General features: G+C 45.3%; 4 protein-coding genes across 7 annotated transcripts; 3 read left to right on the top strand and 1 right to left on the bottom strand.

Annotated features, from left to right (window-relative positions):
• Positions 1-13,370: 13,370 nt before the first annotated feature.
• SOX12 (SRY-box transcription factor 12) lies at positions 13,371-16,512 on the bottom strand. Its single transcript, XM_040436348.1, has 2 exons — positions 15,313-16,512; positions 13,371-13,704 (listed from the first exon to the last, which is right to left on the bottom strand). Exon 1 carries the CDS (start codon positions 16,163-16,165, stop codon positions 15,404-15,406), a length of 762 nt encoding a protein of 253 aa, XP_040292282.1. The 5' UTR covers positions 16,166-16,512; the 3' UTR covers positions 13,371-13,704; positions 15,313-15,403.
• A 32,570-nt stretch (positions 16,513-49,082) lies between these two features.
• LOC121004680 (purine nucleoside phosphorylase-like) lies at positions 49,083-61,727 on the top strand. Its single transcript, XM_040436966.1, has 6 exons — positions 49,083-49,223; positions 50,507-50,670; positions 54,573-54,676; positions 59,157-59,332; positions 59,541-59,731; positions 61,431-61,727. The coding sequence occupies exons 1-6, from the start codon at positions 49,201-49,203 to the stop codon at positions 61,649-61,651; spliced, it is 879 nt and encodes a 292-aa protein (XP_040292900.1). The 5' UTR covers positions 49,083-49,200; the 3' UTR covers positions 61,652-61,727.
• A 130-nt stretch (positions 61,728-61,857) lies between these two features.
• Positions 61,858-101,993, top strand: C6H20orf96 (chromosome 6 C20orf96 homolog). Of its 4 annotated transcripts, XM_040436964.1 has the most exons (11): positions 61,858-61,895; positions 63,261-63,646; positions 73,288-73,423; positions 74,187-74,296; positions 77,046-77,195; positions 79,640-79,739; positions 90,792-90,949; positions 92,686-92,787; positions 97,016-97,102; positions 97,415-97,533; positions 101,746-101,993. In XM_040436964.1, the coding sequence occupies exons 3-11, from the start codon at positions 73,297-73,299 to the stop codon at positions 101,804-101,806; spliced, it is 1,014 nt and encodes a 337-aa protein (XP_040292898.1). In that variant the 5' UTR covers positions 61,858-61,895; positions 63,261-63,646; positions 73,288-73,296; the 3' UTR covers positions 101,807-101,993. The 4 variants fall into 4 exon arrangements, 3 of the variants coding, with proteins under 3 accessions (XP_040292898.1, XP_040292897.1, XP_040292899.1); XR_005779807.1 differs by lacking the exons at positions 61,858-61,895; positions 63,261-63,646 and adding an exon at positions 72,057-73,029 and having other exon boundaries at positions 97,402-97,533; XM_040436963.1 differs by lacking the exons at positions 61,858-61,895; positions 63,261-63,646 and adding an exon at positions 72,061-73,029.
• Positions 101,994-113,245: 11,252 nt separating this feature from the next.
• REM1 (RRAD and GEM like GTPase 1) lies at positions 113,246-123,587 on the top strand. The gene is made up of 5 exons (XM_040437723.1): positions 113,246-113,806; positions 119,067-119,352; positions 121,083-121,156; positions 121,306-121,507; positions 122,645-123,587. Exons 2-5 carry the CDS (start codon positions 119,067-119,069, stop codon positions 122,917-122,919), a joined length of 837 nt encoding a protein of 278 aa, XP_040293657.1. The 5' UTR covers positions 113,246-113,806; the 3' UTR covers positions 122,920-123,587.
• The last annotated feature ends 20,592 nt before the right edge of the window (positions 123,588-144,179 follow it).

Raw genomic sequence — 144,179 nt, 5'->3', positions numbered from 1 at the left:
TTTTAGTCTCATCAGACCAGAGCACCTTCCTCCATACATTTTGGGAGTCTCCCACATGCCTTTTCGCAAACTTACAACGTGCCATTTGATGGTGCTCCTGGGGATCATCAAAGATTTAGATATTGCTTTTATAACCTAACCCCGATTTGTACTTCTCAACAACATTATCCCTGTCACGTACCGGCAGTGAGCCAAAAAAAGGGGGACTGGTGGGTGGGGATACCCTCCAAATCTCGCCTCTTATTTATATAAACCCTTGTGAGCGCCAATAGAGGATTAGTGTTGGGCTGCTGGAGTGTGTGATAGGTTGTTGTTGGGGTTATGTTATATTAATATGTAGAGGGATATCAATTGTGTAGGAAAAAATTGTACAGGAAAAAAGTTGTACATACATATAGCTTCTAGAGTTATAACGGATGAAGGCAGCCAAACAACACGGGTGCTTCTCTTCAAAGGTCTTTATTTGCAAGTAAAAAAATCCGGCTCAACGCGTTTCGGGACAGGCACGTCCCTTCATCAGGAGCAAAGTGCTCCTGATGAAGGGACGTGCCTGTCCCGAAACGCGTTGAGCCGGATTTTTTTACTTGCAAATAAAGACCTTTGAAGAGAAGCACCCGTGTTGTTTGGCTGCCTTCATCCGTTATAACTCTAGAAGCGATCCAGGCTGGGGGGGTACTCGGTTTACAGGTGTATTATGCTTATCCTGGTAAACCGCCCCCCCCGTGAAGTGAGTAAACTTACTTATGATACCACAATATTATAATATATATGTCGGTATTTTAAACAAAAAAAACTTTTATCCATTGCTCTATCCTACTGTACCACATCTATTGTGTACGACGCTGCAGAACACGGCCTCTTAGGCAATAGAGGCTGTATGCAGTGATCCCACTTTTACGTACAATCTATTTTTTATTTTTTATCCTTTTATTCTCTCAGCAGATTTTATACGTGTATACTTTTCACTCGCTCTTTGTATGCAGATTTTGTTTTATTTCGCTTGTTTTAAAAAAAATTTTTTTTACATGTATGTACAACTTTTTTCCTGTACAATTTTTTCCTACACAATTGATATCCCTCTACATATTAATATAACATAACCCCAACAACAACCTATCACATACTCCAGCAGCCCAACACTAATCCTCTATTGGCGCTCACAAGGGTTTATATAAATAAGAGGCGAGATTTGGAGGGTATCCCCACCCACCAGTCCCCCTTTTTTTGGCTCACTACCTCACCCTATACAGGCAGACTCCCTTGTCGACCTGACCAAACCCGGAGCAGCCTCTAGCATCTATCACCCTACTTTCTCTCCACCCCGCTCCTATCCACCCGAGGCGCCTCAAGTCTTTCAGATCTAGTGGAAAGCCATTCCAAGAGATCCGTTTGACCCTCACACTTTCTCTCTCTCTCTCTTATACGTACCGGCAGGACAGGTAGTGGATCCTCTAGACCAGAGAGGCGATGGCGCGGGTTGTACTAGAGGACCGGTTCTAAGCAGTTACTGGTCTTCACCAGAGCCCGCCGCAAAGCGGGATGGATTTGCTGCGGCGGTAACTACCAGGTCGTGTCCCCTAGTAACAACTCGACCTCTCTGGCTGGTGATATGGCGTGGTACACAGGGAGAAGGCAAGAGCGAAGTCGGACGTAGCAGCGGTCAGGGCAGGCGGCAAAGGTTCAAAGCCGAGTGGACGGTAGCAACAGGTACGGCAACAGGTAAGGCAAACTAACATAGAAAGGAACGCTTTCTCTGAGGCACAAGGCACAAAGATCCGGCAGAAAGCTGTGGGAGGAGAAGGTAAAAATGGGCAGTGCACAGGTGCAGCCTAATTAAGTCAGCACTGCCTCTCACAACCTTAACCCTTAATAACCCCTTTGGACCAGGCACCAATCACCGGTGCACTGGTCCTTTGAATCTAAGAGTCCCGGCGCGCGCGCCCCCTAGAGAGCGAGGACGCACACGCCGAGACGCTGGAGTGCTGCCTGGGGGCATATGCTGTGAGCGCTCCGAGGCCAGCAGGGGACCCGGAGCGCTCAGCGTAACAATCCCTTACTTGTTTGGAGAGTTCCTTGGTCTTCATAGCAGTGTTTGGTTACTGATGCCTCTTGCTTAGGTGTTGCAGCCTCTGGGGCCTTTCAAAAAAGATGTGTATATGTAATGACAGATCATGTGACACTTAGATTGCACACAGGTGGACATCATTTCACTAATTATGTGACTTCTGAAGGTATTTGGTTGCACCAGAGCTTTTTGTGGGCTTTAGGGGGTGAATACATACGCACATGCCAATTTTCTATTTCTAAACAATAGTTTTATTTATATATTTTTCTCATTTCACTTCACCAACTTAGACTATTGTGTTCTGATCCATCACATAAAATTCAGATTAACAAAACATTGAACTTAAGGCTGTAATGTAACAAAACACGAAAAAAGTCAAGGAGGGTGAATACTTTTGCAAGGCACTGTATATACAGTTGCAAGAAAAAGTATGTGAACCCTTTGGAATGATATGGATTTCTGCATAAATTGGTCATAAAATGTAATCTGATCTTCAAAGTCACAACAATAGACAATCACAGTCTGCTTAAACTAATAACACACAAAGAATTAAATGTTACCATGTTTTTATTGAACACACCATGTAAACATTCACAGTGCAGGTGGAAAAAAGTATGTGAACCCTTGGATTTAATAACTGGTTGAACCTCATTTGGCAGCAATAATTTCAACCAAACGTTTCCTGTAGTTGCAGATCAGACGTGCACAACGGTCAGAAGTAATTCTTGACCATTCCTCTTTACAGAACTGTTTCAGTTCAGCAATATTCTTGGGATGTCTGGTGTGAATCGCTTTCTTGAGGTCATGCCACAGCATCTCAATCGGGTTGAGGTAAGGACTCTGACTGGGCCACTCCAGAAGGCGTATTTTCTTCTGTTTAAGTCATTCTGTTATTTATTTACTTCTATGCTTTGGGTCGTTGTCCTGTTGCAACACCCATCTTCTGTTGAGCTTCAGCTGGTGGACAGATGGCCTTAAAGGGGTTGTCCGGGATCAAAATTTTTCTTTTTTTTTTTTTAAGTGAACTCACTGTTAACATGTGATTCTAGGTCCCCCCATATGTTTTAAGGTATTTTCGCCATTTCTACACGGCTCTGACGGTCCCCCACGCACTGTTTACATCTCTGTTTATTTTTGTCTAACTTCCTGCCGCTCTGCACTGTGGGTCCCAGCGCAGCGCGGCATCACGTGCTTTCAGACGACTCTCATCTCCGCCGTGACTCGGCCCCCTCATTGTTATTCCGCCTCCTGCCGCACATCGCCACGTCCTCCATGCATCCGCCCCCTTGAATCATATTCCACCTCCTGCCGCACATTTTCCTCCCCCTTAGTAATGGCCCCTAATCTCCTCCTGGCTCAGTCCTTTGAAACGTAATTAGGTCCGAGTATTGCTTCTATCTCCAGCCTGCCGCCCCATTTGCCTGCATTGGAGGCGTTTACTATGCTAATTAGCAAAGTTCCCTTGCCTCCTTCATTGTGAACAACACGCCCTGCCCAGTGATGTCACCGGAGGGGCATGGCTTAGCGCGATCTGTTGCCGCCAAGGTACCGCCCCTCCGATCGCTTTGCATAATGCCTGCGGCTGATGGTGACGTCACCGGGCTCCCTGCTAAGCGGCTTTGCTCTGCAGAAGGGACCCGGTACATCACTGAATGTGAGAAAAGACTCACTTCCGGCTGAGAATTTGTGTAATGAGTACGGGGCATCAGAAAAGTATGGGAAAGGTAGGACAGTCATGTAGGCGATATTTATGTCCTTGTTAAACAATTAAACCAATGTCCCCAATCCCAGACAACCCCTTTAAGTTCTCCTGCAAAATCTCTTAATAAACTTGGAAATTCATTTTTCCTTCGATGATAGCAATCCGTCCAGGCCCTGACGCAGCAAAGCAGCCCCAAACCATGATGCCCCCACCACCATACTTCACAGTTGGGATGAGGTTTTGATGTTGGTGTGCTGTGCCTCTTTTTCTCCAACTGTGAAGTATGGTGGTGGGGGCATCATGGTGTTTCTTCCAAACAACTCAACTTTGGTTTCATCTGTCCACAGAATATTTTTCCAGTACTGCTGTGGAACATCCAGGTGCTCTTGTGCAAACTGTAAACGTGCAGCAATGGTTTTTTTGGACAGCAGTGGCTTCCTCTGTGGTATCCTCCCATGAAATCCATTCTTGTTTAGTGCTTTACGTATCGTAGATTCGCTAACAGGGATGTTAGCATATGCCAGAGACTTTTGTAAGTCTTTAGCTGACACTCTAGGATTCTTCTTCACCTCATTGAGCAGTCTGTGCTGTGCTCTTGCAGTCATCTTTACAGGACGGCCACTCCTAGGGAGAGTAGCAGCAGTGCTGAACTTTCTCCATTTATAGACAGTTTGTCTTACCGTGGACTGATGAACAGCAAGGCTTTTGGAGATACTTTTATAACCCTTTCCAGCTTTATGCAAGTCAAAAATTCTTAATCGTAGGTCTTCTCTTTCTTAATCGTAGGTAGCTCTTTTGTGTGAGGTATCATTCACATCAGGCAATGCTTCTTGTGAAAAGCAAACCCAGAACTGGTGTGTGTTTTTTATAGGGCAGAGCAGCTGTAACCAACACCTCCAATCTCATCTCATCTCATTGATTGTACTCCAGTTGGCACCATTATATACAGGGACACCTCACTTAGCTTTTGTAGATGTCATTAGTCTAGGGGTTCACATACTTTTTCCACCTGCACTGTGAATGTTTACATGGTGTGTTCAATAAAAACATGGTAACATTTAATTCTTAGTGTGTTATTAGTTTAAGCAGACTGTGATTGTCTATTGTTGTGACTTAGATGAAGATCAGATCACATTTTATGACCAATTTGTGCAGAAATCCATATGGCTAGTTTCACACTTGCGGCAGGACGGATCCGAAATGCTGTTCACCATGTTGGATCCGTCCTGCGGCTGTTTCGCTGTGCCCCCGGGCCGCCGTTCCGTCCCCATTGACTATAATGGGGACCGGGGCGGAGCTCCGGCGCAGCACGGAGAAAGCCGCCGGACTAAAAAACCTGACATGCAGTAATTTTAGTCCGGCGGCCTTAAGCCGTGCACCGCCGTGCTGAGCCGGAGCTCCGCCCCCGTCCCCATTATAGTCAATGGGGACGGAGCGGTGGCCCGGGGGCACGGCGAAACAGCCGCAGGACGGATCCAACATGGTGAACAGCATGTCGGATCCGTCCTGCCGCAAGTGTGAAAGTACCCTAACATTCCAAAGGGTTCACATACTTTTTCTTGCAACTGTATATATTTATGAAACAATTGTTACAAGCTATCTCTTATCTAAGCGCTGGCACTTCCACCGATCATGAGAATGGAGACGCATACTCCTCAGAGCCCCCTGAAATGAACAGAGCTGCAGGGTGAGCATGTGCATTGCTCTGGGTGGCACAGGGTCCTTGTTCTCATGAATGGTAGGGGACCCAGCAGTAGGACCCCCACCAATCTAATAGTTATCTCCTATCCTGTGGATAGGAGATAACGTCTAACAGCCATAACACCCCTTTAATGATAACTTAAGGAATTCCTATTTTTTTTACAGATTTATTTAAGGTGGTCAGACAAATTAGAATCCTTACACCTTGTGCTTTTGATTGTGCAGCATGATTATGGCTTTAAGGTGGAATTTTAAGGCAGCCGCTGGCAGCTTGAACTTTGTGGAAAAGCAGAAGATCAAAGAATCAGCAGGAAGCATTTCCACATTCCTAGCAGAAAGTTAACCCATGGTTTGCCTGCCTGTTACATATTCTCTGCTTCTTTATTATACAGTAGAGCTGCATGTATCAGATGGAGGGGCCAAGACTGATGCTGGAGAAGACATCTGAGCCCAAACTGAGTCACTTTATTCATTAGATGTAAGGGTTTGGCAGCCGCCCACATTTCATGCTGACGGTCATAAAGTACAAACCGCTCATTGTGGAAACACACAAATGTCACCGATATACTCAGTGCTGTATACATTTATATGAGTGATCCCACCAGATACAGTCACATCCTGCGGAAATGCAGCATCACCCCAAACTTATAAATATGACATTTAGAGGAATAAAAAAAATGTCTTCAATTAAGTAGTAGAGATATTAGTGAGGACAGAGCTGCATACGACTGAAGCTGTTTTGGGAACCCAAATGTCAGTGTGCCATTAGCCTGTCCCCCAAATGTCAGTGTGCCATTGCCCTGTACTCCAAATTGTCAGTGTATCACTGTCCCATACTTCATGAGTCAGTGTATCATTGTCCTGTACCCCATGTGTCAGTGTATCATTGTCCTGTCCCCCAAGTGTCAGTGTATCATTGTCCTGTCCCCCAAGTGTCAGTGTATCATTGTCCTGTACCCCAAGTGTCAGTGTATCATTGTCCTGTACCCCAAGGGTCAGTGTATCATTGTCCTGCCCCCAAGTGTCAGTGTGTCATTGTCCTGCCCCCCAAGTGTCAGTGTATCATTGTCCTGTACCCGTGTCAGTGTATCATTGTCCTGTACCCCAAGTGTCAGTGTATCATTGTCCTGTACCCCAAGTGTCAGTGTGTCATTGTCCTGCCCCCCAAGTGTCAGTGTGTCATTGTCCTGCCCCCCAAGTGTCAGTGTATCATTGTCCTGAACCCGTGTCAGTGTATCATTGTCCTGCCCCCCGTTTCAGTGTGTCAGTGTCCTGCCCCCCAAGTGTCAGTGTGTCATTGTCCTGCCCCCCAAGTGTCAGTGTATCATTGCCCTGCCCCCTACGTTTCAATGTATCGTTGCCCTGCCCCCAGTGTCAGTGTATCATTGTCCTGTACCCCTTGTCAGTGTATCATTATTCCCCCCCAAGTGTCAGTGTTTCGTTGTCCTGCCCCCCAAGTGTCAGTGTATCATTACCCTGCCCCCTACGTTTCAGTGTATCGTTGCCCTGCCCCCAGTGTATCATTGTCCTGTACCCCAAGTGTCAGTGTATCATTGTCCTGTCCCCCAAGTGTCAGTGTGTCATTGTACTGCCCCCCAAGTGTCAGTGTATCATTGCCCTTCCCCCACGTTTCAGTGTATCGTTGCCCTGCCCCCAGTGTCAGTGTATCAATGTCCTGTACCCCAAGTGTCAGTGTATCATTGTCCTGTCCCCCAAGTGTCAGTGTATCATTGTCCTGCCCCCCAAGTGTCAGTGTATCATTGTCCTGCCCCCCAAGTGTCAGTGTATCATTGTCCTGTACCCCAAGTGTCAGTGTATCATTGTCCTGCCCCCCAAGTGTCAGTGTATCATTGCCCTGCCCCCCACATTTCAGTGTATTGTTGCCCTGCCCTCACTGTCAGTGTATCATTGTCCTGTACCCCACGTGTCAGTGTATCATTGTCCTGCTCCCCGTGTCAGTGTGTCATTGTTCTGCCCCCCAAGTGTCAGTGTATCATTGTCCTGTACCCCACGTGTCAGTGTATCATTGTCCTGCTCCCCGTGTCAGTGTGTCATTGTCCTGCCCCCCAAGTGTCAGTGTATCATTGTCCTGTACCCCACGTGTCAGTGTATCATTGTCCTGCTCCCCGTGTCAGTGTGTCATTGTCCTGTACCCCAAGTGTCAGTGTATCATTGTCCTGTACCCCAAGTGTCAGTGTATCATTGTCCTGTACCCCAAGTGTCAGTGTGTCATTGTCCTGCCCCCCAAGTGTCAGTGTATCATTGCCCTGCCCCCCACATTTCAGTGTATTGTTGCCCTGCCCCCAGTGTCAGTGTATCATTGTCCTGTACCCACAACACCAGAATGCCATATCACCTGGGTGTCAACGTTTTATTATCCTGTACTATGTTATTGTCCTGTAAACCCCAGTGTCAGCACATCCTTGTCCTTTCAGCCCAAGTGTCAGCATGTCATTGTCCTGTACCCCAAGTGTCAATGTGCCACCATTCTGTACTCCCAAGTGTCAGTATGTAATTGTCCTGCACCCCAAGGTCCAAAGTGTAATTTTCCTCTATCTCATGTCAGCATGTCATTGTCCTGTAAACCCACTGTCAGTCTGTCATCTGCCTGTCCCTCAAAGTGTGTCATTGTTACGTACTTATTGTGTAGCTATAGTGGAAGTATGTGAACTAGCTGCTACGGGGCCCAAAGTCACAAGGAGCCCATCCCGGAAGAGGACTGAAAGATTTTATTGTCAGGGTCCCCTCAACAGCATTATACTATGACATTATATACAGTGACACTATATACAATGAAATGACATACAGTATACATACATGTAGGAAAATGACAGGGCAGCTGCAGGGCTTGATCTGACAGCGAGATCTTGACTAGCTGCAGGAGTAGGAGTTGCAAAGAAGTTGTTGGGGGGAGAGTCCGTTCAAACATTTGCTGTGGGGCCCAGTCAATTCTAGTTATGCCACTGGTTGTGCCTGCAATCCGGTGAATAGAATACTTACCGTTTTGCATGTTTTATGTATGATGGTCCTTCACTATGGAGAGCCATATGGTTTAATCTTTTTCAAGTGTCAGTGTGGTATTGTTCTGTAAGCTCAGTGTCATGCTGTCATTTGCCTGTCCCTCCAGGGGTCAGTGTTGGGTCAGTCCAAGTGTGGGTCCAAGGGTCAGTTAGTCATTGTCTTGTGCCCCTAAGTTTCAGAGTGTCATTGTCCTGTCTTGACCTTTACCTCCAGTGTCACTGTCATTATCTTGTACCCCCAATATCAGTATGTCGTTGTCTTGTACCCCCAGTATCCGTATGTCATTGTCCTGTACCCGTAGTATCCGTATGTCATTATCTTGTACACCCAGTGTCAGTCTGTCATTGTCCTGTACCCCCAGTATCAGTCTGTCATTGTCCTGTACCCCCAGTATCAGTCTGTCATTGTCCTGTACCCCCAGTATCAGTCTGTCATTGTCCTGTACCCCCAGTATCAGTCTGTCATTGTCCTGTAAACCCAGTATGAGTCTGTCATTGTCCTCTACCCCCAGTATCAGTATGTCATTGTCCTGTACCCCCAGTATCAGTCTGTCATTGTCCTGTAAACCCAGTATGAGTCTGTCATTGTCCTCTACCCCCAGTATCAGTATGTCATTGTCCTGTACCCCCAGTATCAGTCTGTCATTTTCCTGTATCCCCAGTATCAGTCTGTCATTGTCCTGTACCCTCAGTATCATCTGTCATTGTCCTGTACGCCCAGGATCATCTGTCATTGTCCTGTACCCCCATATCAGTCTGCCATTGTCCTGTACCCTCAGTATCAGTATGTCATTGTCTTGTACCACCAGTATCAGTCTGTCATTGTCCTGTACCCTCAGTATCAGTATGTCATTGTGCTGTACCCCCAGTATCAGTCTGTCATTGTCCTGTACCCCCAGTATCAGTCTGTCATTGTCCTGTACCCTCAGTATCAGTCTGTCATTGTCCTGTACCCCCAGTTTCAGTCTGTCATTGTCCTGTACCCTCAGTATCAGTATGTCATTGTCCTGTACCACCATTATCAGTCTGTCATTGTCCTGTACCCCCAGTATCAGTCTGTCATTGTCCTGTACCCTCAGTATCAGTATGTCATTGTCCTGTACCACCATTATCAGTCTGTCATTGTCCTGTACCCCCAGTATCAGTCTGTCATTGTCCTGTACCCTCAGTATCAGTATGTCATTGTCCTGTACCCCCAGTATCAGTCTGTCATTGTCCTGTACCCCCAGTATCAGTCTGTCATTGTCCTGTACCCCCAGTATCAGTCTGTCATTGTCCTGTACCCCCAGTATCAGTCTGTCATTGTCCTGTAAACCCAGTATGAGTCTGTCATTGTCCTCTACCCCCAGTATCAGTATGTCATTGTCCTGTACCCCCAGTATCAGTCTGTCATTGTCCTGTAAACCCAGTATGAGTCTGTCATTGTCCTCTACCCCCAGTATCAGTATGTCATTGTCCTGTACCCCCAGTATCAGTCTGTCATTTTCCTGTATCCCCAGTATCAGTCTGTCATTGTCCTGTACCCTCAGTATCATCTGTCATTGTCCTGTACGCCCAGGATCATCTGTCATTGTCCTGTACCCCCATATCAGTCTGCCATTGTCCTGTACCCTCAGTATCAGTATGTCATTGTCTTGTACCACCAGTATCAGTCTGTCATTGTCCTGTACCCTCAGTATCAGTATGTCATTGTGCTGTACCCCCAGTATCAGTCTGTCATTGTCCTGTACCCCCAGTATCAGTCTGTCATTGTCCTGTACCCTCAGTATCAGTCTGTCATTGTCCTGTACCCCCAGTTTCAGTCTGTCATTGTCCTGTACCCTCAGTATCAGTATGTCATTGTCCTGTACCACCATTATCAGTCTGTCATTGTCCTGTACCCCCAGTATCAGTCTGTCATTGTCCTGTACCCTCAGTATCAGTATGTCATTGTCCTGTACCACCATTATCAGTCTGTCATTGTCCTGTACCCCCAGTATCAGTCTGTCATTGTCCTGTACCCTCAGTATCAGTATGTCATTGTCCTGTACCCCCAGTATCAGTATGTCATTGTCCTGTACCCCCAGTATCAGTCTGTCATTGTCCTGTACCCCCAGTATCAGTCTGTCATTGTCCTGTACCCCCAGTATCAGTCTGTCATTGTCCTGTACCCTCAGTATCAGTCTGTCATTGTCCTGTACCCCCAGTTTCAGTCTGTCATTGTCCTGTACCCTCAGTATGTCATTGTCCTGTACCACCATTATCAGTCTGTCATTGTCCTGTACCCCCCCCCCAGTATCAGTCTGTCATTGTCCTGTACCCTGAGTATCAGTCTGTCATTGTCCTGTACCCTGAGTATCAGTCTGTCATTGTCCTGTACCCCCAGTATCAGTCTGTCATTGTCCTGTACCCCCAGTATCAGTCTGTCATTGTCCTGTACCCTCAGTATCAGTCTGTCATTGTCCTGTACCCTCAGTATCAGTCTGTCATAGTCCTGTACCCCCAGTATCAGTCTGTCATAGTCCTGTACCCCGAGTATCAGTCTGTCATTGTCCTGTACCCTCAGTATTAGTCATTGTTCTGGGTTTTCCACCAGACATTACCATTAGATTTTACTGCATGTCTTACAGTCAGATCTATTCCCGCTGCTCGAGTTGTACAACTCTGATCTATATCATGCTGCTGCTGGCATCTTCTTAGTAGAAAACATGATCAGAAGCCGTTACCGGAGGGGACATCATTTCCTACAGTTCATCTTGGGAGTTTCAAGTGAGCACAGTAATTGCCTTTAATATGTCTTTACCAGGATGAATTCATCTACATTAAGATGTTCTGTATGGCGCTATAGACGCTGGCTCAGCCGAGAAGCTTTCAATACTGCTGACATGACAGGCCGCAGTCAGGTCTCTGTAATGTTATCTACACCCAGAGGCATCCGCAGTTCCTGACCTGTTCATAAGCCACGTTGCAGACAGTATGGTAATGCTACTATACATACCTGTGACCCTATAACCCTGTGAAAAAAGGAGAGGTTGGCACCAGCTACTATTTCATATTGTGTATTATTAATGAATGCACTTATCTACTTAGTATTACTCTTTAATCCTGCATGTATTAACCATTTAATTGCCATACACTCTGCACTATTAGGCATGAAATACCCAAACCACAGCAAAGCTCATCCCTTTGAATAATACAACCAGCTGCATCCGTTCAGAACAGATCCGGTTAAATGATATCGAAAATGAACATGCCATATCCGACACTAAAACCATTGTAAGTCAATGGGCGCCGGATCCGTTTTTTTCGTCTCAGATTTTTGGTGCCGGATCTGGCATGTTCAGTTTCCCATGCCATACACAAAAACACTGCTTGCAGCGGTTTTGTGTCCAGCGTGGGAACGCAACAAACCGGAACGGAATGCATTCTGGTGCACTCCTCTCCAGTTTGTTTAGTTTTGTCCCTATTGACAATGAATGGGGACAAAACTGAAGAGTTTTCCTTTCTGGTTTTGAGATCCAGCAGAACCCTGATGTGAAAGTAGCCTAACCCACTAAGGCAAGGGCTAGAGGATCCATCATGTCACATTGGCGCCCATAGAGCTCCACATTGAGTTTTCTAATGCAGTTACAGCAGACAGTTAAAAATGGTGTCTGTCCTTGACAACAGGTGGATTTGCACCAGTAATAGTTGCTTAGCGTGTCTGCTGGGTAATGGCACATTGTACACCTTGGTGTCATTCAGTACTACCCATGTATTCCACTAATTCTAGCATGCAGCAAGCTGTGTCATCAACGTGGTGGTCACTAAAAGTTGCACTTGACTTAAAGGGCTTGTGTCACTTCAGCAAATGGCATTTATCATGTAGAGAATGTTAATACAAGGCAAGTATTGTGATTATCCATATTGTGTTCATCACATTATACACTGCTCAAATCCAGGTGTTACGACCACACCGCAATCCAGCAGCGGTGGTCGTGTTTGTATCCTATAGGAAAAAGCGATGCCCTTTCAGGTGGCCGAGACAGTAAAAGTACGTATAGGCTAGTGCTTTTTCCAATAGTGTGCAAGCACAACCATCGCTGATTCAGGGGTGGTGGTAACCCCTGGATATGAGCCAAGTATAATGTGATGGAAAAATTAATCCAGCCAGCAAAGGAGGCAATATGGACAATCACAATACATTAGTAAGTGCCTTGTATTAACTATCTCTACATGATAAATGCTATTTGCTGAAGTGAGACAACCCCTTTAAAGGATATTGCGAGGATATGCCATAATTGTCAGGTAGATGTGGGTCACACCTTAGGGACCCACTCCTGTCTCCAAAACTGGGCCCTCAAAGTGAAGGAAGAGCAGCCTCGAATAGGTGGCCACCTCTCCATTCACCATTATGGGACTGCCGGAAATGGCCGAGCATGTGCACCCCTGAAGTGAAGGGTCATCAGCTGTGCGTGGCCACCTTTACTTTTTACCAGTGGCGAATGATGGGTGGATGTGCATCACTTCGTGGTCCCAGAGGTGGGACCTGCACCTGTCTGACTTTTATGGCATGTCCAAGAAAGATGCCTTAGTTGTAGAAATGAGACAAACACCTTTAAGTGCTATGGTGGCGCTCCCTAAAAAATAACTGAAGCTATGGACCGCCACCACAGTCATGTGTCATGATCTAACTACAATCGTATCAGGTGACCGGAGTCACATGACACCTTTGTGGCTATTGACCAGTTAACATCATCCAGCACAGACAGTTTTCATTGCGCTTTATTTATTTCCAGATATGATTGATTCTCCACTTCCAAACAGTATCCCCAACCCTTAATCTATCCCTCCCCCCTCCCAACGCCCATTCCCATTAATTATTAACCACCCCACCCCCTTTTTTATCCCGTTCCATCTGGCCAGAACCCACAGTCAAGGATCTGGAAGGAATTTTTTTTGTTACCTTTTACCAATAAAAAGTCATAAATTGGCTCCATTCCGTGAAAAATCCCTAAATGTGCAAATAGCATGATCCCATGGGACATGATGACACTGCTTTGTTGGTAACCCCAATCCCTCAGTGCCCCAGCTCTGACGGTTTTCCAACTGCTCAGTGTCTCCGCCCTGCTGGCATCTCTGGAACACAAGACTTCTTTTGTGAATGTGGTCAGTCCCATCAGATGTCTAGGCTCCGAGTCCTTACAATCAAATATGAATTCCCTGCATTAAATCTTGAGTTCCTGAGCAAGTCAAATCTGAGAAATTCACAAGACAGGGGGAAGCGGTTCTAGGAAATAAGAAACAGATAACCCTATTCCTCACCTCTCCATTACCCCTAAATAGAAGCCCCCAGCTTTATAGAATCAGCCCATCCCAGTGTCTTGCCCCACCCAAGGCCCGAAAAATATTGGTATTCCCCAAAATCAAAGAATACAGTACCCCACGTTATAAGATATACCCCACCCTAAGGAATGCATTTGGGCCCCTCCGGTTCTGGCGCTCTTTCCTGTGCTGCCCCTGCCAATATATGGGCACATGCACCTTGGTATATAAATATACTGTACATAAGGAGTGTGAACGTGACTAGCACGGTTATTGCACAGCATGTCAGTGGAGAGTGGATGATTGCTGCATGTTGGAGGCGCAGCGCAGACATACATTATATATACATGCAGTGAAGCAGACACAGGCAGATTAATGCACATATGTACAGACACGTGAGAGGCTCGGCAGCCAGACTCATATATATATATAGACAGTGTCAAGGCTGTGAGGAGCTGTATAGTGGCTGGTCTTCCCCCTCCTTGCTATATGAGGGGATCTGAGGTCAATAACGTTTCCTGAGAGCTTCTGAGGATAAAAGTGAGACAATAGGGAGGGGTCTCTGTGCCTAAGGGGGTCCTGAGGTCTGTGGAGTGTTTCTGAGCCCCTGATTTACAGGGAAATTAGTCCTGAGGTCTTGTCCTGAGGTTTAACATTGTATAGAGAGAGGGGTGAGAAACTGTCCTGAGGAGATTTAAGAAGGGGATAGATGATAGATAGATAGATAGATAGATAGATAGATAGACAAATAGATGGACGGACAGATAGACAGATAAATAGATGGAAAGATATGAGATAGATAGACAGACAAACAGAAAGACAGACAGTGGATTGATGAATGGACAGATAGATGGATGGACAGACAGATAGATAAACAGGATGGATGGATGAATGAAAGGATAGACAGACATAGATAGATAGATAGACAGATAGATAGATGAAAGGATAGATGGATGGATAGATAATCAGGAGAAAGGCAGACAGATAGATAGATGAAAGGATAGATAATTAGGAGAAAGATAGATAGATAGACAGATAGATGAAAGGATAGATGGATGGATAGATAATTAGGAGAAAGACAGACAGATAGGCAGACAGGCTTGTACACACACTAGTCTGTATGGCCTTACCTGTCTCTTAACTCTGAGTTTGTCTTGAGTTCAGGGCGAGGTTGACAGACAGACAACGACACGCGCAGTGTACATTTGCGTGTAGACATGTATGTGCACAGTGTGTCTGTCTGTATTGCAGCCCTGAAGACGATGGCAGCACAGGAGAGAGCGCTCAGTTTGGAATGAAAGAAAACTCTTTTGAGGGACAGCTAGAGAGAGTGCACTAGGAGACAGCATGAGAGTGCTTAGACAGACAGGCAAAAATTCAGACAGCGATGTGAGCAAAAGCAGAGAAGCCTGTCTGTGAGCCACAAGCTGAAAGAGACAGCAGAGAGCACCCTGAGAAACTGTAGTATAAGTGCCTGGAGAGACAGTCAGGACGGAAAGTGCTCAGAGATTGCAGAGAGTGAGAGTGTTCCATGCGTTCACCTTTTCTTGTTGCCGGTAGGAGTCCATGATGGACAGTTCCATGAGGTGTTACCTGCTGCCGACGCCTCTCTGTGGGACGTGGGGTCTCAATTCAGAAGGAGAACACGAGGTCAGACACACTTCCGAGGAGGCCACTCCCAGATATCATCTCCACCACCTCGGGGGTGCAGTGATCTGGAAACTCGAAATGGGACCCGCTGCTTGGAAGAAGCTCTCTCTCTTGTGGGACGCAAAGGGACCCTGAACAGAGTTCGGGTAGACTTTCCTCCAGGGCCTCATCATCTTCAACTGGCTCTGGGGAAGAGGGCAAAGAGCGGGCATGGGTGTAGGGGGGCACCTCTGGGCTGCGTGCTGATGACTCCCGATTCTGCGTCTCTTCTGATTGGCCGCCTTTGTGCCCCCCCCACTCAGGGTTTTCCTCCCCCCAGTGCATGCTGGATCCCAGATTCACTTCCGACTGGCATGGCGAGGGAGCAGGTTGGCACCTAGACGTTGTACGGGGCAGTCTGGCACGTGTTCTGCTAGCTGGATCCTTAGTACGCCGGCGTGGTCGGTATTTGTAGTTGGGATAGTCGGCCATGTGTTTGAGTCGCAGACGTTCTGCCTCTCGAACGTATGGGATTTTATCTGTGTCCTCCAGTAACTTCCAGCGTTGGCCAAGGCTGCGAGAGATGTCAGCGTTGTGCATGTTGGGGCACAGAGACATAAGCTTCCGCCTTTCTATCTGAGACCATACCATGAAGGCATTCATTGGACGTTTGATGTGCCCACTAGGGGTCTTACACCAGCTGGGCCCCCCAGGAACAGCATCAGGTGTCTTTGGGTTCCCCCCAACAGTCTTGTGCTGCACCATCCTAAGGTTTGAAGTTACAAGTTGCTACAGAAATGCCATGCTGCTACAGACAGTCCAGAAGGTGTTGGGTTAGCAGGTACCAAGGACAGGACGCTGGGCACTGAAAGGGTTAGCAGGACCAGAAGGATGCAGGACAGGTGGCCTTCAATAGATCAGGGTGCAATGCGAAGGTGCTGGCACTGCAGGTGAAGGTCACAGTGCCAACTAATGCCCAGGATGTTCTTTCCCTGTCTATCACCCACAGTTCTTCTGCCTTCTCTTCCTTCCTTTGTCTCTGGCTCTGCTCTCTTTCTCTCTCTCTGTCCCAGACGCTGCCTCACTGCCTGTCTCCCCACTTCAGTCTGGGGGGGCCGTTGTAAACACAAGTCTGCCTGCAGTCTCTCCCCCCCCCCAACTCTTCTCCTGAGCTGCTATTGGTTGCTGGGCGGGTCTGAGTCTGCACCAGCACATTAATGGGCTGAGAAACCGAGATCAGCTCAGAAAAGCTGCTCAATCCTACCGAATGAGTGTGACGGTGCAGACAGCCATGTGTGACTGGAGAGGGGACAGTCAGCACGTGTCGCCCTGTGTGTGTGACAGAGATGGCCAGCTGCACTGTGGCATAGCTATACTGCAACATGCATGCATCCGTGCCATGTACTCAGGCCTCTCTATACAGGAATCCAGAAGGCTCTAGAATTTGCAAGTGCATTTTATAGGTAACAAGATTGTCCTGGAAAAAAATGTCAGCTTACCACCTGCTGGGTGAGACTGACATTATCCAGGTGCATCCGGGTAGCATCAGACGCCAGAAGTTCCAAGGACGTCTTCTGGGTCATGTTCATCCCAGGAGATCTGCAGAAGGTAGAAATGTTCAGCTTCTGGCTGCTGGCAGTGTTGTGTTTGTCATTTAACCTCTGAGGTCCCAGCTGCTAAACACAATCTAAATGTAAAAGAAGGAAAAAAAAAAAAAAAAGAATAAAAATCTCCAAACAATCAATATCCTACAATCTTGGAAACACAATATACTGTATGCAGCCGTGGAACCATCCAAAAGAACAGGCATTGACTGTTCCCAAATAACTCTGAACTAGACAACTACCAATCAGGGCTGCTTCTATTTGTCCTTTAGATACTTCCCTCTTATTAAAAGTAGGGTCTTGATTAGGGTTGCATTTTGGGAAGAACATCCATATAACTTATTAAAGGCGTTGTCCGCTTTTTTTTTATATTGATGACCCATCCTCAGGATAGGTCATCAATATCAGATTGACACCCAGTACCCCCACCGATCAGGTGTTTGAAGAGATCACAGCGCTCGCACGAGAGCTGGTTTACTTCTCTGCTTACCTGTTCGCCGTCGCAAACGCAGCGTCCGATTCACTTCAAGTGAATTGAAGTGAATGGGATGGTTGAGATGTAATTACACCTGCATACCGCTTCGGTTGCGACTTGCACGAGCGCCTTTCTTCATACAGCTGATCGGTGGGGGTGCCGGGTGTCGGACCCCACGCCGGTCTGATTTTTAAAACCTATCCTGAGGATAGGTCATCAATAAACTTGAGCGGATCGAGCTTCGGATCATAGATCTGAAGTGGATTCATTCAAAAACGTTGGTGTTAATGCCATGGCATAGAGCATTAAAATGTATTGGCTCCGTGTAGTCAAACTTCATCTCACCTGAAGTCACGCTAGACTTCGGGGAATTACTACGGTATTCCTATAAGCATCTTTAAAAAGATTTTAAAATAGGAACTTCAGTACTGGCTGGTACCTCGGTACCAAAGCCCACTTCATATTCCTATTTTAAAATGTTTTTAAATACGAAAACAGCATTAACACCGAAGTCTTTGAACAAATCTACTTCGGATCTATGATCTATCTATGATCCGAAGCTCGATTCGCTCACGCCTAGTCATCAATATAAAAAAAGCAGACAACCCTTTACTATGCCACTCGCATCATTAAAGTGTTTTTTTGAGACTTTTATACTGATGACCTATCTTTTGATTAGTGGGGGTCTGACACACGGGACCCCCACCAAACAGCTGTTTGAGAAGGTATTGCCTCTTGCAGTAGCACCGCTGCCTTCTACAGCTTTCTCTAGGCCATGTGACGTCACTTCTCATCGGTTACATGACCTAGACCAATGATGGGCAAACTACGGCCCGCGGGACGTATACAGCCCGGCGGACCTTTTTATACGACCCGCAGAGCTGTCCAGAGGCAGCAGGAGTGGAGATGAGCGCTTCCATTGTGGAAGCGCTCATCTCCATATTCATCTGTATCGCCCGTCCTCAGGACAGCGATACAGATGAATGGTGCGGAGGAGCAGGGGAGAGGCGTCTCCCTTGCCTGTTCTGTGCCTGTAGCCTATCAGAGGCCGGTGCAGGCGACGCAATGACATAATCGTGCCGCCTGAGCCGTACAGAGCGGGACACAGGCCGGAAGAGGCATAAGGTAAATATATGTGTTTATTTATCCCACCAAAACATGAGGAATGGAATGGAAAATTCCATTCCTAATCATTTTCAATCATATGGTCCCATAAAACATAATATGACATTACATTATATAATACAGAATTGCAAATACCCTATCTGGGGTAATGCACCCCTAATTGGCCTGGCCTAATATTTACGTCCAGGTAGGCACTATACTCACCCTAAAAAGACCAACCCCTCTGGACTGTGCCTACAGTCAGGGCCGTTTCTACAGCCAGGCGAGGGGTGCGACCGCACGGGGCGCATCACTCAGGACAGAAGAGGGGGGGCGCCGTAAGCAGGGTCCAGCGCCGGAGGAGGGCCCTTTCTGTCCGGAGGCAGCAGGAGTGGAGATGAGCGCTTCCATTGTGGAAGCGCTCATCTCCATATTCATCTGTATCGCCGTCCTCAGGACAGCGATACAGATGAATGGTGCGTAGGAGCAGGGGAGAGGCGTCTCCCTTGCCCGTTCCTCTGATAGGCTACAGGCCTAGTGCCTGTAGTCTATCAGAGGACGGTGGAGGCGGCGCGATTACATCATTGCGCCGCCTGAGCCGTACAGAGCGGGACACAGGCCTGCATCGCATCGCTGACAGCAGCATAAGGTAAGTATATGTGTTTATTGTTTTTATTATTTATAGTATACTGTGGCAAGAAGGGGGGTGGGGCCCTATATACTGGCACAATATGGATTGGCACTATGGAGAAGAGGGGAAGCAATATGGGGGCCCTATATACTGGCACAATATGGGGGGGGGGCTCTATGGAGAAGAGGGGAAGCACTATGGGGGCCCTATATAATGGCACAATATGGGGGAGGGCACTATGGAGAAGAGGGGAAGCACTATGGGAGACACTATGGGGGCCCTATATACTGGCACAGTATCTGTTCTGCGAATTGCAACAACAAAGCTAACTCCAGACTTTGATGCCTTAGTAAAAAAGGGAGACCAACAACACTGTTCCCACTAAAATTGAAGGTGAGTTATACATACTATGTTATGAAAGAAATACATTGCATAAAAGTTTTGTACAATAACTCTTTTTATGCTTTTCTACCCTGAATTAAACTAAGTTACACCTAATAGGCCTGTTAACAGGGATTTTGCAGATACATAAATGCAAAGTTATACATGACAACCTAGTGCTTGTGATAGAGTAAAAAGTGCGGGACGCTGCAATAGGCCCTAAAGGGAAATTTCCCAGTGGGCCAACCTCCAGAGGGCCGTCTGAGCCCTCCTCATGGATGCCAGGCAGGTACTTAATGATCTGATGTTTTCAACATTAATGCTAGAAATATGAGTCACTCATGCACCTGACCTATGGCCACAGGTGCCCTCCTGGATTCAACTGTATTGCCATCCTCCTTTGTACTGCACTGTGGCATTTGGTACTGCTAAGGCAGTATTTTTCTATATTGCTATCCCTGCCTAATTATACAGGCCCTATCTACTTGTGTTGCCCCACCTTCTGTGAATGTGGACCTGGCTACAACATGGGGCCAATTATTATTATTTTTTTTTTCCGGAGCTGCTTTAAGTTCCCAGTCTGTACCTGGCCTTCATACCCTTAACCTCAGTTCCTGTTGCCCATTCGGTCACTTTCAAGATGGCCTCCACCATCTCAGACTTCTCTATGCAGAGCACCATTGGAAAATCTAAGGCACCCACCCTCCATTGCCCTCGGATGGACCACAAAAATTTTAGATCATACATGTGTCAAGCATAGTTACATTTTAGGTTTGGATAGGAGGCTCACTCAGTCATTCAGCATAGAGCAAGGAAAGGTCTCACTTGCCTGCAAATAAAGGTGGCCATACATAAATGGATTTCAATTGGCCAATTATCTAGTATGTACTGGAGAGTCCCAGAGAGACCCTGGCGGCAGATATTGGAAAAAACATGATTCTTTGTTCCCTAGTTATTTAACCCCTTAGCTGGCGTAGAGATCAGTTTCTGGTGCACAGACATCTTGAGATGTGCCAAAGTTATGTACCTCTTAATATACAGTTGCAAGAAAAAGTATGTGAACCCTTTGGAATGATATGGATTTCTGCACAAATTGGTCATAAAATGTGATCTGATCTTCATCTAAGTCACAACAATAGACAATCACAGTCTGCTTAAACTAATAATACACAAAGAATTAAATGATATCATGTTTTTATTGAACACACAATGTCAACATTCACAGTGCAGGTGGAAAAAGTATGTGAACCCCTAGACTAATGACATCTCCAATAGCTAATTGGAGTGAGGTGTCAGCCAACTGGAGTCCAATCAATGAGATGAGATTGGAGGTGTTGGTTACAGCTGCCCTGCCCTATAAAAAACACACTAGTTCTGGGTTTGCTTTCCACAAGAAGCATTGCCTGATGTGAATGATGCCTCGCACAAAAGAGCTCTCATAAGACCTACGATTAAGAATTGTTGACTTGAATAAAGCTGGAAAGGATTATAAAAGTATCTCCAAAAGCCTTGCTGTTCATCAGTCCAAGGTAAGACAAACTGTCTATAAATGGAGAAAGTTCAGCACTGCTGCTACTCTCCCTAGGAGTGGCCGTCCTGTAAAGATGACTGCAAGAGCACAGCGCAGACTGCTCAATGAGGTGAAAAAGAATCCTAGAGTGTCAGCTAAAGACTTACAAAAGTCTCTGGCATATGCTAACATCCCTGTTAGCGAATCTACGATACGTAAAACACTAAACAAGAATGGATTTTATGGGAGGATACCACAGAGGAAGCCACTGCTGTCCAAAAAAAACATTGCTGCACGTTTACAGTTTGCACAAGAGCACTTGGATGTTCCACAGCAGTACTGGCAAAATATTCTGTTGACAGATGAAACCAAAGTTGAGTTGTTTGGAAGAAACACACAACACTATGTGTGGAGAAAAAGAGGCACAGCACACCAACATCAAAACCTCATCCCAACTGTGAAGTATGGTGGTGGGGGCATCATGGTTTGGGGCTGCTTTGCTGAGTCAGGGCCTGGACGGATTGCTATCATCGAAGGAAAAATGAATTCCCAAGTTTATCAAGACATTTTGCAGGAGAACTTAAGCCCATCTGTCCACCAGCTGAAGCTCAACAGAAGATGGGTGTTGCAACAGGACAATGACCCAAAGCATAGAAGTAAATCTACAACAGAATAGCTTAAACAGAAGAAAATATGGCTTCTGGAGTGGCCCAGTCAGAGTCCTGACCTCAACCCAATTGAGATGCTGTGGCATGACCTCAAGAAAGTGATTCACACCAGACATCCCAAGAATATTGCTGAACTGAAACAGTTCTGTAAAGAGGAATGGTCAAGAATTACTCCTGACCGTTGTGCACGTCTAAACTGCAACTACAGGAAACGTTTGGTTGAAGTTATTGCTACCAAAGGAGGTTCAACCAGTTATTAAATCCAAGGGTTCACATAATTTTTCCACCTGCACTGTGAATGTTTACATGATGTGTTCAATAAAAAGATGGCAATCTTAAAGGGCACCAGTCAACAGATTTGTACCTATGAAACTGGCTGACATGTTACATGTGCACTTGGCAATTGAAGGCACCTGTGTTGGTCCCATGGTCATATGTGCCCTCATTGCTGAGAAAAATTATGTTTTATTATATGCAAATGAGCCTCTAGGAGCAACAGAGGCGTTATAATTACACCAAGAGGCTCTGCTCTCTCTGAAACTGCTGCGCCCTGTGCACTGTGATTGACAGGGCCAAGTGTGATGACGTTTTTACTGTCTCGTCCTGTCAATTAAAGTGCAGAGGGTGCGCAGCTGCAGAGATAGCAGAGCCTTTAGGTGTAACGGCAACACCCCTATTGCTCCTAGAGGCTCATTTACATATATTAAAAAATGATTTTTCTCAGCAATGCGGGCACATATAAACATGAGACCAACACAGCTGCCAAGCTCACGTGCAACAGGACAGCCAGTTTTATAGGCACAAATCTGCTGACAGATACCCTTTGAGCCAGTACATTTTTTTATTCTTCTTAAATAAAGCATAGTTACATAGTTACAGTACATAGATAATACGATTGAAAAAAGACATAAGTCTATCAAGTTCTACCAAGGGATAGGTGGGGATGCGAATCCCAGAAGGGAGTGAGACTCAGATTATAGCAGTATTATAGTGGTTATATTCTTGTACATGCAATAGGACACAGTATGACTGTACTTTTATTCTTTTTCATAGGGGCAGTATTATAGTAGTTATATTCTTATACACAGGAAGAAGTATTATAGTAGTTATATGATTGCACATAGGAGACAGTATTATGGTGGTTTTATATTGGTACATAGAGGACAGTATTATAGCTGTTATATGTAAGATATTAGTTTTATATTGGTACATAAGAGACAGTATTATAGTAATAATGTTCTTGAACATAGAAGGCAGTATAGTAGTTATATTCTTGCACATGGGGAGAAGTATAGTTATATACATGTACATATGTATAGTAATTTTATGGTATTTACTGTATATACTTGTACATGGCGTCAGGTCTGCTGCCCGTGGCGCCGTGCGAATCAGTCTCTGTCCCTTTAGAGCATGCATCTCATCCTCAGGGCTTTTTAAAGGACCAGCGCATGCATCTCATCCTTCCCTAGCCAACAGTTTTGGGTCCCTGGGTATTTCAGGCACCCCCTCCACCCAGAGGGTGCCTGAGCTTGCAGTTCCTTGTTACTAGCAAAGGTGTAGGAAGACTAGTGCTTCTGTTCTCTCTCTGTGTTATCTCCCACCTGTGCTCTTGAGTGTTCTTCAGTGTTTCCCTGCTCCACCAGTGTGTTCCAGCACCTCCAGTTTGAGTGTCTAGTTCTGTTTACCTGGTTCGTCTGCCTTGTCTGTGCTCCTGCCCAGTACCCAGCCTGCCAACCCTTCCTGTGCCTAGTCACCACTCTGCCTGGAAGCCTCTACCTGTGTCTTCGTGTTTCTGTACAGTCAGGACTCCAATTTACCAAAAGTCAGAGTCAAAGTGCCTGTTCTCATACCTGCGGTTTAAGTGCGTTTTATGTGCCTAGAGGTTCCGGTGCTTGCATCAGTGTTTCTGACCTCAGTGGGTCAGCTGCCAACCACACCAAGACTATTCCCAAAGGTAGCAGTCTGGCTACTCCCCAGCAGCAAAGTCCAGATCCCTGTACAGAGGTTAAAGGGTGAAGGTAGGGGAGCGCTAGAATAACGCCCTTAGGGTTTATCCCAAAGCCAAACTGCTGATCTGTAACACATGGGTTAGTATTATAGACAGTATTAAAGTAATTATATTCTTGTACATAGGGGTAGTATAATAGTAGTTATATTCTTGTATATAGGGGAACAGTATTATAGTAGTTATATTCCTGTACATAGGGGCAGTATTATAGTAATTATATTCTTACACACAGAGTAGGAGGCAGTACTATAGTTGTATTATAGTAGTTATATTTTTGTACATAGGGGCAAGTATTACTGTTGGTAGAGCAATCAGTGCAAAAAACAAGAGTAAGGACAATCTGAAATTTGAGCCCCATCCTGAATCTGCTCATAATATTGTTACCATTTAGCTTAGGAGCTATTACTGCAGCGCTGATGTGGATATCATTAGTCACTTGAATAGCTCCATGTGTAAAAAAAATTCAGTTTTTTTTTTCCAAACAAAACTACATTTATACTTTTATGCACACTTGCACACAGTTTTTGAAGGAACTCGGCTAGGAGGTTGTTTCAACCATCTTGCAAAACTAACCACAGATCTTTGAAGCTTGCTGAAATCCTTCTGTCTCTTGATATAATCGCAGAAGGACTCAATAAAGTTGAGATCAAGGCTCTGTGGGGGGCTATATCATCACTTCCAGGACTCCTTATTCTTTACGCTGAAGATAATTCTTAAAGGGATTGTCTCATCATAGACGATGGGGGATATCGCTAGGATATGCCCCCATCGTCTTATATGCCCGCACCTATATCGAGAACGGAGCCCCGCAGGGTGGTGGCTGTTGGACTCAGGTCCAGCCACCACCAAGCTGGCTCCACATAGAAGTGAATGGGAGCATACAGCACATTCGTGGCCCCCGCTTCCATTAATTTCTATGGGGCTGACGGAAATAGCCGAGCCAGCACATGCGCAGTGCGCCCTCCTTCACTTGCGGGGCTCCGTTCTCGATATAGGTGTGGGTCCCAGCGGTATGCCCCCATTGTCCATGATGAGACAACCCCTTTAATAAAAATTGGTTGTGTGTTTGGTGTAGTTGTCCTGCTGCAGAAGGCTGGGCAGCAGGAGCAACAAGGACCCTCGTTCCGGCCTATGCTGGAGCCTGCGATCCTTCCTAGACAGCAGAGCTCCTTCCTCTTGGGGGAAGCAGTCAGCTGCACCGGATTCACACGGAGGTACACGCAGAAATCCGGCGTCCTCTTTGCCTTACCAGGTGACCGGCAGAGGAGTTGGTGCGGCGCATGAAGCGCAAGAGATAAGGGGCCGTGCGGCGCATGATGCGCAGGTTAAGACGATCCGTACGGCGCATGAACCGACAGCTCGGGGCGCAGCTTGATGAGGTAAGACACCGGAAGTTTGAAGGAATCGTGGGATTTCACTCAGCGTCTGCCTGCAGTCACACCGCGATGTCTTAGACACCTACTCCTCGTCAGGAGGGCTCGGATCCCTCTGCAACCGCCAGTACTGTGAGTCTCCAAAGAAAAGACTTTGCAAGTCTTGTCTGTCTGAAATTTGGAAGGAGGAACAACCAAATATTTTTTCGGAGATTAAATCCTTTATTCAGGATGAAATGAAGTCCTCCTTAGCCTCTATGTCCACTCCCAGTGGTACCCTTCACCCTCCAAAAAAGCAGAAGCTTTCTGTCCAGTCCTCCTCTAATGCAGACGACGCTGAGGAAATTTCGGTTTCCTCTAAACAGGTTCTTGAGGAAGATCCTCTATCTGAGGGAGAGGTCATAGAGGAGGATAAAAAATATTTTTTCTCATCTGAAGAAATGGAGGAACTGTTAAGAGCCATCAGATCCACTATGGGGATTGAGGACACCCCTAAACCACGCACAGTGCAGGACGAGATATTCGGGGGCCTTAGATCTAAAAAATCTATTGTTTTTCTGATAAATGAAAACATAGGAGAAATGATTATGGACGAGTGGTTAGATCCGGAGAGGAGACTGGGGGTCTCAAAGGAATTTAGAAACAGACTTCGTTTTGACCAGTCTGAATGTAAGATCTTTAATGAGACACCCAAAGTAGACATTCAAGTGGCAAAGGTGGTTAAAAGAACAGCATTACCCTTTAAGGACTCCTCCCAACTAGGTGACCCTATGGACCGTAAGGCAGACGGGTTATTAAAGAAGTCCTGGGAGTCGGCTATGTTTGTCTTAAAAGCTAACATAGCAGCAACATCCGTGGCTAGGGCCATGGACATCTGGTTAGGGGAACTAGATGAGCACCTTAAAAACAAAACCCCTAGAGAGGAGATTAGAGACTCAATCCCATTACTCCGATCCGCTACGGCCTTTCTAGCTGATGCCTCTGCAGAATCTATTTTTTTCTCCGCCAAAGAGGCAGCTCTCTCAAATGCCGCCCATAGGGCCTTATGGATGAAGGCCTGGTCCGGTGACAAGGCTTCAAAGGCTAAGCTATGTTCAATCCCCTTCTCAGGAGAGTTTGTATTTGGCCCTACACTAGACAAGATATTGGAAAAGGCCGCAGATAAGAAAAAAGGATTTCCGGAGGATAGGGATCCAAAGAAAAAGCCCTTTCGGCAGTTTCAACCCCATCAGAGATCATATAGGGGAAAAGGAAAATCTGGCAGATGGAGCTACTCCAAAGGGGGAAGAGGAAGGGGCTTCATCCTTAACCCACAAAACAGACAATCTAGTAAACAATGACGCCAGGGTGGGGGGCAGACTGATGAGGTTTCTATCTCAGTGGAAGTAGATCACATCAAATCCCTAAGCACTAAACATCATCGCTCAGGGGTACAGGATAGAATTCTCTTCTGTTCCCCCCAAAAGATTCCTGATCTCGTCACAAAACAGGTCAGAATTACCCAGGATATGGCAAAGGGGTTCAGGGACTTCTAAGCTCGGGTGTAATCCAGAGGGTCCCAGATTCAGAAAAGGGGCAGGGTTTCTACTCAAACCTTTTCCTAGTAAAGAAGCCCGACCAGTCCTTCCGAACCATAATAAATCAAAAACCGATAAACAGATCCATTCTGTACAGAAGATTCAAAATGGAATCCATCACATCCACAATCCCGCTTTTACCAAAAGGGGCGTTCATGTCCTCAATAGACCTCAAGGATGCCTATTTTCACATTCCCATCCACCAGCTCTCAGCGAAATTTCTACGCTTTGCACTCCCGTTCGGTATCTCATCCGCACCCAGAATATTCACGAAGTTAGTGGTGGAAATGGTTGCTTATCTTCGCAGGGAAGGAATAATTATTATCCCCTACCTCGACGACTTCCTGATTATCGGCAGGTCAGAGGAAGAAAATCTAGAGGCAACCCAAAGATTCTTAGACGTCCTTGCAAGGTTGGGATGGATTATAAACATAGAGAAATCTTCCCTCACTCTATCCAAGAGGATAAGATTCCTAGGAGTAGAATTAGATTCAGACTTGCAGGACAAAGCGGACGGTCTTGTACAGAAGATTTCAGGGTTCCAAAGATCTCGCAAATGCTCCATCCTGTTTGATTTCAGTTCCTTGGAGCCCGGACCACTCAAGAATAACACAGGGTTGGATCCTGAGAGAATGGAACAGAAAACAGACGGATTTGGACAGGAAGATCCTGATACCACAAAAGGTGAAGACCGATCTCAATTGGTGGAAGCTCAGAAGAAACCTCCTTCAGGGGACAAATTGGTTAAATCAACCAGAAATTGAGGTGATAACGGATGCCAGCACCTCAGGCCAGAAAATATAAGAAGAAATGCATCCAACTTCAGAGAATTATACGCAGTCCTCAAGACTCTAAAAGGAGAGTGGCTTCTAAAAGGACATCAATTAAAAGTTCTGTCCGACAATATAACAATGGTGGCATATCTAAAACACCAGGGGGGAACAAGATCCAACCCTCTAGGAGAGGTGGCAAGGAAGATTTTCTCTTGGGCAGAAGGAAATTCCCTATCGTTATCTGCAGTCCACTTGAAGGGTTCCGAAAACATAGAAGCAGATTACCTAAGCAGAAGAATAGATGCAGGAGAGTGTTCTCTGAACAGGGGCATCTTCCGAGAAATAGCCCCCAGATAGGGTCGCCCAGAGATCTATTTTCCTCCAAAGAAAATGCTCAGGTAGATTTCTTTTGTTCTCTAGATCCTAGGGACAAGCCTTGGGCGGTAGATGCGCTTTCAATAAGCTGGAATTGGAGGCTGGTATATGCGTTCCCTCCAATACCACTTATACCCCGGGTCATTCAGAAAATCCAAAGAGAGACTGCTACGATAATCCTGGTAACTCCTCTATAGGCCAAGAGTAGCTGGTTTCCTATCCTAAAACAACTAGCACTGGACAACCATTGGGAGATTCCTTTCCAGAGGGATATGCTTGTCCAGGGTCCTCTAATACATCCAATCCCAAATATTCAGGTTAGCTGTATGGATCCTGAGAGCGAAACATTGAGAAAAAAGGGCCTTTCTGAAAAAGTAATCCTCACACTTAAAGCTAGTAGAAAGAAGGTTACTTCTTCTATTTACCTCAAAATTTGGAAAAAGTTTTGTTCCTGGCTTGGTAATGACCATCCCGATACTACCTCTCTCCCTATTAGCAGGATCTTAGATTTCTTACAGAATGGACTAGAGCTAGGGCTAAGACCCAGTACGTTTAAGGTGCAGATATCTGCTCTGAGCACCTTCTTTGACACTAGCCTAGCTGAACATAGGTGGATAAGGAGATTCATCAAGGCAGCTGTTAGATTGAGGCCTACCTTAAGGTCCAGAGTTCCCATGTGGGATCTGAAAACGGTACTTGAGGGATTAACAAAACCTCCCTTTGTTCCATTATCTAATATTTTGATAAAACACCTTTCCCTAAAAACGGTCTTCTTAATAGCTATAACTTCGGTTAGACGTACTGGGGAGTTACAGGCCCTCTCTTGCAGAGAACCATATCTTCAGATTCTGGAGGACCATATTTGTCTGAGACTAGATCCAGGGTTCTTGCCCAAAGTGGTCTCTTCCTTCCACTGAGACCAGGAGATTTTCTTGCCTTCCATCCCCAAACACCATGAGAAGGAGGTGGAGGACAAGATGAGACTCCTAGACGTTAGAGATACGGTTATTCAGTATCTTGAAGCCAGCAGGGAATTCAGGAAGAACGATAACTTGCTGGTCCAAAATAAGGGGAAGAAACTTACAAAATCATCCTTAGCTAGGTGGATTAGATCCACTATTGAGTGCTGTTATTCCATTCAGAACAAGTCCTGCCCTGGGGTTGTTAGGGCTCATTCTACTAGAGCCACTGCCTCCTCTTGGGCAGAAAAATGTGGGGGGGGGGGGGGGGGGTCCCTAGATCAAATCTGTAAGGCTGCAACTTCGCCTTAGTCTTCCTGATTCTACTGAAATTCAGTTTGGCCGGAAGGTCCTACAAGCGATATCCCACCCGGTTAGTTATTTGTTAGTTCTTATTGTGGTCGTCATGGTGGATGAGGTAAAAAAAACTTAATTAGACTTACCAGTAATTCCATTTCCTTGAATCCACTATGACGGCCCATACTAATCCCATCCCAAAAAAATAAAAATAAATAATAAACAAAAAATAAAAAAAGAGAGAAAAGGAAAAGAGCAATCCTTTTTTTTTTTGTTTGCTGTTTATTTGGGTATGAAGTAATATCTTATTTTTCTGTTCACCTACCTTGGTAATTTGTTAAACACGGAGGGGTGGAGGGAATTTAAACTCTCTCAGTGTGTTCCTACCCCTACAGAGGTCAAGGGTCAATTTCATTGTGGCCGTCATGGTGGATTCAAGAAAACGCAATGCCCGAAAGACTAATTAGGTTTTTTTGCGGAGCCGCGGACCAGAAGTTCGGGGCCGCGGACCGGAAATTTGAAGGCGGACAGCACACTGTGTGCTGTCCGCATCTTTTCCATCCCCATTGAAAATGAATGGGTCCGCACCTGTTCCGCATAATTGCGGAACGGATCCAGACCCAAAGTGCGGACGTCTGAATGGAGCCTAATATTGGGGAGCACAGCGGCACAGTATTGGAGGTGGTAAGATGATTTGTCCAGAAGATGGGAGGATGATGGAAAAGTAATAAACTAAGTTTTTGTTTGTCAAACTGCAGAGACAAGAAATGACTGAAAAATGGTGGTCTGGTCTGAGGGTCTGAAAAGAGAAGATGAGGAAAGAGAACATCTACATCAAAGGAGACCTCACTGGATGTAAAAGGTATGTGGCGCTGTATTATCCTGTATGTTCTGTAGTGATATACGTTATGTTAGGAGGGAAGGGGTTAGGTTGAGAATTTGGTATGGGGGGGGGGGGGGGGCGCTTTTTCAATTTCAGCAGAAAGGATAGGTGCACCCCTGGCCATGCTTCACTGTTGCCTGCAAACATTCATTGTTGCACCTCTCTCCAACCCTTCGGAAAACAACCTGCGTTCTGTTCTGAACCTCGGTTCCTATGTTTTTGTGCATAGCCGCTTGGCCTTGTTTCCACATCGAAGGTCTGACTTTTTGGCTGCAGTTCTTCCATGAAGACCACTAATTGCCAGACTTCTCCGAATAGTAGATGGGTTACCTGGGTTCCACTGGTTTCTGCCAGTTCACACGTCAGTGTTTTGGTCCGTGATTTCTATCACTGATTGTGAGCCAAAACCAGGTGCGGCTCTAAACACAGAACAGGTGCAGATCTTTCCCTTATACCAGTGGTGGTGAACCTATGGCATGGGTGCCAAAGGTGGCACTCAGAGCCCTCTCTGTGGGCACCCATGCCCTGGAAAAAGTCTAAGGTATACCAATATGATTTAGACTTTTCCTGCCATTCATCAGCGCAGGGCACGCTATGAATAGCACAGGCAACGCATTGAATGTAGGCCGGCTGCTAAATGATAAAGTACATGGAAGATATACTATTGGCCTGTAGTATTCAGATTAAATTGCTCTGTTGGCACTTTGAGATAAATAAGTGGGTTTTGGGTTGCAGTTTGGGCACTCGACCTTTAAATGGTTCGCCATCACTGCCTTATACCTTATATCTGTGGAGGCTCCAATCCTGGTTTTGGTTCACAATCACTGATGGAAATCACTGACCAAAACACTGATGTGTGAAGGAGGCTTAACCCTTTCGCTACCAGCGCTGTACATGTTTCAAACAGCAGAGGCCATGGCTAATGACCGCGACCGTCTATAATGTCGATCGCGGTCATTAAAGCCTTTAGATGCCGTGATAAAGTGTGATCACGGCATCTAAACCTTCAAAAACCCGGAAGCGCGCCATTACTGGCATCCCTGTGCGGCCAGTGGAGATGCCGGCAATTGACTTTAATATACTGGGTCTCTCTGAAGAAACCCAGCGTATTAGAGCTGCAATTCTTATACTGTCCAGCAGGTGGCAGGCCAACATAAGAAATGATCAATTTACATATTACCATGCTCCTGTATGGAACATGGTAATATTGAATAAAATAAAAAATATTGAGTGTGGTAGCCTCCTACACTGGCTACAAAAACATAAAAAAAATATTTTAAAAAAAAGAAGTAAAAAAAAAAATGAAAATTTTTTTAAAATTGAAATCACCCACCGTTCCTTAGAATAAAAAAAAAATACATAAATAAAAAAAATATAAACATCATGGACATTACAGCGTCCGAAAAAGCCCATACTATTAAAATATAAAAATATTTTTTTAATACGGCGAATAGCATAACGGAAAAAAGTATCAAAAAGCCAGATTCGCCATTTTTTCATCGCTTCTCTTACCCCCAAATTTTTTTATATAAGCGTTGTAGGTAAAAAACTTGAAAAATGGTGGAGGAATAAAAATGTTTTCCAATTCCACCCTGTGACGAATACTGTACTCCGACTGATGTCGGACGTCAAATACGTAGAGCCAGCGAGATACGGTATGGTCACTGGTTACCAAGGCCTCCTGGAGGAGCAGGTAAGGTCAGCTTGATACAGTTTACACAAACACCTCATGTCCACGCGGGCACAGAGAGGCAACAAGCTGAGAGAGCCTTTTCACTGCCCCAGTGAAACAGCGCTTTCTCAGCCCGGGTATACTGCCACCAGTTTCTTGTTTGATATAAGCCCGGTCCGCTAACGGGATTATATAGGGTAAGATACGCGGTAGCATATAACTACGCCGAAAGACGGACATGGGGATTCGTGATCGAGATACAAGACAGCACAAGATTAAAGGGAGTCTGCCACCTCCATATGGCCATATACAGTGCTTACATGGCTCTGTAGCACACCTATACAGGATTGTAACAGTACCTTTGTTCTTTTCTTTAGACTTGCACAAGCAGGAAAAAACGAAGTTTAATTCATATGCAAATGACAGGGGCGTACATAAAAATCACTGGGCCCCATAGCAGGAATCTAAATTGGGCCCCCATTCCCCTTTTATAGCCCCTTCTTTTTGTTCCATGAACTATTCTTGCTGCTGCGTTTTATAATTTATGCCATCAGGGCCAGATTGGGATTACAAAACAGCCCTGGCACACAAAAGAGGTATAATAGATGCAGTGTGTACAGGTATATAGTATATACAGCAGTGTACTGATATGTGAGGTACGGGGTATAATATATGCAGTGTATACTGGTATACAGTAAATACAGCAGTGTATTGACACCTCGTACCTCACATATCAGTACACCTCTGTATATACTATATATCTGTACACACTGCATCTATTATACCTCGTACCTCACATATCAGTACACTGCTGTATATACTATATGTGGTTATAGATAGAAAGGGTTCTGTGGCTCACCAGACGGTCAGTATGGATGGAGGTGCTCTATCACCGGTACACCTAAAACCGCAAGGATATGTTACAATAGAAAAGAATTGTGATGGCACACTCGCATTTGGATTAAATACGGGGATTTTTTATTATTATATAAAGTAAAAAAGTATTTGAAGGTGAATGTTTATATTATATAGATGATGCTATAAATATAACAATAAAAATAAAAATAAAATAAAAATAAAAAATAATAAATGAAAAAAATATATATATATATAAAATATATAGGTACGTTAGGGTAGAGTATATTGTTATTACATATGGCCGTTCTCACGGGCAAATAGCATATGTTGTTTATGGAGGAATAGTAAAAAGATAAAGTTTACTTTACCCCTCTTCAGTTGGTTACGGTATCTCCCGTTCTGCAAGGACCTGCGTGGCGTCCCACGTGATCGCTTGCCTTACCGTGTGATGCTGCACGTGATGGTGATGCAGCCTGACGTCACACGATGGTTGCTTTCTAATTGGCCAATCTCCTTAGCTGCGGGAAATTTGAAAATATCACGGTGGCAGGTATTTTCTTCCGATGAATTTTAGTTCACTGTAATTGATTTCCTTATGGTCCTCCTATTGAGGCCCCTCCCCCATTCACACCTCTCATCCCCACCAAGAAACCCATGAGACCAATACTATATTTGGAATCAAGGAAATCCCTGCGTAATAGACCATCATAATGACAATTACCAATGAAAAGACAAAGAAGCAGACCCAGGACATAAAAGAAAAAAGACAAGACAACTCCTAACCACAAAAAAGCCTAGATATCACAAAAATACCACAAAAAAGCAAAAACCCAAATAAAACGCACAGAATAAAAAAGAAAGATAATGACCATCCATCAGGTTAAACTTGAAAAACATATAGTGAAAGATCATTCAAAATACAAGTTATAACCACAAACGCTTGTTAGGGTCAATCGATATGGACCATCAGGACAGTAACATATATACATCTACAACACAAATGATTCAACCCCAAATTCCAAAAAAAACGCACTAAAACCGCACTGTAATATATATTAATATATATATATAAAAAAACACACTGAAACCGCAATGAAACTGCACAAAATCATGACAGGAACATACATCCACAACACAAATGATTCAATCCTAAAGCAACATAATTTTTCAAAAAACGCACTGAAACCGCACTGTATTATATTTATCATAAAAAACCGCACAAAAACAAACCGCACATAGAATATAACAAGTTTTAGTGGAAATCGATTATTTTTTATTAACTAATAGACAAAGATCTTTATTGTAGAAACATATTCTTTATGGGATCCTAAGAATGAATTGTACGGACATAAATTCACCTGACTGCCGACAAAATCCAGTCCAGGACTTATATCTAACCCAATAAAATTAGGGCAACACCCCTTAAAGAAGAACGCACATAAGACCTCACTTGCTCCGGACTCATCACTACGTGACCACTGAGGAAGGGACCAGAAAGTGTCCCGAAACGCGTCTGGTCAAGAGGAAGCAGTGAGGACCATAAGGAAATCAATTACAGTGAACTAAAATTCATCGGAAGAAAATACCTGCCACCGTGATATTTTCAAATTTCCCGCAGCTAAGGAGATTGGCCAATCAGAAAGCAACCATCGTGTGACGTCAGGCTGCATCACCATCACGTGCAGCATCACACGGTAAGGCAAGCGATCACGTGGGACGCCACGCAGGTCCTTGCAGAACGGGAGATACCGTAACCAACTGATGAGGGGTAAAGTAAACTTTATCTTTTTACTATTCCTCCATAAACAACATATGCTATTTGCCCGTGAGAACGGCCATATGTAATAACAATATCGGGAAATTTTACATCCAAATCCAAGTGAATTGGAAAACTGCCAGGAGAGTCGCTCCCTCTTTAAAAGGCGGACACTAACACTGGACAATTCGGTGAATACAGGTCCTAACCAAGCTGTATCAGTACCAACAACGATTTTAACACATTTTTTCACTTGTATGCTAAAAGGAAACATTTGTTGTGCACAACATATTATATGCCATTGAGCACATATATTTATTATTATTTTTTTTCCCAATTCTCTATTTTTTATTCCCAATTCTCTATTTTTGCACTGCACTTTATTCCTATTTTTATCAATTGGATTTTATATGCGCATATACTGCACTCTTCTCAAGAACACCACTACCTGACTGAAGACAGACATCTATTATTAGAACTTCTTGGACCATAATTTATTGATTCCAGGACCTCTTAAAGAACTCTTTGAACATTCTCTAATATATTTTTTGGACACTACTTTTTGGACACTACTTTTACTTTATTTTACCTATTTTTAATCATAATTTTAGGGAATCCTACTCCATCAATACCCATTGAACTATATACCTATGCCGAATAGACTCTATACTCTACCCTAACGTACCTATATATATATATATATACACATATTTTATATATATATTTTTTTTTCATTTATTATTTTTTATTTTTATTTTATTTTTATTGTTATATTTATAGCATCATCTATATAATATAAACATTCACCATCAAATACTTTTTACTTTATATAATAATAAAAAATCCCCGTATTTAATCCAAATGCGAGTGTGCCATCACAATTCTTTTCAATTGTATATACTATATATCTGTACACACTGCATCTATTATACCTTGTACCTCACATATCAGTGCACTGCAGTATATACTATATATCTGTACATATTGCATGTATAATACTGTGTAATATATGCAGTGTGTGTGTATGTGTGTATATATATATATATATATATACACACACAGAGCAGTGTATTGATGTGAGACATAGAAGGTATAATACTGTAGATGCAGTGTTTACAGAAATATGTGGTCAGTTATACATTATGGTCACTGTGTGTGTGAGGTACATGAGGTAGTGGTCACTGTAACTGTCTGAAGTATTATACATGAGTGAGCAATGAGTAAAAACAGGGCATGGAGGGGGGGGGGGGTAAATGATGAAAAGTGGAGGACCTCCTCTTACCACTCCATTCCAGTCTGTATGGATCAATGCAGAGCTGCTTGTGAACTTACTTGCTGTTAGGGGTTGAAGGACCTGTGATGATGTCATCACAGGTCCTGGCAGATATACCTTTGAAACCTAGGAACTACACCATTTTTGGTGCAGTTCCTTTGCTAGATTCTGCAGGACCTGTGATGTTGAAGATGATGTCATCACAGGTCCTGGCAGATGCACTGTTCTAACCTGGGAACTACACTTTACACTGTGCAGTTCCCTTACAGGACCTCTGATGACATCATCAAAGGTCCTTTAGCTTTAGAAAGATAAACAGGAGCAATTAGGGGGCGGGGCCTCTCCTCCACTTCGGGCCCCTCTTTCTCCCGGGCCCCATAGCAGCTGCGTGGTCTGCCTATATGGTAGGTACGCCACTGGCAAATGAGCACTCGCAAGTGCCCAGGGGCGGCGTTCAGTGTGTAGGTGCCCAGGCTGCTCTGCCTTTTCACTTTACTCCTCCCCAGTCTCTGCCTTTGCCCGCCCTCCAAGTCTCTTACCACATCGATAGGGCAAAGGAAGAGGCTGGGGAGGAGTAAAGTGAGAAGAAAGCAGAGCAGCCTGGGCACCTACACACTGAACGCCCCCCCTGGGCAATTGCGAGTGCTCATTTGCATATGAATTTAACTTAGTTTTTCCTGCTTGTGCAAGTCTATAGAAAAGAACAAAGGTACCGTTACAATCCTGTATAGGTGTGCTACAGAGCCATGTAGGCACTGTATATGGTTATATGGAGGTGACAGACTCCCTTTAAATTATGTATTTAATCACCTTAAGGGCTCACTAGACATAACATAATATGCACAGAAAATATATACAGTGGTCTGAGGTTACAAATACAGATGACAGGGTACAACAGGGTTAAGCAGAACAATAAGTCAGTTTACCAGGTATAGGAGTTCTTTGGGTTGTGATGAGTTCTTAGCTGTGGTCATATGGGAAGCAGTGATGTCACCTGGTTGCAGGTCCCTCTCAACGCATGGCACGATGTGACCTCCCTTCAGAGAAAGACCCGCCCGCTTGTTGGCACAAGCCTTTTAACCTGTAGCCGGCCCCTCCCCTCCCGGCCTCTGGGAGGAGGCCACTCCCCCTCTGCTGGGCTGGCAGCACATGAGCCACAAAACCGATTAGGGCTCATGGCTCTAGACCAGAATGTCGCAGGGAGGTGGTTCTGGGACCAATGGATCCGCCTCGGTTCCGGCTACTAGTAGAGTCCAAGCATGGTACCATTATTTGGTTTCTGTGGGAATATATATATATATATATCTCCCCTCCCTGGCATCCCACCACCAAACTATGACCACGGGCCTGTTCATTGCGGCCACAGAAACACAAATATGCATCTGGTTTATGTCTGTGATGGATGAGCGATTCATAATTCCTTATGAATCTCCGGTTCCATGATGTCTAATAATGTTCATTGAACTGGAGAATGGCCTAGACCTCCTGCAGAGAGGTTTTTCCTGTTCCATTAGCTGGGTTCCTAGCTGGCTGAATGGAGATGAGAAATTGTAAACAAAGGTGGCCTGCTAGAGGTTCTCTGCCAGTTGGCTGATCTTTGAAGCAGGGCCCCCCTGTGGAGTTCACTACCTCTGCTATCTGACAGCTGATGGCTGGTGTGGGAACATGGCTGACAGTAAATAATAATCCATATTCCTCACACACCCCATTTGGAATTTTTGTCCCGCTTCCCACTACATTGTATGCCATATTAAAAATGTCCCCCCATATGCCGGGCCCCTCACAATGAATATACTTACCCCGCTCCACTCACCGCCGCTGCAGCTTCTCCCCGTGCGTGTGTCGGCAGGGGGAGCAGCCAATGGCAGGCGGGGATGGGGACGAGCCTCTCTAGCATCACCCGCAATGTTTTCATCAGCGCACGGGGAGAAGCAGCAACGGTGGTGCGGGAACCAGGAGTGGCGAGGAGTGCCAGGTAAATACATTTACTGTGAGGGGACCGGCATTTGGGGGACATTTTTATAGTATTAGATAACCTGTTTAAATAGTGGCATTAGAAAGTACAACTTATCCCGCAACTTGTGCCGGCCGTTCCGTGCATTGGGGACCGCAATTTGCGGTCCCCAATGCATGGGCACCATCCGTGCGGTTGCCGAAGACGGATGCAGACCCATTCAACTTGAATAGGTCCATGATCCATCTGCACCACAAAAAAATAGAACATTTTAAATTTTTTGTTGTGCGGAATCACAGAAAGAAACCCCACGGAAGCACTCCATAGTGCTTCCATGGGGTTCCGTGTCTCCGTTCCGCACTGCTCCTTCCGGATTGCGGACCCATTCAAGTGTTTGCGGGCCGCAATACGGGCATGGCTGGGTGCATAAGGCCTAATGCTGAGAAATACAGGCAAATACTTATCCAACATACAATACCATCAGGGAGGCGTCTGATTGGCTAAAAATTTATTCTGCAGCAGGACAACAACCCCAAACAGCAGTATGCTGATGTCATTAAGAACTATCTTCAGCGTAAAGAAGAACAAGGAGTCCTGGAAATGATGATATGGCCCTCACAGAGGCCTGATCTTAAAGGATAACTGTCATATTTTTATTTTTTTTGCTAAAGTGTAGGGCAAGTGATAGGTAACAATTTTGCAATAGACTTTATTTAGCCAAAACGTTTATTTTTGGTAGAAAACTGGGTCTGAAATGGCCCTTAGCAGCACTCTTCAAAAGAGCGTTGCTAAGGGCCATCCGTCCATTAGAAAAGATGGGCTGTGCAGACGCTGTGCTTCTGAAGCGTGCTTCCCTTCGAGACAGAAGGCTGGGCACAGGAGTCTTAGGAGTTAAAATTACATTTATATTCCCCCTTTCTATGCAATCTAATGCTCCGTAACATTCACTGACCTGCGATCCCTGTGATAATAATTAATGAAGCAGCCACCGGCTCACTGCGCACAGTGCTTCTACTTCAGGCGGCTGATACATGAATTATTATCACAGGGATCGCAGTTCCGTGAATGTAATGGAGCATTAGATTGCATAGAAAAGGGGAATATACATGTAATTTTAACTCCTAAGACTCCTGTGCCCAGCCTTCTGTCTCCCAGGGAAGTACGCTTCAGAAGCACAGCGTCTGCACAGCCCGTATTTTCTAATGGACGGATGGCCCTTAGCACCGCTCTTTTGAAGAGTGCTGCTAACGGCCATTTCAGCCCCAGTTTTCTATAAAAAAAATAAACGTTTTGGCTAAATAAAGTCTATTGCAAAATTGTTACCTATCACTTGCCCTACACTTTAGCAAAAAAAATAAAAATATGACAGTTATCCTTTAACATCATCAAGTGCCCATATTTCTTAGAGGCACTATAGGGACATTATTACTGTTGGATGTGCTATAGGGGCATTATTATTTCTGGGTGGCACTATAGGGGGACATTATTATAAATGAACCCCTTCCCGACTGCCTACTAGATATATACGTCCTATCTGCACATGCCCCGTGCAGAAATGCAGAAAGCATGTGCATGTGTATGGCTGACACATGCATCGGTGCATGTGCAGGCAGCGCTTTTATCCCAGCGTTGGTCGGGTCCCGGCTGACAGACACAGCGGGGACCCTGAGGAGAAGACAGGAGCGGTTTATTACTGCTTCTTCCTTCTCCTGTGACGGCAGAAGGCCGATGCAGAAGCACAGGAAGCGGCAGAGCCCCGTTCAATCAAACCTATACATGTTATATATCAAAACAATCGTCACAAAATAGGGAAACTATTGCAATAATTAATATTTGTGTCAGTTTTAATATTTAAGAAATAAAAAGCTATAATTAAAAAGAATTACTTTTTTTTTTTTAATAAGAATTAGCCGTTTTACTCCAAATTAAACCTAAAAAAATAAAAAGTACTACGTGTCAAGTAAAAAAAAATTGCAAAAATTATTTTGGTAGTCAAACAAATAAAAAAGTTAGGGTCACTAAACCACCACGTGCACAAAATCACAAAAAGTTGCCTGGACATTCAGGCCTTTTTTAGGCCTGGTCATGAAAGGGTAAACACGCTTCATGGATTTTTACCTTTGCATTGGAGAAGGTGAAATCCACAGCCAACTCCGCATCAAAATCCACATGTAATTTTTGGGTTGCATTTTATTCTGTGGAAAATTGATCTGGAGTGCGGATTCTGAAATTCGCAGCATCTCACCTCTTTGTGTGGATTTTCCTTGCAGAATTAATTCTTTGCAATACAAAGGGTGGAATCTGGGGCTGTGGATTTGATGTGGATTTGATGCAGAAAGGAATTTGCACCAAAATTAATGTCAACATCTGATTCAAATACATTTATTTGTGTAGGTAGCCTACAGGAGTCACAAAAGACAGCCATACAGTTGTGGGGTATTTCTAAGTGAAGTTTTAGAGTGGGGCTCACTTCTTTTCATGCCTGCTGACATACAGGGGCACATTTATCAAAAACCAACACAAGTTTTCTTGTGTAAAAATAAATTGCTAATTTTTGGTGGGTCTGCTTCCCGCTCACCACAGGTCCCTGAAATTAGGACATCGAACAGAATGCAAAAAGGTTATTGATTCTGGTGAATTGATATGTATGGCTGACACATGCAGCAGGATATTGGATAAGCTATGGTCTTGATATTTGGAAGTGTACAACAATCTGCTCTGTGTTATCTAATTGAGAACATGAGCTTTTCTATTTCCTGATGTGATGGGGGTGGATGTGAAATTGATAAATTAAATCAATTTAGAGGATCCTTGGCTGGGAGTCTCTGTAAAGTGTGGTGGAATTAGAAGTGGCCAACTTAGGGTGGGTTCACACTAGCGTTATGGAGTCCGTTATGGCTTAATGCATACGGAATCCCTAAGATGGAAGGACGGATCCGTTTTGCTGCCCATAGACTTGCATTATGATGGAATGCAAAACGGACGCTTTTAAAAGGCATTCCGTTTGCTCTCCTTCCTACTAGAAGTCTATGGGAAAACATAATGGATCCGTCTGGTTCCCGTTATGCAAGACGGAAAACAAAGTCGACAGGACTTTGTTTTCCGTCTTGCATAACGGGACCCAGACGGATCCGTTATGTTTTCCCATAGACTTCTATTAGGATGGAGCAAAATGGAATGCCTCTTAAAGGCTTCCGTTTTGCATTCCATCCTATGGATTCCATTATAACCCTGTTATACGGACTCCATAACGCTAGTGTGAACCCACCATTAAAAGGCACTTTATTTTTGCAGAAATGCATCGCTATCCATGTATAGATATGGGGAAGGAGGTGATTAACCGAAAAATTATTCCGGACCATGAGGTTTGCAGCATCATTGTCAAGTGGGGAAGGAAGGGGCGGTTATTTGGGCAAGCACTGTAGTGCAACACCGCTGAGCATCACATAACTTTTTGAGGCATTTACACTTTTTACAACTTAGGCTACTGAGCGGATCCGTTATGGATCTGCAAAAACGGATCCGTTACAATAATACAACAGCATGCATCCGTCATGAACGAATCCGTTTGTATTATCTGTAACATAGCCAAGACAGATCCGTCATGAACTCCATTAAAAGTCAATGGGAGACGGATCCGTTTTCTATTGTGCCAGATTGTGTAAGAGAAGACGAATCCGTCCCCATTGACTTACATTGTGTGCCAGGACAGATCCGTTTGGCTCAGTTTCTTCAAGCGGACAGCAAAACGCTGCAGGCAGCGTTTTGGTGTCCGCCTCCAGAGTGGAATGGAGACTGAACTGATGCAAACTGATGCATTCTGAGCGGATCCTTTTCCATTCAGAATGCATTAGGGCAAAACTGATCCGTTTTGGACCGCTTGTGAAAGTAGCCTTACAAATAGAATTCTACTCTACATAAAAAGAGTCACATACCTTATATTACATATCTTGTACTGATCCCGAGTTGCATCCTGTATTATACTCCAGAGCTGCACTCACTATTTTGCTGGTGGAGTCACTGTGTGCATACATTACATTACTTAACCTGTACTGATGAGTTACATCCTGTATTTTTTTTATAAAAATTTCAAAACATAACAAATAAATAACTAAATACATAAATCACACTATAATATAACACAACCCAAACCAAATATACAGAACATAATGCACTTCAGGATGGTAGAGACAACACCGGTCCAACCCAACTCTCATTCCCCCACAGAACACCAACTATATACAGTATTTACAATTTCAATGTACTAAAATTCCTGATCCGATTGCATTTTACGTACACATACAACAAAATACAACAAAGTACAGAAATCTTAAAAAAATCCCACACCAACAGCCCAATACAATACAACACAGATAATTATATTTTTTGGGGGGCCCTGAGCTGGTCCTGCATTCTTTCACCCCAGTACATGATAATAGACGTCCATGAACCAGCCCAGAATTTTCTTATAAAAGTCCCCAATGTCCCATAGAACCCCCCTTCCCGTTTACCCACAACCCAACCTAACACTAAACCCAACAAAACCCAAATTATAAAAGATATACATCTCTGTAAAAATACACAGTATATATATATATATATATATATATATATATAGACACTACATACCAATATATACATATAAACTAAAATACATGGCAGACCATCCATAGTGAGGCTTTTCAGCGACACACAATCCCGGTTGATCTTGGAACCAGATGACTCTGAGTAGCGTTCTTCCTCCGACAACACCTACTCTGCCTCACCTCTCGAAGACATAAAGATGGTTACGTCATCAGCATACCCAACCACCCTCAGCATGGCCTCCTGAGCTGCCTGGTCTATCCCGACACCCATCAACAGCCCATGATCAACCTTTCTAAGGAAGGGATCAATCGCGAACATGTACAATAGCGGGTTCAAAGGACAACCCTGGCGAACCCCAGATTCCACATCGAAAGGGCGGCCAATCCAACCATTCACAAGCGGGAAACTCTCTATCCCTGCGTACAAGGTCTTAAGCCAATCAACAAACCCCCCGGTAGGCCATATCTCAGAAGGACAGACCAAAGGTACTTATGGTCAACACGATTAAACGCTTTTGCCTGATTCAAGGACAGCATGTACCCCTTCCAGTGACCCGCCCTGCTCCCTGGCCTCCTGGATACTGAGAGCAGCACTAAAAGTTCTGAGGCCTGGAACAGAGCAGTGCTGGGCCCCAGAAAGGAGCTGGGGCGCAAACTTCACCAACCGATTAAATAGCACCTTCACCAGAATCTTTCTGTCCACACCGAGGAGGGCTATGGAACGCCAATTCTCAATGTTGAAAGGATCTCTACTCTTTGACAGAATGATCAGGGCCGACTTTCTCATTGACTTTGGTACAGTACCCGAGGGGAGACACTCATTAAATACCTCAGTCAACAGTGGAAATAAGGTGTCTTTAAAGGTCTTATAAAACTCAGATGTTAAGCCATCTGGACCTGGCGATTTTTTGGGAGCAAGACGCTCACTCACCAGACTGACTTCCTCTTTCTGGATCATTTCAGTCAAAACGTCGAGAGAAGGGTCTACTCCTGGTTCAGGAACAGTTTTAGCCAGTAAAACAGACATCCTATCCTGATCAAGATCCATCTTCACCATAAGATGTGAGTAAAAGGTTCTGACTACCTTCAAGATCCCTGATCTGGACCTTCTCAGGGACCCTGTACTATCAATCAGCCCTGACACAATCTTATTACTCACTGACATGCTGCAGTTTCTGTAAGGGTCAGGCGAGCGGTATCTCCTTGCAGCTACCCCCAGTCAAGACAAGACGTTCGAGTTTCCTCCTCAGGCCCTGATACAGGCGGTACCTGCTCAGCTTCCTGAGGCTCGGGAGCTGGTGGAAGAATCTCCCCACCCTTTCCTTGAACATCTCCCACCACTCAGACTTACTGCTGCAAAGATCCAGCAGTGGTACCTGGCTCTGAACGAAATCTTTAAAGGACCGTCTTATCTCCGCTTCTTCCAAAAGAGATGAATTGAACCTCCAGAAGCCTCTTCCTATCTGGGGGGTCTCTAACATTCAGAGAAAACTAAATTAAACGGTCAGAGAACTCCAGCTTCACAGCAGACACGAAGGGACGGCTTCCTCCTTTAAATAAAACCTATCTATTCTAGAGCTACAACTACCCCTTGATAGGTGAACCCCACATAGCCTGGGGTGTGCTGGATGTGGACATCCACGAGGCAAGCCTCACTAGCTATACTATTGGGTGCAACGCTATGATAACTCAGCTTGTCCCTGGAACTTCTACTATTCTGGGGCCTCGTGACAGTATTGAAGTCCCCTCCAAAGACCACCTGGTGAAGATAGGGCTTGATCCTCATAAAGAGACACTTCTGGACCCACTTGGACTGGGGACCGTAGATGTTAACTAGACAAAGTTCTTGTCCCTTCATGAGGACATCCAAGATCAGGCACCTCCCCATTTCTAATTCAATAACCTGTCGGCATTCTACTGGTGCGGTAAAATGAAATGCCACCCCTGCATCCTCTGTAGGCCCTGTTGTTACCGCAACTTCGAGAATCTCACCCCCGCCCCCTCCTCCAAAAAGGGAAAATGACTTGGAACCAGTTTAAAAGACTAATAACAGGGGGGTCGGTTGTACCTTCTTTTGGCATTTGTTAGGTGGGAAAAGACCTTAAATCTCCCTTTTTTTTTCAAAACGTTTTTACCCTGCTTTTTCTCTTGCCATCCTCCACTTATCCCATCCATACTTTCGCCATGGTAGGATACTGAGGAAATTAACCTTCCTCTTCCTGGATCCTCCTAATTTTCTCCTACCGCGGTGCTATAGATTTTATTGTTCAATGCCTGAATTTTAGTGACTCTTGGGAGTATATTAAAAAAGCATCTAAGAGATTAAGATTGGTGGAACTTCACTATGTGCGGCGCAATTTTGTAATCCACCGGAGGAACTCGTTTGCTAGAGATTGCCTGCTGGTGGAAGTCTGTGTCATAGCTACACAAAAAGAGCTGCTGTTTTTCCTTGATTTTGCACTCTGACACTTTGAAGTGTGCCCGGCAGCGCGACTACCTTTGAATTTAGCTGAGTTATGATTAACATTGGGGGTCTGATTGGTGGTCTGAACTGAGGTGCAATATTTTTTTCTTATTGTCCTCCTCTAAAACCTAGGTGCATCTTATAGGGCGAAAAATACGGTAATTATAAAAAAAAGACTTGGAGAAGATCAGACGCAGGCCCCAGTAGTGAGTCAGCACTACAGAATACAGCACCACATACCTATTACATCCAGTGACATCTCCTGTCATGTATACCTTCTCTTTCCTCTTCTCCTCCATTTGACCCAGACCCCCATGACAAATTCTTTCAGCCGCATCTAGTCTCTACAGAGTTTGTTACAGAGACTTTAGATTTTTAAATTCTTCCATCAACCCTCCCATCCTGGTGTCCCAACAATATCATCCTGCTGACATCCCCAATACTGTGCCCGTGGTGCCTCCCCAATGCCCCAGGCACTATACTGCTGAAAAAATAGTGACCCCACTAGATATAATGTCCCTATAGTGTCTACAGCAATTATAAATGCCACGTAGAGTGCCCCCAGTAATAATAATAAAATCTTAGATTAATTTCTTCCCACACTACCCTCACATAGTAATTTCCCCCCACACACACACTGTCCACATATAGTAATTTCCCCCCACATTGCCCACACAGTGGTAACTTCCCCCCACACTGCCCGCACGGTGGTAACTTCCCCCACGTAGTAATTCTCTCCCACACTGCCCCCATTTAGTAATTTTCCCACACATAGTAATTACTCCCCCACAATAGAAATATGCTCCACAGTAGTAATTTCCCCCATACTGTCCTCTAGTGCCCCCCTTATGACTAGTAATGTCTCCCAGTGCCCCCCTTCCGGCAAGTAATGTGCCTCCCTTCCGGTTCAACTTCCTTTTGCTCTACGTACTAGACCTCTTCTGGCCTCCTCGTCTCCTGCTCGCCGTGATCTGTTCCACAGGGCACAAGTGCGCTCCTTGGCACTTAGGCTGGGTTCACATCACATTTTTCCTCATACTGATGCCATGTAGTAGAATCCGTTCACTATAGAGTTCCACTGTTAAAAACCAAGATCGTGGTGTGCTGCGTTTTTGTATGCTTTTTTAACATATATGTCAAACGGAGGCAACATGATGTGAACCCATATTTTTAAAAGGGCACCCACTGTACGTAATAAAATAGTACGAGGATGTTTAAAAGAAAAAACTAAAACGTCAACCAAAAATAACTTTGTGTGGTGCGGTTTTTGTTTGGGCTGTAAGAATAGATCCTCAATGGATAAAAAAATGTAGGACTCAAACTACCATATCCTCCTGCTCTAACCAAAATGAAATACGTATGAGAGGACAACTATCCTGTGAGTCTGCAGGGGTAATCTATGTTTTAGAATGCCCTTGCAGGCTACAATATGTGGGCAGAACCCTAAGAAAACTCAAAACCAGGATTAGTGAGCACATAGGCAATATAAAGAGAGGTTTGGAGACACATAGTGTATCTGCACATTTTAAAAGAGTCCACCAAAAGAATCCCGCAGGACTAAGATTTGTTGGAGTAGAACATGTGCAAAAAAATTGGAGAGGTGGCGATGCGGCTAAACAAATTAACAAAATAGAAGCAAAATGGATATACAAACTGAACACCTTACAACCCAACGGTCTCAATATAGAATGGGATATGAAGGCAGTCAGCATGAGTTAAATGAAACCACCAATTTCTTAGTGTCCAATAGTCGCTCCTTTGATAGGTATGTGATGGGATAATAGAAGATTCTGGTATGGGGTGGGTTAATAGAGGATTTAGGGTAATGGGGACTTATTATGTAGTTTAGGGTTAAGTAGTAGATTCCATGACATAGACGTATATACATATGTAGGTAATTCATGTCACAAGTCCACATATTTTTACGAATGTAGAATAGAGGTAATAAAGTTCAACGCCTGAACTATATGTGTGTTCCATGCTCCACATAGAGCATGCACACTGGCTAATGCAGGATTTGCTGGTTTGAGGCATGCGTACGTGTCTATTCAAGGCAATTATAATGTTTCCGATTTTAGGTTTGTGATTTTATCGCATGCGATTTTAAAGTCTAGATTTTAGGTTTGTGATTTTATCGCATGCGATTTTAAAGTCTATGTTTATAGCAATGCGATTTTAATTAATCTGATGGCTTGTCGACATGTAAATGTATTAGATTATATACGAATCCAGATTTGGGAAAACCGGATATGACATAGGATTCTGAGGGTATAAGATCACAGCTGGAGCTGATTAGTTTGTAATGCCCCAGACGAAGCTTAGGCGAAACCCGGGTCGGGCATATTTACACGCTGTGTACAAGTCAATGTTTGTAAGTAGAATAAACCTTACCGTGTATTTAACATCCGGGTATTGCACTATGATTTGTTCCTCTTGAAGGAAAGAGCTTTGCTGGTTGGTATCGAGAGTCATATTGGAGATGCACCGGTGACATCGTGGAGCCTCCATAGAATCTTCCTGTTAGTGAAACGCCTGCCTTTTGAAGCCTAGCGCGGACCCATATGTATGTACTTTTTATGATGTGAACCCAGCCTTAAAGTGACAGCGTGCATAAAGCCTAATCTGTCCCCAGCCAATGGCTGCTATTCCTAGGTGATATAAGAAGCTTTCCTCTAGCAAGTGTTTGAGCAAAAAGGATTCTAGTTTGCCTTGTCCCCGCAAAGGTGTGTTTAGTGTTGTCTGATCTCCTGTGCCTGACCTCTGCTCATTTACCCTATTGTAACCGTTCTGACCCACCCTTATCTTCACCTGTTATCGTTCTGACTCTGTTCTGCCTGTCCTGACCCTTGGCCTATTTTCTGGATTGTACATACTCCACCTGCGCTGACCTCAGCTTGTCCATTCACTAGAATTCTTCCTGACCCCTTGCCTGATCTCCTGTGTCTGATCTCCTGTGCCTGACCTCTGCTCATTTACCCTATTGTAACCGTTCTGACCCACCCTTATCTTCACCTGTTATCGTTCTGACTCTGTTCTGCCTGTCCTGACCCTTGGCCTATTTTCTGGATTGTACATACTCCACCTGCGCTGACCTCAGCTTGTCCATTCACTAGAATTCTTCCTGACCCCTTGCCTGATCTCCTGTGTCTGATCTCCTGTGCCTGACCTCTGCTCATTTACCCTATTGTAACCGTTCTGACCCACCCTTATCTTCACCTGTTATCGTTCTGACTCTGTTCTGCCTGTCCTGACCCTTGGCCTATTTTCTGGATTGTACATACTCCACCTGCGCTGACCTCAGCTTGTCCATTCACTAGAATTCTTCCTGACCCCTTGCCTGATCTCCTGTGTCTGATCTCCTGTGCCTGACCTCTGCTCATTTACCCTATTGTAACCGTTCTGACCCACCCTTATCTTCACCTGTTATCGTTCTGACTCTGTTCTGCCTGTCCTGACCCTTGGCCTATTTTCTGGATTGTACATACTCCACCTGCGCTGACCTCAGCTTGTCCATTCACTAGAATTCTTCCTGACCCCTTGCCTGATCTCCTGTGTCTGATCTCCTGTGCCTGACCTCTGCTCATTTACCCTATTGTAACCGTTCTGACCCACCCTTATCTTCACCTGTTATCGTTCTGACTCTGTTCTGCCTGTCCTGACCCTTGGCCTATTTTCTGGATTGTACATACTCCACCTGCGCTGACCTCAGCTTGTCCATTCACTAGAATTCTTCCTGACCCCTTGCCTGATCTCCTGTGCCTGACCTCTGCTCATTTACCCTATTGTAACCGTTCTGACCCACCCTGATCTTCACCTGTTATCGTTCTGACTCTGTTCTGCCTGTCCTGACCCTTGGCCTATTTTCTGGATTGTACATACTCCACCTGCGCTGACCTCAGCTTGTCCATTCACTAGAATTCTTCCTGACCCCTTGCCTGAGTCAGCTGTCACTTAACAGAGACTACTCCAAGTGGCAGTAGCGGGTTGTTCCCCTGTATCAAACACCACATACCTGTATAGACGTGAAAACCAAGGGAGCCACTCGGGTAACGGCCTTCAAAGTAGCCATAAGTCAAATCGCTTCAGTGGCACAGTGGGTCCACACCTTAGTGCTACACTAAGAAAACAATCAGACAGGTTCAAATCCAATAGGGGAGATTTATCAAAACTGGTGTAAAGGAAAACTGGCTTAGTTGCCCATAGCAACCAATCAGATTCCACCTTTCATTTTTCAACTCTTGAAAAATAGAATATGGAATCTGATTGGTTGCTATGGGCAACTAAGCCAGTTTTCGTTTTCCCACCAGTTTGATAAATCTCCCCTAAAGTCTGCACATATACAATACAATGGCAACCGTAATGCCAAAGGTGCTGGGTGCTGTTACGTCCTGGTTAAAACAGGTCAAAGTAGTGGATTAGCCAGTGGAAGCTCATACCCTATGACCGATCGGAGGGTGATCCACACACCCCCTTCTCTCCCACACTCCAACCCTACGTTTGTCCCGTGCAAATGATTAACTCCAGCCTCAGGCTATTTTAGACATCCTTATATTTCTGGTTCAGAGTCAGGATCGCTGCAGACACTTCAGACGTCAAGCGAGAAGAAACACTGTGTAGTTATGCACAGCAAGGAGGACCTGAGGTGAGAGATCTGCCCTGGGGACAATGCATTCAGCCATTTAAGGGGTCAAATACTTTTCCTCTCAATTCTTTTATACATACCTTATAGACAATATATGATGTATAAAGCTCATTCACTGTGATCTGATCAGGTTGGAGGGACATTATATCTGCTGGATTATGTCCAGTGATACATCACTAGGGATGAGCGAATCGACTTCGGATGAAGCATTCGAAGTCGATTCGCATAAAACTTTGTTTCAATACTGTACGGAGCAAGCCCTCCGTACAGTATTAGAATGTATTGGCTCCGATGAGCCGAAGTTATTACTTCACAAAGTCTCGCGAGACTTCGCATAATAACTTCAGAAATTGATTTATACTGTAAACTGGGGGCGCACGCTGCTGGTCATTCACCGGGGTCCCCTAGCGAGGATTGGGGGAGCCGGATGTAGTATGCGGCAGCCTTGCTTCCGGATGCAATGCATTTTTCACTGAAGCCCCATTCACTTCTATGGGGCCAGTGCTGCGTGAAAAACGCAGAATATAGAACATGCTGCAGGGGAGTGAATGTTATCCCTTACATTGTTTCAGCCACAGATGCACATAAAAGGTGACTGACCACAAATGTTCTTGACGGCTGTTACATACTTAAAAGGGATGTCCACATTTGTTGTGTATAACAGATATCGCTCAAGAATTTTCTATAGGTGTCTACCACATAGTTGCCAATAGTCACAACTTTCCCGCAAGACACCTAAAAAACGGAATTCCTAGATGAGCAAGATTTATGCTAATTTCCCCAAAAAGGTGCAGTTCATGCATTTTCAGGCATTACCCTAAAGAGGGGTGTTTAAAACGTCCCATTTGCCTAAAATGTTGTCTATTATACCTTCTAATCGTTCTATCTTTCACTACTGTCCAAAGAAACTGCCATTAAATGCATCCGCCACGGGTGTGGTAAGTAAATATACATCCAATATATAAGGCCTAATCTATAGAAGCCAAGCAAAATGTGGAGGTGTTGCCCACAGCAACCTAACAGATGCCTTCATTTAGATCTGAATCTGAGTAATTGATAAGGGCAACTGCTCCAATCTCACTCAGCCTCGTGTGCCAAAATCAGCCTTGTTAACCAATCAGATTTCACCATTCATTTATTTATGGCAAGTGAAGTGATCTGATTGGTTGCTATGGTCAACACCTCCATTTTTTCTTTGCACTGTTATACTTTTCTCCTATGCCTCCTCCAACTCTTCCGTCACTATGTCTTGGCGTCATTGCCTCCTTATACTTACCCAACAGATATGAAGACTGCGAGGAGACAGTTCAGTGGCTCCTGGATCGGATCCAGTCTCCACCAGACATTGCCATCATCTGCGGGTCTGGTTTGGGTCTCCTCGCAGAGACATTAAGCAACCCAAAGACCTTTGACTATAGCCAGATCCCACATTTTCCAGCAAGTACAGGTAAGCAGCAGTGACAAGTCCTGCAAGTACTTTCTTTTAGTTACCACTAGGGTATCTGCACACGTAGGCCCAAATTTACTAATCCTACAGATGGCGTAAACTTAAGGTCCCTTTACACGGGACGATAGGGAAGGAACACTTCCTTCCCGACAGTCTGCTCATCTATGGTGGAGGAAACCGCTGCATTTACATGTACTGTACAAATCTCCTCCAAAGATGGGGAGGAGCGAACGCTAATGCCATCGCTCTTCCTCATAACGACCCGTTGTTTCCCGGCAGCAGATCGTGTTTACACAGCACGATATGCCACCGGGAAAAGAGGATTTTTGTGTTCGCACAAACAATCCAATTACCTGATGAACAGGTAATCGGCGGTACATTAACACTGCCAGATCATCGCTAACGTTCGTTACTATGAACGCTCATTAGCGATGATCTATGCGATTCTCGGCCCATGTAAAGGGCTCTTTAGCCAGGCTATGTAGACCTTCACCAGATTGATCACAGAAGGTCAGGCTGGATGATAAATCTGGTGCAGGGATAGACACTTTTCTGTAATTGTCCTATTCTAATAGTCCTTTTTAGGGCTCATGCACACGACCGTATGGCTTTTTCAGTGTTTTGCGGTCCATTTTTTACGGATCCGTTGTTCCGTTTTTTGTTTCCGTTGTGTTTCTGTTTCCTTTCCGTCTTTCCGTTCCATTTTTCCTTATGCCTTATACAGTATACAGTAATTACATAGAAAAAATTGGGCTGGGCATAACCTTTTCAATAGATGTTTCAGCAAAAACGGAACGTAGAGGGAAGACATACGGATGCATTTCCGTATGTGTTCTGTTTTTTTGCGGATTATTTGACTTGAATGGAGCCAAGCACCGTGATTTGTGGACAAGAATAGGACATGTTCTATCTTTTCACGGTACAGAAATACGGAAATACTGAAACGGAATGCACACGGAGACACTTCAGTTTTTTTTTGCTGAATCATTGAAATGAATGGTTCAGTATATGTGCCGCATACTGAACTCAAAAAACGACCAGTATACTGAACGCAAAATACTGTCGTGTGCATGAGCCCTTAGACTGATGTTTCAGGCAATTATCAGGAAATAATCAAACATTCCTGATAATTGCCTGATTGTCAGCAGAGATGAGATTTACATGCAGTAATCATCTCTACTGCATGGGCACCCTAGAAAATCTATGTTTCTGGGCAGCAGATTCATTTCTATACAGGATGGTCTGAGGCTCAGAAACAATGATTTCAGGTGAAATCAAGTGACTGCTGACACCTTTACATAGGCCAATTATCCAAAATGGGCGTTTCTACAGATGCTCATCCCCGATAATTGGCCAAACGATCCAGGGCCTTACATCTAAATCAGGGATGCCCAACCTGAGGCCCTCCAGCTGTTGCAAAACTACAACTCCCAGCATGCCTGGACAACCTACAGCTACTAGGGCATGCTGGAGGTTGTAGTTTTGCAACAGCTGGAGGGCCGCAGGTTGAGCATCCCTGCTCTAAATAAACTATTGGTTGGCTTACATTAAAAACAGAGTTTTACGCCAGAATTGTGGCGCAAAATGACATTGTAGACCATCCCCCATCTCCTTTCCTTTAAGCCTCAGAATTCAGGCAAAAGGTATACGGATATTCCGAAAAAACAAAAAACAAAAATTTCATTGAAATTGTGCCAATTTGCACCCACTTTAGGCAGATTCTAGGCTCTAACACATTAGTAAATCTGGGCCATAGCTTTTTCTGGTGCACACTGTTTTATCACCCACGTGGTTTGTAATTGTGAAGCACATTGTAATCACAGATAAAAACTGCCCATGGCAAGCCGCAGTAATGCTTATGAGGGTCTTGCCCACTGTGTACAAACTGCTGCCTGTACAGGCAAGACTACCTGCCATGGGGAATCTATATGGCCACAATTACAGCTTTCACAGGTTCCCGGATAGCCAACCCTGTTAAACCGTGACACCCCCTGCTCTCGTATTACAGCATAACTGAGTACATTTGCAATTCAGGACCCTAAACTGCCCATATGTCCATACACATACAGGTTTCGGCTCGGCCAAACGTGCATGTGAATCCTATGGGGAGAGCAGAGAAAGCCACTGCCAGACACTTTTGGTGGCAACTTATCTCCCGGGAGAATTAAAGGATCAGGCGAAAATATTCACTTTGCCTCATGATGGTCTCCTCCGACACATTACGGTCTTGGCTGAACCCACCACTCTGGGCTGGATCGGTCAACAGAAGACTAATATGAATGGCCAGCCTAAGAAAGCTGGGTGGCAAATGTTCCTAGTTAGGCATCTCTCACGCGTTCGTGATAACGTCGGTGACCATATGGTCAGTGGTTCTTCCATGAAGATGTCTGTGAAGAACCTATGCTTGGTCTATGTGTCCATTTTTTGCCCTCCATGTGTCATCTATATCCCACATACGCTGTGGGGCTGGAATATTTTTTCTAGAGCATAGTCTGTGGAAAACCACTGATGTGTGAACACACACATTAAAGCCAACAGGTTTCTGTGCTGTCCGTGGAGACCGTGGACAGCACACGACCATGATCCACTGATTTGTGAGAGAGGCCTTAGGGCTGATGCACACGACCGTTGTTGTTTTCACATACAGGCAGCAAGAAAAACGGAACAGACACGAACAGAAAATATGTTCATGTGCATGAGCCCGTAAGCAGTGGTATCAGCAGGGGCGAGTGTTCAGCAATCTAACAGGCTCAGTGACAACCCCTGTGAGAGCTGTAATTGCAGCCATGTTAGTTGTCGCCAAGATTTCTCAGGAACAGATGTAGGGCTGAAACGATTACTCGATTGAATCGAGTAATTCGACACAAAAAAAATCCTTGATGCAAACTTTTGGCATCGAGGATTCGTTTGTGTCATGTGACCACGGAGCGGGAGTGAAGCACTTTAGGGAACCTGTCACCGGGATTTTGGGTATAGAGCTGAGGACATGGGTTGCTAGATGGCCGCTAGCACATCCGCAATATCCAGTCCCCATAGCTCTGTGTGCTTTTATTGTGTAAAAAAAACGATTTGATACATATGCAAATTAACCTGAGATGAGTCAGAGCTTGAAAATATGACTCTTCTCTGGTCACACAAGTAAGATATGACTCTTTTATGTTAATTTGCATATGTATCAAATCGGTTTTTTTACAGAATAAAAGCACACAGAGCTATGGGGACTGGGTATTGCGGATGTGCTAGCGGCCATCTAGCAGCCCATGTCCTCAGCTCTATACACAAAATCCAGGTGACAGGTTCCCTTTAACGCTCCGTGGTCACCCGCCGGCCCGCACCGCACTTTCTTCCTGACACATCGTCAGGTAATAGTGCACGTAAGCACGCACTATGACCCGACGCTGTGTGACGTCAGGACGACGGAGGAGCTGTGGAGCGGCGCCCCTACAGGAAAGGTAAGTACTGTGGCTGGGGTCATGGCTAGGAGGGGGACATAGTGGCACTGGGGGGGCAAGCTGGTGGCACTGGGGGGCAAGCTGGGAAAAGCTGGTGGCACTGGGGGGGCAAGCTGGTGGCACTGGGGTGGGGGAGAGCTGAAGGCACTGAGGGAACGGAGCTGATGGCACTGGGGGGAACTGAGCTGATGGCACTGGGGGGAACTGATGCACTTGGGCTGATCGCACAAGGGGGAACAAAGGGTGTTGGGGAGTCATGGCAGGGGGTCTGATGTGTTATTATAAAGGAAAACAGTCTATTAATTCATTTTTTCTTATTACATTACACGATTAATTGTAAAAAATAATCGATAGAAAACTCGATTTCTAAAATATTCGTTTACTGCAGCCCTAAACAGATGTCACTTGACAGAATTGTTGCATTTTGCCTTGATTTTTCTGTTATTTCAGTGGTGGGACACTCGGGCCAGTTGGTGTTTGGTACGTTGCTGGACAAGTCATGTGTCTGTATGAAAGGCCGGTTCCATGTGTATGAAGGATATTCTCTGAGCAAAGTAAGATGTCAGATGTATGGATGTGACCACCTCGTGATCAACTGTGTGTTACATTGTTTTCCTCTTATCCACCAGATGTATATAACCGCATTCCTTCACAAAGTGCCCTGTAGCATGGTATGACTGCCGCAGGAGCACTATTCTGTTTCGCTGTCTGCCAGCATGGTGTCAGTCCTGTTCGTCTGACAGTCTAGTTGTAATGGATGAACATGGTGTCTGAGCTGCAGGCAGCATGTTATAGAGCAGGAGGAGCTGAGCAGATTGATCTATAGTTTTATGGGAAAAGAGTCTGTAAAACTTGTCATTTATATTCCTGCTTATTCTGACCGTTGACATCAAGGAGGCGGTCCTATCAATGATTGACAGTCTTCCCTCAACGTGCATAGAGAGCTGTCAATCACTGCAGGACCGCCTCCCTGGTTTTAAAGCACAGAAGGAGAAGAAACTTAAAAGGGTTTTCTGAGACTTTACTCTCCTGGATAGGATGTAATTCTCAGTATCTGCTCTTATTCTGTATATATGGACACTGCACAGTACCACTTCTCCTGTCCTGTATACTGGGTGTAATTCTCAGTATCTGCTCTTATTCTGTATATATGGACACTGCACAGTACCACTTCTCCTGTCCTGTATACTGAGTGTAATTCTCAGTATCTGCTCTTATTCTGTATATATGGACACTGCACAGTACCACTTCTCCTGCCCTGTATACTGGGTGTAATTCTTAGTATCTGCTCTTATTCTGTATATATGGACACTGCAGATCCCCCCTCCCCTAAACAGTGCCATCCACAGATCCCCCCCTCATAACAGTGCCATCCACAGATCTCCCCCCTAAACAGTGCCATCCACAGATCTCCCCCCTAAACAGTACCATCCACAGATCTCCCCCCTAAACAGTGCCATCCACAGATCCCCCTAAACAGTGCCATCCACAGATCTCCCCTAAACAGTGCCATCCACAGATCTCCCCCCTAAACAGTGCCATCCACAGATCTCCCTCCTAAACAGTGACATCCACAGATCCCCCCTAAACAGTGCCATCCACAGATCTCCCCCCTAAACAGTACCATCCACAGATCCCCCCTAAACAGTGCAATCCACAGATCCCCCCTAAACAGTGCAATCCACAGATCTCCCCCCTAAACAGTGCAATCCACAGATCTCCCCCCTAAACAGTGCCATCCACAGATCTCCCCCCTAAACAGTACCATCCACAGATCTCCCCCCTAAACAGTGCCATCCACAGATCCCCCCTAAACAGTGCCATCCACAGATCTCCCTCCTAAACAGTGACATCCACAGATCCCCACTAAACAGTGCCATCCACAGATCTCCCCCCTAAACAGTACCATCCACAGATCCCCCCTAAACAGTGCAATCCACAGATCCCCCCTAAACAGTGCAATCCACAGATCTCCCCCCTAAACAGTGCAATCCACAGATCTCCCCCCTAAACAGTGCCATCCACAGATCTCCCCCCTAAACAGTACCATCCACAGATCTCCCCCCTAAACAGTGCCATCCACAGATCCCCCCTAAACAGTGCCATCCACAGATCTCCCCTAAACAGTGCCATCCACAGATCTCCCCCCTAAACAGTGCCATCCACAGATCTCCCCCCTAAACAGTGCCATCCACAGATCTCCCTCCTAAACAGTGACATCCACAGATCCCCCCTAAACAGTGCCATCCACAGATCTCCCCCCTAAACAGTGCCATCCACAGATCCCCCTAAACAGTGCCATCCACAGATCCCTCTCCCCGACGCTCACAGGAGTATATTTATAAACTAATCAGTAACTACTTTAACTTTAATCATTGCTCATTGCTGATCTCTTTACTTGGATTATTTGGATATCTTACTCTGTCTTAGCTCCGGTAACAGCAGGCAGCACGGGCGGGCGGCGCTCACTCACTGACGTCACGCGCCTGCTCCTCCCACTAGGCGGCGCAGGCGCGTGACATCAGTGAGTGAGCGCCGCCCGCACTGCCTGCTGTTACCTGAGCGTTTCTGGCGTAGAACACTGAAATCTATGCCATTTCAGTTCAGGCCCACACGGACTGCCGAATGCTGCGCCTAATTTAGCCTGGCGTATGCCGGGCTATGATAAATCTAGCCCATGGTTTTGACTTTTGATTTGAACTGGCAGAGCTTTTGTAGTCTGGGAGAATTGGCAGTCTTCCATTGTGCACTTTGCCACTTGGTTTCAGGGTCGTTCAGCTTGTTGTTGACCGTTCCGATCTCTGCTTCTGCCTGCTCCGCATGTCAGCACTCTTAGCTGAGCAGAGCAGGAGCCCGCTCCGCTCAGCCAATCCTCACATAGTACAGGGTACCCATGTGCTATGCCAAGAGTAATAGTCTGGGGAGCACGGGCAGGAGCAGCAATGTGCGCTCCTGCCCGTACTCACAGCGCTGCTGCCCATTCATAAAATGTACTCCGCACACCGCTGAGCTGTCAGCGGTGCACAGAGAACAGAGTTTTAAGCATACAGGGAATGGCGCGCTTTAGGTAGCAAAAATTGTAGTAAAAACAGAAAATTCATTAATAAAGTATATTAGAGACAGTTTTATTAGGGAGAACACATTAAAGGGAGTCTGTCACCACAATTTGCCCTTATAGACCACTTACATAGCACTGTAGCATAACTATAGATCAGTCAAATGGTACCTTTGACTTTTTGTTTGGATGTTCACCATCTTGCGTCATCCAGTGTACTGGACGAGATCCCGCCGGCGCATGCGCACTGCATGGAGCGATGCTGCTGCCCACAATGGTCATCACAGTGCACATGCGCCGGCGAGATATCGTCCAGTACACTGGATGACGCAAGAGGCTTACAGGGCGGGCCAAGCAACAGGCTGGGTGAGGGGTTATGTGAGAAGAAGGAAAGAGCGGCCTGGGCACTTACAGCCCGAACGCCGCCCCTGGGCACTTGCGAGCCCTCATTTACATATGAATAAAACTCTGTTTTTGCCCCTGGTGAACATCCAAACAAAAAGACAAAGGTACCATTTGACTGATCTATAGTTATGCTACAGTGCTATGTAAGTGGTCTATAAGGGCAAATTGTGGTGACAGACTCCCTTTAAACATTTAGATAAGGCTAGTTTCACACTAGCGGTAGCCTTCTCCGGCAGGCTGTTCCAGCGGGTGAACATGTCGACGTAGTTTTATTCCGTCCGCCTCTCGGCATGTTTGCCGTGCTGCCGCCGGAACTCCGGCCCGCCCCTATTATAGTCAATAGGGTCGGGGCAGACCTCCGGCGGCACGCGTGCACAAGCGGCAGCACGGATCCAGCAGGCTGTTCACCCGCTGGAACAGCCTGCCGGAGAAGGCTGCCGCTAGTGTGAAACTAGCCTAAAGGTTTAGTTACTCTTTAAGGCTACATGCACACGACCGTTGTGTGTTTTGCGGTCTGCAAATCGCGGATCCGCAAAACACGGATGGCGTCCGTGTGCGTTCCGCAATTTGCGGAAACGGCACGGACAGCCTTTAATATACTTGCCTATTCTTGTCCGCAAAGGCCAGGTTATATTGCGGACAAGAATAGGCCAGGTTCTATTTTTTTTTTTTGCAGGCCACGGAACGGAGCAACGGATGCGGACAGCACACAGAGTGCTGTCCGCATCTTTTGCGGCCCCATTGAAGTGAATGGGTCCGCATCCGAGCCGCCATCTTTTGCGGCCCCATTGAAGTGAATGGGTCTGCACCCGAGCCGCCAAAACTGCGGCTCGGATGCGGACCAAAACAACGGCTGTGTGCGTGAGGCCTAATCCACTCCTGTTTTCTTTACAGCATTAGGCTGGGTTCACATCACTGATCCATCGGAAGAACAGAAAAATAAAGAAAAAAATGGATCCATTATTTGGAGCATCAGTTTTTATCACTTCCGTCAGAGATCAGTTATTTTGCATGCAGGACTTTTTCTCCCGTCAAAAATAACTGATCTCTGACGGAAGTGACAAAAAACTATCATAACTGATGCCCAAAAAAGACGTAATCGTTATTTTTAGCGCAAACTAATGCTAACTGAGCATAACCGATGCTCAAAATAATCGGTCCATTTTGTTTCTGTTCTTCTGACGGATCAGAAGCAATAACATAACTCATTGATTTCTCTACCAGTCTTGGAAGAGAACTTTTATCGTTGTTCCGTTCCTCCAGTTCAACCTCTGACATTCCTGCGACGTACAGACATTACTTGTCGCCAATCAGAATGAGATTGTTGCGGGTCTATGAAAAGGCCGATATAATAAGGTTCTGAAACCTTCTGTATAGCGCTGCGCTGATAAGCTTGCGCTGGGGAGCTTGTGAATCTTTATTGTCAGACTTTGTCCATACTGCGCAGTGCTGCTGCTTCAAGGGCTCACGGATCGGTTCTCAGAATCTGCACAGTACTTTGTACATACTGTATATACTCTGTATTTCTTACCTTTACCCTGGCAGGCGGTGACTTTACGGCAATCTCTCTGTAGGTCACTTTCCCAATCAGAGTGTTTAAGCTCCTGGGAGTAAAGGTCCTGATGGTCACAAACGCGGCGGGGTCGCTCTGCGAAAAGTACAGACCAGGAGACCTGATGATAATCCGAGATCATATCAACATGCCGGGAATGGCGGCTCTGAACCCTCTGAGAGGACCCAATGATGAGAGGTGATCAAAACTAGGAACAAACTACAAGTTCCAGCATGCCCACACACTGGAGAGTGAAAATAAAATGTGTAGATAAGCTCTACAGATATATGGTACCTCATATATAGTAAAGAGGTTCTGCAGCAGCTGACGCTTGTGTAGCCCATAAGGGGCTCCATAACTTGTGCGATCACTTACAGGGAGTAATCATTTTTGAATTATCTTGTAGGTTTGGACCACGGTTTCCCTCCCTCTGGGACACATATGACCGCGACCTGCGTGTCACCGCTCTGGAAATCGCCCGTAAGCTCGGGCATGCGGATCTCACCCATGAAGGAGTTTACTGCATGGTGGGCGGGCCGAACTTTGAGTCCGTTGCAGAAGCCAGGTTTCTGCAGAGGCTGGGGGCGGATGCTGTAGGTGAGTGTTGTACCATAATGAACGTTGGAGGCATTTCCAAACAGAATACTGCTCCCTATCTACCTAAACTGTAGCAAGTACAATGCGCCAAATTTATTGGCGCATCCTAGGCTGTCTTTAAAGGGCTATCGCATGATTAATTTAAAAAATCAGACATCATATAGAACATGACTGTCTCTTTCTAGCAAAGCTAGAACCAACTCTGTACCTCACATGGATCCAGAGATCTCCCCATTCATTGCTCTGCTAGATTTATTTCAGGCTGGCAGCTCGGGGGCGTGTCCTTTCTGCTGCAGCTCTCTTCTTATCACTGCTCAGGGGAGGCATGTCCTTTCTTAGGGGCGTGTCCTTTCTGCTACAGCTCTCTACCTATTACTGCTCAGGGAAGGAATGTCCTTTCTTAGGGGCATGTCCTTTCTGCTACAGCTCTCTCCCTATTACTGCTCAGGGAAGGCATCTCCCTTCTAAGGGGTGTATCCTTTCTGCTGCAACTCTCTCCTTATAAGGCCTCCTGTTTTTTTGCGGACCGTATACAGAAGCATTCATTTCAGTGAGTCTGCAAAAAAAAACTGAAGTTACTCTGTGTGCATTCCGTTTCCGTATTTCCGTTCCGCAAAAAAATAGAACGTGTCCTATTATTGTACACATTACGGGCAAGTATAGGACTGTTCTATTAGGGGCCAGCTGTTCCGTACCGCAAAATACGGAATGCACAGACATCATCCGTATTTTTTGCTGATTTTTTTTTACGGACCGCAAAATACATACGGTCATGTGCATGAGGCCTAACTGTCCCAGTTTCTAAGGCCTCTTTCACACGACCGTATGGCTTTTTCAGTGTTTTGTGGTCTGTTTTTCACGGATCCGTTTTTTGTTTCCGTTGTGTTTTAGTTTTCTGTTCCGTTTTTCCGTATTGCATATACAGTATACAGTAATTACATACAAAAAATTGGGCTGGGCATAACATTTTCAATAGATGGTTTCGCAAAAACGTATACGGAAGACATACGGATGCATTTCTGTATGTGTTCTGTTTTTTTTTGCGGACCCATTGACTTGAATGGAGCCACGGAACGTGATTTGCAGGCAATAATAGGACATGTTCTATCTTTCAACGGAACATAAAAACTGAAACGGAATGCATACGGAGTACATTCCGTTTTTTTTTGCGGAACCATTGAAATGAATGGTACCGTATACGGAATGCAAAAAACTGCCCGTAAACGGGGAGAAAAAAATACTTTCTGTGCAAGAGGCTAACAGTGGATAAAGCTAGTGGCAGTTGAAGGATGGAACTGAGCATGTGCGACCACCTCAGCAAGGTGAACAGAAAAGGAAAAGAACAGCAGGTGGCACTATACTGATAGATTTCAGGGTATAACTCAGGTGCTATACTAAATTTTTAATTACAAAAGTATTCAGATCCAGGTGCTGGTTTGAAAAATGTAGATTATTATTAGTGGGAAAAACCTTTTAAGCCAGTAAATGATATATATGCCAGGTGTAGTTTTACGCCGCTTTTTGCGCATGTTCTGAAAAAAGTTTTGGCCCCAGCCACTCCTGCTAAGCCCCCCATCCTTTTGTCGCCACTTTTGGGAAGGGGACAACAGTGGTGCAAATTACTACATACATTTCACCCCAAGTGGACTAGAAAGCTGCCGGGGGCACTTATATGTGGTTCTACCTCCTCTTCACGCAGGTATGAGCACGGCTCCAGAAGTGGTGGTCGCCAAGCACTGCGGCCTGCGAGTGTTTGGCCTCTCGCTGATCACTAACCGGGTGGCGCAGGCGTATGAGATGCAGGAGTCGGTGAACCACAGCAGCGTCCTGGAGGTGGGGAAGCAGCGGTCGCAGCTCCTGCAGACACTCATTACCGACCTGGTGAGAAGCATCCGATTCGGCCAAGAGCCGGCCGTATGAGTGGAGGACGGTTACACTGCCGGAGCGGACTACTACAGCCATATTCACCCGATGCCAGCCTACAGGACGACCCCTTACTGCTGTATATTATATGTCATGTGATATTCCAGAAATAAAAGACGCTGATCTGAAAGAATACTGAGAGTCATACATATATCTAGCTGACCAATCCGAAAAGAGTACAGCAAACCCCCATCATGAGATGCTGTATCCAAGCCTATCATGTGTGGTACTGTCTGCTGGGGTATCTAAGCCCCTCGTGTGTGATGGCGTCTGCAGAGCAGTGTAAATTTAAACCTCTCATGCATAATACACTGTTGTGTATCTAAGCCTAGTATGTGTAATACCACATGCTGAGTAGTGTATCTAAGCCTCCTTTGAGTGATACTGTCTGCCAAGTAGTGGATCTAAGGCACTTAAAGGGGTTGTCCAAGTTATATTTATTGATGACCTATCCTAATGGGTAGGTCATCAATATCAGATCGGCTGGGGTCCGACACCCGCCCCACCCCCCCCGATCAGCTGTTTGAAGAGAAGGCGCGCGCCGTGCCAGCGCAGTCTCCTCTTCACTGTTTACCTTCTTGCTTAAAGGGGTTGTCCAAGTCTGCATCTGCAGTGGTGAGCAGGTGTAATTACACCCAAGCCGTCCTATTCATTTCAGTGGTATGGATCGCTCCTATACACTTGTATAGGTAAACAGTGAAGAGGAGGCAGTGCTGGCACGGTGCGCGCCTTCTCTTCAAACAGCTAGTCGGCGGGGGTGCCGGGTGTCGGACCCCAGCCGATCTGATATTGATGACCTACCCTGAGGATAGGTCATCAATAAATATAACTTGGACAACCCCTTTAAGTGTAATAATGTTTGCTGAGCAGTGTATCTAAGGGTACTTTCACACTTGCGGCAGAGTGATCCGGCAAGCAGTTCTGTCGCCGGAACTGCCTGCCGGATGCGGCAATCTGCATGCAAACGGACAGCATTTGTAGACGGATCCGTCTCACAAATGCATTGCAAGAACGGATCCGTCTGTCATACGGACAAACTGATCCGTTTTCTATTTTTTTTTCTCACATTTTTAAAGGTCTGCGCATGGGACGGATCCGGCACGAATACATTTCAATGTAAATTAATGCTGGATCCGGCATTCCGGCAAGTGTTCCGGAATTTTGGACGGAGATAAAACTGCAGCATGCTGCAGTAGCCTCTTATGTGTGATACAGCCTGCTGAGCAGTGTATCTAAGCCTCTCTGTGATACTGCCTGCTGAGCAGTGTATCTAAGCCTCTCTGTGATACTGCCTGCTGAGCAGTGTATCTAAGCCTCTCTGTGATACTGCCTGCTGAGCAGTGTATCTAAGCCTCTCTGTGATACAGCCTGCTGAGCAGTGTATCTAATCCTCTCTGTGATACTGCCTGCTGAGCAGTGTATCTAAGCCTCTCTGTGATACTGCCTGCTGAGCAGTGTATCTAAGCCTCTCTGTGATACTGCCTGCTGAGCAGTGTATCTAAGCCTGTGATACTGCCTGCTGAGCAGTGTATCTAGGCCTCTTGTACGTGTGACTGTTCGCAGAATAGTGTATCCAAGCCTGTCACCTGTGATACCGTCTGCTGAGCCGTGTATCCAAGCTCCTCAGTGTTACAACCCCCATCATTAGCTCACTCAGAGCAGGCGGTGCCGGAGGGCGGAGGCTGCTCCTGTACGTACGAGTGACTAGTCCCACCTCCGGAAATGTAGACGCTGATGGCGCCGCTCCCCCTGGCGGCCAGTCTGTTCATTACATTACAATGAAACTTTCTGGTAGAGCAGCAGGAGGATACTTAGGTCGCCTTATTGGAACACCTGCTTGAGTGGGTGTGGTAACATGGCGGCCACTGATGACGTCAGCGTGTTGCCAGGGTAACGGATTAACGCTGCTAAGGAGAGAGCGCAGAATGAAGACGAAAACGACTGAAAAAGCAGACACAAAGAGAGCGGCGGGGACCAGACGCGAGCCGGAGGGTACTGTCTGTAGACAGTCTACAGAGACAGCCTGACTCACATACTTCACCCTGAGACATTCTGACTGACATACCAACTGAGACAGTCTAACTGCCCTTAGAAAGAGTCTGACAGACATATCCCCAGAGACAGTCTGATACCAATACCCATAGAGGCAGTGTGACTTGCACAATAATAAAGCTGCCTGCTGAGACAGTCTGACTCCCCTCAGAGACAATCTGAGTGCAAAAACTACCTGTAGGAGACTGGCCTTTAAAGGCCGTACTACACCAGCAGATATCTCACCAATCATCGGTCAGATGGCCATTTACACCCACAGATCTTTTGTTATACACACCAACTATTGGTCTGATTGGACAGATATTGGTCAGATAATCTGTTGGTGTAATACAGCCCTAAGACTATCCCCAGAGTCTCCTTGACAGACATAACTGACTACCCCATAACTATTATGTCTGATTGTCATAATAACTACTACTGCAGTGACTGGTACAGCTACCCCCAGAGACACTCTGTCTCACATAACGTCCCCTAGAGACAGTCTGATGTAACTGCCCCTAAAGACAGTCTGACTCGCATAACTTCACCCAAGAGACAGTTTGATTAATGTAATTTACCTGAGAGACAGTCTAATAAAACTACCCACAGAGACAGTATGATGGCTTTACTGTCTCCGGGTATAGTGACGCTGACATTACTACCCCCAGAGATGATCTTGGTTTTAAACTACCCCCAGAGACATAACCTCTCCAAGATACAGTCTAATAAAACTACATGCACACAGACAGTCTGACTGACATTACTGCCCTCACTGGGAAAATTACCCCAAGACCGTCTGACCAATAAAACTACCCTCAGAGACAATTTGACATATATATTTATGTCAGGCTATTCTGACATAATTGTCCATAGATACAGTCTGACAAAACTACCCGTAAAGACATCTTGACATACATAATGTATAGGCAGTTTAACTAAAAGAACTATCCCTAGAGACCACCTGAGTCACATAACTAGCCCCAGAGACAGTTTGACTTACACAACTGCTGCTAATAACAGTATGACTGCAATAAATACCCCCAAAGACTGACTGACATAACTGCCCCTATAAAAACTGTGACTGACATATCCATCTCTAGAGACAGTCTGACTGACATAACAGCCCTTAGAGACAGTATGACTGACATCTCCAACCCTAGTCTATCTGACATAACTGCTTCTAGAGAAATTTTGACTGACATATCCATCTCTAGAAACGGTCGGACTGACATAACTGTCTTTAGAGACAGTCTGACTGACGTCTCCAATCCTAGTCTGTCTGACACAACTGCCCTTAGAGACACTGTGACTGACGTCTCCAACTCTAGTCTGTCTGACATAACTGCCCCTAGAGAAACTGTGACTGACATATCCATCTCTATAGACAGTCTGACTGACATCTCCAACTCTAGTCTGTGTGACATAACTGCCCTTAGAGACAGTGTGACTCACATATCCATCTCTACAGACAGTCTGACTGACATAACAGCCCTTAGAGACAGTATGACTGACATCTCCAACCCTAGTCTGTCTGACAAAACTGCCCTTAGAGACACTGTGACTGACATATCCATCTCTAGCGATAGTCTGACTGACATAACTGCCCTTAGAGACAGTATGGCTGACATCTCCAACTCTAGTCTGTCTGACATAACTGCCCCTAGAGAAACTGTGACTGACATATCCATCTCTAGAGACAGTCTGACTGACATAACAGCCCTTAGAGACAGTATGACTGACATCTCCAACCCTAGTCTGTCTGACATAACTGCCCCTAGAGACACTGTGACTGACGTCTCCAACTCTAGTCTGTCTGACATAACTGCCCCTAGAGAAACTGTGACTGACATATCATCTCTAGAGACAGTCTGACTGACATAACTGCCCTTAGAGACAGTGTGACTGACATCTCCAATCCTAGTCTGTCTGACACAACTGCCCTTAGAGACACTGTGACTGACGTCTCCAACTCTAGTCTGTCTGACATAACTGCCCCTAGAGAAACTGTGACTGACATATCCATCTCTAGAGACAGTCTGACTGACCTAACAGCCCTTAGAGACAGTATGACTGACATCTCCAACTCTATTCTGTGTGACATAACTGCCCTTAGAGACAGTGTGACTGACATATCCATCTCTAGAGACAGTCTGACTGACATAACTGCCCTTAGAGACAGTATAACTGACATCTCCAACCCTAGTCTGTGTGACATAACTGCCCTTAGAGACACTGTGACTGACATATCCATCTCTAGAGACAGTCTGACTGACATAACTGCCCTTAGAGACAGTATGGCTGACATCTCCAACCCTAGTCTGTCTGACATAACTGCCCTAGAGACACTGTGACTGACATTTCCATCTCTAGAGACAGTCTGACTGACATAACTGCCCTTAGAGACAGTATGACTGACATCTCCAACTCTAGTCTGTGGGACATAACTGCCCTTAGAGACACTGTGACTGACGTCTCCAACTCTAGTCTGTCTGACATAACTGCCCCTAGAGAAACTGTGACTGACATATCCATCTCTAGAGACAGTCTGACTGACATAACAGCCCTTAGAGACAGTATGACTGACATCTCCAACCCTAGTCTGTCTGACATAACTGCCCCTAGAGACACTGTGACTGACATATCCATCTCTAGAGACAGTCTGTCTGACATAACTGCCCTTAGAGACACTGTGACTGACGTCTCCAACTCTAGTCTGTCTGACATAACTGCCCTTAGAGACAGTATGACTGACATCTCCAACTCTAGTCTGTGGGACATAACTGCCCTTAGAGACACTGTGACTGACGTCTCCAACTCTAGTCTGTCTGACATAACTGCCCCTAGAGAAACAGTGACTGACATATCCATCTCTAGAGACAGTCTGACTGACATAAAAGCCCTTAGAGACAGTATGACTGACATCTCCAACTCTAGTCTGTGTGACATAACTGCCCTTAGAGACAGTGTGACTGACATATCCATCTCTAGAGACAGTCTGACTGACATAACTGCCCTTAGAGACAGTATGACTGACATCTCCAACCCTAGTCTGTCTGACATAACTGCCCCTAGAGAAACTGTGACTGACATATCATCTCTAGAGACAGTCTGACTGACATAACTGCCCTTAGAGACAGTGTGACTGACTTCTCCAATCCTAGTCTGTCTGACACAACTGCCCTTAGAGACACTGTGACTGACGTCTCCAACTCTAGTCTGTCTGACATAACTGCCCCTAGAGAAACTGTGACTGACATATCCATCTCTAGAGACAGTCTGACTGACATAACAGCCCTTAGAGACAGTATGACTGACATCTCCAACTCTATTCTGTGTGACATAACTGCCCTTAGAGACAGTGTGACTGACATATCCATCTCTAGAGACAGTCTGACTGACATAACTGCCCTTAGAGACAGTATAACTGACATCTCCAACCCTAGTCTGTCTGACATAACTGCCCTTAGAGACACTGTGACTGACATATCCATCTCTAGAGACAGTCTGACTGACATAACTGCCCTTAGAGACAGTATGACTGACATCTCCAACCCTAGTCTGTCTGACATAACTGCCCTTAGAGACACTGTGACTGACGTCTCCAACTCTAGTCTGTCTGACATAACTGCCCCTAGAGAAACTGTGACTGACATGTCATCTCTAGAGACAGTCTGACTGACATAACTGCCCTTAGAGACAGTGTGACTGACGTCTCCAATCCTAGTCTGTCTGACACAACTGCCCTTAGAGACACTGTGACTGACGTCTCCAACTCTAGTCTGTCTGACATAACTGCCCCTAGAGAAACTGTGACTGACATATCCATCTCTAGAGACAGTCTGACTGACCTAACAGCCCTTAGAGACAGTATAACTGACATCTCCAACCCTAGTCTGTCTGACATAACTGCCCCTAGAGACACTGTGACTGACATATCCATCTCTAGAGACAGTCTGACTGACATAACTGCCCTTAGAGACAGTATGACTGACATCTCCAACCCTAGTCTGTCTGACATAACTGCCCCTAGAGACACTGTGACTGACATATCCATCTCTAGAGACAGTCTAACTGACATAACTGCCCTTAGAGACACTATGACTGACATCTCCAACCCTAGTCTGTCTGACATAACTGCCCCTAGAGACACTGTGACTGACATATCCATCTCTAGAGACAGTCTGTCTGACATAACTTCCCTTAGAGACACTGTGACTGACGTCTCCAACTCTAGTCTGTCTGACATAACTGCCCCTAGAGAAACAGTGACTGACATATCCATCTCTAGAGACAGTCTGACTGACATAAAAGCCCTTAGAGACAGTATGACTGACATCTCCAACTCTAGTCTGTGTGACATAACTGCCCTTAGAGACAGTGTGACTGACATATCCATCTCTAGAGACAGTCTGACTGACATAACAGCCCTTAGAGACAGTATGACTGACATCTCCAACCCTAGTCTGTCTGACAAAACTGCCCTTAGAGACACTGTGACTGACATATCCATCTCTAGAGACAGTCTGACTGACATAACTGCCCTTAGAGACAGTATGGCTGACATCTCCAACCCTAGTCTGTCTGACATAACTGCCCTAGAGACACTGTGACTGACATATCCATCTCTAGAGACAGTCTGACTGACATAACTGCCCTTAGAGACAGTATGACTGACATCTCCAACTCTAGTCTGTGGGACATAACTGCCCTTAGAGACACTGTGACTGACGTCTCCAACTCTAGTCTGTCTGACATAACTGCCCCTAGAGAAACTGTGACTGACATATCCATCTCTAGAGACAGTCTGACTGACATAACAGCCCTTAGAGACAGTATGACTGACATCTCCAACCCTAGTCTGTCTGACATAACTGCCCCTAGAGACACTGTGACTGACATATCCATCTCTAGAGACAGTCTGTCTGACATAACTGCCCTTAGAGACACTGTGACTGACGTCTCCAACTCTAGTCTGTCTGACATAACTGCCCCTAGAGAAACTGTGACTGACATATCATCTCTAGAGACAGTCTGACTGACATAACTGCCCTTAGAGACAGTGTGACTGACGTCTCCAATCCTAGTCTGTCTGACACAACTGCCCTTAGAGACACTGTGACTGACGTCTCCAACTTTAGTCTGTCTGACATAACTGCCCCTAGAGAAACTGTGACTGACATATCCATCTCTAGAGACAGTCTGACTGACCTAACAGCCCCTAGAGACAGTCTGACTGACATCTCCAACTCTATTCTGTGTGACATAACTGCCCTTAGAGACAGTGTGACTGACATATCCATTTCTAGAGACAGTCTGACTGACATAACTGCCCTTAGAGACAGTATGACTGACATCTCCAACCCTAGTCTGTCTGACATAACTGCCCCTAGAGACACTGTGACTGACATATCCATCTCTAGAGACAGTCTGACTGACATAACTGCCCTTAGAGACAGTATGACTGACATCTCCAACTCTAGTCTGTGTGACATAACTGCCCTTAGAGACAGTGTGACAGACATATCCATCTCTAGAGACAGTCTGACATAACTGCCCTTAGAGACAGTATGACTGACATCTCCAACCCTAGTCTGTCTGACATAACTGCCCCTAGAGACACTGTGACTGACATATCCATCTCTATAGACAGTCTGTCTGACATAACTGCCCTTAGAGACACTGTGACTGACGTCTCCAACTCTAGTCTGTCTGACATAACTGCCCCTAGAGAAACTGTGACTGACATATCCATCTCTAGAGACAGTCTGACTGACATAACAGCCCTTAGAGACAGTATGACTGACATCTCCAACCCTAGTCTGTCTGACAAAACTGCCCTTAGAGACACTGTGACTGACATATCCATCTCTAGAGACAGTCTGACTGACATAACTGCCCTTAGAGACAGTATGGCTGACATCTCCAACCCTAGTCTGTCTGACATAACTGCCCTAGAGACACTGTGACTGACATATCCATCTCTAGAGACAGTCTGACTGACATAACTGCCCTTAGAGACAGTATGACTGACATCTCCAACTCTAGTCTGTGGGACATAACTGCCCTTAGAGACACTGTGACTGACGTCTCCAACTCTAGTCTGTCTGACATAACTGCCCCTAGAGAAACTGTGACTGACATATCCATCTCTAGAGACAGTCTGACTGCATAACAGCCCTTAGAGACAGTATGACTGACATCTCCAACCCTAGTCTGTCTGACATAACTGCCCATAGAGACACTGTGACTGACATATCCATCTCTAGAGACAGTCTGTCTGACATAACTGCCCTTAGAGACACTGTGACTGACGTCTCCAACTCTAGTCTGTCTGACATAACTGCCCCTAGAGAAACTGTGACTGACATATCATCTCTAGAGACAGTCTGACTGACATAACTGCCCTTAGAGACAGTGTGACTGACGTCTCCAATCCTAGTCTGTCTGACACAACTGCCCTTAGAGACACTGTGACTGACGTCTCCAACTCTAGTCTGTCTGACATAACTGCCCTAGAGACACTGTGACTGACGTCTCCAACTCTAGTCTGTCTGACATAACTGCCCCTAGAGAAACAGTGACTGACATATCCATCTCTAGAGACAGTCTGACTGACATAAAAGCCCTTAGAGACAGTATGACTGACATCTCCAACTCTAGTCTGTGTGACATAACTGCCCTTAGAGACAGTGTGACTGACATATCCATCTCTAGAGACAGTCTGACTGACATAACTGCCCTTAGAGACAGTATGACTGACATCTCCAACCCTAATCTGTCTGACATAACTGCCCCTAGAGAAACAGTGACTGATATATCCATCTCTAGAGACAGTCTGACTGACATAAAAGCCCTTAGAGGCAGTATGACTGACATCTCCAACTCTAGTCTGTGTGACATAACTGCCCTTAGAGACAGTGTGACTGACATATCTATCTCTAGAGACAGTCTGACTGACATAAAAGCCCTTAGAGACAGTATGACTGACATCTCCAACTCTAGTCTGTGTGACATAACTGCCCTTAGAGACAGTGTGACTGACATATCTATCTCTAGAGACAGTCTGACTGACATAAAAGCCCTTAGAGACAGTATGACTGACATCTCCAACTCTAGTCTGTGTGACATAACAGCCCTTAGAGACAGTATGACTGACATCTCCAACCCTAGTCTGTCTGACATAACTGCCCCTAGAGACACTGTGACTGACATATCCATCTCTAGAGACAGTCTGACTGACATAACTGCCCTTAGAGACAGTATGACTGACATCTCCAACTCTAGTCTGTGGGACATAACTGCCCTTAGAGACACTGTGACTGACGTCTCCAACTCTAGTCTGTCTGACATAACTTCCCCTAGAGAAACTGTGACTGACATATCCATCTCTAGAGACAGTCTGACTGCATAACAGCCCTTAGAGACAGTATGACTGACATCTCCAACCCTAGTCTGTCTGACATAACTGCCCCTAGAGACACTGTGACTGACATATCCATCTCTAGAGACAGTCTGTCTGACATAACTGCCCTTAGAGACACTGTGACTGACGTCTCCAACTCTAGTCTGTCTGACATAACTGCCCCTAGAGAAACTTAGACTGACATATCATCTCTAGAGACAGTCTGACTGACATAACTGCCCTTAGAGACAGTGTGACTGACGTCTCCAACTCTAGTCTGTCTGACATAACTGCCCTAGAGACACTGTGACTGACGTCTCCAACTCTAGTCTGTCTGACATAACTGCCCCTAGAGACAGTGACTGACATATCCATCTCTAGAGACAGTCTGACTGACATAAAAGCCCTTAGAGACAGTATGACTGACATCTCCAACTCTAGTCTGTGTGACATAACTGCCCTTAGAGACAGTGTGACTGACATATCCATCTCTAGAGACAGTCTGACTGACATAACTGCCCTTAGAGACAGTATGACTGACATCTCCAACCCTAGTCTGTCTGACATAACTGCCCCTAGAGAAACAGTGACTGATATATCCATCTCTAGAGACAGTCTGACTGACATAAAAGCCCTTAGAGACAGTATGACTGACATCTCCAACTCTAGTCTGTGTGACATAACTGCCCTTAGAGACAGTGTGACTGACATATCCATCTCTAGAGACAGTCTGTCTGACATAACTGCCCTTAGAGACAGTATGACTGACATCTCCAACCCTAGTCTGTCTGACATAACTGCCCCTAGAGACACTGTGACTGACATATCCATCTCTAGAGACAGTCTGACTGACATAACTGCCCTTAGAGACAGTATGACTGACGTCTCCAACTCTAGTCTGTGGGACATAACTGCCCTTAGAGACACTGTGACTGACGTCTCCAACTCTAGTCTGTCTGACATAACTGCCCCTAGAGACACTGTGACTGACATATCCATCTCTAGAGACAGTCTGACTGACATAACTGCCCTTAGAGACAGTATGACTGACATCTCCAACCCTAGTCTGTCTGACATAACTGCCCCCAGAACCTTTCCTAAGCGCCACAGGATAAATTAAAGGACATTTATGACATATCAAAAGTAAATTCTACAAATGTCTGATAGGTGTTGGTTCCACGTCCAGGCCTCCCACTTGTCAGGAGAATGGCAGTCTCCTTTTCCCCGAATGAGTACTCCTGACATCAGGAGGCCATGCGTGCCAGTGTAGGTTATGGGCGGTTTGGTAACAGCTTAGCATTTTACAACTCCCAGAAACTACAGTGGAGAAGTGGCACCTATACACTACTTTCTGGATTACCAAACGGGGTCATGGGACCCCATACCCCTGATACATGATGAACCATCCCTGCTATCCATGCTCCTGAGTGTGAGCCACTCCTTTTCTCTCTAATAGTAAGGATGTGGAATGCTGCACACAGTAGTTGCTGATGCCTGCAAAAGACTGAATAGTCGTCATCAATAATATGTCGATTTTCTCTCTAACATAGAAACTAGATTGGAGTAGTCATACATAGACCAGTTTGGGTATTGCGGGTGTCATGTGGTCCCTAGGACGAAGGTTGTGCACCCCTGGACTGTATAATTATCTAACTGACCTGGAGTCCCCTGGAGATAGTCTGTGATGTAGTACCGCAAAGTGTCCACAAGATGGCGAACTTCACTGCAGTAACACATTATATAACTATGCCCTATGGGCAGAGAGCAACAAATTGAATTATGTAATGTCTGCAAATCTCTTATTTCTAGCTATTCTCATGTCAAATGCACCGTGAATACACTGTTCAGACACGCAGCCCTATGAACTCCCACAGTCCTCAGTTGCTTGCCAGCAGTCTCCATGACATTTCTATTTGCTATCAGGTTGATTGGAGGTGATCATGTGAATAACATCCTTCCATATCAGGCTGCGTTTGGTCAGTGTTTGATCACTGATTATCATCAGTGATTCCAAAACCAGGAATGGAGCGATCACAGAGATAAGGTATAATGGAAAGATTTATACCTGTTCTGTACTGTTTTCACCTAAACCTGGTTTGGGCTCACATGCACTGATGATAGTCGCTGATCAAACACTGACTGTGAAAACGGCCTCGTAGTAAATGATCTGTCTTATGTTGCTATGGTTCTTTTCGTTCAGGATCACAGCATGTCTCAGAGGCAGATGGCGAGTGGACATCACTGTACCGCCTGTACAAAGACCCTTACGTGTCACCAAACACACAGAAGGATGACAGAGGCCACTGTAAAGAGCTGGACTCCGGTTCTCAGGACAGGTAATATTAGACATTGGACTGACCTATTAAGATATTGTATTTGCAAAGGGGCACCGCGGCTAAACCCAGGCAGTTAGCGATGTCACAGCAGCAGCTGATATCAGTCACACCTATGGATGTAAATGCCTTTAGTGCTTCCTAGTAATAGGGGTGAGGTTACGAGGGGCGCTGCCTCTCACTATCATTGACAAACACTACAGTCAGTCGCTTATTATCGGTTACACACTGACATGTCAGCCCACTTGCTTGAAGTCTGCTATCTAAAATCCAGCGAGCTTGGATTTTTCACAAATGTTGTGTTGCTTCATGTCGTCTGGTGACGGGGGCACATACACATCATATTTCAGTGTCAGAGCGTGGCCTTGTGATCTTGGTGTTGCATGATCAAAGTTATTGTGTAGTCCTAGATTAAAGGCTGTATAATCGGCTAACAAGCGTTCGTACGACTGCTCAGTAACGATCATCTTGCAGTGTAATACTGCCACCGATTGCCCAATCCAAATCTTTTGACATGTTAAAAAAAGATCATTTGCAGGCAGCAGATCGTGGTGTCTAATCACGATCTGCCACCGGCAAACCACTATGCAGCATGGGGACGAACGGTGGCATAGCGATCGCTCTTCCCCATGCTGCAGAGGAGATTGCTGCACGTAATAGCAGAGGTCTCCTCCACTAGCGGGCAGGCGATTGCCGGGAGGGAAGTGTCACATTGGGCTGTGTAATACAGCCTTAAGTCTGTAAGTAATATGTTTACTCCATACAGATGGTAAGAGCCCTACCAAAGGAAACAGCCCAAAAAAGACGTCAGATCAACTAAGTAAGAGTTGTGATATGAAGAAAGAAAAACTGAAAAAGAGTGTCCCTATGTTCATGGTATGTGTATATCTATCTATCTATCTACCTATCTATCTATCTATCTATCTATCTACCTATCTATCTATCTATAATTGGGAAATAATTGGGTAGGTTTGGGGGATGGGGACACATCCAAGGTGGGGGTGTAGGGTAGGTTTGGGGGAATGGGATTGGGACACATCCATGGTGGGGGTATAAGAGTCCATGACATATCAGACTACTCTCAGTCTATGGCAGGCAGTAATATGTTGTGCTGCTATGGCCGTGTGTTCTCCTCTTCCCCCAGCAGTATGGAGAGTCTCCATTCCTCCTGCATGGAGGTGAAGTCTGGGCAGAGATCAGACTATCACCCTCTAGACTATTGTTACATCTTTACAATGCATTAATGCAGGCATGGGATTCAGCCGGTTCCCTCCAGTTCTCCAGATCCGGTTGTTAAAATTACAACTGGATCGGAGAACCGTGTTAACGGCTGAGTCCCGATCCGGTGCTCTGGTGGTGACAGGGCAGCTGGAGATGTTCACTTCCATTGCTTCGCGCACCGCTGATAGTTTAGCTCCTTAGTTGGGTGGTATGTGTGTGTAGTATATATATGGTGTATTTATGTGTGTTGCATATACAGTCCTGATCAAAAGTTTAAGACCACTTGAAAAATGGCAAAAAAATCCTATTTAGCATGGCTGGATCTTAACAAGGTTCCAAGTAGAGCTTCAACATGCAACAAGAAGAAATGGGAGTGAGACAAAACATTTTTGGAGCATTCAATTTAATGAAAACAACGAATAAACTGAAACAGGCTGTTTTTCAGCTGATCAAAAGTTTAGGACCACACCTCCAAAAAAAACTAAACCCCCCCCAAAACAGAAATCCAACTTCCAAACATGAACTCAGTAATGAGTAGCTCCGCCGTTATTGTTTATCACTTCAAAAATTTGTTTCGGCATGCTTGATGCAAGCGTTTCCATGAGGTGAGTGTGAACATTTCTCCAAGTGGTGAAGACGGCCGCACGAAGGCCATCTACTGTCTGGAACTGTTGTCCATTTTTGTAAACTTACCTTGCCATCCATCCCCAAAGGTTCTCAATTGGATTTAGATCAGGGGAACACGCAGGATGGGCCAAAAGAGTGATGTTATTCTCCTGGAAGAAGTCCCTTGTCCTGCGGGCATTGTGTACTGTAGCGTTGTCCTGTTGAAAAACCCAGTCGTTACCACACAGACGAGGGCCCTCAGTCATGAGGAATGCTCTCTGCAACATCTGGACATAGCCAGCGGCCGTTTGACGCCCCTGCACTTCCTAATGCTCCATTGTTCCACTGAAGGAAAAAGCACCCCAGACCATTATGGCGCCCCCTCCACTGTGGCGCGTAGAAAACATCTCAGGTGGGATCTGCTTGTCATGCCAGTAACGTTGGAAACCATCAAGGTTACATTTTTTCTCATCAGAGAATAAAACTTTCTTCCACCTTTGAATGTCCCGTTTGGTGCTCTCTGGCAAAGTCCAAACGAGCAGTTCTGTGGCGTTCAAGGAGACGAGGTCTTTGAAGACGTTTTTTGTTTTTGAAGCCCTTCAGTCTCAGATGCCGTCTGATGGTTATGGGGCTGCAGTCAGCACCAGTAAGGGCCTTAATTTGGGTTGAGGATCGTCCAGTGTCTTGACGGACAGCCAATTGGATCCTCTGGCTCAGTGCTGATGACATTTTTTGGGGTCTTCCACTTGACTTTTTTGTTCCATAACCCTCAGGATCATTTAAGAAATTCCAAATGACTGTCTTACTGCGCCCCACCTCAGCAGCGATGGCGCGCTGTGAGAGACCCTCCTTATGCAGTTCAACAACCCGACCACGTTCAAAAAGGAAGAGTTTTTTTGCCTTTACCATCACAACATGTGACTACCTGACAGAAAATGACAATGAATCCACATCTTTGCACAGATTTGGCCTTTTAAAGGCATGTGGTCCTAAACTTTTGATCAGCTGGAAAACAGCCTGTTTCAGTTTAATCGTTATTTTTAATTAATTGAATGCTCAAAAAATGTTTTGTCTCACTCTCATTTCTTCTTGTTGCATGTTGAAGCTCTACTTGGAACCTTGTTAAGATCCAACAATGTAAAATATGATTTTTTGCCATTTTTCAAGTGGTCTTAAACTTTTGGTCAGCACTGTATATGGTGTATTTATGTATGTGTACCATGTATATGGTGTGTTTATGTGTGCTGCATATATATGGTGTATGCATATGTAAACATGTGTCGTACACCACGTGTCCGTCGCTTAGTAGGGAAACGGTTGTTCAAAATTTGAATCCCACCCCTGCATTAATGGCATCTCTGCCCCAACCCCACCTCCCCCTATACCTGGAGAGATATCAGCTTGTGCATGCAGTACTTATTTAAACCACTAGGTGGAGAAGCAGCACTCCTAGTACTATATGTTACATCGTTGGAATGCTGCTTTCCTCTGATCTGTTGCAGGTTTGGTGACTTTGTATTTGGATCCCCAAAAGTGCTGCTGCTGTGCTGCTCCAGTATTTGTCTCTTCTCACTTCTAGTTGTAGGATTTACTAATTATTATTAACGTGTTGTGTTATTAATCTTATGTCATAATTCTTAGAGATCGTATTTGCTTCTTCAGTGATTCATGGCCTCATTTACACAGTGGCAAGCCAGTCAGTCAACATATTGGTGTAATGAGGGCCCCAGGGTCATGGCAGTCTATAGATTTCTTATTAGATTCTACATGTGTCTATCAGTATCTCTTCCTCTTTCAGACATATACCAGGCAGCCTGTGTCCGGCCTTCACTCCCAATGCAGACGCCTAGAGGAGGAGAATGCCTACATGCTGAGACAAATAATGGACATGGAAGACAAGGCCATGAAGAGTGCCACCCAGCAACTCCAGCAGTATGAAAGGGCAGGGGTGAGTGTCATCTGTATTTGTTTTTTTTAAAGGGGGTGGTCCAGGGCTTAAATACTGATAACCTATACTTAGGATAGCTTATCTATATCTGATCTGTGGTGGTCCAACTCCGAGCACCCCTCCTTGGTATTCTGTTTAAAGGGTCTACAATGCTTGGACGAGCGCTGCAGTCTCTTCATTGTATACCAAGCACAGCACCATCCATTCCATAGCAGCTGTACTTGGTATTGCAGCTCAGTCCCATTCACTTGAATGGGACTGAGCTACAAAAAGACCATGTGACCGATGGATGTGACATCATAGGAAGAGGCCACAGTCCTCTCTTAATCTCCCCTCTGCAAAGGCTGATTGGAGCTCTCTCTTCCAACAGCTGATCGGCAGGGATGCTGGCAGTTGCGCCCCGTCAGATATTGATGACCTATCCTGATGTAATCAACAGTGATGGCCAGTTCGCCATGTTCGCCCGCAAACTCATGCGGGCTGCCATCTTTATTCACAAGTCCGGCGATGCACAGGTAAGTCTTTACCTGTGTGCGCGAGCCGGTCTGAAATCAAATGCGGTCAGCGGGAGCAGGCAGTTCCGAGAACAGCCCGATGAAGACCCCTGGCGGCCAGGGCCGATCCTACACGGGGTGCAGTGGGTGCCCCGCACCCCAGCGCTGTCACCCGAAAGGCGCCGAGCGCAGGGCCGGACTGGCCTGCCGGGATAGCGGGAAATTTCCCGGTGGGCCGGCAAGCCTGAGTGCCGCAAGGCCGCGGCCCTGGTGACAAGTGGGGGCGGCCGCGGCCGGCGGCAGGGCAGAGCAGGAGATGAGCGCCTCCATTGCGGAAGCGCTCATCTCCATAGTCATCTGTATTGCCGTCCTCAGGACGGCAATACAGATGCCTGTGCTGCGGCAGAGGAGGGAGAGGTGTGTCCCCTCCTGTTCCTCTGATAGGCTGCCGGCTTAGTGCTGGCAGCCTATCAGAGGCCGGTGCAGGCGGCGCGATGACGTCATCGCGTCGCCTGAGCCGTATAGCGAGGGACACAGACGGAAGAGGCGGCCTGCATCGCATCGCATTGCTGGAGGTAAGTATAAGTGTATTATTTTTTTATATTTTTTTTATATAGGTACAATACTGGGCTGGCACATGATAAGGGGGGCTACTGGGCTGGCACATAAGGGGGGCTACTGGGCTGGCACATAAGGGGGGACTACTGGGCTGGGCTGGCACATGATAAGGGGGGCTACTGGGCTGGCACATGATAAGGGGGGACTACTGGGCTGGCACATGATAAGGGGGGACTACTGGGCTGGCACATGATAAGGGGGGACTACTGGGCTGGCACATGATAAGGGGGGCTACTGGCACATGATATGGGGGGCTACTGGCACATGATATGGGGGCACTCTGGCTACTGGCACATGATATGGGGGCACTCTGGCTACTGGCACATGATAATGGGGGGGATCTGGCTACTGGCACATGATATGGGGGGGGGCTCTGGCTACTGGCACATGATAAGGGGGGGGGGCTCTGGCTACTGGCACATGATATGGGGGGCTACTGGCACATGATAAGGGGGGCTACTGGCACATGATAAGGGGGCTACTGGCACATGATAAGGGGGTCTACTGGCACATGATAAGGGGGGCTACTGGCACATAGGGGGGCTACTGGCACATAAGGGGGGCTACTGGCACATGATATGGGGGGCTCTGGCTACTGGCACATGATATGGGGGGGCTCTGGCTACTGGCACATGACATTTATTTTGACTTGTCAAAGCCGTTGACTAAGTTATTGTCAAAGCAAATTGGTGGGGCTGAAGTTGGGGGCTGAAGTTGTTGCCATAGAAACATTGTAAAGGGGAGGAGTTAGTAAGATAACCACGCCCATGTGGGGGCGCCAGAAATATTTCTGCACCCAGGCGCCTGTGACCCTAGGATCGGCCCTGCTGGCGGCTGTGCATCGCCGGACTTGTGAATAAAAATGGCAGCCCACATGTGTTCGCGGGCGAACTGGCCATCACTGGTAATCAATATATATCCTGGAAAACCCATTTTAAAAACATTGGGTCTTTATTTGATATAACCGAAAAATATCCCAGTAAAGGGTCTTGGAAAAGCTGGCTGAAAACCATTATGAATGCCATTAAGTTGTTGTCCAGCTTCCCCTTCTCTGAGTAGTGTTACAATCTTGCTCCCTTGCTTGCTGAGCAGGGGCGTAGATTTCTGCTCCTGGGCCCCAATACAATATGTAGGCGAGGTTCCTTACACCCATTTATGTGTAATTACTTACAGTCGTATACAAAATGCATTGACCATTTATAGAACTATTTTCCTGGCACCAGGCCCAGGGTTGACACCTGCCTTTACACCATATATAGCTACTCAGCAGATACTAGCAGAAACAAGGACATAGGGCCTAACATAATATCTTGTTGTCTAATCTTCCCTTAGAGCAATGTCCGTGCTGTGCAGATTTGGACAGATCATCGAATTCGAGACGCTCAACAGGATCTGGAGTTGACCAGTGAAAGAAGAGAGGAACATCTGACTGGTGAAGGGCTACTAAAACTTCTCAAATTATTTTTATTTTAAAATGACTTTAATTTGGCATCAATGGAACCTGTTAAGTGCTGGATTATCACAAAATTTTGCAAAACCCTTTCACCTGTAAGGACTTGGGATATTCAGGAAGAGAGCCTTTTAGGTGTCTTACAGTCATGGTTAGATTTGGGCACCACTCAGACCACACAAATGCCTGGGGCCCCAGAGATCAGGAGGGTCTCCTGCTGCCCCCTCAGGACACATATACAGTTAAATACAATGGTGAAGTATGGAGCCGTTAGACAATCAGGGGTGGATTTGTTCACCACTCAGACCATGTAAATGTCTGAGGCCGCAGAGATCAGGAGGGTCCCCTGCTGCCCCCTCCTCAGGACACATATATAATTAAATACAGTGGTGAAGCAGGGGGCTGTTAGCTCCCTTCTCCACCATTCACCCTGCGGCTGGTGGTTTGGCACTAGCAGGCGTGATGCAGTGACATCATCATGGCTGCTCCATCTAGCCTCCAGACAGACCAGAGCACATCAACACTGAGAGTTCTTCTCCATTGTGGTTACGTGGACTATGTGAGCATTCATTTTGGAAACACTAAAGGGGCCATATTGTATTGGGGGCACATAAGGGGTCTCCATAGCACTGTGACATGGGTGGAGATTAAGTAGTTCGACCTGGAAAGGCTAAGACTACATTCACATCTGCATTATGAAATCCAGCAGGCTGTTCCGGCGAAGAACAGCCGGCCAGATTTCACTGTATCCGGCATTGCCGGTACCGCTGTTCACCTCTGTATCCCCATTGACTATAATAAACCCTTCAGAACATTCTCCATACATGTATGGCGGATGTCAGGTTTTTTAAAGATGGCAGCTGGAGTAGAGCGAGCGCCATAGCTAGCAAGTGCCTGCTGTTTCATACATCAGACACCTGCAACTAATGTCCGCGACTGACAGTAATACTGATCGCGGACATTTAACCTCCCAGATGCCGTGTTCAAATGTGACCACAGCATCTGAGAAGACAGAAACCCGGAAGTGCACTCTTTACTGGCTGGAACGCCTCCCCCCAGCAGAGATGGGAGAAGGTTTTCATTCAGAGAAATGAGCATGAGCCTGTATTAGGCTTCCAGGCTCGTTACACATTACTTGTATATTACAATTCAGGCCAGCGGGTGGCAGCACTGAACTGTAATATACCTATTTCTGTATAAGATAATGGAGAAAATTCCATTACCCTATACAAATTGCAATCTGATGATTGCATGTTGTGGTCCACTTGGGGACCTAATAAAATGTAAAAAAAAAAAAATAATAAAAAGCAAAAGTTTTTAAAAAATATAACAAAAATAAAAATTCAAATCACTTCCCTTTCCCCAAAATAAAAATACTTAAATAACAAAAATCAACATCATGGCCTATTAAAGGGGTTGTCCGGGTTCAGCGCTGAACCCGGACATACCTCCATTTTCACCCCGGCAGTCCCCCTGACTTGAGCATCGGAGCAGTTCATGCTCTGATTCCAATAAAAAGAAAGACGGCCCAGCTTCACTGAAAAATACTTGAGGCTTTATTTAATCCCGTGCAGATAAAAACCAACATACAGCAATGCAGAAAATCGACCGGTTTCGGATCACTATAGATGTGGATCCTTAGTCATGATCACTATAGATGTGGATCCTTAGTCATGATGTGCATCAGTAGGAGGTGAAGTCGAGACTAAATAGTGAACCACTGAGAACAGGTGATCACAATCAGGTACAGGACACACCTCCTGATGACATCCTCCACAAGTAAAGTGCATAACAATTACAACATGCCCAAAGACATAGAAAGTAAGATAAAAGTTACAAATTACAATAATAAAAAAGAAGTAAAAATATTAGTAATGTAGAATAGTATCATGACGCCGGTTCAATCCTGATGGTATCCGTGAGCCTAATTTGAAAATCCAAAAGCACTCACGATTGAGCAGCTTTTTCTTGTGATCACCGCCTCTGCTTGGTCTGTTAACCCTCTCCACTCCTTGTGCTGACATGCTATCTGTATTACCATTATGAACCGCAGCGAAATGCAAACTTGCGGCGGAATTTTTTTTTATTTTAGCATGGGGTACATCAGAGATATGACGTCAAATTCAAACTTTTAAGCAGTTTGATGTGCACCCGACGTACTGTAGATTACACAGAGAACATGTTATGCAATATACCACATATGTGGTGTTGCAATTAATGTATTGCTGAATAGTGTGAGTAGTGTGATTACTTGTAGACAGAATATGTGGGCCCATTCTCATATGTGAGCAACATGTGCATTTTTTATGTCCACATTTAAAATTACCTATGTGTCTCAGCCAGATAGGCTGGGACCCAGGTTTATCCTGGTAAAGAGAGGGGCTCACCATATTAGCTAAAGTAACAGCACATCGGGCAACACATTTAACACCGCTTTTTACAACATCACCCCAGACTTGGTCATATTTGAGAAGATGAAAATGTACGGTCGCTACATCGATGACCTGCTCTTTGTTTGGTCGGGCGATGTGGGGCCGTACCATCATTCGGATCCTTCCTCAATGCTAATAATTGCAATTTACGTTTTTCTCTAAATTCGCATAAGACCCTAATATCCTTTTTGGATTTGTGTTTGGTGGGGGACGTGGGGGATGGCCGTGTACAGAGTCGCACGTATAGAAAAGTAACCGCAGGAAACACCATCCTGCATGCGGGATCCTGTCATCCTGCACATACTGTCCACAACATCCCCAGGGGTGAATATATTCGCGCTTTGCGCAATTGCTCCTCTAGTGAAACCTGTATTGAAGAAATGAATACTGTCACCACCCGTCTCCTAGCCAGGAATTATCCCAGCAGATTTTTAAACCGATCCAAAAATATGGTTTCCACTATGTCTCGGGATAATCTAATTTTCCCAAACAATAAGCCCAAACTTGGTCATAAAGAGAAGCAAGTGATTTTTTTTCTACGAGCTATAGCTGTGAATACTCACAAATATGTAACATTGTCAAAAGACATTTTCATCTTCTCAAATATGACCAAGTCTGGGGTGATGTTGTAAAAAGCGGTGTTAAATGTGTTGCCCGACGTGCTGTTACTTTAGCTAATATGGTGAGCCCCTCTCTTTACCAGGATAAACCTGGGTCCCAGCCTATCTGGCTGAGACACATAGGTAATTTTAAATGTGGACATAAAAAATGCACATGTTGCTCACATATGAGGATGGGCCCACATATTCTGTCTACAAGTAATCACACTACTCACACTATTCAGCAATACATTAATTGCAACACCACATATGTGGTATATTGCATAACATGTTCTCTGTGTAATCTACAGTACGTCGGGTGCACATCAAACTGCTTAAAAGTTTGAATTTGACGTCATATCTCTGATGTACCCCATGCTAAAATAAAAAATGTTTCCGCCGCAAGTTTGCATTTCGCTGCGGTTCATAATGGTAATACAGATAGCATGTCAGCACAAGGAGTGGAGAGGGTTAACAGACCAAGCAGAGGCGGTGATCACAAGAAAAAGCTGCTCAATCGTGAGTGCTTTTGGATTTTCAAATTAGGCTCACGGATACCGTCAGGATTGAACAGGCGTCATGATACTATTCTACATTACTAATATTTTTACTTCTTTTTTATTATTGTAATTTGTAAATTTTATCTTACTTTCTATGTCTTTGGGCATGTTGTAATTGTTATGCACTTTACTTGTGGAGGATGTCATCAGGAGGTGTGTCCTGTACCTGATTGTGATCACCTGTTCTCAGTGGTTCACTATTTAGTCTCGACTTCACCTCCTACTGATGCACATCATGACTAAGGATCCACATCTATAGTGATCATGACTAAGGATCCACATCTATAGTGATCCGAAACCGGTCGATTTTCTGCATTGCTGTATGTTGGTTTTTATCTGCACGGGATTAAATAAAGCCTCAAGTATTTTTCAGTGAAGCTGGGCCGTCTTTCTTTTTATTGGAATCTGCTGTGCGCCTAAGGTTCAGGGCGAGGTCCGGGCTCCTGGCTTCCTGTGGATGAGCGCGACATCTTTCAGTGTTGCTCCAAAGTTCATGCTCTGATGCTCTCCTTTGCCCTGCGCTAAATCGCGCAGGGCAAAGGCATTTTCAGGAGTTCCGGTGATGAACCGGGCTCTCCATGGGGCTGCCTGGAAGCCCGGTGACGTCACTGACACTGATGGGCGGGCTTTAGCGCTGCCCTAGCCAGTAAAACGGCTAGGGCAGCGCTAAAGCACGCCCATCAGAGCCGGTGACGTCAGCAAACACACTGCCGGGCGGAAACTTCCGCCCGGCAGTGTGTTATTGTAAACAAAAGAGCCCGTGCCCTGCGCGATCTAGCGCAGGGCAAGGGAGCGCATCGGAGCATGAGATGCTCCGATGCTAACATCAGGGGGGCTGCCTGGGTGAAAATAAGCGTATGTCTGGGTTCACTCTGAATCCGGACAACCCCTTCAATACTATTCAAATATAAAAAACTTATCCCATACGGTGAATGGCATAACTTTACCTCCCAAAAAAATTGTATAAAAATGGATCAAAAAGTCATACACACCACAAAACAGTATTATCAAAAACTATAGATTGTCCTGCAAAAAATTAGCACTCACACATCTCCATAGACATAACTAGAAAAAAGGTATGGGGTCAGAATATGACAATGGCAAGAAAAAAATTATTTTCCCCCCAATTTTTTTTTCAGTATTAGAACGCAAGAAAAACTATAAATACTGGTATCACAGTAAGGGTTCTGATCTAGAGAATGAAGAGCACAAGTCAGTTTTACCGCATAGTGAATGCCGTAAAAACAAAACCTGTAAAACTGTGGCAGAATTGCTTTTGTCTTTTTTTTTTTTCAAACTCCACCCCATTTGGAATTTTTTTTTGCTACCTACTACATTGTATACCATATCAAGTGGTGGCATTAGAAAGTACAACTTGTCCCGCAAAAAACAAGCCCTCATGTGGCTATGTGAATGGAAAAATAAAAAAGTTATGGCTTAGGGAAGGCAGGGAGTGAAAAACGAAAACGCAAAAACTGAACATTGCTGCATCAGGAAGGGGATAAGATAGTACTTAATCACTTAGTGACATCTGATCATTTGTGAAAATTCTAGTTTTGCTTTATTTTAATCTAAGTATGAAAACATCTCAACACTTGTCCTGCGAGATCACACAAAGCCATGCGTGAAATGTTAAATACCCAATAAACAAGCCCCTCCCACAAACATCATGTGACTGAAGCAGGTCCCTTACAGGAGTGCTCGCCACCTACAGGGCCGGACTGGCGGCTGCGGGGGGCGGCCGGCGGCAGGGCAGAGCAGGAGATGAGCGCCTCCATTGTGGAAGCGCTCATCTCCATAGTCATCTGTATTGCCGTCCTCAGGACAGCGATACAGATGCCTGTGCTGCGGCAGAGGAGGGAGAGGTGTGTCCCCTCCTGTTCCACTGATAGGCTGCCGGCCTAGTGCTGGCAGCCTATCAGAGGCCGGTGCAGGCGGCGCGATGACGTCATCGCGTCGCCTGAGCCGTATAGCCAGGGACACAGGCCGTAAGAGGCGGCCTGCATCGTATCACATCGCTGGAGGTAAGTATAAGTGTTTTTTTTTTTTTTATATAGGTAGGCACATGATAAGGGGGGACTACTGGGCTTTGCTGGCACATGATAAGGGGGGCTACTGGGCTGGGCTGGCACATAATAAGGGGGGCTACTGGGCTGGCACATGATAAGGGGGGACTACTGGGCTGGCACATGATAAGGGGGGACTACAGGGCTGGCACATGATAAGGGGGGACTACTGGGCTGGCACATAAAAAGGGGGGACTACTGGGCTGGCACATGATAAGGGGGGCTACTGGCACATGATAAGGGGGGCTACTGGCACATGATAAAGGGGGACTACTGGGCTGGCACATGATAAGGGGGGCTACTGGCACATGATAAGGGGGGCTACTGGCCCATAAGGGGGGCTACTGGCACATAAGGGAGCTATTGGCACATAAGGGGGGCTAGTGACACATGATAAGGGGGGCTACTAGCACATGATAAGGGGGGCTACTGGCACATGATAAGGGGGGCTACTGGCACATGATAAGGGGGGCTACTGGCACATGATAAGGGGGGCTACTGGCACATGATAAGGGGGACTACTGGCACATAAGGGGCGGCTACTGGCACATAAGGGGGGGCTACTGGCACATGAGAAGGGGGTGCTACTGGCACATGATAAGGGGGGGCTACTGGCACATGATATGGGGGGGCTACTGGCACATGATATGGGGGCACTCTGGCTACTGGCACATGATATAGGGGGTGTAACAGGGTGCCAGGAGATCCGTTACAGGGGGGCTACTGGCACATGATATGGGGGGTCTACTGGCACATGATATGGGGGGGGTACTGGCACATGATATGGGGGCACACTGGCTACTGGCACATGATATGGGGGGGCTCTGGCTACTGGCACATGATGGTGGGGGGGGCTCTTATTACTGGCACATGATTGGGGGCACATCTTACTGGCAGATTATTGGGGGGCACTATAGGGGCATCTACTGAGGCTAAAAAGAAGGGGTATTTTATATGGGGGCTCTGTATAGGGGCATTTTATACTGGGACACGTTATGGTGGGTACTATGGGGAAGGGGGGGGGAGGAGCACTATGGGGGTCATCTACGGGGGCACTGAGAAGGGGTATTTTATATTGGCACATTATGGGAACATTAGCTCAACTGGGGGCATTACAAAGGGGTGTGTTTTGCACATTATAAGGAGAATTATTACTACTGGGGGTGCATTATGGTGGGCTTTATTACTCCCCCATGGTATGACCCCCTAGTAGCAGCACCAGCCTCTCCCTGCTCTGCAATCCCTCTGCCCCTTCTCCAAATCCTTATTATGAAATCTTTCTCATTAGGATAAAACACAACATCAGCTCCGCCGAGCCCCCGGCCAAAGTGTGGAAGTGGCGTCCGAGATCCCCAAGGGCCAAGCCAAGTAACTGTAAGTTTTCATGGGGGTTCTACAAAAGAGCTATCGTGGGGCAAAGTTCATATTCGTGTTTACACACGTGTTGTAAAATGAATGCTCTCCTATTATAAACAAGTAAATAATGACGCAACGCTGTGGGGCTGGTGTGCAACTTTTTCCAGGGCTGGTTTTTATCCCCAGTCCGGCCCTGGCCACCTACCAGGAATTTATTACAGGACAAGACCTTTCTTGGAATTAGCACTTGGCAGCCATTTGTAAACTTAAACTTACTCTAAGCACAGTAACATTAGCTCTTGTAAAACGTAGGTTTTCGACCCCACATAGCAGTGCTATCACATTCACCAGTAATGACTTTTCTACAGCATTCAATTACAAATCCAAATGTTGTTAAAGGGAATGTGTCATCAGAAAATGATCTATTGCTTAAATTACATTTCTATGTGTTTATACCTTTTTTTTGAATTTTTGGAGATTTTTTTTTCATGTTACGATCTGTGATTTAAAAAAGTTACTGTACCTAAAATCATGCAACTTTCACACTTTGGCCTCTAGGTCAAATAATACGCTGAGACTGTTCTGTACAGATCACTTTTACATAGCCATCGTCATATGACCACAGACAGGATTCCAATGACATATATCACTTAGGCCTCATGCACACGACAGTATTTTTTTGCGGTCCGCAAAAAGCTGTTCCGTGATCCGTTTCCGTTTTTGTTTCCGTGTTTCACCAGACATGAAAAGTGTCAAGTTTGCCTTGCAAATGATAGGAAAAAAACGGACGCGGACGCGCGGATGACAATCTTGTGTGCCTCCGTGTTTTTTCACGGACCCATTGTCTTGAATGGGTCCGCGAACCGTTGTCCGTGAAAAAAATAGGACAGGTCCTATTTTTTTGACGGACTGGAAACACGGATCACGGACGCGGATGACAAAAGGTGAAAGTCAATGGGTCCGCAGAAAATCAAGGAAACCGGAACAACGGACACGGAACACAACAACGGTCGTGTGCATGAGGCCTTAGATAGATAGATAGCACAGGATCCACCATTCACAATAAGTGATGTCACAGCTTATCTACTCCCTCCTGACCTCTGCACAGGTCACAGAGCATGGCTAGAAAACTCTTCCATAGAAGTCAATGGGGTCCCCTCCTGTCCATTGTGTCTATGACCCACAGGGCTGCAGAAAAGCATATCTCTAAATGCTTCCAAGAACAGCTCAGGCGAGATGGCTGCTCCATAATCATGTTCAGCAAATAAAATAATCTGCAATCAGAAAATAGAAACCGATTATGAAGAATCTTCTGTGGCACGTTTGCCTTAAAGGAATTGTCCCGAAATTGAAATGTATCACCCGTACACAGGACCCTGTTTGATAGAGCAGTAAACGAGCATACGAGCCGCTACCTCCACTGAAAGTCTATGGGAATGCTAAAGAGAAGCCGAGCACAGCTCTTGGCTATCTTCAGTCGTCCCTTGAAGTTGAAATGGAGTAACTCTGCATTCTCGACCACTAATCTATTCAGACGGGGACACAAGATCCCTGTTTTCATGATCATTTCATGTCCCAGTAATGGGTCCCCAGCAGTGAGCCACTCAACACCTAACCTGTGGATAGGTGATAGGTTTCAGTACTGGGAAAACCTTTTTATAAGGGATACTGAAGGTGGCCATACACATGAGATTAAAGTCGGACGGAGTGGCTGATTTTGGCCTTTGCGTCCGACTGTCGTTTGAAAAACTAACGCAAACGATCATTTGCGTTGGCCGACGGCAGACTCTTGTCTGCAGAAAATGTAATCTGCCATGCTGGAATCTCATGTTGAATTGAGCCGATCACTTGCCATTGTGCTCGAGTCCCAGGGGGTCAGTTTTTTTTTAAAGGACTGACTCCCTAGTTGGCCAGTTTAGTTGGTGTGTCATATGAATGGCCAGCTTAAGCCTATATTCAGGGTGCACCTAGCCTTTCTGCTACCTGAGGCGAAAACCTGAAATGGCGCCCCCTTCCCGCCAGCCTATTAGAGGAAACGGTGGGCCAGGGAGACATCACTCCCATGCCCCGTTGCGGCATTCAGCGCTATTGCTGTCCTGAGTACAGCGATGCAGTTGAATATGTAAAGATGAGCATTTCCACAATGGAAGCGCTCATTGCACATGGCCCTTCTGCTGCCCGCTTCTTGCCCTCATTGGCGGCGCACCCCTGTCTACTGTATATTCCATTTGCAGTGCAGTTTAGAACAATCTATCAGCCATGCAGAAAGTTTGAGTAAACTGGGGCTTCTGACAGATTTTTGGTTCATGACAGCTGAGACAGTTAGGGTAAGGCCACATGTGGCATATACGCTGTACATGTTCCGTAGTGGATTTGCATGCCAGAAATCTGCAATGTTCGCAGTAGCAGCTGTGGATGAGATTTTCACAAATCTCACTTAAAGGGGTTCTGCACTTTGTTTAAACTGATGATCTATCCTCTGGATAGATCACCAGCATCTGATCGGCGGGGGTCCGACACCCGAGACCCCTGACGATCAGCTGTTTGAGAAGGCAGCGGCGCTCCAGCAGCGTCGCGGCCTTCTCACTGTTTACCGCTGGCCGAGTGACGTCACGACTTGTATCAACTGGCCTGGGCGGGGCTAAGCTCCATTCAAGGGAACAGAGCTTAGCCGCGCCCAGGCTAGTTGATACTAGTCGTGACATCACTGGGCCTGCGGTAAATAGTGAGAAGGCCGCGATGCTGCTGGAGCGCCGCTGCCTTCTCAAACAGCTGATTGGCGGGGGTCTCGGGTGTCGGACCCCCGCCGATCAGATGCTGATGATCTATCCAGAGGATAGATCATCAGTTTAAACAAAGTGAAGAACCCCTTTAAACACTAAAGATATTTTTCACAAGAAAATCCACACATAAGTTGATATGTGGTGCAGACTTTAAATCTGCATGTCAGTTTATATTGCAGATTTCTGCAGCGGCTTTCACCCTTTGCAATACAGAAGGTGAAACCTGCGGCCAACCCGCAGCATTTCCACAAGGATTTCCACAGCGATATCTGCAGCATTTGGTAAGGTTTTTGCTGCTGCGGAATACAGGCAGAACGGCTGCAGTTTTTGTGTGGAAAATTGCATTTTCTTGCAAGTTTAATGGATTTCCTCTCGATTAGGGGACCCCCTCTCTTAATTCCATTTGCCAGAAAGAGTTTTCCAAAACCAACAATCCATTTAAAGGGGTTCTCCAGGAATTAAGAAAATGAAAATACTTAAATATTACTTTATTATAAATATATTCCCAAATAACTTTCATTAGTTATAGTGGCTAGTTTTATTTAGGAAGCAATCATTAGGAGAAAGAAAATGGCCGCCGTCCTATTAGTACACTCAAAACCTGTCCTAATCACACAGCAGGTAAAGAGCTGCCTCATCCTCCTCTCTGCTGTACTTGTCAGGGATTATGATCCTGAATACAGATGATAAGATCTTTAGCTGAATCTGTAGGAATGGAGTTTATGAGGAGACATGAAGTACAGAGAGGATGGACAGGACAGACTGTGGTAATGGAGACTGCATACAAGTGCTGCTGCTAATCAGCCACATCCCCACCCTCCTCTCTGTACTTCATGACCTCCATCCATACAAAGATTCAGCTGAAGATCCTATTAAACTGTCTTCAGGATCATAATCTCTGACAAGCAGAGTAGAGAGGAGGATGAGGCATCTCTTTAGCTCAGTGTTGTGAAGTAACTTGTCCTTCTGTGTGACTAGGGCAGGTTTTGTGTGTACTAATAGGACAGCGGCCATTTTATTTATCCTAATGATTGCTCCCCAGACAAAACAGGCCATTATAACTAATGAAATGTATTTGGGAAAATATTTATAATAAAGTAATATTTAAGTATTTTCATTTTCTTAATTCCCGGAGAACCCCTTTAAGCCAACTAATCAGTGTGGATCTGTTTGGAATTGTAACCAGATAAAATTCAGATACCTTTAATGAACTAATTTCTGTTTTTTGTCCCTCTTAGGACTGCGTCTTCAGCTGCAGAATTGTGAGGAAAAGATACAGGCGACCCAAAAAGACCTGCAACAACTGCGAGAGTACCGTGATCGGGGGCATTCAGTAAAAATTCTTCAGGCTGCAGAGCTCGAGAGGCAGCTGCGTGTGTTAAGTGAGCTGCATCAGGTTAGAAGGGTTTATGGTGCAGTAACTGACTTCACCACCTGTTTCTTAGTGTAGTCAGAACCCCCGTTACTATGTGTGCAGTGGTCTATTCTGCAGTCTTGCTGCTGTGGAACAGACCACTGCACACAGATAATGGGCATTTTGACTACACATGTGGCCGTACCCTAACTGCCTCCTCAGCTGTCATGGACCGAAAAACAGTGAGCAGCCCCAGTTTACTCAAACATTATGCTTGGCTAATGGCGGAAAACAATAGATTATACTAAACTGCACTGCATGAAATATAGGCTTAAGCCAGCCATACATCTGTCATCCATTGGATTGTTAGTATGAATGATCCCACTAAGTATACTGGCCAACTCCTGACTCCCTGGTACTTGAGCACAAAGGGGTTGTGCCAACTTTAAACGGAACCTGTCATCAACCTTATGCTGCCCATACTAACAGCAGCATAAAGTAGAGACAGGTGAGTTGATTTCAGCGGTCTGTCATTTATAAGTTAAAAATAAGTGGTTGTTGAGAACCGACATCACAATCATTGCAGACTGGGCCTGGAAAAGAGTCCCGGCCACCTAAGAAGAGTCATGGTTATTCATACATTCCTGCTCTCCTGCCCACCTGCTGATGACTGACAGTCTTCTACCTAGTTTTCTCCCTTTCTCTCTAGGAGAGAACTGCCAATCATCAGCAGATCGGGGAGAGCAGGAGATTATGGATAACTATGACTCTTCTCAGGTAGATTTGACTCTTTTCAAGGCCTGTGCTGCAATGATTATGATGCTGGTTCTCAGCAACCACTTACTTTTAGCTGATGAGTGACACACCGCTGAAATCAACATTTCTGTCACTGATTTTTGCTGCCCTCAGTGAGGTCAGCATAAAGTGGATGACGGGTTCCCTTTAAAGTTTATCCCCTATCTGCAGGATAGGGGGTAACTGTTTGGTGGTATTCTGACCACTGAATCCCCCACGGATCCCGAGGTTCTGATCCAGTTACCCCATCTGAACAGAGCGCCAGGTTGAGCATGCACACTGCCTTTCCATCCATTCTGCATGTGACTGCTAGAAATTGCTGGGCACTGTACTTCAGCAGTCCCATAGAGAATAAATAAAGTGGCAGGGTGCATGTTTGACCTACCGCTCCATTCAGAAGGAGGAAGGGGACCCCCGTTCACAGGATCAGAGGGAATTCCGGAGGTCGAATTATCCTCTATCCTGTGGATCAGGGATAACTTACCTGAGGATTTTATCCACACATTTCTGCAATGGTGTATAAAAGCATGGCAACACCAATGAAAAGATGAATAGAGTATATCACAAAAATCTTTCTTTTAGGCCTCATTTTGCGGCTCGGATGCGAACCCATTCACTCCAATGGGGCCGCAAAAGATGCAGACAGCACTCCGTGTGCTGTCCTCATCCAATGCTCCATTTAGTGGCCCCGCAAAAAAATATAACCTGTCCTATTCTTGTCCGTTTTGCGGACAAGAATAGGCAGTTATATCAATGGCAGTCCGTGCCGTTCCTCAAATTGCGGAACGCACACGGACTCCATCCGTGTTTTGCGGATCCGCAATTTGCAGACCACAAAACCCACCATGGTCCTGTGTATGAGGCCTTACACTGCTCTGTATCACCAAATGTCATGAAAAGGTGAGGACTAATGTGTGATGCAGAACAGAAAAACGTACTCCTGCTGCTTAACAGCATTTTTTCCTTTACATCTCCTTCATCAGGACCAGGCTGCTGATGTGGAAGCCCTGGCGCAAACAGAGATTGAAAATTTGTTGGAAAGTCATCAGAAAGTGAAGGACGGTGTGCTCCAGGGTGTAGTGGAGGTGAGTGAAACCAAGGTTTATTTCTTATGACAGCTCAACTGTCACTGAGTGCTCAATCAATTTCACATTTTGTTGGGACATTTAATACATAGGGACTACTTGTTTTGGTGCAACAGTAGTGGGGTCCTTGAGTCCAACCCAAACTAAGAGTCCATTCACACGTTCGTGTGTGTTTCGCGGATCCGCAAAACACGGACATCGCCGACACTTAATAGAAAATGTGGACAAGAATAGGACATGTTCTATTTTTTTCGGGAACAGAAATGCGGACCCAGAAGTGCAGGTCCGCATTTCCGGAGCCGGGCCGCACATCGTGCGGCTCCATAGAAATGAATGGGTCCGCATTGCGGAACGAAATTGACCCTAAAGGGATTCTATCACATTGAACTTGGCGATTGAGCTGCAGGCAGCATGTTATAGAGCAGGAGAAGCTTGGAGGATTAATAAATAGTTTTATATGAAAAGATTCAATAAGTTTAAATTCCTCCTCATACTGGGCTTTGAAGTCCAGGAGGTGATTGACAGCTATTTCAGTATACACAGTCATAGGGAGAAGCCGGTCAATAGAAGGCCCAGAATGAGCAGGAATTTAAATGCATAAATTACAATTTTTACTGAATATTTTCCCGTAAAACTATATATCAATCTGCTCAGCTCCTCCTGCTCCATAACATGTTGCCTGTAGCTATATTTACAGTGACAGTTCCCTTTTAGTACAGCATTGCAGTCTCACAATATATTAACAGCAGGTGGGATGGGGGGTGACCCCCATCTCGTAAAAAAAAAAGGCGTTGTCCCAGACGGGCAAACTGCAACCATCAGATATGCTGACAATGTCTACGGTGGGAATTCCTGTTTAAATGGGGTTACCCCATGAAAAATGAAAATCAGACATCATATAGTACATGACAAGCTCTATCAAACTTAGAACCAGGCCTGTACCTCAATGCATCCAGAGATCTCCTCATACATTGCTCCAATTGTTCTGCTAGATTTTTTTAAAGCTAACAGCGCTCAGGGGGGGGGGTGTCCCTTCACAGATGGTGTATCCTGTATGCTGCAGCTAGTGGCAGTTGAAGGATAAAACTGAGCATGCGCTTCCAGCTCAGTCATCAGGGCTGAAAAATTAGAAACAGAGCAAACGGCAGGTGGTGCTATACAGATAGATTTCACTGAATTAGGGTCCATTCACACATCCGTGTGTGTTTTGCGGATCCGCAAATCGCCTGCACTATAATAGAATATGCCTAATCTTGGTCGCAATTGCGACCAAGAATAGGACATGTTCTATTTTTTTCGGGAACGGAAATGCGGACCCAGACGTACGGGTCCGCATTTCCGGATCCGGGCAGCACATCGTGCGGCCCCATAGAAATGAATGGGTCCGCAATTCCGTTCCGCAAAATGCGGAACAGAATTGCGGACGTGTGAATGAACCCTAAGGCCTCATGCACACGACCGTTGTGTGCATCCGCGTCCGTGGTTCAGTTTTCCGTTTTTTTTCGCGGCTCCATTGACTTTCAATAGGTCCATGGAAAAATCTGAAAATGCGCCATTTGGCAGCCGCATCCGTGATCCGTGTTTCCTGGCCGTGAAAAAAATAGGACCTGTCCTATTTTTTTCACGGTCAACGATTCGCGGACCCATTAAAGTCAATGGGTCTGTGAAAAATCACGGATGCACACAAGATTGTCATCAGCGTCCGTGATCCGTGTCCGTTTTTCCTATCATTTTCAATGCAAACTTGACTTAGTTTTTTTTTTCACTTTTCATGTCCGTGCATCCTCCAAAAATCAAGGAAGACCCACGGACGAAAAAACGGTCACGGATCACGGACCAATGGAACCCCGTTTTGCGGACCGTGACAAAATACTGTCGTGTGCATGAGGCCTGACTTAGTAGCTGCAACACATTTATAATTACATGCAATTACAAAAGTATTTAGATGCAGGTGGTGGTTTCAAAACTGTAGAATATTTTTCATGGGACAACCTTTTAATTAATGTGGCCATGCGTTTTGAATGGTATATGTCCTGGCATATTGACACTGCCTCTGTTAGTACAGTTTCACTTACAGCTTGGGAGGTTTTCTTTCCATTCTCTTGAGTAGTTGGGGGTATAGATAAACACTAGTGATGTACGTATAAACCGTGTACAATGTATTGTAGGACATCTGTATGGAAATAGTGGTTTGTCTATAGATCTGGGGTTCTGTAATAGATTTCTAGGCAGAGTAGTAAAAGCACAGGAATCCCTGACCTGGCAGGAAAAGGTCTCTTGTCCCTGCTGATATCAGGGGATCTCCCCTGTTCCCAAAACTATGTCTGGCATGCACCATGTTGAGTTCGTGCTGAGTCTGTTCTTTAAGCTGCATTCTTCCTTTGTGTAAATCTTCCAAAAACACTCCAAAAAAGGAGCCAAATCATTTCGCCCAATTGGTCAGTAAGGTTTACTGCCACTCTACGATGTGAAGATACCATCCATCCTATACAATATGTATTGACCTGGTTTGCAGCACTACTCTGTAAATAAGGATGACATTTCCTGACTATACAGATAAATGAGAGGCAAAATGCAACAATTAACATATTGTGGGGTTTCGCTCTGGTAGACAGGATTAGCTGACACTGTATAGAGGCAACAACAAGTTCTTTGGATCAAACAGTTCAGTGTTTTATTCACACTTTAGGCAAGTGACAAAACAAGCAGCCATATTCAAACAAAAAGTCACCTTGCGGCGTTGGTGGTAATTCACACCATGCGGCAATTCTGCCTCAAAGAGTCCTTGACCATAGCAGCCAAACAGGTAGCAAGCCTTCATCCAGACACAAGGCTCCCAGATCCCAACACAGAGACCTCGCTTCTGAGCCCAGCTGCCTATTTAAGGACAGCCAGGTGCTGCCAGAACCCGGACCGGCACTTAAAATCCGGTCCGGTATTTGACCTCACCTGGCTGTAAATAAGCCCAGCAGCACATGCTTGGAGGAAAATACCAGTTTTCCCAGACAAAACCTCTCACTGTGTCACAATATACATTATTACGCCTTAACATGTACTATTTCCATACATCTCACAGACTTGTTATGGGCCTTTCATGGTGATCTATTACATTATTATCGTTACGATTCTAAAAATATACCTTTAAATGGAACTGTATGTACAGATGTAAATACAGCTCCTTGGCTACCCCGTAGGAGGGGGTCGCGTCTTTATAAAGTGGTGGATAGGGAACGTGCTGGTTTTACTGCTCATGTGCAGCTCTCCAGCCAATCATACAGTGTATGACAAATAATTAACTCTTGCGCACGACCAGAATAGGGGAAATTCCTCTCCAACAAGCAGGGATAAGAAATTAAGTGATCCTCCCCTGCCCCCCAAGCCTTGTCTTGCTATATAATCGCCTGTGTTTATTTCCTGGCAGTGGGATGGGTTCTTATAAAACTCAGCGCTCACAAAGTCAGGGCTCATTCACACAGCAGTTGTTCGGCCGTTACGTGCACTAGAGGTTGCAGTTTGCGGTGGCCGCGACGGGTCCAGACCCATTCAGCTTGAATGGGTCCGTGATCCATCCGCATCGCAAAAAAATAGAACATGTTCTATTTTTTTGCAGTGCGGAGGCACGGAGAGATACCCCACGGAAGCACTCCGTAGTGCTTCCGTGGGATTCCGTGCCTCCGTTCCGCACGAACCTTCCGTATTGCAGACCCATTCAAGTGAATGGGTCCGCATCTGTGATGCGGGGTGCACACGGCCGGTGCCCGCATATTGCGGACCCTCCGCAATACTGGCACGGCTGAACAATGAGTGTGAATGAGCCCTTAGAAGGGATGCATCCGGCAGATATAGGTGATCAGCACTGACAGCAAGACTGATAGGCAGGGAACAAGGTAACAGTTTTTTTCATAAAATATCTTATATACATGTAGAGAGGCAGGGCTGGGGCAGGAAGCCAGGGGTTCGGGCAGAGACAGCAGAGGCAGGCTGAGAAGCCTGACTGCCCATACAGTTGAGCAGCATTTTCAGTTTTCAATAGATGCATTCTGCTTAGCAATGCACAGTTAGAGAGTTGCACACTTTACACGTGGCAGTTTTCTAATAAAACAACGAAATGAAACAACAGTTACACTTTAAATCTCCTAGCATTTCCTGCTTGTTCAGCATATTTTTAATGTTTTTCACTGGGAAATATTCTCCAATATTCTCCAACCTTTTTCTTTTTTGTCCCCAGAAACATCTGGATTCTCTGCCTTTGTCTGTGAAAAGGATGTGTCTTCAGAATCAGGAGATGAGGAGTGAAATGAAAGCATATCAGCAGGTGACGGTCAAGGCTAACGGTTATCGGTAATGTCTGATTATATGCTGCAGTTTGAAGATCCATTTGACATATGACAAGAAATGATCTACAAGATGACTCATGGTGCAAACATCAGGATAGGAAAATGGTGTGTCCTGATGCTCGACATGCCCCTGATGATACACAGCCTCCATTCATTTAGTCTTATTTATTATCTTAATGTTCAAAACTAAGAAAAGAGCCAGAGTCATTATTTTTTCTTGTTCTGAAAATAAGACCTGCTGCTATTTCTACAGCTTTACAATGGTGACCTCCATCAGTCTCTTCCCACAGATGATTACAGGACTTCAGGATGACATTAAGAAGCTGCTGGAAACTGGAGATTCTCTTCGTAAGTCATGGAAAGAGGAGACAGACAGACTCTGCAGAGAGCTCCTGCTTAGCGTGCCCAGGTCAGTGTCCTGTTTGTGTACAGGTGAAACTCGAAAAATTAGAATATCGTGCAAAGTTCATTTATTTCACTAATGCAACTTAAAAGGTGAAACTAACATATGAGATAGACTCATTACATGCAGAGAGAGATATTTCAACCCTCTATTTGTTATAATTTGGATGATTATGGCTTACAGTTTATGAAACCCCAAAGTCACAATCTCAGGTCCCCTTTGCTCAGGGGATATGGATTAATCAGCTGACTAGAGTGTGACACTTTGAGCCTAGAATATTGAACCTTTTCACAATATTCTAAATTTAAGCTGCATTAATGCAATTCCTTTTAAGTTGCATTACTGAAATAAATGGACTTTTGCACGATATTCAAATTTTTCGAGTTTCACCTGTATGTACAAGGTTGGATTCAAACATCCAATATTTGGTGCACAATTTTGTGCTTTTTTTGCTGTTGAATTAATAGAGTGAATCCAAAAACTCTTTAACTAAATCTGTCTAAAAGGTGGTGCCAAATTAGCACAATATGGCGCAACTAGAGCTTGCGTAATTTTTTCCAACTTGTTCAGAAAGTGGTTGATGCTTAATGGAAAGGGTGAGGCCCAATATGAGTTGTTTTGCACCAAAATTGTACTGAAATTCTGACTCAAAATAAGCCACAAACAATAGTTGGTATAGAGTTCAACAAAAATGTCTATCCCTGCACCACATTTATCATCGTGTAACTATGATACATCTAGTGCAAGTCTAGACAGCCTGTCTAAGTTAAGCCATCTGTAGGATTGGTAATTCTGCCCCTCAGTGTAAACCCAGTCATACAGAGAGACATGACTGTCAGAATAAACCTTTCAGGTGATTTTGGCCACCCGATCATGTTTGACACCTTAAAGGGGTTCTGCAGTTTGTTTTAACTGATGATCTATCCTCTGGATAGATCATCAGCATCTGATCAGCGGAGTCCGACACCCGGGAACCCCGCCGATCAGCTGTTTGAGAAGACAGCAGCGCTCCAGCAGCGCCGCGGCCTTCTCACTGTTTACCCCAGGCCCAGTGACATCACAACTAGTATCACTGGCCTGGGCGGGGCTAAGCTCTGTTCACTTGAATGGAGCTTAGCCCCGCCCAGGCCAGTTGATACAAGTCGTGACGTCACTGGGCCTGCAGTAAACAGTGAGAAGGCCGTGGCGCGCCTGGAGCACCGCTACCTTTTCAAACAGCTGATCAGCGGGGGTCCCGGGTGTCGGACCCTCGCCGATCAGATGCTGATGATCTATCCAGAGGATAGATCATCAGTTTAAACAAACTGCAGAACCCCTTTATGTCCTGGGCTACGCAGCGACTTTTTGTAGCGTTACTGATCGAGTTTAATTATTGGGTGACAGCTGCAGTCCATAAGATTACATACCAGCTAATGTAATCCTTTGGACTGCAGCTGTAGCTAAGTGGTTAAAAACAATTTGTAGCGCTACAAAAAGTCACTGTGTAGCTCAGGCCTATATTCTCTGAGATGTACTGCAAGGAAGACCTATAGGAGGGAGAAGCCTTTTTCCTGTCCCTGGCACTGAACGCAGGAAAACTGTGATGCACAACTAGATGAGCTTCCAAGAGAACATGACTACACACAGTTACTGCACAGTTATTTTCTATAACAGACTGTGGGAAAGAAGAAGTTGTTGCACATACACATGCTATGAATCGGTCTATTGCTGCTAAGCATGTATAACGTGATTACAAGGCACTTTGTATACGTTTTGATCAAAATGCATAAGCCAACTCACCAAGTCAAGATGACCTCTGTTGAATAGGTTCCTGCTCTAATTTGGCACAGCACCACATGGTGACTACTGCCACCATGACACGGAAACTTGCAGGAGGCAAGACCCAGCAGCCCAACAGCACCCCTGCTGTCATGCTAAGCCTCATTGGCACTACGGTTGCACCGGGTATCGAATTTTCGATACCCAATCAATACTTTTCCACCCGGATCGATTCGATACCGGGATTTGCTATTTTGTGATACTAGGCTGCACCACTGCTCTCAGCGCATGCCATGTTCTCCTCAGCAGCACAGTGGAGAAGGAGGCAGTCCCTCCGTCCTCACTGTGATGCGGCCGTCGCTGCCACCAATGAGGAGATAATACTGAGGAGGAGTGGAGGGACTGTGGCCAGTGTGCCACCAATGAATATAATTTACCCCTAAATACAAATGTAGGCTAAGGGTGCCGGCCGTTTTACATACCCAGCACCCGGCCTCAAAGACAGGGCACAGCGATGCGACGAACCCCGGCAATTAATCCCTCAGGTCCGTATGTGATACGGCAAGCACCTGCCACCTACTTTTTTATTTATGGGTAAATTACATTAATTGGTGGCACAGTGCACCCCCCCTCAGTATTATAATCATTGGTGTCGCAGTGCGCCATCCGCCCCCCAGTATTATAGTCATTGGTGTGTAGTGCTCCCCCCCGTCCTCAGTATTATATTCATTGGTGGCTCAGTGCGCCCCCCCCCCCCCCCTCAGTATTATAATCATTGGTGTGTAGTGCTCCCCCCCGTCCTCAGTATTATATTCATTGGTGGCTCAGTGCGCCCCCCCCCCCCCTCAGTATTATAATCATTGGTGTGTAGTGCTCCCCCCGTCCTCAGTATTATATTCATTGGTGGCTCAGTGCGCGCGACACCCCCCCCCCCCCCCCCTCCCCATATTATCTTCATTGGTGGCCACAGGGTCCCCTCCTCAGTATGTTTATTCGTAGCAGTGGCAGCTTCTGATCGGAGCCCCAGCAGTGAAATCGCGGGGCTCCGATCGGTTACCATGGCAGCCAGGATGCTACTGAAGCCAAAGCACAGGGCAGCAGGGACTGTGTAAAGTCCTATTCACCCTAATATAGCTCTATTAGGGTGAATAGGACAAGGATCCTAGCCCCTAAGGGGGCTAATAGTTAATAAATGAAAAGTAAAAAAAAAACACCAAAATATTAAAAGTTTAAAGGGAACCTGTCACCAGGATTTGATGTATAGAGCTGAGGACATGGGATGCTAGATAGCCGCTAGCACATCCGCAATACCCAGTCCCCATAGCTCTGTGTGCTTTTATTATGTAAAAAAAAAACGATTTGATAGATATGCAAATGAACCTGAGATGAGTCCTGTCCCTGAGATGAGTCCAGCGTGAAGGAGCGCAGCACCGCCCCGCATCCTCAGAATCTCCTTCTTGCTCCCCGACGTCAGAAAGCTAGAGCGCCGTAATCTCGCAATGCTCGAACTAGCGCATGCGCAGTGTCGTCATAGTGTTCCTTCCCTCTGCTGGCATCAGCCTCAGGGAACGAACTGCGCATGCGCTATTTCGGGCATCGCGAGATTACGGCGCTCTAGCTTTCTGACATCGGGGAGCAAGGAGGAGATTCTGAGGATGCGGGGCGATGCTGCGCTCCTTCACGCTGGACTCATCTCACGTACAGGACACATATCAGGTTAATTTGCATATCTATCAAATCTTTTTTTTTTTACATAATAAAAGCACACAGAGCTATGGGGACTGGGTATTGCGGATGTGCTAGCGGCCATCTAGCATCCCATGTCCTCAGCTCTATACAAAAAATCCAGGTGACAGGTTCCCTTTAAATCCCCCTCTTTCCCAATTTTACATATAAAAATCTAAACACAATAAAAAAATTAATATATTACCGAAGGTATCGCCACGTCCGAAAAAGTCAGAACTATTAAAATATAAAAAAAATATCTCCTATGCGGTGAACATCGTGACAGAAAAAATAAGAAATGTGCGATTCGCCATTTTTTTGTCACCTTGCGGGGGGGGCAAGGTGACAAAAAAATGGCGAATCGCACATTTCTTATTTTTTCCCCCCAAAAAATTGGATAGGACTGTTCTATTATGGGTTGGACGTTCCATAAGATGCAGAATGTGCGCAGAATTTTGGTATCGTGACAACCCTACTTGGCACTGGGCCAGACCAACCCACAGGTACAGCAACAACAGCCACCATGCGGCACTGCCCCATGTGAACAGATCTCAAAAGCTTACCTTTCCATTTGGTCTAACAAAGCAGACTGAGACCAAGGTGACCAGTTTTCCATATTTTTGGGTTTGAAGATAATCTATCGCCCTTCAATATACATGAGCACTTTATTATTATAATGTTAGAGCAATGGATATGCATAAAGCATACACTGACAGATCCTCTCTCTTCCCTCAGTTGTCCAGCTGATGAAGATGTAGTCCTGGATATCCCCCTGAACCAGCCAATGTATATCTAGTGCATGCCGCGGTCTGAATACTCATTACAACCTTCATGCACAATTACTTCTTAGACCGCACTGTTATGCTGAACAAACCATGGAACATGATGGCAGAACAAGGACTTTGTCTCCGTAATTATGTTAAGTTGCTAAAGAATCCATGATGTGGATGTGAGGGTAGAAGCTCATGTCTCTAGGTGCATCAAACAAACCTTCAATAGCAGCAGACCACGCAACTGCTATGGGGCCCGAGGGGAGGCAGGGCCCTGCGCTGAACTACTTCCTCTTCACAATTTAAAAGCACTGCATTTTCATGTAAAGAGATTATTTACAATGTAAAGAGATTATTTCAGCTTCTAGTAAATGGTAGTTGTATAAATTCCTGTGCACTCAGCTCCCCCTAGTGGTGGCTGAAGGTAGACAGCTTTGTAATACCGTAGAAGGGAAGCAGATTTATCTAGGTATTTTTGTCGGTTGACTGGTATGAATACATTGAAAAATAGCACCTGTTCCATTTTTTTTGGAGGGAGGATTTTTTATTACAATTTTTTGTAAATAAAATGTCTTCCACTTAAAGGGGTATCCTCATCTTCCCTTTTCATACTTAACTTCCTTAAGCGCGATGTTCACTTCCTGGATTCTTCTCCCGGCCGGGGCCGCGCTTGCGCAGAAGACTGAAGAATTTCGCCGGGCCGCGCAATGTCCTGAACGCGCACGCCACCGCGCATGCGCCATGGTGACTTAGTCCTGGCCTGTATAGTACAGAGCCGGCGTGTGCATTCGCGGCTCTGTACTATACTGGCCAGGAAGAAGTCATCATGGCGCGTGCGCGTTCAGGACATTGCCCGGCCAGGAGAGAATCTTCAGTCTTCTGCGCAAGGGCGGCCCGGCAGGATTCGACAGGAGAGGTGGCCGTAACCAGGGGAGACCAAAGACAACATCAGGTAAGAGGGGACTTATTCTCTAAAAAAGGGTGGGAATTGGGTAATAACATGTATTTAGAAAAATGATCGCTGTCAAATCATTAACAGATTTAACAGTGATCATTAAGATGAGAATACCCCTTTAATAAAAAAAAAAAGTAAATTTGGCAGAAATCTGGGTATTGCATTTTGCGTTGCCATGGGAGTGATTAATGCACACGTATTGGCAAACTAGGGGAGCTCATTGTAATTTGTGCTATGGGGCACTATAAGATCTGTGTACGCCCCTGGTTTTTATATTAGAATGCAGCAACAATTCAACTTTACCATTTGGCAGATTTATCACACAGGAGTCAGGACTCATAGAAAGCTGAAAGATAACCCATGTGGAAGCTGTACTAATGGCCATACTATCACCCAGCTTTGCTAAAGACGGATATAAAGAAGAACAATTTTAATTTGGATTAATTCCAGGGCTTATACTCCTCAGGATAGGTCACCAGTATCAGATTGGTGAGGGTCTGACATCCACCATCCTAATCAATGGATTGAAGGGGGTGAGAGTGCTGTGTTCTCTTTAGGCCTCTTTTACACGACCGTATGACTTTTTCAGTGTTTTGCGGTCCGTTTTTCACGGATCCGTTGTTCCATTTTTTTTTTTTCGTTGTGTTTCCGTTTCTGTTCCGTTTTTCCGTTCCGTTTTTCCTTATGGCATATACAGTATACAGTAATTACATAGAAAAAATTGGGCTGGGCATAAAATTTTCAATACATGGTTCCGCAAGAACGGATACGGAAGACATACGGATGCATTTCTGTATGTGTTCAGTTTTTTTTGCGGAATCGATGACTTGAATGGAGCCACAGAACGCGATTTGCAAGCAATATTAGGACATGTTCAACGGAAATACGGAAACGGAATGCATACGGAGTATATTCCGTTTCTTTTGTGGAACTATTGAAATTAAAGGTTCCGTATACGGACCGTATACGGAATGCAAAAAACGGCCCGTAAACGGGGGGGGAAAACCGGTCGTGTTTAAGAGGCCTTATTGCTTACCTGAACATCCATCTATATTGTAGCAGTGGTTCAGGGTAATTACAGCTTCGTCTCCCATTCAAGTGAATGGGACGAAAAGCTGTAATTACTCTGCACCACTGCTGCAATGTAGATCTTGTGCAGGTTAGGCTACTTTCACACTCACGTTTTGGGCGGATCCGTCACGGATCTGCAAAAATGGATCCGTTACAATAATACAACCGCATGCATCCGTCATGAATGGATCCGTTTGTATTATCTGTAACATAGCCAAGACGGATCCGTCATGAACTCCATTGAAAGTCAATGGGAGACTGATCCGTTTTCGATTGTGTCAGAGAAAACGGATCCGTCCTGGCACACAATGTAAGCCAATGGGGACGGATCAGTTTTCTCTGACACAATCGAAAACGGATCCGTCTCCCATTGATCCGTTTGGCTCAGTTTCGTCAATCGGACAGCAAAACGCTGCAGGCAGCGTTTTGGTGTCGGCCTCCAGAGCGGAATGGAGACTGAACGGAGGCAAACTGATGCATTCTGAGCGGATTCCTTTTCCATTCAGAATGTATTAGGGCAAAACTGATCCGTTTTGGACCGCTTGTGAGAGCCCTAAACGGATCTCAGAAACGGAAACCAAAACGCCAGTGTGAAAGTAGCCTAACCATACTTAAAGAAACAGCTGTAGTAAATTATAAACTGCTAATTTCTACATGATGGTAAATAGGTTTTTGGAAAAATAAAAAAAATATTCCATGCACATTGTCATTGATCTGAATGGCCCTGTGTTAGCTGGGAATGTATAAATAAAAAAGACAGTAAATATGAAATTCATGGCCTTTTTTACAAGTCAAAAAGACTATAAAGAGTTTTTTATTTATTTTATGCACTTATATAGTGCTACTATATTCCGCAGCACTTTACAGACATCACACTGTCCCCAATGGGGCTCACAATCTAAGGTCCCTTTCAGTATGCCTTTGGATGTTACAGTTTAGCATTTTCTAAAAGGTTTCTTAAGAAATCATGTTTATAACATAAACTGATACCAGCCACTTTTATCCATCCCTGGTCTGGCTAGGCATTGCCTATGGGGAAATGTAAGCCATACCTACTAATGTAAAGCTGTCAGACGCAAGAACACTAAAAAACACTCTATAAACTTGGGTGCCAATTTCTACTGCAGATTTACGGTACTTCTGTGTGTGCCATTTTTTTTTACAAATGTTCCCCACAATCACAGATATCTGGGGAGACACAACACAGAAAAGAAGATGGTCTGAATGTACAATGCATTCAGAAAGTCCTCAGACCCTTTCACTTTTTTCACATTTTATTATGTTGCGACCTTGTGCTAAAATAAGAAAAAAATCTATTTTTTCCCCATCATTCTACAGTCAGTATTCCATAATGAGAAAATGAAAACAGAATGTCCAAAATCTTTGCTAATTTATCAAAGAACGGAAAATGCAAATGTGATCGCACTCTACATCCAGCACTCTGCCCTGCCTCCATGCTGGATGAGACATTGGTGTACATTTTGGCCAAAGCGTAATAAGCCACTCACCGCGTCAAGGTCGTCTCATTTGAGTGGTCCCTAACACTAGTTCCTACCTGTTCATGGGCCATGACCGCCACACAAAGTCCAGGGAATGCAGGTCAGCATGCAAGCCAAGCACACTCTGCTTTTAACCCCGTCCGGTGCCATTACAGCTTTCATCGGATCCAGGGATGCAAGTACCAACATGCATGCTGAGCCCACCATATACTTCTCCTGGAGCCAAATGGCTACTGGTAGGTTCTATATAAGCAGACTCAGTTTTATACTGACTTTAAAACCAGCCTCCAGGACAGATTGACTGGTCAGGTGTGCATGACTCAAAGGAGATCGCCACGCCTCCAATATATACTACAAAGAAAAATGTGGGGGGTTGAGTCAGCACGACCCGTATGTAGGTGCATATCACTATGGCGAAATACATATACAAACGGAAAGTGCAAATGTGATCGCACTCTACATCCAGCACTCTTCCCTGCCTCCATGCTGGATGAGACATTGGTGTACATTTTGGCCAAAGCGTAATAAGCCACTCACCGCGTCAAGGTCGTCTCATTTGAGTGGTCCCTAACACTAGTTCCTACCTGTTCATGGGCCATGACAGCCACACAAAGTCCAGGGAATGCAGGTCAGCATGCAAGCCAAGCACACTCTGCTTTTAACCCCGTCCGGTGCCATTACAGCTTTCATCGGATCCAGGGATGCAAGTACCAACATGCATGCTGAGCCCACCATGTTAGGGACCACTCAAATGAGACGACCTTGACGCGGTCAGTGGCTTATTACGCTTTGTCCAAAATGTACACCAATGTCTCATCCAGCATGGAGGCAGGGCAGAGTGCTGGATGTAGAGTGCGATCACATTTGCATTTTCCGTTTGTATATGTATTTCGCCATAGTGATATGCACCTACATACGTTTTGTGCTGACTCAACCCCCCACATTTTTCTTTGTAGTATATATTGGAGGTGTGGCGATCTCCTTTTAGTCATGCACACCTGACCAGTCAATCTGTCCTGGAGGCTGGTTTTAAAGTCAGTATAAAACTGAGTCTGCTTATATAGAACCTACCAGTAGCCATTTGGCTCCAGGAGAAGTATATGGTGGGCTCAGCATGCATGTTGGTACTTGCATCCCTGGATCCGATGAAAGCTGTAATGGCACCGGACGGGGTTAAAAGCAGAGTGTGCTTGGCTTGCATGCTGACCTGAATTCCCTGGACTTTGTGTGGCTGTCATGGCCCATGAACAGATAGGAACTAGTGTTAGGGACCACTCAAATGAGACGACCTTGACGCGGTGAGTGGCTTATTACGCTTTGGCCAAAATGTACACCAATGTCTCATCCAGCATGGAGGCAGGGCAGAGTGCTGGATGTAGAGTGCGATCACATTTGCATTTTCCGTTTGTATATGTATTTCGCCATAGTGATATGCACCTACATACGGGTTGTGCTGACTCAACCCCCCACAATTTATCAAAGAGGAAAAATTGAAATCTTGCATTGACCTAAGTATTCAGACCATTTACTCAGGACTTAGTTGAAGCACCTTTGGCAGCGATTACAGCTCTAGTCTTCTTGGGAATGATGCCACATGGTTTGCACACTTGTATTGGGGAACTTTGTGCCATTCTTCTCTTCAGGTCCTCTCAACCTCTGTCAAGTTAGTTGGGGACCATCAGTGGACAACCATTTTCAGATCTTTTACTGAGGAGAGGCTTCTTTCTGGCCACTCTGCCATAAAGCCCAGATTGGTAGTGCCACAGTGATGGTTTCTCCCATCTGCACACAGGATCTTTGGAGCTCAGCCAGCATGACCATTGAGTTCTTGGTCATCTCTCCAAGGACCTTTTCCCCTGATTACTTAGTTTGGTGGGGCGGCCAGCTCTTCTTCCATTTAAGAGTTATGGAGGCCACTGTGCTCTTGGGAATTTTCAGTGCAGCAGAGATATTTTTTACCCTTCTCTAGATCTGTTCCCCCCACACAATCCTGTCACTGAGCTCTTCAGGCAGTTCTTTCCTCCTCATGGCTTGGTTTTTCCTCTGATATGCATTATCAGCTTCGAGACCTTACAGTTGCAAGAAAAAGTATGTGAACCCTTTGGAATGATATGGATTTCTGCACAAATTGGTCATAAAATGTATCTGATCTTCATCTAAGTCACAACAATAGACAATCACAGTCTGCTTAAACTAATAACACACAAAGAATTAAATGTTACCATGTTTTTATTGAACACACCATGTAAACATTCACAGTGCAGGTGGAAAAAGTATGTGAACCCCTAGACTAATGACATCTCCAAGAGCTAATTGGAGTGAGGTGTCAGACAAATGGAGTCCAATCAATGAGATGAGATTGGAGGTGTTGGTTACAGCTGCCCTGCTCTATAAAAAACACACACCAGTTCTGGGTTTGCTTTTCACAAGAAGCATTGCCTGATGTGAATGATGCCTCGCACAAAAGAGCTCGCAGAAGACCTACAATTAAGAATTGTTGACTTGCATAAAGCTGGAAAGAGTTATAAAAGTATCTCCAAAATCCTTGCTGTTCATCAGTCCAAGGTAAGACAAATTGTCTATAAATGGAGAAAGTTCAGCACTGCTGCTACTCTCCCTAGGATTGGCCGTCCTGTAAAGATGACTGCAAGAGCACATCGCAGACTGCTCAATGAGGTGAAGAAGAATCCTAGAGTGTCAGCTAAAGACTTACAAAAGTCTCTGGCATATGCTAACATCCCTGTTAGCGAATCTACGATACGTAAAACACTAAGCAAGAGTGGATTTCATGGGAGGATACCACAGAGGAAGCCACTGCTGTCCAAAAAAAATTGCTGCACGTTTACAGTTTGCACAAGAGCACCTGGATGTTCCACAGCAGTACTGGCAAAATATTCTGTGGACAGATGAAACCAAAGTTGAGTTGTTTGGAAGAAACACACAACACTATATGTGTGGAGAAAAAGAGGCACAGCACACCAACATCAAAACCTCATCCCAACTGTGAAGTATGGTGGTGGGGCATCATGGTTTGGAGCTGCTTTGCTGTGTCAGGGCCTGGACGGATTGCTATCATCAAAGGAAAAATGAATTCCCAAGTTTATCAAGACATTTTGCAGGAAAACTTAAGGCCATCTGTCCACTAGCTGAAGCTCAACAGAAGATGGATGTTGCAACAGGACAACGACCCAAAGCATAGAAGTAAATCAACAACAGAATGGCTTAAACAGAAGAAAATACACCTTCTGCAGTGGCACAGTCAGAGTCCTGACCTCAACTCGATTGAGATGCTGTGGCATGACCTCAAGAAAGCGATTCACACTAGACATCCCAAGAATATTGCTGAACTGAAACAGTTCTGTAAAGAGGAATGGTCAAGAATTACTCCTGACCGTTGTGCACGTCTGGTCTGCAACTACAGGAAACGTTTGGTTGAAGTTATTGCTGCCAAAGGAGGTCCAACCAGTTATTAAATCCAAGGGTTCACATACTTTTTCCACCTGCACTGTGAATATTTACATGGTGTGTTCAATAAAAAACATGGTAACATTTAATTCTTCGTGTGTTATTATTTTAAGCAGACTGTGATTGTCTATTGTTGTGACTCAGATGAAGATCAGATCACATTTTATGACCAATTTGTGCAGAAATCCATATCATTCCAAAGGGTTCACATACTTTTTCTTGCAACTGTATATAGACAGCAGTGTGTCTTTCCAAATCATGTCCAACCAACTGAATTCACAGCAGGTGGACTCCGGTCAAAGTGTAGAAACATCTCAGAAGGGAACAAGAGAAATGGGGGGCAGATACATTTCAAGAGTCATACTAAATGTCCATGTGAAATGTATTTTTTTCCTTTCTAATAATTTAGCAAAAATTTCTAAAATTCTGTTTTCACTTTGTCATTATGGGGTATTGAGTGCAGATTGATGGGGGAGGAAATGTGTTGTTTTTTAATTTTAGCAAAAGGCTGCAACACAGCAAAATGCGAAAAAAGTCAAAGTTGTTTTTTTATTATTTTGGAATTTTTCTTGTATTCAAATACATTTTATAAATCCAGCATCGGGATTATCAGAAATTCAACTACTGGAAGTTCTGATGCGTACACACATACATGTGCATCTATACATATATTGTGTAGGTCCTCTTCTTGCCTCAAAAACAGCCCTGACCCATCATGGCATGAACGCCACAAAACCTCTTAAGGGATCCTGTGGTATCTGGCACCAAGATTTTAGCAGCTGCTCCTTTAAAGGCTATGTACACCTTCGTGGCCAATTTTTTTTTTTTTTCATTTTACTCATTTTGGGCTAAAAATAATTTTTCAATTGGTCTTTATTAAAAATATTGAGCCGTTTTGTCACAAAGGGCTGTTTTTCTAGCTGTGTGAATGGTACTTTCACTTTGTGCCCCTCATCTATCAAAATCCCTTATCTGTAAATTACTAAAAGGTCATAAACACTTACTGTATTTAACCCCTTCCCGACCAGCGGCGTAATAGTATGGCGCTGGTCGGGTCTTTAAAGATGGCGCCCGCACCTGAGCGCTGCGGGCGCCACCTGCTTCTTATAGCAAACACCTGCGGCTCATGTCCGCAACCGGCAGTAATGCCGATCGCGGACATTTAACCCTTCAGGTGCCGTGGTCAATCCTGACCACGGCATCTGAGCACGCTGAAAACCCGAAAGCGCATGCTTCCGGTGGTGATCCGGCTCCCCCATGCGGCGATCGGAGGAACCGGAGCTTGTGTGCAGTAGCCCCTGTCTTTGTGAATGACAGGAGGCTGCTGCATAGTATTTCCTATGGAGCCCTTGCATGTAATAGGGCTCCATAGGAAACAAGCAATTTTCTCATAGACTCAAATCTAGTGCATTGGAGTCTATGAGAATAGCAATCTAATAATTGCATGTTATAGTTCCCTATGGGAACTATAAAAAAGTGTAAAAATAAAAATAAATAAATAATTCAAATCACCTTTTTTCCCAAAATAAAAATAAATGAACTAAAAAAATATAAAAAATACACATCATGGGTGTCACGATGTGCGAGAACGCCCATAGTATAAAAATATATTCCCCATACGGCAAACAGTAAAACGGAAAAAAGTGTCCAAATGGCCGATTCGCTGATTTTGGTTGCTTTATTTTCTACAAAAAATTAAATAAAAAGTCATACACACCCCAGAATAGTGTCAATGAAAAGTTCAGATCGCCCCGCAAAAAATGAGCCCCCATACAGCTCCATACACATAATTACCAAAAAGTTCTAGGAGTCAAAATATGGCAACAAAAAAATAAAACTGATTTTTTTCCCACTTTTTTATTTTTTTATCACTATCAAAATGCAAGAAAAACTATACATATAAGGTATCGCCGGATTCGAACTGACCTGTAGAATAAAAGTAACTGGTCAGTTTTATCGTACATGGAACGTCGTAAATAAAACTATGGTGGAATAGCTTTTTTTTGCAATTTCACCCCATTTGGAATTTATTTCCCGCTGCTCCCACTACATCATATGCAATATTAAAGGGATTCTGTCACCAGGTTTCACCCCCTCCAGATAAAAATATGGTTATGTTCAGGGAGCTTTCACGATTCCTAATGTGGTCTTATAAATGTAATCTGTAGGCTCATTTTGCTAAAAAAAAAAACGCTATTACTAACCTGTCATTCAACAAAATAAGGTGCCCAAGGGGATGTAAATGGATCCAAGCTGCCGCCCGCACCCGCCGCCGTTCGTGCCCAGCTCCGCCTTTCCCGACCTCAGCGCTGCCTCATAATCCTGTGTGACGCCTCCGGCTCTCCCTCCCTCCTCCCCCCTCCTTCTGCTCTAACATCTCGTGCGTGCGCACAGGGCTCTGACTGATGCGCCCGTGCGGACTTCTCCGTTTGGCTTCATAGAGCAAAGTGCGCATGCGCCAGCACTTCGCTCAACCTCTCGATGACCTGCACACTGGCAGAGCCCTGTGCGCATGCGCAAAATGTTAGAGCAGAAGGAGGGGGGACGGAGGGAGAGCCGGAGGCGTCACACAGGATTATGAGGCGGTGCTGAGGTCGGGAAAGGCGGAGCTGGGCACGAACGGCGGCGGGTGCGGGCGGGCGGCAGCTTGGATCCATTTACATCCCCTTGGGCACCTTATTTTGTTGAATGACAGGTTAGTAATAGCGTTTTTTTTTTAGCAAAATGAGCCTACAGATTACATTTATAAGACCACATTAGGAATCGTGAAAGCTCCCTCAACATAACCATATTTTTATCTGGAGGGGGTGAAACCTGGTGACAGAATCCCTTTAAATGGTGGCGTTGGAAAGTACAACTTGTCCCGCAGAAATCAAGCCCTCATATGGCTATGTGAACAGACAAATAAAAAAGTTATGGCTCTGGTAAGGCAGGGAGCGCAAAACAAAAACGCAAAAAAAAAAACTCTGGGAGTGAAAGGGTAAGCTACATTATTTTCTGTAAGAAAAGAATTGAGCTATAATAAGTGTTTATAAGGTCAGAGATAAGGAGCCCATCAGCTCCCTGCCTGACGGAGCAGAAAGAAAATTTAGAACCAGCTACTAGAAAAACTCAAAGCAGTCCGGAGAAAATGGCTCAATATTTTTAATAAAGAACAATTGAAAAAATTATATTTAGCTCAAAATGAGTACAATGCAATAATAAAAAAAAAAAAAATGCCACCAAAGGTGTACATAGCTCTTAAGTCCTGTAAGTTGCAAGGTTAAGCCTCTATGGAACGGACTTGTTTTTCAGCACATCCCACAGATTATTGATTGGATTGAGATCTGGGGAATCTGCAGGCGAAGTCCACACCTTGAACTCTGTAATGTTCTTCAAACCATTCCTGAACAATTATTGCAGTGTGGCAGGACGCATCCTGCTAAAAATAGCCATTGCCAGTAGGGAAAACCACCGTCATGGAGTGTTCTACGCCATCACTTGCAGAATCTGAGTGGTTAAATCACTGCGATTGGAGTAATCTCCAATCCCAGTCATTGTGGATGAATGTCAGCTGTATTATACAGCCAGCACCTGCCACATATGGAGTGGCCTTAGCTTGTGAGCCTTCCCTATACATTTACATTGCACCAACGACGTAGAGTTATGTTGTGGTTAAAGGGTTGTCCCTTTGGACCCCGCCATTTCTCTGCCTCCCTTTGGCCTTTACTTAGGGGTAGCGATGATACGCCTGTATGCACATATTGCACCCATTTACTGGCTCTGTGTGGCATCTACACTTTCAGTAAAACTGGTGGCATGGAAATGAAACATAAAGGGGAGATTTATCAAAACTGGTGTAAAGGAAAACTGGCTTAGTTGCCCATAGCAACCAATCAGGTTCCACCTATTATTTTCCAAAGGATTTCTGAAAAATGAAAGGTGGAATCTGATTGGTTGCTATGGGCAACTAAGACAGTTTTCCTGTACACCAGTTTTGATAAATCTCCCCTTTATGTTTCATTTCCATGCCATATTTTTCTTGCCATTTTGGAACGTTTTTCTTTAAATTAAGAGTCCGAAAAGCTTTACAGATCAAACACTTCTCACAGCTGAGGGTTTGATAGATTTGTATCCAGTGCAGCCATTGTCTGTGAGCCAGGGCTCATTCACACGAGTGTGTGTGCCCCCTGCCCGTATTGCGGACCACAAACAGCAGGTCCGCAATAAATGGGTACCGGCCATGTGCACTCCGTATCACGAATGCGGACCCATTGACTTGAATGGGTGCACAATCCTCAAAATACGGAGCGGTGCAAAGCAGAGGCATGGAGCGGAAGCCCACAGAAGCACTACGAAGCACTTCCGTGGGATTCCGTCCATGTCTCCGCACCGCAAAAAATAGAACATGTTCTAATTTTTTTGCGCTGCGGACTATATATTGTGCATCGTGGACCATTCAAGTCAATGGATCCGCATCCGCACAAGGACGGTGCTCGTGCATTGCGGTCCACAGCATGGGCATGGGGCACACACTCTAGTGTGCATGAGCCCTTAATTAAACATCTTGGACTCCAGACTGATACATTTTTCCACCCCTTAAATTTAAAAAGATTGTTTCTGTTCACTGATGGCAAACAGAGATCTTGAAAACTGAGACATTGAAAGCTGCAGCTGGAGGATCCTTGGAACAGTTCTGATTCTTGTTCTCCACGGCGGTGTCAGTCGTATTTAACCCTTTTCTTGCTCCAGCACTTTGGTTTACTTTAGGTCATTCGTACAGTCCTGCTGCCGGTGGTACATGCAGGAGGTGTGGTTCTATCGCTGGGAGCTGCTGCTTCATATAAAACACAGCTGTCCTATACTTGACAGCAAGAGAGTTGGACGCTGCAAGAGACTTTCACATCCCAGAGGGAAAACCGCGTCGTCAGCGTCCTAGGACACGGTGGCTTCTCATATACAGGAGGATATTTCAGGGTGTTTAGAGACCATCAGCAAGGCAAGAGAACGCTCAGGACATAGCAGGAATCCGATTCGGAGTCCTCTTCGGGGCAGAGGTAAGACTTAAATCAACATGTGCTAGAGCTATACGGCGAGTTTGGTCACACACCACCAAGATCGCATTGTGACATCCCGATTAATGATTGTGAACGCGGTCGGGTTACTACACGTGATGCGTCCGCAACCAGACCAAATCTGTTAATATTTTGGTCGCAGGTCACAAATCATAAGCGACTTTTCCAGGACAGCGATCAATGTATGTACAAGCTGCATGCCACAGGTCAGCAACTTTTATGTTATGTCTAAATTTCATGGGACCCGCAGACAAATCCCACTTGTATTCAACTTGATGTCGCCATGTACGTTACAAGAAGAAGAGATCAGAGGAAGATGGGGGTCTGGATAGGTGTAATTTGCGATAGACGTTCCTTTTCAATGTCGTGTGAAACATTCACTTCAAAAGTGTGTCGCACTAGAGACGAAGCAATGTTTACATTACATTTATGGCGTGTTTAGATTGGCACTGTGTATATTTCACCCAGTTGGCATAAAATGCATCAATAACTGCTAATAATCAATATATCGCGATCTTGCGACTGCCTAGACACGCCCCCTTTAAAAAATCTTGGACGCTTAAAATAAATAATGCATAATTTCCATACCTTGAAAAATAAAAGTCATGCCAGTGTGCCAGCTAATTAACAACTACAGGAGCTTTGACAACAGTGCCAGACGCAAACCGGTGCCATCGATGAGCAGGCAAACACAGGCGTATTTAGCGTATGCAGAACCGCAGGAGACCACTGCTGAGCGTTATTCAGTGTTTCGCAGCTCGGCATGTTAGGCTACTTTCACACTTGCGTTCGGGGTTCCGCTTGTGAGCTCCGTTTAAAAGGCTCTCACAAGCGGCCCCGAACGTACAGCCCCAATGCATTCTGAGTGGATGCGGATCCGCTCAGAATGCCTCAGTCTGGCTCCGCTTGGCCTCCGTTCCGCTCAGCAGGCGGACACCCGAACGCAGCTTGCAGCGTTCGGGTGTCCGCCTGGCCGTGCGGGAGCCAAACGGATCCGTCCAGACTTACAATGTAAGTCAATGGGGACGGATCCGTTTGAAGTTGACACAATATGGTGCAATTTCAAACGGATCCGTCCCCTATTGACTTTCAATGCAAAGTCTGGACGGATCTGTCTGACTAACTTTCAGACTTAGATTTTTTTCTGAAATATAATGCAGACGGATCCGTTCTGAACGGATACCATCGTTTGCATTATAGGAGCGGATCCGTCTGTGCAGACACCAGACGGATCCGCTCCGAACGCAAGTGTGAAAGTAACCTTACTTGACAACTGTCTTACTGTTCTACATGCTTTCAGAGCACCCTGAGAGTTGTAGTTTCACCAGAGTGTCACTGGTGGGACACAATGGTGATAATTGCAATGACTTGGAGATTAGAGTGCAAGCATCAGGAATCAGTAGCCAATGTGAATGTGTACAGCGCTGCAGCATGTGTCAGCTCTATATAAAGAATGATAAATATAGGGTAGGTTGATAGGGTGGAAAAAGTAACCCAAGGATTTCCACTGTAGAGAATTCTCCAAAATGGTGGTATTTTTTTTCCCTGTAGGCATAATGGCGGAACGACAGACATTTTTTAATTTCTGCTGGTCACGTGATTATATGCAATGGATCCGATGTCTCCTCACCATGCCCTTGTCCTAGATTTACTTTTTTGTCTGCACCTAGAATGTATAATAAGTTGTGCAATTTCGCTTGAAAAAGGGGCATGGATTAGCAGCAAAGGACATGGCTTACCTTGAAAGGGGGGGTGGACTAAGATGCAACATTTTGCCCCAAAATTGTCCCACAATGCTGGCGGAAAATTCTGTCTCAAAAATTCAGAGAAGAGTGTCTGTGTCCACACCAGATTTATCATCCAGCATGAGCCCCTGTGATAAATCTGGTGCGTGTCCCTGGAAAAAATACAAAAAGTGCCGCCGCTTTGTAGTTGGGTCCAAATTGACGGAAGGCAGGGCCAGCAATACCATATTGCAGAACATTATACCACCCCCAACCACCCAAATACCATAGTCCATCACAAAATACATCCCCAAAAAACCTCCACTGGACGGCCATGAGGAGGGCCCAGGCATCGGCCCCCTGGGCATAGACCCAGCGGGAAATTTCCCCGCAAGGTCTATGGCCAATCTGCCCCGGCCATCTATAGGATTAGTAAATCGGCCCCCTTTATGCCCGTTACCTGGCATATTTGATACATTTGCAGTCTCACACCTACCTGGTTGCTCTGATTTGTGCCCAGTCGCTTACCATCCATCTGTAACAATGAGGCTGGCACTGGCGCATCTGACAGATGTAACTTGGCACAATAAAAATGATTTAAAGCGATAGTAACACGCGGAAAGGTCATCCAGCTGAAATCATAGATACGTGGATGTCATGTGACTCCGGCATTGTGGCCATGATGCAGGACCACGTAGGGCCTCACAGTTCAGTGACTCACACATACTACCCTGCCATTTGATGTTGGTATAAATAATCACAGCCTTGTCGATAATTTACACCGTATCCTCCAGCCAGTCGCAATGCTCTGCCCGTCAGCCCACAACTAGGTCATTGCTCTGCACAGCATCTTATAACTAGGTTAAAAGGGGGGTCTCTGTAAATGAAGCTTAATCCTTGTATAATGGAAATTTGTGCAAATTTATATTTAGGATCCTCACCATTCTCAAGATCTCTGCTTTCTGTCAGTGAAGGGTGACTGTTGTTTACCTTCAGAGGAGGCTAACCCGTCCTGGTTATGTCCTGTTGACATGGACAGAGCTCAGTAGAGTATATTCTCACAGTGGGGGTCATTTACAAAGACCGACGATTTATGCCAGTTTTTGTTTCCTCTCTGCGCTGCCGGAGGATTTGGCCAATTTATGACAAGGCGCCGACATTTACACCTGCTTTCAGGTGTACATGTTAGTAAATTTGCCTTGGCCAATGCTCCTGCCCCGGCACGTCCCAAGTGTCAAAAGTGTCATAAAAACACCCATGCAAAAAACTATTGTCGTGCGGATGTTTAAAAATAGACGCAAAACGGAACTTGCAACTATTTTTACACCAAAACCTGGCGTAAAAATTTTAGTAAATAAACCCCAATGTGTCTGATTTGAAGTATTATCTTGGTCTTGGTATTTTTGCAGCTTCTACATGTGTTTTTGCGAAAATAGTGTTAAAACCATGACGTGAAACGGGCTGTCAGCTTGGTCAACACTATACAGTGACTATTACAATCACATTGGTGCCAATTTATTAAACGGTGAGCGAAGTAGTTTCCCTTAAAACAACAATGGAGAACTCCTTTAATTTACCTTCACTTCCACACTACATTGCAGAGTAGAATTGTTCAACATGTTCCTTATTCATAATGTATGTAATTAAAGGGGTTCTTTGGGCTTTTAATATTGAAGACCTATCCTCAGAATAGGTCATCAATATCAGATTGGCGGGGATCTGACACCCAGCACCCTCGCCGATCAGCTGTATGAAGGGAAGGAGCGCGCAGTGTGCCAGCGCCGTCTCCCTTCTCGCTTCCTGTTCACCGCTGCTATGTCTATGGCGAGCAGAAAGAGAGGCAGGAGACGGCACGTGCGCACTGTGCGTGCCTTCCCTTCAAACAGCTGATCGGCGGAGGTGCCGGGTGTCGGACCCCCGCCAATCTGATATTGACAACCTATCCTGGGGATAGGTCGTCAATATTAAAAGCCCGGAGAACCCCTTTAATGTTTAAGCCCGGAGAACCCCTTTAATGTTTCCAGAACGCCCCTTAATTACACAAAACATGCATGTAGAAGAAAGTTTGTAATATACTTACCGTTCCAAAGATGCATGGATTGACCTCTCACTTAAAGGGGTTGTCCCATCTTGTCATTTTCGCAGCAAGATGGGACTAAGTGCTGTACCTAGGTGTCAGGCTTACGGAAACAGCCGAGTTGGCATAGTGGTGAATGGGAGCTCTGTAAACAGTGTAGCTGAACAAGGAATGCTGCTTCCCTAATATCTGGAGTTGGGAACGTCGAGATGTGATAACCCCTTTAATGGCCCTTTTTTTAAAAGCCAGAATCCGCCGACATCTGATCCTTTACCGGGTTTCCAGTCTGGACTATAGATCAGACTCCACTTCTGCTGTGGGTGGGGCCAGAACTATTCCTCTCCCTGGCGCATGCGCAGATGGGACGGATTCAAAAGAGGGATAGTTCTGGCCCCGTCCACAGTGGAAGTGACGTTGTGTCCATAGCCCATGCAGAAAACCGTAAAGGACGTGATATTAATGGAAGCTGGATTTTCAGAAGAGGTACGTCACGTGACCAGGTTCCCAATCCACAAAATTTCGGAAAGTTAAGTACGCTATATTACAAACCTTCTCCTATCCTCTAATCCGCCAATTGCTGGGCCCCTGTGCTTTCACACAGCTTCTCAGGCTGGAAAAGGAGGAGTGTCTCAGACTACCAATGCAAAGTGTGTACCAAGTAGTCTGAGAAGTACTGTGCCCATGTTTAAGGAAAGCAAAGGAGCCCTGGAACTGACAGACTGGTGACATGATGAATGATAGGACAACACCAGGAAGGCAATGTCAATTTTATATGCCAGACTGGAGGGTAGTTTTCGTAGAACAAGAATGTTTGTATTCACTGAAAAGATGCAGAGATTCTGAAAGTGGTGAGGAACGGAAACATAAAGCGGCAGTTTTATGAAAGTGTCTAAAAACTGATTGATAAATTATACTAAAAAAGGTTAGTGACATATGACTAGACATACCCACTAACAATCTGAAAACTCATTTGCAGAGGAAGTCTATGGGGGAGATTTATCAAAACTGGTGTAAAGGAAAACTGGTTTAGTTGCCCATAGCAGCCAATTAGATTCCACCTTTCATTTTTAAGAGCTCCTTTGGAAAATGAAACGTGGAATCTGATTGGTTGCTGTGGGCAACTAAGCCAGTTTTCTCTTACACCAGTTTTAATAAATCTCCCCCTATATGCTTGTTGTATATGCCAACTAATGGTAAGCTCAGATGTGGCAGGGGTTTTTCCACTGCTGTTTTTGACACCACTCATTGGCAAATACAAGGTGAATCCATGACAAAATTCCCCTATGATTACTATGAATTTTGTTCGAAAATGCCTACTCAATACTCCCGATTTCTCAGTTTCCACCATCAGTATCTGAGAGGCTTCCATTGCCTATGGCCACCCATCCCACGGAGACATATGTGAAGTGTATGATGAGTTCCTGTCTCTGCTCTTATTTAGATGTGTGCAGCTCGTGCCCCACTGAGGAGGAGAGCTAGCACACCCCTACCTTGCGCACACCAGAACCGTTTCCACGCCAACAACCCCATCATGGACATTTCTGCTACCTGTCAGCATACAGGAGAAACAGATGGAACAGATGGTCCTTCAGAATCACAGGGATCAGAGGGAACATCTGATGGACTCTTCAGGGTCATTCTGCTGGGAGATCCTGGTGTTGGGAAGTCAAGTCTGGTCGGCATATTCAGAAGAGATCAAGACAGGGAATCAGCAGAACAACAACAAGGTGAGTGAAAGTAGTGTCTGAGGTGCAGACTGGTTGGATTATCATTACAGTGCCCCCTATTGGTCATATCTTGTGAAAAAACTATCCAGGTTTTTACCATAACTAACTGTAATAGAAATGAACGTGGTGGCCAGGTCTAACTACTGAATTTTAGACCCTTAATCTTGATGCCAGTGTTGTATGAACAGAAATGCCATCATTGTGGACTCTCCCTGGTCAGAAACGTGGTGTGAAGCTAATGGGCCTGATGCACAAATGCAAATAATGATGCTGGTCTGTTATGGAGCACTGGGGACCTATGCTAAAAGTAAGCCCTCCCTGGAGTGGGAGCCCAGTTGTGACTGATGCCTTTGTACCCTCTAGCTACACCACTGCCTCTTTTTGAGAAATCCACCTTTGCAGCCATTTCTATTGTTCAAACCAATATAAAAGCAATGCAACAACTGTGGAAATAGTGTATTTTAAAAAAATCCACTATTTTTCTTTGGATACAGCTCCGATTCATACCCGACATATGTGTCTCCAAGATTACAGACTACAAGCAACCCATGTATTGTCTGATCCTGCAGTCATGTCTTCCTCTACTATTTCTGTTGATACAGACAGTAGAGATGTAAGAATATAGAACAGCCGGATCAGACTACACAGGGTTTGCTTGTAGTCTGTAACCATGGAGACACAAAATGATACAATCTTTCATAACACAACTACTTCTAAAGTCACTTATTTTTGTAGATACAGTGGAGTAACTAACACATTGCTTGCAACAGTATATACACCCCTGATTACTTGTCTACCTCATGACAATGCAGCTTGGATTTATGAATCAGTTGTTGGTGAAATACATTTAAACACGACCTGTAACCTCTTTTGACATGTCTACTACTTACATTCATGATGTAATAAGAATTCTGGAGCATCTATTCTTATGACTCTATGATGTGCCATTTCTTTATTATTCCTCCTAGACATTATAAATAAATTGCTAGCAGTTTGCAATGAAGGTCCAAATGGGTGGTACTAGTTGGGTGTGTGTCCCTGCACAGTTTGACTCTATCCAATGAGTTCTGCAAGTGTTAGACTGTGCAGGGACACACTCTCAGTTGGTAACACCCACTTGGACCTTTATTGCAAACTGCTAGCAATTCCTGCATAACTTCTATCAGGAATAATAAAGGAATATCACAACATAGAGTCATGAGAATAAATGCTCCAGAATTGTTATTACATGAGGAATGCAAGTAGTTACTAAAACAGACATGTGAGAAGAGGTGACAAGTCCTCTTTAGGCCTGAGGGAGGAGGGGGGGTTGGCCATTGAATTAAAAGGCAAATCCACTTGTCATAGCTTTACAAGATTGTCTCTTTCAAAAAGCGTGTGTTATTAAGCAGGTTCTCAGTCACTAGCTGATTGCAGGGGTCCCTCACAGGCATACCTTGAAGCTCCAAGGCTTCAATGGAAAATCAAGAAAGGACTACCACCTTTCTCTGTGGCATAGGAGAATTTGAGTCACCAAGGCTGACCTCTACCTCTGCAGCCCCTTCTTTTGAGCATCTGGAGAGACCAGTGGTGCCCATTAAAATCAAAGGATGCCAGTGCTCCTCCAAAGCATTATCCACTGGGAGGTTCTCTTACATCCATCATATGGAAAAGGATATGTCCATTTTTTTCATGGTCTTGCATTGTGGCAGGGAGATCCAGCATCAGTAACCACTGACCCTTTCATTCAGAGCTGTACCAGTGCACCCTGACGGTGGATGGAGAAGACACCAGCCTTCTCTTGATGGACATCTGCGAGATTCAGGTAAGCCGCTCCATTAACCAACTGAAATCTGTAGATGAGACACTCACCTTTCAATTGTGTTCCTTATGGCGCTGGCCTGAGGTGGGTGGTCACATGAGAATCGCTGCAAGGTGCAGATTAATAAACTCTGTATATTCATTTGCCTTCAGAAGCGAACAGATGGATGTACTAGAGCTCTTCGAATGGGTCACGCTTACATCATTGTATACTCCGTCACAGACCGCTCCAGCTTTGAAAGCGCCTCAGAGTTACGGATTCAGCTCAGGCGCACACGTCAATATGAAAATATTCCAATAATCTTGGTAGGAAACAAGACAGACCTTGTCCGCAGTCGAGAAGTGTCTGTAGAAGGTGAGTGATTAAGAGAAAGCGAAACCTGTTTAAATATATGGCAGCTGACCAAGGGCTCCCTTTCCAGCTTCCGTCATGCTCTGCCAAAGTACGTTTCCTCCTACCTGCTCTTCCCACTCCAAGGATCTCCCCGATATCTACATCTACATAAAGCTTATTTTTTCCTGCTTTGTAGCATTTTACTGTTTTCCGAATTAAGCATGCAATGTAAAGTATGGTGTTCTGGTTTCCCATAGAAAGTTATTTCTATATGTATACATGAATATACACCTTCTGGGCTAGACTATGCTGATATAATGTACACATACACTATATTTAAGGGTGTATCTTTCTTAGAGACAGCCCATGCCTTTGATATGCAGCTCTTGCACACCACCAGACTGCTCATGTGGGCCCATTCTCCATTGGGTAGATGGCTTTTCACAAGCCTTCCTCAGGGGTTGAGGGTCAGACTGGCCCACCGGAGTACCAGAGGATCCTTAGGTGGACCCAAACTTTGATACCACAGGGGCCGCAAAAATCCAGGAAAACAACAACTTTTGGGTGCCTTTAGAGCCAATCACTTGACTCTAGGGTCAATTTCTGTGATTCAAAACCTATTACACTTTATTGATGATATAGGGGTTAGGCCTCAATAATAATTTAGTTTAGCGGGCCCCAGGAACACCAGTCTGACACGGCAGAGGTTACATTACATTCAATACAGGATGGATATGGCAGAGCAGGTGAACAAGCAGACCAAACACCCATTGAACTTCATTGGTTCATTAAAACCACTGAGAAAACACAGATGGCCTCTGTCAGTGGTTTTCACTGGCCATTGGTAGGACCATTGGTAGAAGATTAGTAGCACCATTGGCAGAAGATGTTCTGGAAATCCCTTTTCCAGCCTAGCAGTGTACGTGGAACACTGATGACACACAGGGGGCAAAAAACAGATCCTTCAGGGACCTCTTTACGAATGAAACACTGACCATCTTGTCATGGACATCATCACTGACATGTGAAAGAGGTCTAAAAAATAACGAGGAGCTGAAACACAAAGTACATTAATAAATATCTGAACTTGCTGTGATTAAAATCTGTATGGTAAACATCTCAAATGTTGGCAGTGACGTGTGATCTTCATTTACACAGAGGGCAGAGCCTGTGCCGTGGTGTTTGATTGTAAATTTATCGAGACTTCAGCTGTCCTGCAGCACAACGTCCAAGAACTGTTTGAGGGGATGGTGCGTCAGATACGGCTACGGAGAGAAGGGGCTGATCCAGCCGAAAGCTTCCGCATACGAAGCCATCGCAAAGAAAGCCTCAGCAAGCGGGCACGCAGGTTCCTGGACCGGCTTGTAACCCGAAACAGCAAGACCGTTTTGAGAGTACATTCACGGTCGTGTCATGACCTGTCTGTCCTGTGAGAGGTTCTTTGATGGACAGTAGGAACCTAGAACACTTCAAGCAGAAGGTATAGACCATGTGGATGCAACACCCACCCACCTAAGGTGGACTATCCAATTTGGGCCCAATTATGGCGGTTTCCGTCAACATTTCAAAGGATGTACATTTTTTTTTCCAACCGTGTCTTTTTTCAGCACTTTTCACTCTCATTTACACTATAGTCATGTGATTAATAAAAGACTATTCTCTTCTTTATTATTTACCTCTCTGTATACACAAAATCCACATCTTCCCCGCGCATGAACTTAAGTAAAGGAGCTGGAGTCACCATGAGACTCACCTCTCCTCCGCAATCTCTCCATCTTCTTCTTTTTCCTCCCCTCCCCCTCTCTCCTATTGCAAGATTTTATGGAATTTTGCCCAGCTCCCTTCTAATCCAACACTGACCAAACAGTGGAAAAACTGAGCTCAGTGTTTATGGAGAGAGGCCGGGAGAGACTGCACGGATAGAGGGGGTGAGAGAGGAGGAGGGATGGGAATGACTTGCAGATCCCATGTCTTAGGCTCAGTTTCCTTGAAGAGGATGTTAACCATTTAATGAGCAGGGCAACATGTCTTGCCAGTATCTGATTATCCAGAGCGTGTGAAAGAGGCAATTGTGGGTGCGGATGGTGTGGATGTTGAAATCTAATGGGTGCAAGTTCAAAGAGATATAAACACTGAAAAAATAATACTTGGTGTAATCTATAGACCCCCTAACATCACAGAGGAGATAGAAGCTCAACTGTACAACCAAATAGAGCGGGCGGCACAGGCTGGTACAGGGGTCATAATGGGAGATTTTAACTTCCCAGACATTGACTGGGGTCATGGTTCTGCCTCAACCGCAAAGGGGAGAAGATTCCTCAACTTGCTGCAGGACCACTTTATGGGCCAGTTTGCAGAAGCTCCCACTAGGGGCGATGCTCTGTTGGATCTGGTAATTTCTAATGATGCAGAGCTTGTTGAAAATGTTACTGTTCGAGAAACACTAGGTAATAGTGACCACAATATAATTATATTACCCCTACACTATAAGAGGCAAACTCTGTCAGGCAGAGCAAAAACACAGAATTTTAAAAAGGCTAATTTCCCTGGGTTGAGGGCAGCATTTCAGGGCATAGACTGGGAGCAGTTATTGTCACATAATAATACTGAGGATAAATGGGAGAGCTTTAAATCCACATTGAGTAATTGCACAAAAATTTTTATTACTTCAGGTAACAAGTATTCACGGCTAAAATTAAACCCCCCATGGCTTACAGCTACTGTAAAAAGGGCAGTAAATGACAAAAAAGGGCATTTAAAAAATACAAATCTGTGGTGTCAGATGTAGCCTTTGAAGTTTACAAAGGGCTTAACAAAATCTGTAAAAAGGAGATAAAATCTGAAAAAATACAAAACGAACTGCAGGTGGCAAAGGAGAGCAAAACAATTCCCCAAAAATTATTTTAATATATAAATGCTAAAAAACTAAGGTCTGAGCAGGCAGGTCCCCTAAATAATGGTTAAGGAGGTTAGTCACTGAAGATAAGAAAAAGGCAAAGTTACTAAATGTTTTTTTTAGCTCTGTGTATACAAATGAAGAGAAAGGAGCTGATATCTGTGGTGCTGGGGCTGTTAGTACATCCAGTGATATACTCAATTGGCTAACTGTAGATATGTTCCAAGAGAAATTAAATAAGGTAAATGTGAACAAGGCTCCGGGTCCAGATGGATTACACCCAAGAGTGCTTAAAGAGCTCAGTTCAATCATTGGTACAGTGCCAAGTGATTGGCGCAAGGCAAATGTGGTGCCCATATTCAAAAAAGTATCTAGGTCCTCCACAGGTAATTATAGACCAGTTAGTTTAACTTCTGTCGTGGAAAAAATGTTTGAAGGACTCTTAAAAGACTATATACAGGAGTATGTGACTGTAAATAATGTCATAAGTGATAACCAGCCCAGGTTTACCAAGGACAGAAGTTGTCAGACTGATCAGATTTGTTTTTATGAGAAGGTGAGTAGAAGCCTGGACAGAGGGGTGGATGTAGTGTTTCTGGATTTTCTGACTTTTACTGTATAAGACTGTATCAGTGTTCTGTGTCTGGGTGTACTGTTTCTATGGAGATTTGGACACTCTCTAGTGTAGTTATATGGAGGGGTGGAAAAAGAGAGTGATCTTACCTGCGTCCAGGTCCAAGCCCCAGAAAAGTGCGCTTCCTGGAAGAGAGGGGGGCTGCATATTTTTATTCGAGGAGATTTGGATTTCAGTATTTTGGTACAAGGGTCAGGGCAAGCAGGTTAGGATTGGTGGTGTGTCCAAAATACTAAAAGGTGGGTCCATTTTTAATAATAGAATTGGACAGCATATCTGGACGCTGTTTTAGGCCTAGTACCAAGCATTTCCTCAGATAAGCTCACTGCTTGAGAAAATTTGGGCCAGGACCACAAAATCTTAAAGGGAGTCTGAGACTAGGACATTCATTGTTAAACCAGGCACAATGCCTTGCATGGCTAACTCAACTGAATGTAATGATATATTTTGCTTAACGATCCATTGCTTCATTCTGTAGAAAAAGTACTTTTAAGCCATATGAAAATGAGCTGTAACGTGCACCAAGGATGGGCCCAAGCCATTCTGTGCACCCTTGCTCCTCCTGCTTCCTCTGCCGGCCCCTCCCTCTTCTTGATTGAATGGTCCAGATAAGACGACTATGCAGGAACCTGGCCTTGTCAATCAAAAAGAAGAGGGAGAAGCCGGCAGAGAAAGCAGGAGCATACTTACCAACATTTCAGTTGGTAAAATTAGGGCATTTAAGCCCCTACCCTGGGAACACCCCATGTCAGCCCATAAACAACTATTTGTTTATTAGCTCTGACCATTTTCAGCCTGGGACAGCGTGGATTTGCCAGGACTGTCTAAAAAATAGGGACAGTCCTGACAAATTCGGGACAGTTGGCAGCTATGCATGAGGTGCATATGGGTTAAAAGAATAAAGCAATGGGTCACTAAGGGCTCATGCACAATGGTTCCGTGCATTATCCATGCGGTTTCCGGAATGCAGACCTATTTAACATGAATGGGTCTGTGATCTGTCCGCACCACAAAAAAATAGAACATTCTATTTTTTGTGGTGCGAAGGCACGGAGAGAAACCCCACGGGGTCCGAGGGCCACAATACGGGCACGGCAGTGCAACAGCTGTCTGCATGAGCCCTAAGTGAAAGGTATCATTACATTCATGTGAGCTAGCCCTACAAGGCATTGGGGGAGATTTATAAAACTATTGTAAAGGAAAAATGGCTTAGTTGCTAAGCAACCAATCAGATTCCACCTTTCATTTTTCAGAGCTCCTTTGGAGAATGAAAGGTGGAATATGATTGGTTGCTATGGACAACTAAACCAGTTTTCCTTTACAATAGTTTGATAAATCTCCCCCCTTGTGCCTGGTTTATCAGTGGATTTATGTTGACAGGTAGGGGTGAGAGAATTGCGCTTCAGATCCAAGATCCAAAGTTTGTTCCCTAAGTTTGTTTTAATGCTGTAAAGTTTGCCTATGTGAAACCCATACATTTTAATGCTGTACGGAGACAGGATTTTGGATCTGAAATGTGGTTCACAGAGGGTTAACAATAAAAAAAAGACCCCATACTCCATCCTGTGACTGTAAGGCCTCTTTCACACAGGCGTCATGTTTTTTGCCCGGATAAGATGCTGGTGCGTTGCGGGAAAATGCGCGATTTTTCCGTACAAGTGCAAAACATTGTAATGCGTTTTGCACGCGCGTGAGAAAAATCAGCTAACCCACCTAACCCAAACACAGAAGTTTGGGTTTGGGTTAGGTGTTCTGTAGATTGTATTATTTTCCCTTATAACATGGTTATAAGGGAAAATAATAGCAGTCTGAATACAGAATGCATAGTACAATAGGGCTGGAGGGGTTAAAAAAAATAAATACAATTATTTAACTCACCTTAATCCACTTGATCGCGCAGCTGGCATCTCTTCTGTCTTCTTCTTTGCTGTGCACAGGAATAGGACCTTCGATGACATCACTGTGCTCATCACATGGTCCAATCACATTGTTCATCACCATGGTGAGGGACCATGTGATTGGATCATGTGATGTGACGTCATCACAGGTCCTTACCTGGCAGCTCAAGATTACAGAAGAAGACAGAGATCCGTAACTACGCGATCAAGTGGACTCGGTGAGTTAATTATTATTTTTTTTTAACCCCTCCATCACTATTTTACTTTGCATTCTGTATTCAGAATGCTATTATTTTCCCTTATAACCATGTTATAAGGGAAAATAATACAGATCGGGTCCCCAGCTCGATTGTCACCTAGCAACCATGCGTGAAAATCGCACCGCATCCGCACTTGCTTGCGGATGCTTGCGATTTTCACGCAGCCCCATTCACTTCTATGGGGCCTGTGTTGCATGAAAAACGCAGAATATAGAGCATGCTGTGATTTTCACGCAACGCACAAGTGATGCGTGAAAATCACAGCTCATGTGCACAGTCCCGTAGAAATTAATGGGTCAGGATTCAGTGCGGGTGCAATGCGTTCAACTCACGCTTTGCACCCGTGCGGAATACTCTCGCCCGTGTGAAAGGGGCCTAAGGAAGATTATCGCCTCAGCTCCCATAGCTTTGTGCGCCATACATGGGAATCCCATGGATCATCCTACAGTCCAGACAGTGATTTTATTATTATTAATGATATGTGGATGGACATGACCTCTGGAGGATCATTGTACAATACTTTATATTTATACACATACAGTACTGTGCAAAGGTTTTAGGGAAAACGTTGCAAAGTAAGAACGCTTTCAAAAATCTAAGTGTTAATATCAATTAACAAAATGCAAAGTGAACAAACAAGAGAAATCTAAATCAAAACCAATATTTGGGGTGACCACCCTTTGCCTTCAACACAGCATTAGTTCTAGGTACACAGATTTTTGAAGGATCTTGGCACGGAGGTTGTTCCAAACATCTTTGAGAACTAACCTCAGATCTTCTGCAGATCTAGGCTTGCTCAAATCTTTCTGTCTCTTTATGTAATCCCAGACAGACTGGATAATGTTGAGATCAGGGCTCTGGCATCAATTCCAGGGCTCCTATTTTTTTTTATGCTGTCTTTTGCTGTTTTTTTCCATTCCCCTAGAAAGATTTAATAAAAGTTAATCAGTAAGTTATGTGGACTCGAAAATGGTGCCATTAAAAACATCTTGTCTCGGAAAAACAGGCCCTTATGTGGCTACATTGACAGAAAAAAAAAATTAATAGCTCTTGGAATGGGACAATGAAAAAAATTGCATGGCCATTTGTCAGCATTGAGGACACCATTAATCCTAACCAAATCCCAAACTCCATTTGTCATCTCCACACCTTTGGTGAACAAACAGCCGTCTCTTACAGCCAAATACTTGCAGTGTACTCAAGTTGTGTGTAGTAGGTGTTTCTGGGTGATGTAGTGCAATATACACTAACCTGGTACAGCTGACTCTCTGCAAGGGCAGGTATAGGTAAGGAATAGTTCGTGACGCCAGTGCCAAGTAAACGGTGGCACGCCGTTTGCGGATGCAGGAATAAATTTGAGGAAACGTGGTGCTAAAACAGAACTTCAACTTTAGTAGTTTGCAGGCAGAGACAATATTGGAAACGCAGTTCCTCAGCATACAGTCGATTTTGCAATTCGGTCGATGCAGGCAATTCAGTACAGCAGGGTAATTACAGAGTGTTGAACACAGGACTTGCAGCAAAGGAGCTTGCACTCTAACTCTGTCTGATCCTGGAATGTAGCATATCTTCACCAAGGCCCATTAACCTAAGTCTGGCTTTATATCCTTGATTATGGCTTAAATAAGTACCTCCTCTGTTTCTCTCAGTACCTCTGGCTCCTCTGATCTTTGCCTCAGTCTCTCCTAGCTTCTGAATGGTTCCTCAGGCCCTTAGGCTAAGATGTTCCTGCTTCTGCATATGGGTATTCAGGAGGGAATCTTCTCCTGAACAGCAGGCTTCAGGCCTGGACTTGTCTCAGACATTGTCTAAACTCCAACTGTAGATTACAGACACTAGACTCCGTCTCTCTTGCACTTCCCTGACTGGGCTTTATATAAACTAGGGCTCCCTAGCTCCCTCTATGGACTAGAAGTAGGAATGACACCCCTAGCAGGCCTGTAAGTGCAAGTTTCAGTGACAGGGAAATACACACATTACATTACATTTTATAAAACTGGCATACAACAACTCCCCAATATTAAGGAGGGACGACAGCACACCAAGTGACCTTTGGTAGTAACGGGTATTACAACTCCCGTATACTACATACCCCACTGCTTTAAGCTGAGTACGACCTCGTACTCCATCATGGGTCTCCCAACTGGAATCTCTACCTGAAATAGAAAATAGAGACATGCAGGCATACATACATGTAATTCATCTGCATTTACATTTACATCAGGTCCAATTGGCAAAAGTGAAGGGTAGTGACAAGGGGCGTCGTTCTCTTCTCTCAGGATAGTGAATGGAACGGGGGCGCTGACCTGGCACAGCGTAACATTAGAACCAGGATAGTCCATGACAATGAATAAGTCCATGATAAAACAGTAGAAAACGGTATAAAAGTTCTTGGAGGCTCAAATAACAAACATGAGTCCGTACCCAGGTTATTTCTTATTAAATCACAGAGGCTCTCATGCAGTGGAGTCCATCTCTGGGCACAATACTTTTAAAAGAATAAGAATCTCAGAGGCTCAGGTCCTTTTGAGTCTGTCTCCGGGCACGGTTCCTTAGTAACAGGTTGCACAATAAAATGACAGCAGGAAAAGTGCTGTAAAACCCCTGATCAACCTGAAAAGGGGGTGAAGGGTAAAAGGTGCAACAAAGGAACAGGCCACAACTTGGCGTGGGGTACCAAAAGCAGGCAGGAGATCCTGGAAACAAGCCTGGCCTTGCTGACTTTGTGATTTCAGTGGTCAACACCTACCACTGAGCCGTGGACAAACTGGCAGCCGCAACAAAGGACCAGCAACATAGGACTCCTGTCCTGGAAGGGTTAACATGAAACTTCAGAAGAAATAAATCAAAGGCCTAGCAGGCTGATCACAGTGGCATATTGTAATCACTTGACTCCGCTGGCAAGTACCGTCTGTAGTAGTCCTCTACAGGAGGATGGGCCCACATAACTGTATCAGGGGGCAGCTGTAAGGTAAAGGGGCCCCTAATAGGTATTGGCCCCATAGGCCTAGGGGTGAACCCTCTGATGGACCGTGCCGGCCCTGGCATGATCACTGCAGGGTGTGACGTGCTTGGCACCGCCGCAGCAAGCGGTCCGGTGCTCGGGGTGCAGCAATTTACGGCAATCGCGGGTCCGGTCTGGGGCACTGACGGAGCGGTGGCTACAGAAGGCGGTCGGCGGGTGGTGACAGGCACCCTTACCTCATCCTTCCTCGGCGGTGTCTGGATCCTGGCGGTGTATGTCTTGCGCAACTCCCGCAACTTCTCCTCCAGCCGGACGATCTGCTCACCGATGCTGTCTGTGTCGGAGTCGCTGTCCTCTGCTGGCGCCGCCGGCGCAGGTACAGTCACCGATGACGCGGACTCGGCCTCTGCAGGTTCTGGCGATGCGTCTGGTCTCCGTCCCATCCGGATGTTCTGGAAGGTAGCACTAAGTCCTTTTAACTGCTCCAGCTCAGATATCGTCTTCTCCCGACGAGGCAGCTCGGGGGAAGGGTAAGGGCTCACCCATTTTTCCAACACGGTTGGCTGCCAGAAGACGTTCGGCCCAATGAAGGAGCTCCGCTCCTGAAAGGCGTGATGGGCCGGCTCTGGAGAGCGTTCCGGTTCTCGCTCGCAGCCAGAGTAGTCTTCTCTTTCTTCTGCCTCCCAATCCTCAGGTGCTCGCTTGGGACGGGTCACAGCAGTCGCATAAGGGCCTCGCAGGCCCTCGGCAGGGGTGTACTCCACTTCCTCTCCCTCGCGGAGGCTGTGCTGGTACGAAGGGAGGTAGTCTCTTTTGACAGACCTTCGATTAACATAGAGGTCTCTGCCAGTTAGATAGTCCTGAATAAACCCGTAGCCACGGGGTTTGTCAAACGACAGCACCACTCCCTTTCTCCTTTCCAGGCGGGGTTGGGTGTGCGTATGTTTCTCATGTATGGTCTTGGTTAGTTCCTCATAGACGATTTTAGTCCTTGTGTTCCGCTTGATAGCGGCCTCTCGGATCTCCGCCATCAGGGAGGACCATTTAAAAGATGGTTGGAAAAAGTCCCTCCACGAGCCATAGTAGGACTCGGGTTCTTTCTCCCTTGGGCGGCAGGCGGGTTGCTCCGGTCCCGGAGCGTAGGCCGGTGGAGCCTCCTCTGGCTCTACACCAACATTAGACATCTGTGTAATTTCAGGTGCGGACATTGCAGCAACGCTCTGTTCACAATCCAACATGCTCGATCCTTCTGAGGAGAGCGATAGGGTCGCGTCAATTAGAGTAGCCAGCTCCTCCCATTGCATTGGGGAGCCGCCCCCCAGGTATTCCAGTATATGGAAGGCGGTGTCCATGCTGGCAGACATGCAAATGTCCAGATAAGCCGTGGCGCCTGCCCTTGACCTTCTTCCCGCTTTTTCCTCAGAAAGGCGCCAATTTTTCCCGCCTTTTCGGGATGAAGGTGACCCAGCAGTAAATTCAGCAAGCTCAGCGGCCATCTTTAGGTACAAACGCTGTCTATTCACTGACAGCAAGCAGGATTGTAAAAAGTCCACAAAACCACACTCCAATGCGGCGATTTTCTTCCTCTGGGTAGCGCAACACTGCACAGCGCTTTCTAGAGGTTTTTGGTACACTTTGGGTACGATTTTCAGTCCACAAAGTCCACTTGAATAAAACAGGAAAATTGTCACTTTGGTCACAGGGCAACTGTATAAGGCACAAAGTTCACGCTTCTTGCACTAGAAAGCGTGCGTATCCTGTTCGTGACGCCAAAAGAGAAGTGCAGTGTACTCAAGTTGTGTGTAGTAGGTGTTTCTGGGTGATGTAGTGCAATATACACTAACCTGGTACAGCTGACTCTCTGCAAGGGCAGGTATAGGTAAGGAATAGTTTGTGACGCCAGTGCCAAGTAAACGGTGGCACGCCGTTTGCGGATGCAGGAATAAATTTGAGGAAACGTGGTGCTAAAACAGAACTTCAACTTTAGTAGTTTGCAGGCAGAGACAATATTGGAAACGCAGTTCCTCAGCATACAGTCGATTTTGCAATTCGGTCGATGCAGGCAATTCAGTACAGCAGGGTAATTACAGAGTGTTGAACACAGGACTTGCAGCAAAGGAGCTTGCACTCTAACTCTGTCTGATCCTGGAATGTAGCATATCTTCACCAAGGCCCATTAACCTAAGTCTGGCTTTATATCCTTGATTATGGCTTAAATAAGTACCTCCTCTGTTTCTCTCAGTACCTCTGGCTCCTCTGATCTTTGCCTCAGTCTCTCCTAGCTTCTGAATGGTTCCTCAGGCCCTTAGGCTAAGATGTTCCTGCTTCTGCATATGGGTATTCAGGAGGGAATCTTCTCCTGAACAGCAGGCTTCAGGCCTGGACTTGTCTCAGACATTGTCTAAACTCCAACTGTAGATTACAGACACTAGACTCCGTCTCTCTTGCACTTCCCTGACTGGGCTTTATATAAACTAGGGCTCCCTAGCTCCCTCTATGGACTAGAAGTAGGAATGACACCCCTAGCAGGCCTGTAAGTGCAAGTTTCAGTGACAGGGAAATACACACATTACATTACATTTTATAAAACTGGCATACAACAACTCCCCAATATTAAGGAGGGACGACAGCACACCAAGTGACCTTTGGTAGTAACGGGTATTACAACTCCCGTATACTACATACTTCCTTTAGAAATCGGGAGATGCCCATCAGTGCCATCAGCTCAGAACTGGAAGAAACCAGTGGGACACAGGTACACCCATCTACTGTTTGGAGAAGCCTGGTCAGAAGTGGTCTTCAAGGAAGAATTGCGGCCAAAAGCAACTATGCATAAAAACATAGGAACTGTGGTGCAAAAAATGTCAGCAGGTACTCTGGACTGATCAAAAATTGAAATACTTGGCTAGAACAGGAGGCAGTTTGTTCGCCGAAGGGCTGGACAGCGGTACAATAATGAGTGTCTGCAGGCAACAGCAAAGCATGGTGGAAGTTTCTAACAAGTTTGAGGCTGCATTTCAGCAAACAGAGTTGGGAATTTGTTCAGGTCTTCAGGATAAAAAGTGTCCTTAATACTGAGAAATACAGGCAGATACAATACCATCAGAGAGGCATCTGGCTCCAAATTTATTCTGCAGCAGGACAACGACCCCAAACATACAGCCAATGTCATTAAGAACTATCTTCAGAAGAAGAACAAGGAGTTCTGGAAGTGATGATATGGCCCTCACAGGGGTCTGATCTCAACATCATCCAGTCTGTCTGAGATTACATGAAGAAACAGAAGCATAGAAGATGGTTAGTTCTCCAAGATGTGTGGAACAACCCCCCGGCAGAGTTCCTTCAAAATCTGTGTTCAGGTGAACCTTGAAGAATTGATGCTGTGTTGAAGGCAAAGGGTGGTCACACGAAATATTGATTTGATTTTGATTTTTCTTTTGTTCATTCATTTTCTTAATTGATAAAATAAACTATTGACACTTCTATTTTTTTTTAAATAATTTTTATGTTGCAGCATTTTTTACCACTCCTACCTAAGATGTGCTATTTTGGGGACTGTAAGCCAAGACCCTTGCTGATTGTTAGACTAAATGGGGTGCTGTGCTTTATCTTTCACAGAGGAAGATCCCTTTAAATTAGGGTATGTCACATGTACTTGTAACTCCCATAGAAGTGAAAGGAGGATTCTGGGAGTTGTTGTTTCGGAACAGCTGGAGTGCCGAAGGTTGCCATGTTCTTCAACCTGTGGCTCTTCAGCTGTTGCAAATCTACAACTCCCATTATGGTAGTGATTGCCGTTCAGCCATTTACTTGCTGAGGTGGGTCACTACTACATGCCAGTAACTTGAATAGAACACCCCTTGAAATATTACACATACATATACTTGCTCAGCTGGTCATTCTCACTTTTCTATTGACCAACACCAGCAGTGAGTTACTATTTAACCTACTGACCTTGTATAGGCTGATTCATCTAATATGCTGTGCTCCTCCATTACTGACATAATGACATCTGTCACTTACACATTTTATAAGGGCTGCTTTCATCATAAAAGCAATTCTGTGTATTTGGTTTATCACACTGTATTCCATCTGAAACTATGTGATGGTTGTGGTCTGCTGCATCTCTATCCACCATATGACACTTATCCTGGTCTCATCTGGCATTCCTTTACATGTAAGGGTAACTCCACTTTCTATAAAGGGTGTCAGATTTTTCCACAGGATCTTTTTGACCTGTGAGTGATATATGTGGTTCCCCACTCAAGGTTGGTGGAAGGAACAGTTGGACACAGAGTTAATGTTGAACAAAGACTTTTACTGGACACGCATAAGGCTACAATCAGTCTTACAAGAGGAAACAGTTGTTACAGTCTTGAGGGGCAAAACGGTTATGGTTACAAAAGTCTCTCAATGAGGGCACAGGCTAGTCAGAGGCAGTATGTTAATACCTCTCCCTTGGCATGCATAGCACTTTCCTTGACATCATTACTCTGGATGGAGTCTCTAGCTTGGCAGCAAAAAAGATGGCTGTAGCTGCTCATGGGCCACAGTCTCTACTTGTGGCATCCCACTTCACAAAATAAACAAAGGCCTCCATGTTGTTGCATCTCTATCCTCCCACCTCACTGTGCATACTTCACGGTATCTCTTTATTTTCAACATATAGCAAGTTGCAGCTTATATTTTAGCAGGCTGATTGGTCTAGGTGAGCCTGGATTCTCCACAGGACTGTTGTCTGCAATCAGGATGTGATATCTAGGAAGTATAAGGTAGACTACCTCTACTTCAGGCTACCCCCTTTAACCTCAGTGCTCAGCTATGTTCCGAGGTGGTTCACTCTTCTGATTAGTGCCACACACCTCAACTTGCTAGCTGAATATCACACAGGAGTATTGCTTTTCAGGAAGCAGTATTTCCCAAGCTTTTTATCTAAGCTGGCTGTGTCTCTGACTGACCATAAGGCACTATCTGCACTTTCATATATAGACTCTCAGGAATGCCCTCTCAGTGTGAGTACAGTTGAGTGTGACCTCTGTTCTGACTCAGCTCACCATTGCCACTGTCAGTTAACATCCTCTGGTCACAGTTCACAGTGTAGTTTCTACAATAATCACAGTGCACCTAATAATCCCATTGACCTTCTGTCCTGGGTATATGGCTTCCAATAGGGACAGAAAGCCAGGTTAGAGGCTACCTTTGACATCAGCACACAGCAAAATACATCTCTTTACCATGGCCACAATATATTGGGTGTTTTACCCACAATGCACTAACACTTAACCCTTTCCTCGCTGTCATCTCACAGGAAAGCTGTCATGCCCACAGCAATAGCAGTCACATAACTCACCCAAATCACTGTTATTTGTGGTGAGACATGGACTGACATGGGACACTTCCCCTGTAACAGTGAGGACAGGAGTTATCCATCATCTTGTCCGAGGATACGAGGCTAAAATCACCTTTATCTCCATTGCCCTGGAATATACATGTGAAGTCCCCTGATGATGTCTGGAAAAGACAGAAACATGGCATGTAGGGCGTTGTAGTTAGGGCTTGATAGAACTTGAGACCCATACTGAGGGAAAGGTTCGGTGTGGGGTCGCCCCTGTCGGGGCAGGTGCTCCATTGTGGTAGGCAGGCTATAAGAAGAGCCCCTTGACCCCTAGACATGCAGGAAAGCCACAATAGGGCGTTTCAGGGGTTAATACCGTGCCAATCACCACATCAGCATCCGGTCACACCGGTCAAAGGCAATACCACCGCCAGGACCATCCTCCATAGTTGTGGACCCCGCCCAGACGAGGTGAGATCCACCCTTTTTCATTTCATTTCAATATTGATATTATTAATATATGAATTGATACAGTGGAGGAGATTATTGTTGTTAGTGTTGTTAATGTCGTCTATCACCCAGTGTGATATACTATTTTAAATGACCTAGTAAAAGTTACGTTTTATTGAATCCCAGTTTACAATATTTTTCTGCAGGTGTGTGTTATTCCCTCATTATCCCAATTACAATGAGCAGATAAAAGGTCCAGAGTTCATTTCAAGCGTGCTATTTGCATTTGAAATCTGTTGCTGTCAACTCTCAAGATGAGATCCAAAGAGCTGTCACTATCAGTGAAGCAAGCCATCATTAGGCTGAAAAAAACAAAACAAACCCATCAGAGAGATAGCAAAAACATTAGGCGTGGCCAAAACAACTGTTTGGAACATTCTTAAAAAGAAGGAAAACACTGGTGAGCTCAGCAACACCAAAAGACCCGGAAGACCACGGAAAACAACTGTGGTGGATGACCGAAGAATTCTTTCCCCGGTGAAAAAAACACCCTTCACAACAGTTGGCCAGATCAAGAACACTCTCCAGGAGGTAGGTGTATGTGTGTCAAAGTCAACAATCAAGAGAAGACTTCACCAGAGTGAATACAGAGGGTTCACCACAAGATGTAAACCATTGGGGAGCCTCAAAAACAGGAGGGCCAGATTAGAGTTTGCCAAACGACATCTAAAAAAGCCTTCACAGTTCTGGAACAACATCCTATGGGCAGATGAGACCAAGATCAACTTGTACAAGAGTGATGCAAAGAGAAGAGTATGGAGAAGGAAAGGAACTGCTCATGATCCTAAGCATACCAACTCATCAGTGAAGCATGGCAGTGGTAGTGTCACGGCGTGGGCATGTATGGCTGCCAATGGAACTGGTTCTCTTGTATTTATTGATGATGTGACTGCTGACAAAATCAGCAGGATAAATTCTGAAGTGTTTTGGGCAATATTATCTGCTCATATTCAGCCAAATGCTTCAGAACTCATTGGACGGCACTTCACAGTGCAGATGGACAATGACCCAAAGCATACTGCAAAAGCAACCAAAGCGTTTTTTAAGGGAAAGAAGTGGAATATTTTGCAATGGCCAAGTCAATCACCTGACCTGAATCAGATTAAGCATGCATTTCACTTGCTGAAGAAAAAACTGAAGGGAAAATGCCCCAAGAACAAGCAGGAACTGAAGACAGTTGCAGTAGAGGCCTGGCTGAGCATTACCAGGGATGAAACCCAGCGTCTGGTATGCGTTCCAGACTTCAGGCTGTAATTGACTGCAAAGGATTTGCAACCAAGTATTAAAAAGTGAAAGTTTGATTTATGATTATTATTATGTCCCATTACTTTTGGTCCCCGAACAAGTGGGAGGCACATATGCAAACTGTTGTAATTCCTACACCGTTTACCTGATTTGGATGTAAATACCCTCAAATTAAAGCTGACAGTCTGCAGTTAAAGCACATCTTGTTCGTTTCATTTCAAATCTATTGTGGTAGTGTATAGAGCCAAAAATGTTAGAATTGTGTCGATGTCCCAATATTTATGGACCTGACTGTATATCCACACTAGAACCATGCTCTAAGCCCCCTGCATCAATCCTACAACGATGATCCACTCCATTTGCATCTACCCTTGGATCATGCTCCACTCCATCTGCATCCACCCTAAGACCATTCTCCAATCCATCTGCATCCACCCTAGGACCATGCGTCACTCCATTTATAATCAATTTAGTGCCCTGCCCTACTTGTATCTACTTAATCTGTACTCGTTGGGATTTTGCCCTTCTCAATCTATATTCATTTTCTGCTCATTCTCTACTCCAGCTGTATGTACTTCAGACTCTTACTATATTTCATTCATATCAGCTCCATCTTTATTCACCTATAGCCAACCATACATACGACAACTAAGGCTACTTTGACACTTGCAATTTGGGCGGATACGTCATGGATCTGCAGAAACGGATCAGTTACAATAATACAACCGCATGCATCCGTCATGAACGGATGCGTTTGTATTTTCTGTAACATAGCCAAGACGGATCCGTCATGAACTCCTTGAAAGTCAATGGGAGACGGATCCGTTTTCTATTGTGCTAGATTGTGTCAGAGAAAACTGATCCGTCCCCTTTGACTTACATTGTGTGCCAGGGCGAATCCGTTTGGCTCAGTTTCGTCAAGCGGACAGCAAAACGCTGCAGGCAGCGTTTTGATGTCCGCCTCTAGAGTGGAATGGAGACTGATCGGAGGCAAACTGATGCATTCTGAGTGGATCCTTTTCCATTCAGAATGCATTAGGGCAAAACTGAGCCCTGAACGGATCTCACAAACGGAAAGCCAAAAAACGTGAGTGTGAAAGTAGCCTAAGACATTTCAATCAGTGTTCAACAGTCAAAGGTTTTAACATTCTGTAAAACATGGAAAACTCTATAAAATGGACACTGACTATATTCAGACTCTTGGATGCCTGCCCAAATGAAAATGTAAAATTAGCCTCAGCTAAGAAAAATAATCCTGTAGAAATGAAACATTTGATAGTGATTCTTTGGTCTTCCCATGTTCTCCTTGAACAACTTTTCCACTACTTATTATCATATTTCTGATCTCCAAACTCTTGCTCTGTGTCTCTCTAGATATGGCAAAACTACATCTCCCAGCGAGCTCTGGCTGCAACAGTGTCAGGAATTTACTGACCAACAAACCAGCACACGGCTATTCTAGTAGAGTTGCCATGCCAGCCACCTATCAGTCTGTGTTATGAAGATAGTCTGTGCTCACTGCTGTTCTTCTTCTGCTATTGTGTACAGCCGTTGCCTTGCTTACCCACTTCATAGCTCCAATGCTCCAACACAGGGGAGTAGCTAAACACTCATGGACCCTGGTGCAAGAATTCAGCTTGAGGGCCCCCTTCCCTCAGTGCTTTGTGGCCAGGGGCAGGGAAACACATAGCCTTCATGCTGCCTGAGGCAAAAATTGAAACGGCAGAGGTGTAACTTGACCAGCATGCACTTTCTATAATGCTGGTGTCTTCTTATGTGGCAGAAGGGTTTTTGGGGCCCCTCAGGCTCCTGGGCCAGGTAGTGACTGCTACCTGTGCACCTCCTATAGCTATGCCCCTGCTCCAATAGCCCAGTCCCGCTAGCATCCTGTCTCCTAGCCTACAGAGTAACCATGCTCCTTCCACGCAGGCTAAGGCCTGCCTCCTGCCCGCACGGCTACAATCTGCGCGCGTGTGGCTTTTAAAAGGCCTTCCCATGCACATCCTAATCTTCCCCAGCCAATGGATGGTTACCCTGGAGTACTTTAGGCACCGTTCACACTGAGCAATAGGTTCTAGTTAGCTAGTTTCCTGCAAAGATGCGCTGTTTGTTCTTTTGCCTGTTCCGTGTACTGACTTCTGCCTGACCTCTAGAACTGACCCTTCTCTGCCTGACCTGGCTGTTGCTCGATCTCCGTCCTGACACTGAACTGCCCAACCTGACCTCCAACTGTTTATCGGATTGCACATACTCTGCTCGCCAGGATCTCAACCTGTCTCTTACTACTGTTCTGCCTGATCCCTCAGTGCTCCTACCAGTGTCTCTTGAATCCTTTGGGTCAGGAGTCACTTGAACAGAGACTACTCCAAGGGGTAGTGGCATGATGATTCCCCAGAAGTGGAATCTAGATTCCTGTACAGGGGTTAAAGGGTGAAAACCTGGGAGGCCACTAAGATAATGCTTTTAGAAGTAGCCTCAAGTCAAATCTGTTGTGATGTAGCGTCTCCACATTTTCTCTGTTATATTCTGGAGGCCATGCCAATCAGGTTCCTGGCTCAGTGTCCAATCCAAGAACAAGGTGGGAGATTTAAAACTGGTATTTGCTGCTTGGCTTTCCTTGTGATTCATATGTGTCCTGGATCCTGTTACTTTGTTTGTACACTATGCCACGTTCAACTTCTGCTTAGAACTCCTGTGTGAGGAATATGTCACGGCGGGGAGTGGGGGAAACCCCCCACCATACAATGTAAGAAGGATAATGGTAGCCACTAGGCCAGGACGCCGGAATCAGGGAGCAGGTCACCTCCTATTGCATCCCTAATCCTCTCCCTAACTCATAACCGTATGAGCGGACCCTGATGGTGGGACGGCTCATACCCTGGATACCTAATATCCTGAGTCGCCCTGTAAATCCCTCACTAAGGAGCAGGGGAGAGACGACCTGTTCATCCACAACACGGAGGAACAGGAGTCTCTGAAGGCCTAGAAGCAGGGAAAGGGAAACACATACAGCTAAAGGAGATGGCAGGTAAGCGAAACTAATAACACACTTACTTGCCACAGACACACTGACTGGAACACGTGCACAAGTGCTGGTTATCCAAACCAACATTAAAGGACACAGCACACACTACAAATCACACAGGAACCCAGGACACCATAGCTGCAATAACATGAGACAGGGGAATGTCTAGTAAACATGACACCAAACACCACCAGACATGCACCACCAAGCTAGACATACAAACACCTTGAACATAACCCACTCCATACAAATAGGGACAGGAAGGGAAGGAGACACCGGGATGACATAGAACATCTATGACCACAAGGGTGGCCCTCACTGGAAAGATGGTAAAGCCAGGAGCAGTGAACCACCAGCACACACCAAGCCTGGAGGAACACATGAGCTACAGGCGTCCAGCAGAGACTAAATAGCCCAAGCAGCCACACCCACAAAACACTAGGAAGGGAGTTAACCCTTTCAACATTAGACAGAGGAAGGAAGCCACTTAAAGGGGAAGTGCACACACAAGCAAACTAAGCCACACGTTACCACCGGCAACAGCATGCGTGGCAACCATGTCACGGCAATCACCCAGAAGGCCGAGACCCTGCCAGCGCATGCTCTTACAAAAGCCCCAGCCATATGGCAGAGAACTTCTTGCAGGCCACCTTTGTTTACAATTTCACACCCCATTCAGACAGCATGGATCCTGCCGGAAAACCTCCCTGCAGGGGGTCTAAGCCATTCCCCAGTTCAATCATATCTAGCAGACAGCATGGAACCGTCGATTTATAAGGAATTATGAATCGCCCGGCCATCGCAGGCGCAAACCGGATACATATTTGAGTCCTGTGGCCACGATGAACATGCCCATGGTCCTAGTGTGATGGTGGGAGGCCAGGGAGGGGAGATATACATACCTCCCCACAGAAACCAAATAACGGTACCATGTTTGAACTCTACTTGTAGCCGGAACCCATTCTGGTCTGGAGCTATAAACCCTAAAGGGTTTTGTGGGTCATTTAATCCCAGCTCAGAAGAGGGGGAGTGGACCCTTCCCAGAGGAGGGGCCGACTACAGTTTAAAAGGCTTGTGCCAGCAAGTGGGTGTGTCTTTTCTCTGAAGGAGGGTCACATCGTGCCATGTGTTAAGAGGGACCTGCAACCAGCTGACATCACTGCCCTCCATGTGAATGCAGCAAAGGACTAACCATAACCCAAAGGAATATTCATCTACCCGGTAACTGACTTGAACTCTGTGTAATCCTGTTTGTACCATATTACCTGTATTTGTAACCTCAGACCACTGTATATTTTCTTAGTGTATATTGTGTTACCTAGTGCGCCCTTAAGGCGATTAAATATATAATTTAATCTTGTGCTGTCTTGTATCTCGATCACGAATCCCCACGTCCGGGTTTCGGCCTAGTTATAAGCTACCGCAGGTTGGTTTCTCACCCTATATAATCCTGTTAGCAGACTGGGCTTATATCAAATGAGATATATTTTCACTGTGGCAGTGAAAAGGCTCTCTCAGCTTGTTGCCTCTCTGTGCCCGCGTGGACAGGAGGTGTCTGTGTAAACTGTACCAAGCTGACCTCACGGGCTCCTCCAGGAGGGCGTAACGTCACGTCTTGGTAACCAGGGACCATGCCGCGTCTCGTGAGTTCGACATAGTTGACATCAAGCGGGCACGAGGGGTGGTATTTCTCACATCCTGGTGACCTGACTTTGGCTTGTCTCTGGATTAACCTCCTATCTACTGTATTGGATTCAATTCTCACTCCTGGTGAATTGATTGTACTTGTCTCTGGATTAACCCCTTGCCTACTCCTTTTGATTTTCCTGGCTTAGACTACAGCTTCTCTTCTCTACTGCTAATCTTTTGCATCTGATAGGTCTGCTACCTGTGAGCTAACATCTGTCTTCTGCCATTTGACTCCACAAATGTAACCTGAGTCCCTAACAGCCAAATCCAACCTGCCTTGCAAATGGCTCTGGTAAATACTTATGGGTAGCCTAAACTGAGTGGTGAAGAAAGACAGGTAGCAAATTAAGAGTTTTCTGGCAGTGGTCCAAGACAGTGACCTCTATATTCTTCCTCATCTTTGTCTCTTGCTGATCAATTGAATACAACTGCCTTACACCATTCACACTATTACAAGAGATGGGTACTAATAAGCTGTATTTTGGCATTAGCAAGGAATGGTGTAGGCCAGGGGTACTCAACTAGTTTTATTAAAGGTCCACATACCAGGGTCTGCAGTCAGGTGAAGGTCCGAGCTGAACGCCAACAGTAAAGATGCCATGCGATCATGTGATACATGCGCGTGGGGCGCTCTGACGTTATAGTGGAGCGCCCCGGGTAAGTCCCAGAATTAGTAATGGCCACATTAGTGCCCCAGTAAGAATAATGTCCCCATTAGTGCCCCCAGTAAGAGTATTGCCCCCATTAGTGCCCCCCTTCTCTGCTTTTGCAAAAAAATAAAAATAATTTGCATTCACCTGGCTGCGGTGAACATTCGCTGCTGACTGCACGCTCAGGACCGGTGCTCTAATGTGATGGCGTCTTGTAGGTCCTGTCCTGAGCTTCTAGTCAGCAGGGAGTGTTCTCCACAGCGTGAGCAAATGGAGGTGGAGGTACCGTAATACAGTGTTTCCCAACCAGTGTGCCTCCAGCTGTTGCAAAACTACAACTCCCAGCATGCCCGCACAGCCAAAGGCTGTCCAGGCATTCTGGGAGTTGTAGTTTTGCAACAGCTGGAGGCACACTGGTTGGGAAACACTGCCGTAATATATATTTTTTTTTACTAGCACAAGTAGCGGTGGAGGTAAAGGCTTTACTAATGGGCGTTCCATGATGGAAGCGCTCATTAGTAAGGGTACTTTCACACTTGCAGCAGGACGGATCCGACAGGCTGCTCACCCTGTCAGATCCATCTTGCCACTACTTCGCCGTGCCGCTGCTCTGTGCCCATCGACTATAATGGGGATGGGGGCAGAGTTACGGCGCAGCACGGTGAGAGGCCCCCTCAAAATAATAAACATTGGTGGCGCAGTGCGCCCCCCCCGTCACCCCGATATAATAAACATTGGTGGCGCAGTGCACCCCCCCTCAATATAATAAACATTGGTGGCGCAGTGCGCCCCCCCTCAAAATAATAAACATTGGTGGCGCAGTGCGTCCCCCCATCACCCCAGTATAATAAACATTGGTGGCGCAGTGTGCCCCCCCATCACCCCAGTATAATAAACATTGGTGGCGCAGTGCGCCCCCCCTCAATATAATAAACATTGGTGGCGCAGTGTGCCCCCCAATATAATAAACATTGGAGGCGCAGTGTGCCCCCCAATATAATAAACATTGGTGGAGCAGTGTGCCCCCCAATATAATAAACATTGGTGGCGCAGTGCGCCCCCCCTCAAAATAATAAACATTGGTGGCGCAGTGCGCCCCCCCTCAAAATAATAAACATTGGTGGCGCAGTGCGCCCCCCCATCACCCCAGTATAATAAACATTGGTGGCGCAGTGCGCCCCCCCATCACCCCAGTATAATAAACATTGGTGGCGCAGTGGGCAGTGCCAATGAGGGTTAAAAAATAATTTACTCACCTCCTCCAGTTGATCGCGTAACTGCCGGTCTCCAGTTCTTACTTCTTTCTTCAGGACCTGTGGTGACATCACTGAGCTCATCACATGATCCATCACCATGGTAATGGGCCATGTGATGAGCTCAGTGACGTCACCACAGGTCCTGAAGAAAGAAGTAAGAACTGGAGACCGGCAGTTACGCGATCAACTGGAGGAGGTGAGTTCATTTTCTTTTATTATTTTTAACCCTCATTGGCACTTCCCACTGAGCCACCAATGTTTATTATAATGGGGAAGGGGGGGAGGGCGCACTGCGCCACCAATGTTTCTTATACTAGGGGGGGGGGGGGG

The sequence above is a fragment of the Bufo bufo genome, chromosome 6, assembly GCF_905171765.1.
Source record: "Bufo bufo chromosome 6, aBufBuf1.1, whole genome shotgun sequence".
In the NCBI taxonomy this organism is placed as follows: domain Eukaryota; kingdom Metazoa; phylum Chordata; class Amphibia; order Anura; family Bufonidae; genus Bufo; species Bufo bufo.
This window is presented reverse-complemented; position numbering and strand designations above follow the sequence as displayed.

What these genes read in the sequence shown, in the direction of transcription:
- REM1 (XM_040437723.1), top strand. Translation starts at nt 119,067, where the DNA reads ATGTGTGCAGCTCGTGCCCCACTGAGGAGGAGAGCTAGCACACCCCTA. An exon ending in ATCAGCAGAACAACAACAAG is followed by an intron (nt 119,353 to 121,082) that starts GTGAGTGAAAGT and finishes CCTTTCATTCAG; the next exon opens with AGCTGTACCAGTGCACCCTG. An exon ending in TGGACATCTGCGAGATTCAG is followed by an intron (nt 121,157 to 121,305) that starts GTAAGCCGCTCC and finishes ATTTGCCTTCAG; the next exon opens with AAGCGAACAGATGGATGTAC.
- LOC121004680 (XM_040436966.1), top strand. Translation starts at nt 49,201, where the DNA reads ATGCACAGCAAGGAGGACCTGAG. An exon ending in CACAGCAAGGAGGACCTGAG is followed by an intron (nt 49,224 to 50,506) that starts GTGAGAGATCTG and finishes CTTACCCAACAG; the next exon opens with ATATGAAGACTGCGAGGAGA. An exon ending in AAGGATATTCTCTGAGCAAA is followed by an intron (nt 54,677 to 59,156) that starts GTAAGATGTCAG and finishes ATCTCTCTGTAG; the next exon opens with GTCACTTTCCCAATCAGAGT.
- C6H20orf96 (XM_040436963.1), top strand. Translation starts at nt 72,988, where the DNA reads ATGACATTTCTATTTGCTATCAGGTTGATTGGAGGTGATCAT. An exon ending in TGTTAAGTGAGCTGCATCAG is followed by an intron (nt 90,950 to 92,685) that starts GTTAGAAGGGTT and finishes CTCCTTCATCAG; the next exon opens with GACCAGGCTGCTGATGTGGA. An exon ending in CTCCTGCTTAGCGTGCCCAG is followed by an intron (nt 97,534 to 101,745) that starts GTCAGTGTCCTG and finishes CTCTTCCCTCAG; the next exon opens with TTGTCCAGCTGATGAAGATG.
- SOX12 (XM_040436348.1), bottom strand. Translation starts at nt 16,165, where the DNA reads ATGGTGCAGCACAAGACTGTTGGGGGGAACCCAAAGACACCTGATGCT.